Genomic DNA, 144,179 nt, shown 5'->3' with positions numbered 1-144,179 from the left:
GGTGAATATGAATAAAGTATCCGTAACATTAGAACAGTCTGTGTCTTTTGGCTTCGTCATTTTAGAACACGCCAAACAAATTCTCTTGTCTTTTCACTATGATGTTATGGTGAAACAATATGGCGATCAACTAAAGTTACTGATGGCGGACACGGACAGCGTATTTTACCAGCTGACATCTTGGGTAGGGACATTTCTCTGAGACCCCTACGAGTTCATGCAAGCTCACCTGGAGCTCTTTGACACGTCCAGTTATCCCAAAGACCAACCCCTTCATTCCACCATCCGACATAAGGCCATCGGTGTCATGAAGGATTAGGGGGGTGGTAAAGTGATTAGGGAGTTTGTGGGACTTCGTGCCAAGAATTAGTCATTCATCTTTGACAAAGCACCAGGTTTCATCGTTGAAAAGCGTACAGCAAAGGGTATTCAGAAAAAAACATCTCGTTCAAAAACATTGTCATCAAATGTTCAAAGACTGTTTATTTAACCATTCTAAAACGATGGCCACCTTCCATCAAATAAGAAGTTTTAACAATGAAATATTCACCATCAAAACTACCTAAACGGTTCTCACCCCACCAGTCGATAAGCGTTATTTATTTAATGACGGCATCAGTTCGGTACCATACGGTTACACCCCAGGTCTATAATTTTGAGAGAGAGAGAGAGAGAGAGAGAAAGGGTTAAATGCCGTTGTTTGCTGTTCCCCTCCCTCTGCCCCATGCATTGTAAAAATGGTAAACTATGTTCCATCGTCTATGTATTTAACATTTATTTATCTATGATATTAAAAAAACCCACAAAAAACAAACAAAGATACCACGCAAGTCTAGTCACCAATGAAGATGCTTACACCATAAAAAGACACGTACTCCAATGATGATGATGATGATGATGCTTACACCTGCAACCTTATTATATCTGCCTAAGTGTCATACCCATGCTCGTGGGATTCATCAAAGTGGTAAACGTCTAAGACTTGCATCACTTCGGGGTATTCTCCCACATTAAGTTGACATGCCGTGATATAACTTGAATATACATCAAAGCCGTTAAAACTCACTCACTCGCTCATTTACTTTAGATTTTTATTATCATTTGGTTAAAAATGTTTCATATGTTTAAAATGTGAGTTTCTATTCTTGTATCACTGTTTTATTAACGTTCGTGAAGTCTATAGTCAGCCATCCCGTGTGGATAGCAATGTGAACTCTGTGATAAACAAAATATATAAATACCAATTATGCATGTCGTGTGTAAAAGAAGAGGAAGAACATGTAGCGACTCTTGTTACGTGTTCTAATGTTCTAACATACTCTCATGTAGACGCTGCTGTGTGTAAAATACTCAAACCCGTGTGAGCTGTTGCTAGAAAGGACTGCATCATCGATATGTAGCATAACAACATCAAGGCAAACAACGAGAGACCGTGTGAATGTGAAATGTAGTTTTATTCCCATCTCTATTAACATTTACGATTAAAGTGATGGACAATCGTTCACAATGAAATCTCTTCCAGCTATTCTATTTCAATGTTTTCTGTCCAGGCACACCGTGTGTAACCTAATGTTTTAAATACATATCTTTATCATTTCTTGTTCGTGTTCGTTTTCGTGATTTTCCTTCCTTCGTCTGAAAGAAATATGCTGGAACGTGATACTGTTTCATTAACTGCAGAAAAGTCTCGTAGCCGACGGGTGGAGGAAGGGTGGGTATTGTTGATGGTGACAATGTTGTATAGCGAATGAAATTAGCTAGACTCGTCCTTGGTATCACCCGCCCCTCTCTCGTAATGATGTTATCCGTCTCATTCCATTTAACGTCATTTTGTTTTAAAACGTTCCACAAAGCTAGCATGCGTCCACCCAAATGAGCATCGGTTACATTCTGTACAATATCTCTTCTGATGTTTAATTCGATGTCTCTCGGACACGTTGGCCAATCATCAAAAGTTGATGTATTGCGAGTTACTTGTTTATATTGTGTAAGGCTCGGCTGTGTTAAAGGTGGGGTTGCCTTCTCGAATTCGTTGTCACCCTTCCCATTCACTTTCTGAATCAATCTCTGATAAGTTTCCCTCGATAACAGAATCATCGGCTTGCTCAATGTTGGTAGGTTCACTCTCTCCACTATCTTTATCCGCTCGTATGTAGTCGAGTAGTGCAGAAATACAAGGTGGTAAAATATATTGGTGAGATTTTAACATCTGCAACTTATGCTTCTTATTGACTGCCTTGTCAGCCAACGCACGAATGACGGAGACGGATCGATAGCGATGTAGGTTTCTTTTAACACTTTCCTGTATCGGTATATTTCCACGGAATTGGTTATAGATCATTTCTATGACAGATTTGAATTGGTTAGGGGAAGCATGAGATAACATGGCTCGTCTCTGTTTCACATTACCTTCTTGAAGTAGGGTGAGATAGTTCAAGTTGGCACTTGATCAGTCATGTCTAAAAATCGATCTCGAAAACAGAAAATAATACGGTCCGTCCCAACAGTCTGGTAGGTCAACCCCATGTTTGACAAAACGATTCAACGATTCGATACACTCAGATTTCGTCTTATACTTCTGTGGACTCTGCGACAAAATCGTCTCGGATTCCCCGGGTGGGTCGGCTACACTGAACCAGGAATGGACTTTGCCCATGCCAGTGATGTAGTAAAATGACAATCTTTCAGAATCATCTGGACTTTTTATAGTACTTCAGTCTTTTGGTAAATACACAGTACATATTTCATTCGGAAATATGCTCGTACGCACTCGCTCGTACTGAGGGTGGTTGTAGGGACTAGCGTCTATGACGAGGTAGCCATATTTTCTACCTTCCACAGCATCTCGTAATGATTCAGAGAAATATTTAGCTTGTCCGGGAAACATCTGAGCGGCTCAAATTTTATACTCATGTGCTGAACGAGAGATAGATATAAAATAAACACGTGGGTGTTCACGGATATACTTCTATTGCATTCGCCTTTAGGATAGGCCGACTGTTGTATGTTAATGGCGGTGATGCCGAGATGATGGGACACGGTTGTGTAAACATTTAGCATGGGACGGCTTTTGCATACTTCCATCATTAAATCATCCAGCACTAAGACCATATTTTCATCAGATTGTTCAGACCAAGAGTACAGTTCCGTTTCTGTCGGTAGGTTTTCGTGAAACAATACGTTCGTTAGAGACGTTTGCATTTCGGAATACATGTCTTGCCATACTGCAGTACAGTACACGATCAAGTTAGGTGGCCTATTAAACATCACATCAGCATTCTGCAAGATTCGGGGCGGTCGGGTAGCCTAGTGGTTAAAGCGTTTGCTCGTCACGCCGAAGACCCGGGTTCGATTCCCGACATGGGATAAATGTGTGAAGCCCATTTCTGGTGTCCCCCGCCGTGATACTGCTGGAATATTGCTAAAAGCGGCGTAAAACCATACTCACTCACTCACTCACTCTGCAAGATTCTTTTATTCAGATAGGTTTTTCCACTGCAGGTACCACCAATTACCGAAATAGTAGTGGGTGTTTGTATAGGTAACAGACATTCTGTCTCACTCGTCGAGTCTGTATGCTTATACACCGTAGCACTACTCATCCGTCTGGACATATTGTATACGGTAACATTCGACCAGAACTTAATACCAAGGCTATATGCTTGCTTAGTTAAGCCGTAGCACGAGCTAGAAGCCTCGCGCGTCTGACCGCTTCATCTCTTACACTGTTGATATGGTTTGGTTTTAAGATGAAATTTATGAGTAGCGTGTGTCGGATTAACAATCTTTTGCGTTTGGGGTCAGTTGTACACATTGTCTCAATACGGATAAATAGGGATTGTTGGGGTTCTTTGAAGAAATATCCGCCTCTCATTTCTAGTCACGGCTAACCGATTCTCAAGTAACCGCCTGACAATGGCTACCACCGCTAATATCTGTTCCCTGGTCATACCTATAACATCTTCTAAAATATCACGTCTGTCATTGAATGCTATTATGTGTCTCAGAAAATCGTTATGTCTTAACGCATATCGCGCCATGGTCTTTCGCTTACGACGTCTCACTTTAGAATGAAAACTAAGCTCAAACAAACAGATTACATAGATGTTTCTTTCAATAGAAAACAAAAAGTCCATGACTCTATGTTAACAGTTTATTGAATACAGTGGCCATTTGAAGTCATACAATTTGAAAATATTGACATATATATTGATATACATAGATATCATTCGGAAGTTTATCGAGTGTAAAGGTAGACGCAATACCTTCGAGTAATATTTCTGTACTACATTTCTGCAGCTAATAATATAAGCAATACAATCCATACAAACTGCTGTAGGATTTGGGTGTTATCTTTAGATGTAATACATGTGCAAAATACATGGCCACCCGATGTACTCCTGAACGGGAACGATGAGTGTTGAGTAAACATCCCATTCTCGCTGTGATTGTGGATGTTGTTTACTTTACAATGTCCCGTGCATACAATCCCACCACACGTAGTATGGGATCGTTGTCAATGGCACACCGTAGCTGTTCCTTCATGTTCTTGTTTACTTGATAAACACATTACGTGTTTGATCGACTTCAAGAAGAGCGGGTGACTGAGAGAAGAATATAGCGTTGAGTGTCCTAGTGAGAGCCGTCTTGAATTGAACTTCGAGTCTGAGGTTACCCGATTTGACTAAGTTAAGATAACTATCTTCAATAGAGTGGTTCTAAATTAAAGACGAACAGGGCGTTGCCGAATTTAAACTCTGTTCTTTCTATATCGTTGCCTCTGTCCTCTATCCAGGTGTTGGCTCCTTCAAACAAGTTGACATAGGCTTCTATGTCGTCTGCCTCAACCGGTCCACCAGGTACACTTACCTCATCTAGGTACAGTCCCACTGTTTTAATGATTGAACCCTGGAAGTTGAACGGATTTTGAGTGTAATTATAATAGGCATGAAAGTGTAATATATATTTAGTTAATTAAAGGGAAGTTAAATCAATAAGTCATAGAAATATGATGGAATGTATACCAGATATTATAACAAGAATTGCAATCCAATCACATGTTGTAAGGTCGTTCCATCTGACCTAGTGAGCCCAGCACCAATAATAAGCACTCCGGTAGCATACCAGTCTCATGGTGCCAGTACACATTTCAGGCCCTCAGTGAATGGGATCATCACCGGCCTCGCACGGCTTGGCGAGGTTAATGAGAGATAATTGCTCCTAGCAATCTTGAAGAAAACATTTCCCAATTTTCACGTGCGGCACATTCATGGTGTCTTGTACCACAGGAGTAGCCTTCACGTGCAGCACATTCATAGTGTCTTGTACCACAGGAGTATCCATCACGTGCAGCACATTCATGCTCCATCTGTATGCGTGGGTCGTCTGATGCACCGAAATACGCAATGACATATTTGCGTTCCTTTGGCACGTCAGAAGCCTATGATCGCGGGTTTCAATCCCGTCTCGCCCTGATTATGTATCTAGGTTTGCAGGTACCGCACCCGTGCTCGTGGGTTTCACCATAATGGTAAACGCCTAAGACCGGCATCCCATTTCCTCCCACATAATACTGACACGCCACTATTATAACTGGACTACTCACTCTCTCACTCGATGACAGTTTATTTAACTGTCCTTGCAGACGGTAGCCCAGTCTCTGGTCACGCTCAGTACCGTTGCGTATCATCCGGGTACTTACGGGGAAAAAACAATAACAAAGGCAACAATCAGTCCGGGGAATTGCGTTAGATCAGTGCCCCTTTAAGCTGACACGCCATGTTGAAATGCAGAGGTTCAGTGTCGGTTTTTTTCTTGTTATGCCTCGCGAAATATGATATGAGACATGCTCGAATGTACGCAGCTATCATTGTTCCACCCCAAGCACGACTTTCGTGACACTAACAAATCAATACCCAAACCAGACAAGCCGGTAGTAAAATACAGCTCATGCTTATCCGACAGCCTCTACACTGAGCCCAGTGCAGTAGATGACAAGCAACCAGTTTGTTTCTTCCCTGTCGAGAGGTGAATATATCATATTTTATTCTATATATGTTGTTAATCATCTGCCAGCACAGCTGTAAATAATCGTTTTACGTCATAATACTTGAATACTAACTTATTTTTTACAGCCCTAATTAGGAGTTTTATGCGACCATCACGCCGTGAACGCATGGCGGCCCATGGCAATACCCAAATAAAAACTACAGTCCCAAATAACTACACTGATTGTGCAATCCCAACGGGCTCATTCTGCTATGTCATGATGGACTGAGCATGATGGAGTCCAATATGGAGTACAGGCCATCTGAAATACTTGCCATAAGAACTACAGACCATCAGAAATACTTACAATGATAACTACAGTCCATCAAAGTACAGGCCATGAGAACTACAGGCCATGAGACTACAGACCATCTGAAATACTTGTTATAAGAACTACACGCCATCAGAAATACTTACAATGATAACTACAGGCCATCAGAAGTACAGGCCATGAGACTACAGGCCATCTGAAATACTTGCAATGATAACTACAGGCAATCAGAAGTACAGACCATGAGAACTACAGGCCATGAGACTACATACCATCTGAAATACTTGTTATAAGAACTACACGCCATCAGAAATACTTACAATGATAACTACAGGCCATCAGAAGTACAGGCCATCAGAAGTACAGGCCATCAGAACTACATGCTATGAGAACTACAGGCCATGAGACAACAGGCCATCAGAAATACTTGCAATGATAACTACAGGCAATCGGAAATACTTGCAATGATAACAACAGTCAATAAGAAATACTTGCAGGGATAACTAGAAGTCATCAGAACTACAGGCCATGAGACTACTGACCATCTGAAATACTTGTTGTAAGAAATACAGGCCATCAGATATACTTGCAGTGATAACTACAGGCAATCAGGAATACTTGCAATGATAACTAGAGGCCATGAGACTACAGGCCATCTGAAATACTTCCAATGATAACTACAGGCAATCAGAAATACTTGCAATGATAACTACAGGCAATCAGAAATACTTGCAATGATAACGACAGGCAATCAGAAATACTTGCAGGGATAACTAGAAGTCATCAGAACTACAGGCCATGAGACTACTGACCATCTGAAATACTTGTTATAAGAAATACAGGCCATCAGAAATACTTGCAGTGATAACTACAGGCAATCAGAAATACTTGCAATGATAACTGCAGGCCATGAGACTACAGGCCATCAGAAATACTTGCAATGATAACTACAGGCCATGAGAACTACAGGCCATGAGACTACAGACCATCTGAAATACTTGTTATAAGAACTACACGCCATCAGAAATACTTACAATGATAACTACAGGCCATCAGAAGTACAGGCCATCAGAAGTACAGGCCATGAGAACTACAGGCCATGAGACTACAGGCCATCAGAAATACTTGCAATGATAACTACAGGCCATCAGAAATACTTGCAATGATAACGACAGGCAATCAGAAATACTTGCAGTGATAACTAGAAGTCATCAGAACTACAGGCCATGAGACTACTGACCATCTGAAATACTTGTTATAAGAAATACAGGCCATCAGAAATACTTGCAGTGATAACTACAGGCAATGAGACTACAGGCCATCAGAAATACTTGCAATGATAACTACAGGCAATCAGAAGTACAGGCCATGAGAACTACAGGCCATGAGACTACAGACCATCTGAAATACTTGTTATAAGAACTACACGCCATCAGAAATACTTACAATGATAACTACAGGCCATCAGAAGTACAGGCCATCAGAAGTACAGGCCATCAGAAGTACAGGCCATCAGAAGAACAGGCCATGAGAACTACATGCCATGAGAACTACATGCCATGAGAACTACAGGCCATGAGACAACAGGCCATCTGAAATACTTGCAATGATAACTACAGGCAATCAGAAATACTTGCAATGATAACTACAGGCCATGAGACTATAGGCCATCAGAAATACAAGCCAAAAGAATTACACAGTAAATGTACAAAGGACATTCGTTTTGTCAGTATCAGAAGTATTTTATGTTAAGTATAATTTACATCAATAATGATTATATTTAACTTTAATTTCTATTTTTTAAATTTTAACTATCAAATGTTAACATTCTTATCCACCTTTATTGTCTAGTACGAAGTATCTCTAACAACAAGCTGTAATATTCTCATGAACATATCTAAGTTTAAGTGATATTACACATTTAGCAAAAAGAGCTTGATTCCTTTTGATTGGCGAGAAGCCAGTTCCATGCAGCCAATTGCCAATGATTGTTTTCAAAGTAGAATTGCATTTTCTTACTCTTAGGTGTTTTTGGGCGTTGGGGTAGCCTTGTGGTTAAAGCGTTCGCTCGTCACGCCGAAGATCCGGGTTCGATTCCCCACATTGGTGCACTGTGTGAAGTCCATTTCTGATGTCCCCGCCGTGATATTGCTGGAATATTGCTAAAAGCTATGTAAAATCATACTCACTCACTCACTCACTTAGATATTATTAGTAAGTTTGGATTAACATGTTTGTTGATTGTTGGACCATATTATAAAATGCCTTGCCCGTTCAGTCAGGTCAGAGTTTTATGTATGCCTGGACTTTGGACACTTGAGTTGGTCATATCGTAAAAGGGAAAACCACAAGTTCTTCTTTCTGGTTATCGTTACCAAAAGAGTGTAGTGAAAGTCCCACATCCTCCCCGTATGTCTCAGATGGCATGTATCGGCCAGACAAGCAGCGATCTCACCACTTCCACTGTATAGATAGACGAGCCCTTGCCCCAGACCAACGTTGCCTGCATATTCCTCTTGTCAATAATGGCGTTGAAGAAAGATGGTCGTGTTTTCCACTGAGGAGTCCTGTAGTCAGTCGAGGAACCTTCTCTGCCTGTCCCCCACTATACCGCCAACATTATAAACACCAAACTATTCCTTCTACAGGCATCAGAACCCTGGATGAAGTTTTAGACCTCAACCATGCTATAAGGTTTTCCTTAGAAGAAGTCTGGACCTTGTGTTTTAAACGTCCAATTGTCTAAAATTCGACGACACGAATTAAAACTTTTTCATCATGGATCACGAGAATCGAACCACAAACTCCCGATCAGTGGTCGACACAATAATTCAAACAAGTGGTTTAAAGGTACCATGTTTAGCGTATATTTCCTGGCCAGATATATTTTACTAGCGTTCTTTAGACTGTCGTAATGCATGTTTATACATAATATTAAACAAATATTAATAAATGTTGTTTCGACGGTATATAAGTCAGAGGAAAAACGTCCCTTTCGTTTTGGTTGAAAATGTAAGGCCTCGGGGTCTGAATAGCCCTTGTGCTAATCACTCGCCTTCGGGTTATACATTTTCAGCTCAAATCTCGGAGTGGTTTTTTTCACTTTTTCGTTGAAAAACCTTCTGCATCTTCATCATGTCTTTGACCTGACTGATACCAGTAATCCAATCAGCCGAAATAGAATTTCCAAAGGCAGAATCAAAAGGATGTTTCATCCAGTTTGGCTAAGCAATATAGAGGAAAACCCAAGCAGTGCAGTGCAGTGCTCTACAAAGAGGACCCAGAGGTTCACACGTGGATTAGTCGATTAGGTGCCACGCGGTTAGGAATTCAATGCCCATGTTGTGACTCCATGGGTTCACTATGACGTCATGTTCCCCTTAAAGGCCTGTGGAACCACTACCGGACAGCGGGGCCCAGAACAAACAATTTGGATGGGTTCCATTCCCATCACATCTGTTGCCTGCCCTACCACCATCAGAATCTCTTCCGATCCATAGATCTGGTTGGCTTGCCAAACTAACCCAACGCGTCTGTCGAGAACGTGACCACAGGTTTAACGATTGAAGGCTCAACTGCAACGACAGGAGATCACCATGTACATAGATGCGGTTGCATACTTTACCAAACTCTGTTGACTTTGTCAACTAGCCGTGAAAGAAATTTCCAATAATGTGATGAATGTCATCGAATTGACATACATGTGAAATAGCTCTTTCAGTCCATGTAAAGCTACAGTCAAACACAGACAATGCGACCGCGATGCAACCATTTGGCGACTGATTTCCTTTGCGACCGAATGGTGATCGCTAAGACTGGTGCAACTACTTCTGTCAATATTTGGAAAAAGGGTATGACCTCCGATCAATCAGCGATAGGTTTTGCAACTTGTCAGTGATTGATCGGCAACTGTTCACCACAGATACGGCAAAATGTTTGCAACTGGTTGAGACCGATCGGTGACTTGTTGCAACTGAACGGGGACTGGTCGGTGACTAGTTGTTGATCATCACCGATCAAAACATAATGCATATAAAAAGGGTGCTTTTCTGAATCAAATCATTTCTTTGCAAGTTGTCAAGATGTTAACAGTTGCAGTTGCTCTGCAAAGAATAAATCAAAATGCTGCAGTTGCTGCCATGATGATGTACAGAAGAATGAGACAAACAAGGCGAAGACTGTATTGGCTGAGACATTGGATCGCAAGAAGGCCACAGCTAGGAGACTATGGGAATCTGATGGCAGAGTTGGAGAGAGAAAGTCGTGGTGATTTAGTGGGCCATATCCGAAAAGAGCCTGTCACAATCGAACATCTCTGGCTCTTCTTCCCCATAGCAGTTGTCTCTATTGTATCTTCTACAATTTCTGGTTCTTTTGTTTTCCTGCCTTAACGGACCATAGTGATGAATGGAAATAATTGATGTGAACTTTCTGAGTACTTATGACAAAATAATGATGTAATGCACAGACGGGTATTTTTAGAGACGGTGACATGTTGCAAACCCAACGGCGAATGATCGACGCACGCATGGAATCCACTTTCCAACCGATCGACAACCAGTCACCGATGAAGCGCCAGTCCACCACCGCCTCATCACTGATCAATCACCGATAGGTCGCCACTAAGTTGCAAAGAGTCAACACCCTTGTGTAGACGAAACTGATCGCCGCACAGTCGAAACCAATCTGCGATTGACATAACACCACCTTGGGACCTCTAGGAGACCAATGAAACCTCTGAGCGACCAAATCGGCCGCAGACAGTCATTTGTGCATGTTGTGACCGAATGGGCTTTGCGACCGCTCTGAAACCTTGTAGCGACCTCAGTGAAACCTTTCAGAGACCTCTGTCACCTCATTGCAATTGTCAAATATTTTGGTCGCCAGGAGGTTGCATCGCGATCGCATTATCTGTGTGAATGAGGCTAAAAGAAACTTTGATGAATGTCAATGAAAATAAATATATTTTTTAGTTTAATAACACATGAAGTGCATTACTCCCATCAAACTGATAACTATACATGTATTTGCATTTAACGCATGCGAGGGGTGACTGAAACGTTCTGAGCCTAACTATGAAGGTTGACAGAGCACCCTCAACAGTTTGCATGTATTCAGTACGATACTGGCCGTGCTTACAGGATGCAATTGAACCAGACACACAACCAGGCTCCATATTTCTGTCGGTATCAAACTGAACAGGTACTTTCTTTTGATGAAAATGGACAAAGTTAGATACTGTGCTGTCACCAAGTATCTCCAACTGAAAGCAATAACTCCAACAGCCATACGTGCGGTCATGGTGTCAACTTTAGGGGATGGCGATCCTCCCTTTGTCACTGTCGGGAGGTGGTCAGACAAGTTCAAGACCCTTGAGGCTGATCAAACATCAGGAAGACCTTCACCTGCCACCTCTGGGGAATCTGTCGATAACATAAATTATATGATAATTGATGATCGCTTACTCACGTCGCATAGTCAATGCAGTGGGCATATTGTATGAGAGAGTTGAGAACATTTTGAGAAATGAACTGGGCATGAAAAAGGTTTTCTGCGCGCTGGGGTGCAATGATTCTGACTGCTGATCAGAAATACTCCAAGTTCATTACATATCCTGAGAAATTACGTCGTTTTGAAGCAGAACCAATTTTTTGGAGGGATTCTTAACTAAGGATGAGTATTGGGATTAACACTATCATCCAGAGACTAAAAAACAGTCAAAGCAGAGGAAGACATCTAACGTCTCCTCCAATCCACAGAAGTTGAAAAAGTCTTCCCCATCAGCTCGCAAGGTGATTGTTTCGGTTTTCTGGGATTCCAAAGTAATCCTTCTGGTAAACTACATCCCGAAATACCATTAATGACCAATATCATGCTGATCTGCTTTGGGAACTGCGTGACAAAATCAAGGCTAAGTTTCGTAGATAACTCACTGAGGGTGTGTTGTGTCACTCACTCATAAAACCTAAGTGTTTCTTTGTTGCCAAACGACCAGACAATCCAGGAACTAAAACTAAAACCGATATGTGAATTTGTCTCGACCCAAACGTTTGATTCGTAGATGACTCAGCGTGACTGATAATGGCTACTTAGCTTATGACATTTTGGGACATCGACCCGTTTGACATCATTTCTGTGAAGCCTTACTCTGCACATTGCATACTGATAAAGTTACTGAAAGTCGGTACCTTAAATCGCATATTGCACTAGGCCGTTCTTATCACATGACATCTTTACCATATTGTTTATTTAGCTGTAAACAAGGGTCAGATAAATATTGCTTGTGTATTTCGCTGGATATTAAACAAACCATCAAACTAATGTTTACGAGACAACATGCTGGTGGTACGCTAGCCTATCAGTTAATGCATTATCATGTCATGGTTAGATTCAGTTTGATGCCCTATGTGAGTACAATCTGAACTTGTAATTTGGTGCATGTATACGTTCCCTGTCGATGGTATATTCTCAGCCAGCTCTGAGTCTTTCCACTGCACCTCAACGCTAGACTTTTGTAGCGAATTCACACTGTTACATCCAGTAGGTTAGGACCACCAAGGGAAAGGGGTTTAAAAATGGACACGAACATTAGAATTAGCATAAGTGTGTGTGAGTGCGTGTGAGAGAGAGAGAGAGAGTGTGTGTGTGTGTGTGTGTGTGTGTGTGTGTGTGTGTGTGTGTGTGTGTGTGTGTGTGTGTGTGTGTGTGTGTGTGTGTGTGTGTGTGTGTGTGTGTGTGTCTGTATCTGTGTGTGTCTGTATCTGTGTGTGTTCGATGTGGATGTACATTTTTGTGTATGAATGTGTAAATTAGTATGAATAGATGAATGAAATTTCAGTTATGAGTTTAAACGAGGTATTATGAATAAAATGTATATTTGTATAGCAAAATACATTCATGATCAAGAGTTAATCATTAAGGGTTAGAAATTGTCATCCTACACAAAGATTGTGACGATGCCCTTGGACCATCAGACTAATTAGTTCCATAAAATGGACAACTCGTTTCCCAAGTATTCGTGGATATCCGCATTGTATTTGTTACCATCATTCTTCGTAATCCCCGCTTAGCTTTGGGAAGTTTACAAAAGAAATATCCGAGGAAATTTTGCAAAAGAAAGTAAATCTACAAAACATTTGCGTTGGAGTTTACAATAAATCTACTGATACATGTTTCCGATTTGACTAAAAAACGTGCCTGTCCTTGTCCTGTAACGGGGCCCCCAACTACTAACATGGCTACCAAGACAGCCATATTGAAAATATTGTGATTCTGTGATTCTGTTGTATGGAGTACAACGAAACAGTGGAACTATGTTTCAAAGAATAAAATAACCACGCTCCTTTTAGAAGCCATGAGGTAGTAAATACAAGTCTCTCTTAGAGTTGAACAAACTCTTGGTTTTTGAAATTGTGTTTGGTCTCTTTAATTTCAGTTTCAGTCTCAACTATACACCTTTTCAAAAGTATCGCACCACCACGACATTTTGATAATCAGAAAAGAGATGGATAAGGAGAAGCTGCCAAGCAAAACTAAAGCAATAAAACAATGTTACTGAATGTCAAATGAGATGTTAAATTCACGAATTATAGGGGAAATGAGCATTTGCATAGACAAAAACACAAGTTTATTCGCAAGTGAAAAGGATTATAATAGGGAATAAATAGAAACTGTCAGAAATGAGATCAACAGATCATCACGATCATTCTGTACAGGAGGGTCCTTGGCTCTAACCCTTCGTCGCCACTGATCCCATAGATGCTCGATTGGATTCGGGTCTTCGGGCGTTGTTCAGTCACAGCTTGTGCTCGGTGGGGTCGAGCATTTTCGTCCATGAAGACAGGACGCGTGGCAAGTGCATGGTTATCCAAATAGGGCACAACAAAGGTATTTTGATACCTTTGTCCTTTTAATGTCCCCTGAACTGTGACCAAATCAAGTATGCATCGTCCCATACCATCACTGAGCCGCCACCACATGTCACTGCTTTCTGGATGTTGCACTGATGATATGATGTTCCCCTTTTCCTTCCCATAAGTGTGGTGCAATATCACCTCTGTGACCTCAAGTTCTAGTGTGCTCGAGCCTGACACCAGACTAAACTACCCCGCATATGTTCGGGTGAGAGTAGTGGACGTTTTATTGGTCTTCCGGTCCATACTTTTGCTGCATTCAGTCGACTCTGTTGTGGGTATGCCAGTGATGACGAAGTTGGCATCTTTTTGGCCTCGCGTACAAGGACCCTGTCCTCTCTGGCACTGGTGTTTCATGGACGCCCTGATCTCGGCAAGTCCCTCACATGTCCAGTCAATGTGTGTTTTCTATGAGTCAACTGATAACAGTATGATTAGTGTTCAACACGGTGGCAATTCACCTTCAAAGTGGTAGAACTTTCATTCTAAATTAATAACTGTTAAAACGCATGAACGTCAAGACGTCATCATACATGAATTTCTCTAAAGACACCCCTTAGGTGCGCATACTGTTTGCATAAACGCACCCACAAGGCTGGCAGTTATGGTGGCTAACATGCTGCAGGCATTTTATGTTTCAACACAGTGTACCATTTTAAAATCTTTACAAATTGGTGGTGCGATATTTTTGACGAGTTGTGTATATTCATTTTCGTCTGCTTGTTATAAATGGTTTAATTTCATTTCAGACATGGCTCTTATCCTGAGGATGACCCTGCTGCTGGGTAGTGTTAACTTTATTCATTGTTTGCCATCCAATGTTACCTGCATTCCATGTGTATGCACCGTAACTGCAAAGGATGGGATCATCGCCAACTGTTCGAACAAAATGTTGAACAGGGTTCCCCAAACCATCCCATCCACTGTATCAACTCTCCTAATGTCTAACAACAGCATCAAACTAGCAGCACGATCTTTTGGCAGGTTCTCTTTCATGGAATACCTGGATCTGTCTGACAACGCCCTGACTTCTCTGAATGTTGATAGTTTTTTGGGAGCTGTAAATCTGATACGCTTGAACCTTCATGGGAACAGGATTCTTCTGAACAGCAAAAGTTACCCAAAGGGAGCTTTTCGACAACAGAAAAAGCTGCATACTTTGGATATTGCTGGAAATACCAATGACTTCGATGAAAAGTACCCCGATGCATGTCTGGGCGATTTGGTGGCTCTTCGGACACTGATCATTGATGGTGTAAAGAACGCCATATTTGGTGAAGGGTTTGCGAAACTAAAGAATCTCACAACTCTTATTTTGTCAGGAAAAGGGGGATATTGTTCGATTGATACACTTTATAATGAATCCTTCCTGAATACTCCCAATGTAAGGCACCTGGATATCAGCTACTGTAATGTTTCATTTATTGAAACCAACGCATTTTGGCCAATGAGGAACATAGATATGCTTGACCTTTCTCACAATCATGGTCTTGGCTTGGAAACACTTGGTAACTCTCTATTCGGGCTGCAGTTTTCACCTCTGAGGGTTTTGAATATTAATAGCATCGTGAAACCATTTGCTATCGGTGTTGAATTGAAAGGAGATCATTTACGATATATGGACAATTTGACTCTTACAGAATTACACTGTGACGCAAACAGAATTGAGCTTTTGGACACACATTGTGCCGAAAAACTACGCAAAGTTCAAATCATATCAGCAAAGAGTAATAGGTTCACATATGGACAGTATTTACTAACCCTTGCAGTAATGACAAATCTTCGTAAAATATATCTGATGAACCAGTATCCATCAGACCCATTACCAGGTGACAAGGCTGTCTATGGTGAAAGAACTCATTTGACGCCTATGAATAGTGTGAAGACTGAATTGACACAACAGCCAGCAACTTCCCAACGTCCTCCGCAGCAAAGACCTGTTCCTCATAACGACATCAACATTGTCAGCTTTCAGACTGAGAACAATTCTAGGGTAGATGAACAGTTACAAAAGAACAGAATGACAGTTGAAGTCACTGAAATAGAAACACTTCCCGTTCTTAAATACATACCTCCCAATGTCACATTTGTAAATTTAAGCAATAGTAGGTTCGATTATTCCATTAATGAAATAAGATTCAATCCCAATCAAGTAAAGGTACTGGATTTGTCTCGGAACAGATTTACAGGATTGGTAGGTCCTATTCATGGCGTCGATTCTCTTGAATTTCTTGATCTCACTGATAATAACTGTAAGTTACTTTCCCCTACGTTCTTGGTGTACGCATCTTCCCTAAAAGTCCTTAACATAAGTAAAAATTACCTATATCAATCACTTCAGTCGGATATGAATGGTCACTTATTTTTCAACCTAACAAATTTAGAAATACTGAGCATTTCCAATAACCTCATTCTTGATTTACCATTTCCTATATTCCAAAGACTTAACAATCTTCAGATTCTTGATCTGAGCTGGAACATGATGGAGGCATGGACTGTTATGATCAGACACATGTCGTTTCTCACCTCTTTGGATTTGTCAAACAATAGATTTGAGTATGTCCCAAAATATCTTACAGATCAAATTAGTCATATAATGAAATTGAGAAATGACACATTTCACTTGAACATCCAGGGCAACGATCTAGTATGTGATTGCAGTACACTTGAGTACTTAGAAGCACTATCGAAGTCCCGCATTTCCATCGACAGACCTGATGATACGAGGTGTCGGTTAGACAATGGAGAAAGAATGAAATTTAACAACATTGAAAACATTGTATGGAGGCTGCAGAAACAGTGTAAAACAGTTGTTCCATTGTTAGCCGCAACACTGTCTGGGGTTGTAGCCTTCATGCTGATAGTTGCAGCTGGTATAATTTACCGTTATCGGTGGAAGCTACGTTACCTGTACTACACTACAAGACGCAAATACAGGGGATACCAGAGACTAGGGGAAGGGGAGGACAATTTCACCTACGATGCTTTTGTTTCATATGCTGATGAAGACAGAGGGTTTGTTGTAGAGGACATGCGTAACATGCTTGAGCGACACCATGGCTTGAGACTCTGCATACACCATCGGGACTTCATGGTTGGGGAAGCCATAACTGCCAACATCATGAACGCGGTTCAGTCGAGCAGGAAAACCATCGTTGTCCTGTCTTCTAACTTCCTGAAAAGTGAATGGTGCGACTATGAGGTCCACATGGCCAAGCTGGAAAGCATACACACCGGAAGGGACGTCCTGTGTGTCGTGTGGTATGCTGAACTGCCTGACAACAGTAGTCTGAGTCGTGACTTGCAGGATGAGATTCAGTATGGTACCTATATCAGGTATCCGACAGCTGAGGATGAGAAATTAGCGTTCTGGGAGAACCTCAAGGCAGCAATAAGTTATTAAACATTCTTAACTCAAAGCTGTCAACTGTCAACGGTGTGAGAAAACACTTTTGAATTTATGCACCGTCTTAGTTCCAAGGTATCACGAGACACACAAATGGCATACATCTTGAATGTGTTGATGTACCATGGTGTGCACACAATCACAAAGCTTAACATGTTTATAACATGTATGTAAATAACATAAACTGATATAATCTATATATTTTTATTCAATGTATATTTTTAACATTTGGTTGCAATCAGTTCATCTTTATAACACTAGAGCTATATTGATGTACGCTGGTATCATATTTACATATATTCATATTACATTAACGTGGTGGCACGTGGTCACAAATCGGGTGAAGTTAACCAACGTCGGTCACGGAGAGTCCTTGGATGGGTGACCGCCTTCGGCAGGCTTCGGTTCTGAAGCACATGTAGCATATGTGGTGTCGCCTTGCGCGAGTGATTTTGTTCGAATTGTGCCTCTATTAACCCAGCAGTGAATGAGTACCCGGTAGGATGAGATGGTAATGTGGTTGTTAATCTTCTAGCGACCAACAGGTAGCTTTGGTTGTATACTCCACAGGGAGCTGAACATGATTGTTCAATGCACACTGATCCATTGACCGGGGTAATAAATGTCTGTTCGCTTAGAGTATGCTTATGCATGGAGTACAACGGCATATAAATGTACTACTACTACTACTACTACTACTACTACTACTACTACTACTACTACTACTACTACTACTACTACTACTATTATTATTATTATTATTATTATAATGACTTGTTATAGTGTGTGAGAATATGTGAAGACCATTTCTGGTGTCCCCCCGCCTTGATATTGCTGGAGTGTTGCTAAAAGCTGGCGTCAGATCACTCACTCAGTCACTAATAAAGTGAGTTAGTGAGTCATGGTACGTCGTATCAGCTTGATGTGAGGAAAAAGCCCGAAAGGGCAGGTCGTTTTGTTGAAACCCACAAGCGGGGTGCTAACAATGAGAAACACAATCAGAGCGAACCCGGGTTACGAACCACTCTTTCTTGTTCGCCTAAGGGACGCAACTCTGCATGGCCCGTGTCTTACATGTAAAGAGGTAATGGGGCGTATGAGTTACTACAAAGCCTTTTGTTAGTATCAGGGGCTTGTGTTTTGTAATTGTAACTGCAGCCAGACATAATATTACTAATCACGATGTATTCATACGTATGCAATTATTATTTTCGAGTTGACTTACTTTTTCATGGTCGTATATTAGTGTTTCACGCATTTGCTTTATGATTCTGAAAAACGTATTCATGATGGGTCGGAATCGTACACTGCTTTTGGGACAGTTTTCTTATAATTATGGAAATATTTTTGTCGCTTTTAATGTATTAAAATTATTTGCTTTTTTCGTTAATATTAAAAATACGTTAACCCTTAATGGTAGAAGTTTGGTCACGGAAACCATTAGTATTGTGAAGTAAATATATTGAGCTTTCAGGTACGTTGAGTAAGTTTTTAAATCGGAGAAAAGAATTTATTCAGCATAACCAGACCGCCTGCGTGAGTCAAGTTTAGCCATAACTTAAAAGTGCTTCAAAATTTAGAGGTCAACATTTTATTTTTATCCATCTCGATGTATCATTAATCAGTCTCCCTCTGATGCAGGTACATGTAGAAATCTTGGAATTTAGGTGCTTCATGCAATGATTTTGAGAAACTGTAAATTGCATGAACATAACATGTATTACTCTCTCCATCTCTCAAATGTGACATTTTTCAACACATGCGATGGCCTCCTCGCATTTCTTGAATAAACCACTTCTTCTACAATGTAGAAAGTTTATGGGTTTTTTTAATATTGGTAATAAGTCGCTACAGCAGCTGTCTGAAATATAGGGTGTGCGTAGTTGATTATCTAATTTTGTCTATTACCTGTCCATTGTACCTGAAGAAGAAGGAGAAAAAGAAATAGAAAAAGAAGAAGAAAAGAGAAGAAGAAGAAGTAGAAAAAATCCATTTATAATTCGCCAGATTCTATTCACCAAGTTAATTCTCATAGCGCGTCACATGTTTTTGCATCTGTTGCTAGTCAAAGTAGAGTGGAACTGGACTGGATAGTGTAGTTTGAAGAGATATGTTTTCAGATGTGCCCTATGAGATGAGTGTAACGATGGCATTTGGAAATCTGGTGACAATTTTTGTCAATGATAAAGCACAGTATTGAAACCATCAATGACCAAAATGTCTTCGGCCGCATTTCTGAAACCTTTCGGAACGGAGGCGTTACGGTCTTAGATTGTGGCTGTTTCATGGTAGCATGTGAATACCAGTGCTGGGATCTTGAATTCAATTCAGGCTTTGTGAGGTAACCAGTGCAAGTGTTACAGGTGTCCATAGTGAAGTTCTTGCGACCATACACACCACTGCATTCTGTAAATGAATTAGCCTTTATAGTGGTTCAGTCGAGGGGTTGGCCATTAGACCGTTGTTATGTTATGCCATGACATGCCTGACCTTTTAGGCAAGGCCTTCGTTTGGTTGAGTCATTTGAAAGGTCATGTTCTCCAAAATTCAAAACTGCTGTTATTGATATATTTGGATATTTTAATAATACGTTCAATAAATATGAAATTATGTTTAGTGACAACTCAATAATATTATCACAAGCAGATTTCTCAGTCACCATTTTAAATTAACCCTAAGTATAAAACAAAAATATATCCCGACGTTTTCAGAGAATTTATATCAACGAAGACTCACCATACTTAAGTGTTGGATGGTATGGTTTAAGGACACATGACTTCGTCTTGCACAGCCTCCCCTCTCAAGTTTTATATCACTAAATAAATCTAAGCTTCTGTACCGCTGATTGCCAGGTCCATTCGATTTCGGCTAAATGTAATACTATGAGGTTGAAATGGCTTCCCAAAATCTAAGAACATTCATGCTAAATGCCGGATACCTTTTCTATAGTTTCGATTGTCTGTTGTCCATTCATTGTGGAATCTGTAGATAATCGAAACTGTTAATACGCTGGAGTTGATGTTCTGAGATAAGTATACATTTGGTGTAGTGGTTGATGGACTGACCTTCATAAAAGTTTATGTGAGTATCAAACATTATGTTGCCTTATGTGTTGTACGCTTGAGCGACGGTACCTGGATGTTTGTCTCGGACTTAGAGAACCTGGCATTATATGCGAACCTCAGATTAGCGTCTTGCTACACGGCAAGCCAATGTTCTTTGGCTCCCCTAAAGTTGTGTCAAGGCCTTTTAAGTATAACTAAAACGTATGAATAGCTGGATGACCAGAATTTGAGTCCTCACACCTATAAAACGCTTTTATATAATATACAGGCATTACAGTGGCATGGTCAAGACATTTTATTTTTCATTTTGTGTACCACCATCCCACACGACAAACATAAGGGAAAACCTCAGTGGTCAGTATCAAATACAAACATACAATTGTGATAGTTAAAGTCAGTGATAATAAAATATATTCACCCAGGGGCGACAGTGGTCAAGCTTCCGTTATGGGCTCGGCAGGGAATCAGGGAACATGAGCGTTCCTCACATGAAAGCTGGTCTTGACGTGATGAAAATGCGTGAGGCATGCTCTTGTCCCCTTATATTCTATCCAACTAGCTCCCTCACTTTCTAGACAGTGCTATAAGTCTCTGTACAATGCTGGACGAGCCTCGCCTTTTCCGGAAGTTACAACACCACTCTATCATCTAAATATAATAACTTCTTGACAAATGCTTGCCTCAAATAGAACTACATTCCTGACGACTAATCACTACCCAAATACAATGCAATGAGCTTTTACCGAAGCTCTACAGAAACAACGTAACACAGTTGCAAGAATTAAATACACTGCCATATAACAATAGATATAGTTACATATCTTTCTTCAGAGGTTCAGGGCAAATGAAAGCTAATGCCGTCTGAAGTTTACTGAGAAAACGATATGTGAAATGCCTTACTTTCTGATTGGTAACGTACATGTAAAATTTGGGGGTAAGACATTGAGGCAAGAAGTAGGCATCCCCATGGGCACCAATTGTGCTCCCTTTCTTTCTAATCCTTTTCTTTATGCCCATGAATCGGACTTTCTACTCGAATTGGCAAAGTCAATACAAGGAAATTTGTCCATGACGTTTAACGTGTAAAGCTTCAGGCATATCGATGATCTGACATCGTTCAATAAACATCAAACAGCCAATTCCCTACCACTGATTTACCTACCTGAACAAGAAATATAGGAGACCAGTGAGAACGCTTCATTTGTTTCATGTTTAGATCTTCATAAAGATGACAAAACACTCTCAACACGACTGTATGACAAGAGGGATGACTTCAACTTTCCCATAGTCAATTTTCCCTTTATGTCGAGCAATATTCCAGCTCTAGCCCTTGGTGTCTATATACATGTCACAACTTTTTAGGTACAATAGAGCATGCTCTTGGTACCAAGACTTCAGAGAGCATCATACAACTCTTTTCGCCTCCACCTGATATCATCACTATTAGGGGTTCCTAAACATATGGACCCGTGAAGATCCGGGGTAGAATAGGCCTTCACCAACCCATGATTGACGTAAAAGGCGACTATGCTTGTCGTAAAAGGCGACTAACGGAATCGGGTGGTCAGGCTCGCTGACTTGGTTGATGCATGTCATCGTATCCCAGTTGCATGGATTGAGTGGAGTGCGGCGTAAAACAACAAACCAAACCAAACCTAAGCATATGCTCATAGTCGGATATAGTCGGAATCGAACAATCGACTCTGTTTTGATCAGATATATCTCATGAATACAAAGGGTTTTGTCGCTTTTATGTACTCTTATTTAAGATATTCCGGTGTCAAATGTCGACGCTTTTTCGGCGCAATATAAACGCTTGAAAAGTGCAAAACCCATCAAAAAAGTTCCAATATTGGGTGAAAAGGACGTGAAATACATACCATCATGAATGTTTCACGCTTCAAGTTACCGAGACGTCCTTCATCTGAATATTGCCATTTGAGTGTCATTTTGGTTTAAATACCCAGGGCATTCTCCCATTCTCCACAAAATGCATGTTTACGCATACAACTTGCGATTTTACACCAAATCATGTTTAGCTACCACGGTTGTAGCGAGTTTAAACGTCCCATAAAATTACCTGCAAAAAATGTGAAAAAGGGGGGGTCTCAGTAATTTTGTTTTTGAGTATAGAGGAAGCCACACATCAATGGAACAATCGATACATTTCGGTCTATTGTGTTATTGACAAGTGGAAGATCTTTATTCGTTGGTACATTTGTCTAATGACTACATTTAAACAACGCTGCAATGGTATTGAACTTCAAAATTTTGCATTGTAATATATCAAATTCTTCTTGCAAGAATATGCTTCATACATCGCCATTTGTACCAGACAGATCTCTTTACAACTCTATGTAAATTTCACTGCCTAGCTCATATCCTGAATATACAAAGCACATAGTTGAATATAACTATAAAGCCAATCACTTGGTGCATGTACGAAACTTAACCTTTCAGAAATGGAAAATGGTTTACTAACATTTCCTGCCAGTTCTATCTACCAAAGACAATCTATTCAAATTGTGCAGAGTTGCGTCCCTTGGGAACGCCAGAAACCTATGATTGTGGGTTCGAATCCCAATTCGCCCCGATTGTGTTTCCAGGTTTGTCAGCACCATACCCATGCTCGTGGGTTTCACCGAAGTGATAAACGTCTGAGACCTGCATCACTTCGGGCTTTCCTCACACATTAATACGCGATATGACTGGAATACTGTTAAAAGCGGCGTTAAACCCAACTCACTCACTCACTCAAAAGCAATCCTTGTGGATATGTTTCTTGAAGGAGACCATCACATGTCGCGTACCATCAAATAGCATGCATATATCCTTATCGGCGATAATATGATATGCAAATGAATAAGTATAAAATTTAAAAAAATTCAGGTTTAAAAATGCGGATTCAAATATAACAAGTTAAATAACCATTGCAAACGTCAGTAAAAGCGACCTGGAACGAACTATCAACAGATCCCATCGCCTCGCTTTGGACTTCAGGTTTGGTATTTGCTGCTTACCACTTGTCCCAATGTAATCATTCCTGATGTATCCGTGAATCACGGAACGTATGTTTCAGTACATGGCAATAGATCATTGTTTAGGCGAAACGATATGGATTGCCAAGACGGGCCAAGACGGGCCAAAGTTTATTGGCTAATTACTCCATTATCGGCGGCCATACCTACATATTATTGATGCAACATACACACATGGCATTAATGAACAATCGCCAACCAAAAACGTACACCATAATTAGGTGATTCGGAGTAAATCACTTGAAAACCAGAAAGTGGAGTTGTGTGTAAGCGTCGCTGAAATAGGTAACATGTAAAAGAGCAATCGTTAAACGAAATAGGATTTGAAACGTATCGAATACTCCAGCTATCGTGCTAGCTGTCGGCATTGCGTTTACATTTATAGGATATAACTATAGCTTACTAAATACCACTTACTAATGTCACTGTTCATCGTATAAATGCAGACACGTTGGTTAAAGTAGCCAACTTCGCCCGAGGAGCAAGACATCAAAATGGGCCAACTAAACCGACAATACACAGTAGGCATATTTCTAGACTTCTCTATAGCTTTCGATATGGTATGTACGGTGGCCCATAAGGGACATGGAGTCTGTTTATCCATATTTTGATATTTCACGTACTGTTATCGTAACCTTTTGCAAATTAACACGATTTGTCATACAAATATGTGATAAATCATGTATAAAAACAACTGAAAACATGGAAAATGTACTTTCAAGTAGCTATTGAGTCGCTGAAATGTGAAGCGAAAATGTCAAAAACTAAATTGGAAATGTCAAAAACCAAAACGAAAATGTCAAAAACAAAAGCGAAAATGTCAAAATATAAAATGAAAATACAGAAAACTACTTCCACCGCGGTGTAAATAGTTTTCATCGCGGTGTAAATATTATCACCGCGGTAGAAATATTATCACCGCGGTAGAAATATTAACACCGCGGTGTAAATGGTTTTCACCGCGGTGGAAATAGTTTTCTGTATTTTCATTTTAGTTTTTGACATTTTCGTTTTTGTTTTTTGACATTTTCATTTTAGTTTTTGACATTTTCGTTTCACTTTTCAGCGATTCAATATCTTCTTTACACATGATTTATCACATATTTGTAAGACAAAACGTGTTAATTTGCAAAAGGTAACGATAAAAGTAAGTGAAATATTAAAATATGGAAAAACAGACGCCATGTCCCTTATGGGCCACCGTAGGTATGGCATAATACAAAAACTAAAAATAGCAGGATTTATAGGCCAAATTATAAACTATATCCATGACTTCCAAACTAATCGCAAAATAACCGTGGGTGTCAACCAAACGCTATCGGACCAGTGTCACTTAGAAAATGGCACACCCCAAGGTAGCATTCTAAGCCCAACGCTCTTCAACATTATGATTAATTACCTATTATAGGGGGGTCCTCCAAGGAGACCCTACTATCACTTTACAAATCACTAATTAGATCAAAAATGGACTATGGGTGCCAAATATACAACACCTTAAACTCCTCATTAAGCGATAAATTAAACCCAATTCAATATCAAGCACTCAAGATAATCACACGCACTCAGCACGGCACACCGTGCATATCGGCACCGGCACTAACAGGCGAAATACCCCTGGATCTATGCCGAGAACATCTAACAATAAAATACTGGGCCTCACCCAAACAAAACCAACAAATCCAACAGGTCCTTAAAACTAACATAAGCCCCTGTCTAGCTCACAAAACCCCTCAATTAACACCAATCTCTCAACGCATAATAAATTACCTAAATACACACATGCTAAATAATTTACAATTAAACACAGCACCAAATAACACCTTCACACCCAAACTCCAAACCCCCAAAATCAACATATCTCTCTCCACCAGACTAAATAAAGAAACTGATCAAAATACCGCTAAATCCATTAAACTAGCATACATTCACGAAAAAAGGCCAAACTGGTGTCACATTTACACAGACGGGTCCTTGACCCGGGCTCAAAACGCACAGGAATCGGCATCCATATCAACAAACTCCAAAAAGAAACACAATCCTATAGGCTCCCTAATAATCAGTCAATTTTCACAGCCGAATTAATGGGGGTAGTAACAGCCCTGCACAGCGATCATATAAATAGACAAAACCCTTATCCTTTCAGACTCATTAAGTGGGCTACAGGCTTTAAAAAACAAAAACACAAAAAAGCGCCCAAAACTAATACAACAGGTAATTAAAAGCGCCAACAATCTACGTAAACTAGGTAAAGACATAGAAATAGTTTGGATCCCTGCCCACGTTGGAGCGTTTGGCAACGAACACGCAGACAAAGCAGCCAAATCAGCACTAAAATAAGAAGAAGTAAGCATCAACCTACCAATATAAAAAAAACGAAATTAAAAGTATCACAAAGGAGAAGATCTTCCAAAAGTGGCAAAATAACTATCAGAAATCTGACTGCAAACTAAAACACCTGCTACAAAAGCCGCTTAAAAATACAAAAGCCATCAGAAAACCAAAAACATTGACAGAGTAATAACTAAACTACACTCAGGCCAAACTAAGTTAAACTCCCACCTGCACCAAATTAAAAAAACACCAAACCGGTAAATGCCCCCACTGCAACTTTAAAGAAACGCCTGAACACATAATACTACATTGCACACATTACTAGCAACACAGAACAACACTCCAATCCACGCTAAATTGCAACAATCAAATGACACTAACAACGTAACTAAACCCCCAAAATGACTTACAAACCTGTAAAGCACTAGGCATATATCTAATAAAAACAGACCTACTTGGCCGCATTTAAAAAAAGTACAACAAACAAGCTGCCAATAAACCTATGACATTATATTCACACGGGTTGTCTATTTACGTGAAAACACTGCTTATACGTTTAATATACTCTTACAGAAGCAGACGTTGCAACGGTTAAAAGCAAATACATTTAATTTCCGAGCGGTTTATGACGTACTGGAACATATCATCTTAGTGACCTGCTCGGATTGAGATATTTGACACGTGTTTATTACCTCGGCTACCTGTGAATGTGAATAAGATATCATAAACAGTGTTATGTTCCACGTCACTTCCACAATTACTAACAAATCCAGCTCAATCAAACTGTCAACCTGAAGCACTTGTATCATATCAGTTTATCGCACCTCCATGTCACAATGTTGAGATCTGATTGGTTCACGTGATTTTGATTTTAAAAAACTATTAGTATAATCACGCCTGGTAGGAAACACATTCTGAGAGCTGGAATACATCAATACCCCGCTACGAAGTAAAAAGTCACACGTTGTGTACGAGTCAATTAATGTCACCTGTAACAACATAAGTAAAGCTCAGCTCAATCTCACTGTTGTTTTATTTATCAATTTTCAATTTGTTCTGATTTTTTTTATGACAGCCGATGTCGTTTAGATAAATTCGTTGTAGCGGTATCGTTTGAGTAGCTGGCTATCACTAGTCCGTTTCTATCCTGTATTGTTTTGTATCGTATCTTTCTTCAGTTCCATACCAGTTTTATATCTACATCTGTGATAATCTAGTTTGATTTACTGTCTTATGTTGACAGGGTTTATATAGTTAACTGTGTATATTATTACTGTATATATTGATCTCGTCACGATATGGCTGATGTGACGTTAAATCTTAACTCACTCACTCACTCACAGTATCACTCGGGGTATATGTGGTTTAATGTGACCCTTGTTAAGTTTATACCACTCCCCTCCAACTGCTGTCCTATTTTATTGGATTGTTAAGTTCGGTTCTTACCTGCAATTTATTCGTTGTGAATTGTTGGAACGGGCGTGACCTCCTCTCGACTGGAAACTGGACATCAACAATATGTTGGTTCGTTTGGTGGTGGTGTAGTCTGCAAACTTCATAGGAATGACATTTTTGGTATTTACTGTAGATGGGCAACCTGTCTATGCTCGATGCAGCTCCAGTATGTTGTCTCTTTGTGATTGTTCCTCTTGGTGTACTGATCACCAGCATGAACTAGCACGCAATCTTCAGTGGAAATTGGTACAAACTCGACAGGTACGTCAGCATTAGCCATGTTGACAGAATACTGGGCAGTAGGATTATATTAGTTCAAGACTATAGACTGTGTGCTGTATGATAACACAGTTCAGAAACAGACTATAATCCCCCAGCCCTAATCCCTTAATCCGGGATCTGAATTTCAATTTTGAGCTTGTTGAGAACGCCCTATCGTTCTATGCCTTTCCATATATATATATATATATATATATATATATATATATATATATATATATATATATATATATATATGGTGATATATATCGCGGCCCCGGTTGTACACACGCCTATTCACGGGACCCCCGGCATTCGAATACGTCCACGGGTTCTTGAAGCATTCACGGAAGTGTGTGAGTATCTTTCTTTATCTTTCCTTTCCATATATGTAACGTGGAAACGGGTGGGCCAGTGGTCCGATGGGCCTCAGTTAGCTGTGCAGGGTTGTGCCCTTAGGTCCAGACAGAATCCTATTATGGTTCGTTCGAATCCCAGAATCACACTCATTATGAATTTTAAGTAAGATAATTTAAGGATATCAACTTCTTTATTATGAGGAGTATATCCATAAATGTTGACATCCATAAATTCTCTTCCTCATGTGTATCAATTCTAAATGCCTTTCAAAGACTTGATTATGACTTTTGGTTTTTCACTGTATCCCTGTCTGTGGTAAACGTCTGCGACATGTATCAATTTGCTCCCGCATTAAGCTGACACGACATGTTATATTATGTCGACGCCAGAGAACAATTAGCCTCGACAATCCGCCGGAACAGATTCCATTGGTCGTGAAAGGTAAAGCAGCGGGGGAAATTACATGAATGGATAACTAAAAATCAGTAATGATTATTTACAGTTATTAACTTCCGGGACTGACTACATTGTTCGAGTCACTTTGAGGGAGCAGTTTCTTGAACAACCTTAATAACATAGGGATGCAACCCATGCTTGCCGTAAAATGCGACTATGCTTGTCGTAAAAGGCGACTAACGGGTGGTCAGGCTCGCTGACTTGGTTGATGCATGTCATCGTTCCCAATTGCGTGGATCGATGCTCATGATATTAATCACTGGATTGTCTGGTCCAGATTCGATTATTCACAGACCGCCGTCATATAGCTGGAATAGTGCTGAGTGCGTCGTTAAACAACAAACAAACAAAACATAGAGATGAGGGTGACTGAAGGCAATGTTTGGACGATTTGATATGTGATGGTTCCACTTGCCCTGTCCGGAAGTACGGATACATAGTGGGAAACACTAGATTGGGGAACGGAGCACGTGGCAACTGTAAGACATTCGACGGCGTCCCAATACTGGATATACGGGAGTGTATTAATTATGAAACTAGGGTTCATTATATGTCGCTGCTGCCACATTTATACTGTCTATTTAAAGTACTGGAAGTTAAATATTCAAATGAGTGAAGGCGACATAAGAGGCGACTAACGGGATCGGAGGGTCAGACTCGCTGACTTGTTTTATGCATGTCATCGTATCCCAATTGCATAGATGCTCATGATATCAACCACTGGATTGTCTGGTCCGGACTCTATTACTTACAGACCGCCGTCATATAGATGGAATATTGCTAAGTGCGGAGTTGAATAACAAACAAACAAACAAGCAAACAAACAAACAAACATTGAGAGGTGATCAGTCAAAAGAAACAAATCCCTTTCAGTATCCGCGTCAGGGCTTGACTCGCTCATACACCCATGCTGTGGAAGTGGTCGGAAGCATACCCCTCCAGTATTTACGATTTCTTAACGAAAATGATTAGGGGATATTATTAGTTATGGTGATTTTAGTTGCCGTATACGGTGTCGTAGTAGGTTAGCAGGAAATATTGGTCGAGGCGTGAGACACAACGAATTTACACTATTTGGCATCTCTGTCGCACATATCAAAATAATTTCATACTTTGAAGTTTACCCTGATTGGCTGAATAGGTAGTCACATGATCTGATATTTAGAGTTCACACTCCTGTGAACGGACAAAAAAAGAGAGAAAATATCCGTACACGGAATAAGAAATCTACTATTCCGGTTTCTGAGTTGGCCGACCTTCTCAGAAATGAAGCTGGTCATACAGTAGGTCCATCTCAGGTGACAAGAAACACCAGCTGAGCAAAGTATTTCAGCACAAGCGACAAATCCCAAACTTCAAATATAACACACCCTGGCTTTGAAAATTAACACAAAACACGCAAGTTTCAGAGCAGACGGTCCAATCCCCCACCAGTCCATTCCTCATCGTCCGAATTGGTTTGCGATTATCCAAACACAAGCAACACATTCATAAATCGGTGATATTCCCAATTTGCTAGTGCTATGAGAGGGTTCACGCGTCGGGGTGTTTTCCATAACTTCTCAATAAACTTCATTTTCAACAGCAGTAAGTATAAATTTCATCCTGATTCTCCCGTTCGACTCGAAATGCACCTATTTACAAACTTATGTGACGTCATATATAAATCCGCGCTTAAAGGTTGACCTCGCCTCGGTGCATCGAGGTCATGTTTATATTTTTGTTCACCTTCCTGTAACCTATTTTTAAGATTTGATTTATCCCAACTATTGTTTTTTAAATTTGTTCAAATAATGAAATTATATTGACATATTTCTAGATTATGCTGTATATATTCAAATAGCTATTTTTCTTTGCGTAACTGCATGAGTATGAGTGGGGAAACGAATGTGACCGAGAGCCGGCAAATTCCGACAAAATAACATTGTTGCAATGTTGTTCGGCGAAACCAGAGGACTTCAAATTTAAGCAAACATTGTTACGATATTATTCGGCGAGACCAGTAAACTACAAAGTATGAAATTATAAGAATTGAACGCCAGTTTGGATGGGTTCATTGAAGTGTGAACGATTAAAAAGCGCTGGTTAAACTGTCGTGTGCCCTCGCAAGCTGGAAGGTTCACACGGTTTACCAGCGTTAATCGTTCACACTTCAATGAACCCATCCAAACTGACGTTCAATTCTTAAATTAAAAAAATGACACTTACAACCGGTACACAGCATGACAAGACCAGTAAACGTTAACAATGGAATATATAATGCACTAAATGTGAACATTTAAAGTAATATAGCTCAAATGGATAGAATTATGATAAAAAAGAAATCTGCGGGCTACTGTAACTTGATAGCAGTCCGCTTCTATTCTATTGTTATGTGACGCCATTGGCGTCACGTTTTTGTTTGTGACGTCAACCTATAGTATGTTGTATGGAGTTGCTATTTGTAACTCAGTGATCTCCGTTATAACCTTTTTTTCTCTATGATTTTTATGAATAAAGTCACGAAAGTGGTTTCTTTAATAAATAATGTGTTTGCTTATCACAGTTAATGATATTAAAACAGAAAACAGTGTCGAATAACGAATTTCTGTACCAGAATTTCCAAGTGAAATATGTAATATACGGTGTACGGTCTCTTATTATGTCAGTAACAACCATCTTTTTTTTATTGACTGACGGTAAACTATTTGTTATGGTGTCTTTTGTTGCCGTATACGGTGTCATATTAGATTAGCAGAAAATATTGGGCGAGGCATAATAATGGCTCATGTGAGGTCAGTCGTTCTGCTCTCTGATTGGTCAATCTCACTGTGATGCATGATAATGGCTCATGTGGGGTCAGTAGTTCTGCTCTCTGATTGGTCAATCTCACTGTGAGGCATAATAATGGCTCATGTGAGGTCAGTAGTTCTGCTCTCTAATTGGTCAATCTCACTGTGAGGCATAATAATGGCTCATGCTGGATCAGTAGTTCTGCTCTCTAATTGGTCAATCTCACTGTGAGGCATAATAATGGCTCATGTGAGGTCAGTAGTTCTGCTCTCTTATTGGTCAATCTCACTGTGAGGCATGATAAATAGAGGTCATCACGCGAGTGTGTTTGGGAATGGCAAATATCCTGTATTAGGAATACATAGTATTTATTCCTAATACAGAATATTTACCATCCCCAAACAAACAAGCATGATAACCTCTTTATCATATAATGTCATTCTTCAATTCTTTGCTTGAAAATCGCTATCCCTTCTCTCACAAACATTACCAAAACATTGCAAGTTTTCCTTGAATGTGCGCATTAATATATATTACGTCACAGGGTAAGTGATGTGTCAGTCGGACAGTGACAAGAGCCAATACAGTTCCAACTGAAACATGTTTCTTATACAGCGGCGAAACAACATATACGCAAAACAACAATTGCCTTCACGAATTGTTTATACTTGCCTTTCGCGACAATCCATCGTTCAAAGGGAAGCTCTAACCATAGTCTCTGAGACGTCACGCCACGGTCAGACGTTGTTGACAGTCTGTCCTGTCATAACGTTACGAAGTGCACTCAGATGTACACACGGCGACAAAACGAAACAAGGTAACAATTCAAACATGTTTCGGCCAAATCCAACTATTTTAATTTGTGGAAAAGGTTCCAAGTCGCAGAGGTCTACAAGCACAGATATGGAAAGTGATCCCGCTTGGCTAGGACTAGTGCCCTCGCAAAATAGTTTCGCATTTTATGTCTCCAATGTTGCCCAAACTTGTAAAATGCCTTAGCTACTTCACAGTTAGACACTGATTTTCAGTATATTAGACTGTTCTTTTGATAATGATAGCAATTATCCCAGTAGTTTCTCCAGATTCCCGAAGGTTAATTCTGACTCGATCGCCGAACGACAATGGCGAAGCCATGTTTGTAAACAGTGAAAGTAGTACCTACTTGACCTTTGATATTTGCATCTGTATTCGCATATGATACCAACAGATATAGTTTTAATCCGTTGGCTTTATGCTGCAGAGAAACCTACCTACCCATCACATGATAAATGTGGATACATGTTCAAGATCCTTAACAATATTGCTTATTAAAATAGCTTAGCTAGGCTTTATACCTGCATAGTTCTTCAGCGAGGATAGTTGTCAACGAGACAATCCACGTACCTGCAGTACATGTCTGCACGGGGACAATATGTCAATTGGCATGGTGAAGCAAATATGCTTCGTCGTGATTTCGTATGTTTTCCATGATGGATGTTTTCGGTGTTCCCACGTGTGTCTAGTACTTAAGAATGGGCTTCATAAAACGTCACCAACCTACCATTCTGTGGTTGATTAAGGCGTTGATAACACATCTTGAACGGCTAATCTTAGTTCCAGGACGATTCGCCAAAATCGTTCATACATATCGTTGACGTTAAAATGAGATTCAATTCATCAAAATACAATAAAAGATATTAATCTTGTAAACTAAACTTTGATTTAAACTTATTTTTAGCTATGCTCCCGTTAGAAAGAGGCATGGACTTATTTATGTCGATCCCGATATAACGGGTAAGTTTACACCTGAAACAATACTTATGCTAAAAATATGGGACATAATGAATATAATGATGAAATATAAATGATGTGACATGAGGGGTGAATATTTTTCACGATTGTAATATCTGTCGACCTGCTCAACTGCCTGATGTCGTCCGGACATGACCTGGCGATCATTCCTCGTGCAGTGCGGCAAAGAATTGGCCTACATTGTGAAGGCCTACACGAACTTGGCGGAAGTTCAATCCATGAGTGTTCCAATGGGTTGGGTCAGGACTTTAAGCTGGTCAAGGCAGTACTGAGATGTTTCCTTTCGTCTAAAATCGAGTGGGCGTTATACTGTTGGAATTCAAAGTATCGACCAATCATACGCGTGAAGGGTACCACGACTGGTTTAAAAGCCTCATCGCGATAACGGATCACTGTGAGTCGACCATCACGACGGAAGGGAGGTCCTGTAACTGAAGCCAGATCACACCAACACTGACCTACCACCACATCGGTCGAGGTGTGCTATGGTACACTGCTGGCTGCGTTCATGAACACGTCTCCAAACACAAAGAAAAGGTACGCTAGTCGGGAAATTATCTCGAGTCACAACTGAACATTGTGTGACGTGAGTGACGCAACTGCCTTACGTGATGACACCCACACGTCTGTCGAGTCAATCATTTGGCAGATATCTTCTATTCCTACTGCTTTCAAACAATTTCAAACAATTATATTTTCGTAAGTCCTCCATGGCCATGCTGTATTTTCTCACAATCAGTTCTTTTACTAAAATACCCCAAGTCTCAAATCCGTCAAATGTATTTGTTGAGATAACCAGCAACCCGTCGGAGTGTCTTCCCGAACCAATCAAGCCTGTTCCTTTAGACTTGTATTTGTATGCTATTTGTATGTCATGACATGTCTCGCCACGATAAGTACTGTCACAAAGTAAAGACTTTTGAGAATCTGAAACATAACATGCTACGCTTCAGTATGTGTGATAAAGACGTGTCATATCATTCACTTTACAGAAAGACGATGCATGATGACAATTGGCCCAAGACATCTGGAGGTAGGGTTGATCTGGTCTGTGTTGGTGCTGCTACTTGTTCTTGGGTTCTTTACGGTCTAAGTCGTGGTAAATCCCTACAAGCTGATTCCGGGGCGGGACAAACATGTCCAAAGACACGGGTTGGGGATACTGAAGACCACGGCCAAGGATCCAGCGGCCGTACATCAGTTTCAAAATCACCGACCCACTTCCTGGCAATATCTTAGACGAGCCAGAAGGTATAACGAAACTGAGAGGTATCTGGAAAATGCACCTCACAACAAAAGTCTGTGGCGGGAGCTTAACGTCATGAAGCTGGTGAGAAATAACAATAATTACTTATTTGCTGTTGTTATCTTCTTCCGTGGTTTCCCTTCGGGATTCTGTGTCAGTCTAGGTCCCCAATATATCACACTTGTCGTATGTAAATGAAGGAGTCAATTGGGTGAATTGGACAGTTTATTGTCACTCAAGCATCCCAGTGGCCTATATGCAGTCCAATACTGGTTTAAATTATGGGAATTGGGTTTATATCGTAATACAAATGTATCAATTTAGAAGGGAATGAAATACGTTACTCTAATAAAACGTGTTTTCATGCACACACACACACACACACACACACACACACACACACACACACACACACACACACACACACACACACACACACACTTTGTACGCATCCCGAGGTTCCTGACGGGATGCTAGGTTTCAGAAGTGGGGGGTCGAGTCTAACAGGTTTTTACCATGAATCATATTTTTTTATCTTTGAATCATTTGTTTCCAAGGCAACCAACAAAAATGATCCGGAATTTACTAATCCATGCTGGTGGGTAGAGCAAGTTCCTGAAAATGCTTGTCCTTCTGCTGAGGGAGCATTGAAGAAAGCCCTTAAATGGGGCTGCTTCCCCTACTTCTTCATCATAGGTCAGGCCAAATGTGGCACTACCACACTGTTTAGCAGAATAGCGAAACACCCCCGACGTCGCCCCCCATGCCATGAAAGAGACGCAGTGGATCTGTCGTGACCGACTACGTACGTGTAAAATTGTTTAAGACTTATCCTTTCATGATAAATCCCCTTGGCACATGACATAATCTAGGGCAAAGGTCAGGAATAGAAAAAGGCTAAACCTGTGTGTTTATACCTTCTCAAAAAGTATCAGTTACTCAAAAAATTTAAAAAGTATTTTTGACAAGATCATGGTTATGTCATCATCAGTTTCTGAGGCGTGGTTCGTCTACATCACGAAACGTGCAACTCAACAAACCCTAACACACCGAAGTACTTTGGCATTGTTACAAAATTCGAGGCCATTAGGATGTGGTCCTTCTTTGAAAATGTTTTGGTTCGTTTCACTCAAAGATCAAGATCAACATTCAATCGAAATTCAGTCGAAATGAAATGGGACTGCAATAAGCGTATCATCAACATGTCGACATCTTGTGTTTAGAGTGTCAGGGATATTATTTCGAAAAGTGTAGGAGGAGTTGATTTCACAAGCTTATATCCTCTCTCACAATAAGCTTATCAAACATGGTTAATTTATTGTTAGTTTTGAAGCATAGTAAACCAGCTTGCAACTTGATATTTGCAAGTATATTTAGTCCCATCACACCAAATGCCAGTCGTATATGTGTCATAAATGTTCATTCTTGGGGTTATTGCGGAAAATGATCGTATATTTCATTGCCCGTTACCAATGCGCCTTCATTTGTATACTACTTGGTAGTTGTTGCATCTTAAGAGTGAGTGAGTGAGTTTGATCATACGCCGCATTTAGCAATATTCCAGCAATATTTCGGCGGGGGACACCAGAAATGGGCTTCACACATTGTACCCATGTCGGGAATCGAACCCGGGTCTTCGGCGAGACGAGCGAACGCTTTAACCACTGGAGCACCCGACCGCCCCGTTGCATCTTAAGACGTTGTCTGATTAAGGTCAGTGTAACAAATGGATGATATGACACTTGTTGATACTTGTCCAGAAAGGCGAGCGACAGCTTACGCGCCGTCATCCAACCAAATTAATCTCTATATGCTAACTGTTGTCTTATCTTTCGCATGTCGTGGGTGTGAAATGAGGCTAGAACATCTACGGATCTGGGATTCAAATTTTGCATGGCTAACCCGTTTGAGTGCTTGGAATCGTGTACGGACAATTCATGTTCTAGGTGCAAATACTTGCAAAGTAATCCTCTCATACTATCGAAACCATTTTAGCGGCTCGTCCTCTAAAACCTGAGCTTTACTGATCTAGTTATTGCTTCACCAATTACTAGACATCTTTCAAACAATTGTCTGACATCGCATCGCCGTTTACTGACACATAGTAGCATCCGTTCAGGACATTCTCCAAACATTTAGACTTACCATCCTTCAAACATTTAATCTCACATAGTAGCGGACATACGTCTGTCAATAATGCTAACATTCTTAAAAGATTTAATCTCACATATTAGCGGATCTACTTCACACATTAATGCTAATATCCTTCAACATGGAATCTCAAAATGTAGCGGATATACTGCACACATTAATGCTAACATCCTTTTTAACATTTAATCTCACATAGTAGCGGACATACGTCTGTCAATAATGCTAACATTCTTAAAAGATTTAATCTCACATATTAACGAATCTACTTCACACATTAATGCTAACACCCTTTGAACATTTAATCTCACATAATAGCGGATATAATGTACACATTAATGCTAACATTCTTAAACCATTTAGTCTCGCATAGTATCGGACATATTTCACTTATTAATGCTAACATTCTTAAAACATTTAGTCTCACATAGTATCGGACATATTTCACTCATTAATGCTAACATTCTTAAAACATTTAGTCTTACAAAGTAGCGGATATACTGCACACATTAATGCTAACATTCTTAAACCATTTAGTCTCGCATAGTATCGGACATATTTCACTTATTAATGCTAACATTCTTAAAACATTTAGTCTCATATAGTATCGGACATATTTCACTCATTAATGCTAACATTCTTAAAACATTTAGTCTCGCATAGAAATACTGATTGCATTATATAGTTATAACAAAAGTCGGGCGGTCGGTTAGCCTGCCCTGGTGGCTAAAGCGTTCGCTCGTCACGCCGAAAACCCGGGTTCGATTCCCGACATGGGTGCAATGTGTGAAGCCCATTTCTGGTGTCCCCCGCCGTGATATTGCTGGAATATTGCTAAAAGTGGCGTAAAGCCGTACTCACTCACTCACTCAAAGAAAAGTCGTACATGGTAGCACCGACACCAGTTGCTTTTTTCTTTCAGTTCCGTCCTGTTCATCGATAGAGACGTACCTCAATCTTCGACAGACGAGTTCCGTGTTTATCCAGAGTAGACACAGACAATGCGAAGTCAGTCCATATGTGATAGGTAAGATAATTTATTGACATGGAAAAGGTGTATCAGTACGAGATCAGCAGCTTGTTACACAAATTTTTTTCATAGCTGATGCTACACCAGGCTATTTCTCTTTTAACGACTTTTGGGACATGTTGCCTGGCAACGAGGGATGCACCGACCCACGTGTGACAAATGCTAACGTCATTCACCATCTGAACCCTCGTGCTAAACTCATTGTGATCCTCAGGAACCCAACAACCAGGTTTGTTTGTTTGTTTGTTTGTTTGTTGTCTAGCGCCGCACTCAGCAATATTCCAGCTTTATGTCGCCAGCCTGTAAATAATCGAGTCTGGACCAGACAATCCAGTGATTGATGCCATGAGCATCGATCAACATAATTACGATACGATGACATGCATCAACCAACTCAGCGGACTTGATCACCCGATCCCGTTAGTCGCCTCTTACGACAAGCATATAGTCGCCTTTTACGGCAAGCATGGGTTGCTGAAGATCTATTCTTACCCATGATCTTCACGGGGTCACGGCCAGGTACTTGACGCAGACCATCTCACATTACGAGTGTTTAGAATGCTGATATGGTTAAACCTCATCCTCATTGATTTCGTTCAATATGTTAAGACGCAAATGATCTAAAGTATATGGCGCAAGACTTTCCAATCAAATCCTGTCGGAATCGAGAAATCCATAAACACCCGGCCAAAACAAGGGTTTTCCATGACAACTTCCTGATTAGATTTACTTGATATATTTGCAGACTCTACTCCTTATACTTTCATAAAGGCAATATACCGGTATCTAAAAATGATTTCCATGACCTGGTTGTGACAGAGATTGCAAAATTTCAAAACTGCCTAACATCACAGTCGCTCCGAGGGTGTTGCTACAACTATTCCTTATCATCTTCTCTCACAGAAGCGGTACGTATCCTTCTTTATGAGTGAGTGAGTGAGTGAGTGAGTTTTACGCCGCTTTTGGCAATATTTCAGCAATATCACGGCGGGGAACACCAGAAATGGGCTTCACACATTGTACCCATGTCGGGAATCGAACCCGGGTCTTCAGCGTGACAAGCGAACGCTTTAACCACTAGGCTACCCGACCGCCCCGTATTCTTTCACAGAGGGCGTACGTTTCTCTTCTAATTTTTTTCTGTTTTATTCTCTCACAGTGGGAGTACGTTTCTCTCCTAATATATCTGTTGCATTCTCTAACAGAGGTAGTACGTTTCTCTCTTAACATATCTGCTATATTCTCTCATAGAGACGGTACGTATCTGTTTATGTGGTGTATTCTCTCACAAAGAGGGGACACCAGAAATGGGCTTCACACATTGTACCCATGTCGGGAATCGAACCCGGGTCTTCAGCGTGACAAGCGAACGCTTTAACCACTAGGCTACCCGACCGCCCCGTATTCTTTCACAGAGGGCGTACGTTTCTCTTCTAATTTTTTTCTGTTGTATTCTCTCACAGTGGGAGTACGTTTCTCTCCTAATATATCTGTTGCATTCTCTAACAGAGGTAGTACGTTTCTCTCTTAACATATCTGCTATATTCTCTCATAGAGACGGTACGTATCTGTTTATGTGGTGTATTCTCTCACAAAGAGGGGACACCAGAAATGGGCTTCACACATTGTACCCATGTCGGGAATCGAAACTGGGTCATCGGCGTGACGAGCGAACGCTTTAACCATTAGGCTACCCGACCGCCCCCAGCTGTTGTGTAGTGCAGACTCGACTTATATGAACTTCCAGAACAATAATTGCAATGTCTTGTTTGAAGGAACATGCCAAAACTTAATTTCCACACCAATCATGTAAGTTTTAAAGCTGCGGAAGTAGACGTATTTTATCATTGTGCTATTCTCTAGTCGCAGACCTATGGTACGGATAAGTTGTGTCTTTAAACTTACTTAGCCTACATTTGCAGCCACTGATATTGACGTCGTCCCGCATTGCCTGCAGTCCCCTTTCAACAAATGCGTGCGTCGGTGAGGCTTTCAGCAAGTGAAGCGCCATTATCGAATTTTAAATTTTTCTTCCGCCTTATTTTCTTCACTGGTGTATATATGTTTCATTCGGAAATGCATAAAACACTTTTTCTATTTACGTCATACTTATTATCTAGATACGTCATACTGTATCACCCTCGAGGAGAGTTGTTGAAAACGGTATCATGATGCGTTAGTTCCAGTAAGCTTATTATAAGTTATTATATGTAGCAACATGGTTGAATAAATGCCAGGTTAACGGGTGCAGCAAAGGAATAAACGCCTGCCTTCAAGAAACGCTAGGTCTTCAGGACTTTTGTAATACCGGGGGGTACATGGGGCACAGTCGTTTAAGGCACCTGCAATTCGCTGTACAGACATCCCGTGGGCACTCCAGAAACCTATGATTGTGTGTTCGAATCCCGGTTCGCCCCGATTATGTTTCTAAGTCTGACGACACCATACCCGTGCTCGTGGGTTTCACCAAAGTGGTAAACGTCTGAGACCTGTTTCACTTCGGGGTTTCCTTACACATTAAGCTGACACGCCGTGATATAAATGGATTATTGTTCAAAGAGGTGTTTAAACCAATTCACTCACTCACTCACTCTGAAATACTGACAGGAAACATATGTAGCAAAATTGTTAAAACAACTGTCTGCAATCTGGAAGCATAACAGCCTGCCTCTAATTAACACTAGTCTCGGTTAAACGTCGGGTTTTAGGACCTTCAACATAAACACTGGACTCTTAGTAAAGCTGGTATATCTCTATTCCGCTATATTAACTTACATTGGCGGTATGTGTCTCTCTACATCAGCTATATTCTCTTACACAGGCAATATGTGTCTCTCTATATCCGCTATATTATCTTACACAGGCGGTATGTGTCTCTCTATTTCCGCTATATTCTCTTACACATGCGGTATGTGTCTCTCTATTTCCGCTATATTCTCTTCCACAGCCGATGTGTGTCTCTCTATTTCCGCTATATTCTCTTACATAGCCGATGTGTGTCTCTCTATTTCCGCTATATTCTCTTACACAGACAGTATGTGTATCTCTATATCCGCTATATTCTCTTACACAGCCGATGTGTGTCTCTCTATTTCCGCTATATTCTCTTACACAGCCGATGTGTGTCTCCCTATTTCCGCTATATTCTCTTACACAGACATACTGTCTGTCTGTCTGTATGTGTGTGTGTGTGTGTACGTGCGTGCCTGCGTGCGTGCGTGTGTGTTACACAAAACACATATCCATATGTTTATTGGTATTTTGTTTTAAAAGCTGGACATCCGTCGAGGTATCTACCAGGTGTTCATGTCCGATTGGATGGAACTGTTTCCAAGAGACCAAATACACGTGATTAAGTTCGAAGATTATGTAAGAAATGAAAAAAGGCATCTGGTGGAAATCTACAAATTTCTTAAATTAAGTGAGTATACCGTTTCTGTTGAAGTTGTGTTCATTGTATTAGTTGTACAGACCAGCACAATCTAAATAAATAAATCTATGACCTCGTCTAATGTGTGACTTAGAGGGCTGAGATTAACGCCCCTTTTTAACATTGTGTCAGCTCCATGTGGGAGGAAAGCCCCAAGTGGCGCATGTCGTAAACACTTACTACTTTGGCAAAACCCTCAAGACGGATTTAATGCTGACAAACTAATGATCACAACGAGGGAAACTCTCGAACCCTCGAACCCTCGATGAACAGATCCGTGCACGAATAAGGGAAGCAACTCTACTTTCCGGATACTATTTTGTCTAAGAACATGACTCCGTTGCAATGATTTGTTAACATGGAAACCTGTCAATCCGGACCATTTAACTGGAAATTATATCGTCCAGTTTTACGGGATGTAAATGGGGTGTGATCAGTCTATATGGTTTGTGATGTAGCTTACATGTGTTGTCATACATTATTTAGAATTACGCTTAGTAGGGGAGTCTCAATGAAAAGTTAATGGTGCAAAGACAACCATGATTTACCTGTCAAATTCTGATTGACAATGGCTGGTTTGAACAATACATGATATTAGCGATTCTATACACTACCGGGAAGCTGGAACGCCTTGGGGTAGGGACTTTCGGAGTTTTAGCAAAACATTATGAGCGAGTGAGTTTAGCTTTACGCCGATTTTATAAATTAGACATAAGCTTCACGCATAGCACCATGTGGCTGTTGTGTAAAATATGTATAAATAATTCAAGTTTCATCTTACAGGAAAACTGTCTGACGAAATGCTGGAAAACATAATCAGTATGAAGGCATTAAATGAAAGGAAATATGGAGTCAAGGCTGGGGGTATGATGAACTCTACACGTGCCCTTATCGACAGATTTTATAAACCGTATAATGAGAAAATGTCAATATTTATGGAAGACGAACATTGGAATTGGTAAGATGTACCAAGACAGGTACCTGTTGATACCAAGAGGCCGATTGGAACCGGGACTAGTTTGGGTGTGACGGAAGGACCTCTACAGCACTATCGAATCAAGCTGAACTTTGAACCTGTTTGGTGCGTTGAATCGCGTACCAATACTTACATTCCTATGCGTAATGCTTCAATAGAGAACTTCAAGTGACTTAAAAACCTTCTGGATAAAGGTACCATCATCAATACTGAAACGCCGGAAATGGTTGTGCACACAAAATCAGCATGAAAGCACACATTCCGGTGTGTGATGGTTGATTTATAGTTAACACATTCACGAGTGTGATGGTTGACTGACAGTTAACACATTCAATTGGGTAGTGGTTGACAGACAGTTAACGCATTAAAGTGGGTGATTGTTGATTGACAGTTAACACATTCAAGTGGGCGATGGTTGATTGACAGTTAACACATTCAAGTGGGTGATGGTTGATTGACAGTTAACACATTCATGTGGGTGATGGTTGATTGACAGTTAACACATTCAAGTGGGTGATGGTTGATTGACAGTTAACACATTCAAGTGGGTGATGGTTGATTGACAGTTAACACATTCAAGTGGGTGATGGTTGATTGACAGTTAACACATTCATGTGGGTGATGGTTGATTGACAGTTAACACATTCAAGTGGGTGATGGTTGATTGACAGTTAACACATTCAAGTGGGTGATGGTTGGTTGACAGTTAACACATTCAAGTCGGCGATGGTTGATTGACAGAACACATTCAAGTGGGCGATGGTTGATTGACAGTTCACACAATCAAGTGGGCGATGGTTGATAGTGAACACATTCAAGTGGGTGATGATTCATTGACAGTTAACACATTCAAGTGAGTGATTGTTGATTGACAGTTAACACATTCAAGTGGGCGATGGTTGATAGCACATTCAAGTGGGAGATGGTTGATTGACAGTTAACACATTCAAGTGGGTTATGGTTGATTGACAGTTAACACATTCAAGTGGGTGATGGTTGATTGACAGTTAACACATTCATGTGGGTGATGGTTGATTGACAGTAAACACATTCAAGTGGGCGATGGTTGATTGACAGTTAACACATTCAAGTGGGTAATGGTTGATTGACAGTTAACACATTCAAGTCGGCGATGGTTAATTGACAGTTAACACATTCAAGTGAGTGATGGTTGATTGACAGTTAACGCAATTGTGGTTGACTATATATGTTGATATATGTTGTAATGTTTGCTGTAACGTACTTTAATCGCAGTTTATATTGTGCTTGGTGATATCAAACAATATTTAAGGACCGCACTATCAGTATGGAACAAATCGTATAAGCCTTTTAATCTCTTTAAAACTTATAGCATGGCTCTGTATTACTTGCTAATCCTGCACAATTGATGTCCTGGTTATAAATGCATTTTCAATCCAGTTTATTTTGTTTAGCGATAATCACAAATAATCGCCATGTTTACAAGAAACAAACGATCTTAATCTTTCTATCTAATAATAAATCGGACTTGCTACTGGCCAACCCTGCAAACTACTTATAAATTTATTTCAATCTCGCAGACCAGAAAATAACAAGCGTGACAGTGTACAGAGATTGCTTGGCGTTTTATAAATTGTGGCATTTCATACTTTTTATGTGCAATAAATGTGCAAAATAAATATCTACCGAGAGTAGCTCTGGATCCAATAAGTTTGACAGTGTTGGTTATTTATAAAGATAAACAACCGCGGAAAAGAAAATGTACACCCATGTTTGATTGTAGCTAAAGTGAACAAAAATAGGTTATTCGATGGTGATGAATTTGATTCGGGTGTTATAGTTGTGTTTTGGGCCTTATATTTGCCGTGTTCGGCAACTGTTTCAGCCCAGAAACGTGGTCATGACGTTTGTAATTGTTCGCAAACTCTTTTGGCCGGCAGTAGTTTAGGTTTCTGTCCGGATTCTGTTTGCTACATGTGCTGTATTGAACAGGTAATTAGGTCTCTCTCTCTCTCTCTCTCTCTCTCTCTCTCTCTCTCTCTCTCTCTCTCTCTCTCTCTCTCTCTCTCTCTCTCTCTCTCTCTCTCTCTCTCTCTCAACAGGGCTCTCAGTGAACGTCATTGCGTGTCAGGATTTTAGAGCGCTTCATATGGTAAATGGAAAGAAGCAACCATATAATCATCGCCTTTCCCATTCAGATGCTTATATTTCCTCTTTACCACAATCGCATTTAAATATTTGGTTTGCTTTGTTGTTTAACGCCGCACTCAGCAATATTCCAGCTATATGACGGCCGTCTGTAAGTAATCGAGTCTGGACCAGACAATCCAGTCATTGGCATCATGAGCATCGATCCACGCAATTTGGATACGATGACATGCATCAACCAAGTCAGCGAGCCTGACCACCCGATCCCGTTAGTCGCCTTTTACGACAAGCATGGTCGCCTTTTACGGCAGGCATGGGTTGTTTAAGACCTACGCTACCCCGGGTCTTCACGGGTCCTCATTAAACTAAGATCTTTTACTCCGATACCATACTACTCCGCGTGAAGATTTGTCGAACCTACACAGAAGGTTGCATCAGGTGAACCTTCTGGTCAGCGTCAAGGTTTTTTTAATTATGGGTACATATGCAGCGCTATTATATTGTGGATATTTTATACTGTCGTTTCTGAGCGCCATAACATCTACACTCAAAAGGGTTCACTATTGAGGGTATATTTGTGGTTTACGGCTCCTCGACATACTTATTGTCCTGATAAATATCAGCGGGAAAGTGGCGGATTCAAATTGCGTTTTACATTATTCCCAAGGACCACATTGTCAGAATGTGTTCACCATAAACCAGAAAATGGCACAGACAGCGTGTGAACTGTCTATAAACATTGAACAAATATATTGAAAAAGTCAGAAAAATCACATAACGGCTTCTAAACACAGTAACAGATTCCAACACCTGTGAATATATGCACAAATTCCACTTTTCGACTGGCACCGTGAAGATCCGGGGTAGAATAAGTCTTCAGCAACCCATGCTTGCTGTAAAAGGCGACCATGCTTGTCGTAAGAGGCGACTAACGGGTCTTTTCAGGGACAAGCATATAACTAGATAAATCTAAACAAAAATGTTGTGACTCGGCTGTCCGTTATATAGATAAAGCAAAATGTTTGTTGAGTGATTGTGTTTGTGCAGCTGATGAGTCATTGAAGAAACAGGTAACGATCAAATGTAATGACTCTAAAATATGGTTTGACAAGGAATGCAATTTCTATAAATGTGAAGGTCACAGACTTCTACTGGTTTATATAGAAAGCGTCAAGATAGCGTGTCCCTCGGTCGTTATATAACGATGTATCACGGGAGAATAAAAAAAGGTATAACGATTCTATTCGTGATGAACTAACAGCCAACATAAATAATGCGAAAGAGTTTTGGAGGACTGCACGAGACATTACTGGATTTTTTGTACACAGTCCAAATATAACTATTGATGATTGATATAATCATTTTGACAATATTTTTCACAAATCAAATGGTAATATTGATGCTATTATTAATGACAACCAATTACACAAGTTGAAATGTATCATTGTATTATGGACTTAATCATCCAAATCTGCTGGATCAGATGATAATATTGCCGAATTGTTTTAACGTGCCCACGACTTGTTATTACCGTAAATGCGGAAAGCTCTAGGTGGTCTTTGTTGATTTTACTAGCCGTTCCATTTAGTTGATAGAAATAAACTATGGCATCTCCTAAAATGTGGGTAGTTTCTTCCAAAATGTTGAATGCCTAATAGTTGTGTTAAAGCATGTGTCAGAGCTAACAATATATTGTCAGACCCTTTTGAATGCCCACTGGGCCTAAGACAAGGGTGCATTTTAAGCCCACTATTGTTCTCAATGTTTATTAATGAACTTGCTGATGAAATAAAATCTACATGTTGATCTGGTGTTCAGCTTCATCCAGAATTATTTCTGCTTTTGTTGCTGACTTTGTGGGACAATTATAACAATTATCATCCACCATTATTGGTCTGCAGAAACAGATTGATATTTTGGATAGTTTTTGTTCTGATTATAATGTGTCTGTTGATAACTTAATATAGACAAAACCAAAATACTTAGATTTAAGAATGGTGGCATTTTGTCAGGTTATGAAAAAAGATTTTATCTTGACACATAAATAGAATGTGTTACATTATATTCGTACTTTAGAATATTATTTTCTATTTTTTTAATGGAATAAGCATGTTGCAAAGACAGTTATGTGTGGTGTATTTGGGACATTGTCAGCAATTCAACCTCTTTCATATTTAACATAATTTTAATATTTTTGATAAAACATAAAATATATATATTGGGATATGATGCGTGCAAACAACAAGCCTGCCAAGCTGACTACTCCAACAGAGATGAGATAGGGTTGCGGCCGTGCCCTGTATTCATTAACTGATCATCAGTGTCTGAACAAGGTCGGTCTCCTCTTCTGGAATATTAGCGGTTTGTCTACAAAATGTATGGTACAGACTTCATGAACTATCTCAATAATTTTGATATATGTGGTTTAACAGAAATATGGACAGATAACATTGATAATGAAATTTTCAGCGATTACATTACTTTTTGTGGTAATATAATTAGAACGGGTTACTCCCATATCGCCTACGCTTCAAACGCCTACAGGTTTTATGTAGGCGATTGGGCACACCCCTATGTCAAAAATAGACTGTTCCGACTTGTCATTAAAACATTTCACAGTAGATTACAGAAACTGACCGTTCAAACAGCTTTATCTCACAGTAAAAGAATTTGTCCTATATTGCTTTATGGTTCAGAAATGTTGTTTTTTGACAGTTGTAAAGAAATTGGGGTGATTCATTTATTGGCAAGCAATTGTTTCTTACGCGTAAACGTATCAACTGCAAATCATATGGTAAGGAGAAAATGTGGCAGATATCCCTCAATATATAAAATATATATATATATATATGATGTGGACAAAAATGTTATAATATGTTGTTGTTATCTGCAAATATTGGAAAGATCAAGTGGCCATCAAAGATTAAGCACTTGCCCTTCTCCAATGGTTTTGGTTAAATTTGATATCATCAATCTGTCGGTAACGTTCTTGCTTTTATTGGGGGCACGGGTGACCCATATCGTCTAAGGCGCAGCGATTCGCTGTGAAGAGTTGCGTCCCTAGGGCACACCAGAAACCTATGACTGTGGGTTCGAATCCCGGTTGGCGCCGATTATGTTTCTAGGTTTGTCAGCACCATACCCAAGCTCCAGGGTTTCACCGAAGTGGTAAACGTCTGAGACCTGCATTGCTTCGGGCTTTCCTCCCACATTAAGCAGATACGCCGTGATATAACTGGAGTAATGTTAAAAGCGGCGTTAAAGCCAACTCTCTCACTCTTACTTTTATTTCAGATTTGCATTTCGATTAAAGTCTTCCTTACGAACAAAACTGGTATGACGCCCTCCAAAACAGTTACAAAACGTATAGTAATGGCAGTTTGGCATTACGCGGCCGGGAATCAAATCCCGGACCTTCCGCTCTCCGGGGGGAAGCTCTACCAAATAAATAGGGTATTCCATGTGTCGAGTAAAATATCATGTTTTTTTTCTTTATTTCACCATTTCCTCCGTCACAAAATGAGAGAAACACGATATTTCACTCGACACACGGAATATCCTATTTATTATATATTTTTTGTGCAGTTGTCTGCCGGAAAATTAAACTAGTTCATTACAAATTTAAAAAAAAACCTTGAAACGTAAATTCTCCCTACCTGACACACAGGGACGGTTCACCACCCCTTGTATTTTCGATTTAAAAAGTAGTTTCGTGTTTGAAAAATCTTAAAAAATGTAAACAAAAGTATTAAAAAATATTTAGGGTCAGGATAATTCTTCATCATACATTTCGATATGAATATATACAAAATCAACTTTAACAAAAGCTATTCTTAAACACTAGGAGACCGCTGACAGAAGCGAAAGAATGTATGCTTTGCTTTGCGAAACGAACAGTCTCGATTGACGAGTTAAGTGAGAGATTTACAGTTTATAACAAAACATTTTTCGAGTGAAGAATAAACGGCTAGAAATGATATTAACTCAATAAATGACCATCCGTAATTATTTTGCGTTGTCAATGTGGAACTAACGTAAAATGAACCTCAACAGTTAGTGTATGGGCTAGTCACTTACGACAAAGGGAGACAATTAAAGGGCAAGTAACTCTTGTATGGCAATAGTTCCGTCAAAGTGTTATGTTCACTGCAATGATTATATCACTTTTCTCAACGTCAGAAAACTCAGTCTTTCACGCTGAAGTATACAATAAAACGCTATAGTAACACTATGTGATATGGGCCGCTTGTCAATAAGGCCGACTGATATGATGGCATGCAATCAACCAACTCACCAATTTTTTGCCACCCAATCCATCTTACGACAAGCTTAGGTTGGTGGGTCCTTTTCACAATAATAGTTAACGATATTTTGATGTATATTCATATAGTCTGATTTTTAACCTCACCATGAACACAGGCGAGTCTACTGTCCTACCAAGGGTACTAGCACTTGTTCAACATGACTCTACCTGGTTTAAACATATTTATTTTCACAAAAGTGTGAAAATGGATTGGTCAACAAACGAAGCGCTTATGTTAATACCGCTCCATTACACGAAGGACATATTACAATAAATACATAAATGAAAGTTAGATGTAACAAATAAATTGTACATACCAAGCTAGATGTGTACATATAATAAATATATTTGCAGTTTATTTTAAACAATCATTTAACTGAAAATCTGCCAGTTTTTAATATAAAGTGTTGAATAGAATCTAATATTAGCATTTGCTCTTCCTTACTCAAATCCGAATTTCCGCATAGCACTGTTTGTAAACAATAACCATGTTGGTAAAAATACATTTCATTTCGAAGAGCATAGTAATTTGTACACACAAAAAAGAAGTGTACAGCATCTTCGGTATGATATCCACAGGAACAAGTTTTTGTATCAAATGACTATCTGTCTGGGAACACGGCGGACCAGACTTTAGGACCCTTCATGTGGTATATACGCTATACATTCATCTTCCTACAAGGACAACAAAGACAGATGTCCTGTACACAGTTAACCACTTGTACCACAATAATTATGTCAGTCTTGCCGCCTTGTGTTTGTCGACATACAGTATATCCAGCGCCGGTTACCGTATCCTCTCATCAGTTCATCCTCTAAGGTCTGTTGTTTTCTATATATCACTCACTATGGGCTGTGGATCGTCCCGTTAGAAAGGCCTGTCAATTTGTGATGTAAGAAGCGCGTACTTCTACGTCGCCGATTGGCTACAAATAATGAAATATTTTTTATAATCAAAATATGTATCTCTTTTTCTATTGATGCGTATTAGTGCCACATGGTGAAAACAATATCATCTACGTAGATGTCATTAGATGGTACTACTCACATCTACGTGGACGGTATTTTCATCTTCCCGTGAAGATCCGAGGTAGAATAGGTCTTCAGCAACCCATGCTTGCCGTAAAAAGACATAGATCTGTGCTTGTCGTAAGAGGCGATTAACGGGATCAGGTGGTCTGGCTCGCTGACCTGGTTGATGCATGTCATCGTATCCAAATTGCGTGGATCGATGCTCATGATGTCAATGACTGGATTGTCTGGTCCAGACTCGATTATTTACAGACTGCCGTCATATGGCTGGAATATTGCTGAGTGCGGCGTTAAACAACAAACAAACAACGTAGAAGAAAGTATCATCTACTATCGAAGTATTTACTTTGGTAACAATACTGTCTCGAGTAATCGACAATAGTTCCGGGTCAGTTTTATAAACATCTGGCTTAATTAACAACGACCGATTTGTTTGACTTTCAACCTTCACATGTCTTTATTTAAACATTGAATGAAGTAATTCTTCATTAAAATGTATCGAAGTTACTGACCAGAAGCTAGCACCAGGTCAAACCTGACCTTCCGTTTATGAAGGGCTGTTAACGGATCCACATAAACTCAAAACCATTAATAATTTGTCGAGGTAAACATCCGATAACCAAACCACGACGATGTGGCTGCCGGCAGAGGGCAAGAAGGATAACGCATGTCATACCCTCTTATAAATGTTAAAAAGAGAGGAGGGTAAAAAATGTTCTGCAAACTACGAGGTCAACTTAGTTTTCAAATTATTCAAAACTCGTTAAAATGTAACTGTTTTGAAATTGATGACGTCATGCTTTTGTTGTTGCACTTGGCTCTGAGCCAGAAATTCACTTTGTTAAATGAATTTATTTGTGTTTGTATTTTAGCTCTGATAATTTGAGAATTTGAAATTATCTCAGAATGTTATCAAAATACACAAAAGGCCAAGAAAATATAAACGATCAACATGGTCCAAAAATGGAAATTTTAATACATTAACAGAAATTACGTTATCACCTTTCTTTAACATTAAAATATTTGTATAAACTACATATAAATCCAACTAGGGTCGCAACTTTACAAGACAATATCACTGTCTGAAAAACGATACGATACGTATTTGAGTTCTATAAGTCCGGGTGTTGGAGGCCGTTCAGTGGCAATGACCCAAATTGTTTAGAGCCCTAAAAGGCTGGCTCCACACACGTGCTTCGAATACCTGACAACCACCGAAAACATTCCACCCCTGACGCGGAACAAATTATGGTTTTCTAGGAACACGTACGACAGTAAGGTCAAGTGTCAGGAAGTACTTGTGAGAGAACTGGGTTGATGGTGCAGTCCGTGACATACCTTGGCGGGAAACACGGTCAGTAGGTTCAAGGCCATTGTCACGTACCGGGCCAGACTTCAGGAAGGACCTTTGTGTATATGCTTTCACTTCATTGGAATATTACATAGACAAGGTCAATTATTGCTATATGATAGTGATTTTGTCTGTCATTAAGCAGATTGTGTGTCTGATTTTCGATATAGGAGGTATATTGCCTAACATGTGCGTTTCAAGAGGTTGTTCACCTTGCACTGACCTTGTACTAGAAGCCCGTTTGTGTTGTGAATAATTTAACCTACCAGAAAGAATCTCCGGCGTTTAAAGTATTGAAGTGGTATGTAGTGGTACTATAGTCGAATCCACCACCACCCAAATAATTCCGTAATACGGGGGAGTGAGTGAGTGTGTTTGGGGTGGAGTGAGCGAGTCGATAGTTTATTGCTCGCGTCTTTAACTCCCTATGCCATATCTGCCTAAATACGAATCCACCAACACACCAATCATTCCGCAATACGGGTGAGTGAGTGAGTGGGTTTTGGGTGGGTTGAGTGAGTGAGTGAGCATTGAGTCGATAGTTTTTTACTTCTGACTTTAAATCCCCATGCCATTATCTGTCTAAATACGAATCCACCAACACACCAATCATTCCGCAATACGGGTGAGTGAGTGAGTGGGTTTTGGGTGGGTTGAGTGAGTGAGTGGGCATTGAGTCGATAGTTTTTTACTTCTGTCTTTAAATCCCCATGCCATTATCTGTCTAAATACGAATCCACCAACACACCAATCACTCCGCAATACGGGAATTTGTGCGAGTGCATGGGATATGTGCGTGAGTGAGTGAGTGTAGCGAGTGTAACCGCCCTGTGCCTGGATGACAGATTCTACCCTTCTCCTCATTCCCCAAGTGAGTCTTCAGATACGATCAAGAGGTAACTGCTGCCACTCCCGATGCAATGCATCTTCTATAACTGCCACATTCTGTACTAGTGGATCCATTACCTGCAGCCGACGTCCAAGAATGTCCCAAATATCGCGGGCCAAGGCAAAGTGTCAATGGGGTGTCCTTGCAGAAATGCAGTCACAACACGAGAACGATGAAGTCTAGAGTAGTCGTCCATAAACACAGGTCGAGTGGCAAGTGGATGATATGCCGTAACAACAGGATTGCGGATGTCCTGGATCTAACGATCGCCGTTGTGATTGCCTCGTAGTGTTACCATGTCCAGTTAACAGTCATGAGATATTGCTCCCCACACCATGACGGGAGCCTCCACCATACCTCCACTATTTCTAAGCAAAGGGTTGTCGCCTCACAAGACGTGCCAGAGCCCTGTCTTTCCGTGTGGACGGTCCTTCACTTCTCGTGTCTGTCGGTGTTTCTAACGAGTCTGCTGATGACAGTATGGTCACAGCCAAGTTGACGTCCAATGGCTCTATTTGTCATACCTGTGTCATGCATGGCAATAATTTGCCAACAGAATGCCTCCTGCGTGCTATGGTTTCATGTACTGACTACACAGTCGGATAATTTCCACTTTATAGACCCTTACTTGTATCAGTATCGAAGTGCTTTTCCTGAAACTCGAGGGTATCATGCTTCTCGTTAATATGCCTGTGTGTTTGGGCGACACAGTCCGTTATTGTCATGCCTATATACTCTAGATCGACAGCCATTCTATAAATGAGTATCATTAAACTTATTTTTTTTATAAACAGGTATGTCACGGTTCTTTATTTTTCCAGGGGGTGCTTTATTAATTTCTAGGTGTATATGATGATAATATAAAGGATTAATGTAAGGAACCGCCATTTGATATTCGCTCGCTGGGTGTATGGTAGGTGTCAGGGGAATGGCTTGAGATGTATAAAAAACATAATCGTTCGCAATGTTGTTTGACAAATAATGCTCACACCAGTGGAGATGCTTGATAGGCTGAGGGGGCACGGGTGGCCCAGTCGTCTAAGGCGCCGCGATTCGCTGTGCAGAGTTGCGTCCCTTGGGCACGCCAGAAACCTATGATTGTGGGTTCGAATCCCGGTTCGCCCCGATTATGTTTCTAGGTTTGTCAGCACCATACCCGTGCTCGTGGGTTTCACCGAAGTGGTAAACGTCTTAGACCTGCATCACTTCGGGCTTTTCTCCCACATTAAGCTGACACGCCGTGATATAACTGGAATAATGTTAAAAGCGGCGTTAAACCCAACTCACTCACTTGATAGGCTGAAACTACTGTCGGTTTTTTAAACCTTTTTTATTCCTTCTTTCAGTGAATTAAACTGGTTTGTTTTTATGCCAAAGGGTCAGTAATCTCACTGTACATCTGTACGCCATCCAACGCCATTTTCGTTTCGACTTCATCTTTATCAGTCATCTCCGTACAAGGTCATCAAAGACAGATGCCCTGTGCACAGGTAGCCACAACCCGAACCGCAATATGCCAGTCTAAACCGCCCCTTGTTTATCGACATACATTGTGTCACACACACTACAGCCAGAGGTAACCAGTCTCGGGTGGGACTTCCTTGTGTCGCTGACCGACTTATGTATCAGGAGATAGCTTTCTTTAAAAATGGTATTGCGTAATACTTATAGCTGCTTTTTAATGCACACTTTTATGGATGTTGTTTACAAATGTTCCATAAAATTTATTTTTTGACAACAGTATTTCCTTCTACCCGCCGACTCTGTTAAATAATTACAGAAATGAAACAAAATTCAAAGAACAGCCGTGGGAACATATTAAATTACTCGGTGACTGTATTTACAGACACGTGAAACACGTATTCTAACATGTGATCGAGCCTCCATTTTATTATAATAACGTATAAATAATGTATCCAAGAACCCTACTCAAACAAACTAACACCCTAAAAAATAAACCAGCTGAAACATTCTTCTAAAAAAAGTTATCATATAGAAAGATGTTCCCAGACGTATTTATGCATTTGGAACACACTTTGATAAACGAACGAATTATGTAAACCCGGTGTTTCATGTCTTTATTTTTAAATTCCTACTGGACACAGATTGCAGGTTAGTCGTCGAAAGGCCTTAACCTTATGTTTAGCAAGTGACAGTACTGAAGGAACGTTAACTGCGCCGCGACCGACGTTTACGTTTACTAATTTTGTTTGATTGTTGTTTAACGCCGCATCTGTAAATGGACCAGACAATCAAGTGATGGACAGACATCATGAGCATCGATCCACGCAATTGGGATACGATGACATGCATCAACCAAGTCAAAGAGCTTGACCATCCGATCCCGTTGGTCGCCTCGTACGACAAGCATAGTCGCCTTTTACGGCAAGCATGGGTTGCTGAAGACCTATTCTATACCGGATCTTCACGGGTCACGTTATTTTGGGCAACATCGACAACATATGCCAACTGACCAGTATTTACATATCTTAAGACTGTAAGTCAATAAAATAACCGTTTGACTTGACTTCAAAAAACGTTTTCCATTATATTGTTTTAGCTTAATTCACTTTCAAATCAATTAAAAAACGAGGTTTAAACATTGTATTGTTTTTTTCACTCCGATGGATGGTCAGACTCGCTTATGATGTCAGTCACTGAATTGTCTGGTCAGAGTCGATTATTTACAGACCGCCGACACACAGCTGGATTATTGCTGAATGCGGCGTTAAACAACATACATACAAACAAATCTGATGTGTTGGGATAATAATACAACACCATTTACTTATTTGATATACTTTGAAATCGTGACCGAAAAAATATTCTGTCTCGAAGAACTTTACCGGTTTTGAAAGGACAACAGCGATTACCCAACAACACGAGGCTCCTTGATAAAGGAACACGTAATGCTGTAACTCGTGTGCGTCTTACTGTCGAGTCATTGCCATTATTGTGAAACGTGGTTTGGGCTCGCATGTTCTCTTCCAAAAAATAGGATTTGTCGTGGCCTACAGACCTGCGTTGAGAATTCACACATGCAGCCACATACACCCGTGCAATTATCCTGTCCCATATTTCTGTATTTCCATTACCATTGACATGTGATAATCACGTTGCACTCACTCTCAGCCCCCCCCCCCCCCCCCCCATCAACCCCTACTTTAAACTTAACTCCAGTCTCAGCCCGACACCAACCCCTCTCACACCCATTTTAAACTTATACTCCAGTCTCACCCCCCCCCCCCCCCCCTCCCCCATCAACCCCTACTTTAAACTTAAACTCTAGTCTCACCCCCACATCAACCCTACTTTAAACCTAAACTCCAGTCTCACTCCCACATCAACCCCTACTTTAAACATAAACTTCAATCTCACCCTCACATCAACCTCTACTTTAAACTTGAACTCCAATCTCACCCTCACATCAACCCTACTTTAAACTTAAACTCAAGTCTCACCCCCACATCAACCCTACTTTAAACCTAAACTCCAGTCTCACCCCCACATCAACCCTACTTCAAACCTAAACTCCAGTCTCACCCCCACATCAACCCCTATCAACCCCCTTTAAACTTAAACTCCAGTCTCACCCCGATACCAACCCCTCTCACCCCCATTTTAAACTTAAACTGCAGTCTCACCTCCACATCAACCCTACTTTAAACTTAAACTCCAATCTCACCTCCACATCAACCTCTACTTTAAACTTAAACTCCAGTCTCATCCCCACATCAACCTCTACTTTAAACTTAAACTCCAGTCTCACCCCCACATCAACTCCTATCAACCCCATTTAAACTTAAACTCCAGTCTCACCCCGATACCAACCCCTCTCACGCCCATTTTAAACTTAAAATCCAGTCTCACCCCCACATCAACCCTACATTAAACTTAAACTCCAGTCTCACCCCCACATCAACCTCTACTTTAAACTTAGACTTCAATCTCACGCCCACATCAACCCAACATTAAACTTAAACTCCAGTCTCACCCCCACATCAACCCTACTTCAAACCTAAACTCCAGTCTCACCCCCACATCAACCCTACTTTAAACTTAAACTCAAGTCTCACCCCCACATCAACCCCTCTCACCCCCTTTTTAAACTTAAACTCCAGTCGGCCCCGCACCCCCTCTAAACCTCAACTCACTTCTCACCTCAATCTGTTCAAAACCACAATTCAATTTTCGTCCCTTCCTTCTAAAGCGCCGCTCTTCCCTCACCTCAATCTGTTCAAAACCTGAACCCCATTCTCAAACCAAACTTTTCAAACTTCAACTTAATTTCGTCCCTCTCTAATTTTTCATGTTTTGCCTCTCGTCTCTAAAACTTCGCTCCGATCCAAATCTCCAGGCGCATAGACACCCGAGTAGATGTAGTTGTGTGGTGCATAGTATATTGCATTTGTAAATAAGATACCCTCCACCTTCCCTTTGTTTACATGTAAAATATGTGGCGGGGGCATTGGCGACCTAGTATTACTATTTCACAATTAGGAGGCCTAGACCAGATGTATCCGCTTTCTGTTATCAGACAGGTCACAGTTGCCAGGTGCAGCATACCGACTATATACTACGTTGTTGATAGGTTCTGAGTCCGTGTGAACGCCTGCCTCACCTAGATTGTTGCAGTGCATTGTGACGGGGTGGGGGTGTGGGTGGTGGGAGTGGGGGGTGTCGGTAGGGTGGATGGGGTGGATTGGGGGTGACGTCCCGACGTAACTGTCTTCCATATATTTTACTTAGTTAAAAAAGTTAACGTAGTAAAAATAAGTTGACAGGTTCTGAGCCCGTGTGAACGCCTCGCTCACCTAATTTGCGTGTAAGTTAACGTAGTAAAAATAAGTTGACAGGTTTTTAGCCCGTGTGAACGCCTCGCTCACATAGGTTGGTGTGTGTGTGTGTGTGGGGGGGGGGGGGGGACGTCCTGACGTAACCGTTCTCACATTTTACGTTTTTCGTAGTTAAAAAAGTTAACGATGTAATAATAAGTTAACGAAGTCTATTTTGATTAACAAACAAAATGCTTACACTAATTCTGTATCCAAACTGTCTGTGGTCTCGTTTCGATTCACCGCATGTTAAAAAATGTGTGAAGTCACCACGAGTAGTGTCCGTAGTATTTACATTGCCAGTTGTACAAACATAATACGAGCATGACTGTCTATTACGTCTTACATATATGGTGCCCGCTATTCACCCAACGCGAGTCAGTCGTGGGTCCGGGGATTTCGAGGGAAGAGAAGCTTCCCGATCAAGGTCGGATCCAGCATTTTTTTAAAGGCGCTTTTCTCCAAGACGAAGCTGACACTCAGTGATCTTACTGAAATATTGTTTAAGGCTGAATTAAACTCACTCACTTACTCACTAACACAGTATTGTGAAACATACCGTATTTCCTCTATTAGACGCCGGACAACTAATAGAAGCCGGGTCAATTGTTCAGTGCAAAAAATAGAAGCCGGGCCTCTAATAGACGTCGGGTCGATCAATTGATACAATTTAATACGAACACAAAATATTTCCATTTCGTGACGATTCGGGACATTCGTGGTCATAGTGAAATGGGGGTATTAATAGAAGCCGGGCCTCCAATAGACGCCGGGCCTCTAATTGACGCCGGGTCAAAGGCTTGTCCGAAATAAATAGAAGCCTGGGCGTCTAATAGAGGAAATACGGTAACACATCATCAACAGAACGAGGCCAGTCTGTCAAGGCACTAATGTGGCTAATGCCATCAAGGCCCATGTGCCTCCCTGGTCATCACTGTTTTCGTCACTCCAACTGTAATATTTTGTTTGTTTGTTTGTTGTCTAACGCCACACTCAGCAATAGTCCAGCTTTATGTCAGAAGTCTGTAAATAATCGAGTCTGGACCAGACAATCCAGTGATTGACATCATGAGCATCGTTCCACGCCATTGGGATACGATGTCACGCATCAACCAAGTTAGCGAGCCTGACCACCGATCCCGTTAATCGCCTCTTACGACAAGCATGGTCGCCTGTTACCGCAAGTATGGGTTGCTGAAGACCTATTTTACCCAAGATCTTTATGGGTCCCAGCTGTTATAACACATCAACAGTTATATGGATAATATCGTAATTTCCCATTACAATATGATTGAAAATCGCGTATCTTGTAATAAATTACTTATAAGGGCACGAATATGGTTGCGATTATGTTCAGTAATTCTAGCTCTGCATATTAATGTTTGTTGCATTCCCATCGTAAAAGGCGACTATGCTTGTCATAAGAGGCGACTAACGGGATCGGGCGGTCAGGCTCGCTGACTTGGTTGATGCATGTTATCCTATTTCAATTGCATGGACTCGTGCAGATCCGGGGTAGAATAGGTCTTCAGCAACCCATGCTTGTCGTAAGAGGCGACTACCGGGATCGGGCGGTCAGGCTCGCTGAATTGGTTGATGCATGTCATCGTATTCCGATTGCATGGACTCGTGCAGATCCGGGGTAGAATAGGTCTTCAGCAACCCATGCTTGTTGTAAGAGGCGACTAACGGGATCGGGCGGTCATGCTTGGTTGATGCTCTTGATGTCAATCACTGGATTGTCTGGTCCAGATACTATATATTATATGTGTGTGTATTTGTTCTGAATTTTCAAAACGTGTGTCATTTATTTTTTATTTCCCATACAAGAAATCAAATATTTCATAAAATCAGGATACACAAACAAACATAATATCTTTATTATCAAACACTTTATAATTAATTGTCGTGAATATGTTGTGCCTTCTCTATTGAAAATGTTGTGGAGAAGTCAACAATGTAGGCTTTGATGTCATTACCATTGTGACATCATAATGTATTACCTTAACAATGAGTGTGTGAAATCATTATTACGTCTGTGTTTCAAAGGGATCTATATTAACTCCCTCATCCTAAACCAATGGGATGATAACAATATATACAATGTCACTCTTGTTGACAACCACTGCCTTTCAGATGACTCACATTTACTGAATTACTGCACATTCAGCATTCCACCTACATAAGGACGAAGGAAAGGCTATATGCAGAATGAAACATGATACAGGACAAAATCTTATCAGATTGGAACAGGATTTCCTCTGTTTACAAGGATGTAATGCAAAGCACAAGTCTTCAACATGTCAGCCAATATCACATATATACTACTCCAAAAAAGTCAAGGACCACCTGATTCTTTCATACTACAGTAGTATGGTATGAAGAATTGGGTGTTCCTTAACTTGTTTTAAGTAGTATAAATATTGAACAATTGGATTCTTTATATTTTTATTGCTGTGTGGTAACAAAGTTTGGATGAAAACGTGATGAAACCCACTCTTTGTTGCTTCCAGTGCTGATTTGGTCCTGTTGATGGTATGAAAGCACGTGTGTATAGTTGGGATATTTTTATCTTTCATGAAACAAAAATGATTCTCATTATAGGTTAAGTTTACATATAAATATATCTGACATATCTGATTATCCCTATCAAAAGTTGATTAGTATTCAAAACTCATGAATGAAAATGATACTGTGGTATCAGATAAGGGGAATAACATAGTGTTTTTAGGATCTGAGGTGTTGCTGAGTATTTAATGCACAAAATTTCATTTGGAACCAGCCATCTAAGTCAGGGGTTCAAATGATAAACTTTCCAAGCATTGAATACTTAGTAAGTACTGCAAATCTTTAAACAGTGACACATACACATGTCATTCTTGAATGCTATGACATCAGAACACAATAAATGACATCACATTCCTTGTCACTGGGATTTAGGCAAAAATGTGATCAATTTCTTGTGAAAATTTGATTTATAAAATAGTTATTTCAAAACAATGTTTTGATTTGCATGGATTTGATTCATATCTGGCCCTGATGTAGCTACATTGATTTGATATGAATAAAAGTACAGACTACGTTTTTAACAGCAACATATACTACTCAAAAGAAGTTAAAGAACACCCAAATTTTGCAAGTGACTATAGTTAATCTGTCATGGCCAGATTAACTATGTCACAAAAACTACACTGATATACTCTCAGTCACACACACAGTTATTCACATTCATGATAGGAAAATATAAAATAAGAAACATTTCATTAACTGGTACAGTGATGTCAACAAACTTACATGTATTTCAGTCAGCAGGCAAAATAAACATAATGCATAAAGGTGGCCTGGTTTGACTTCAGGGTAATTACCACAAAAAACAACAACTTGAAATATGCATTAATCAACAGGAATACAAACAAATAAATTTCCAAAATAAATGTACCAGTATTTTTAATCAACATAGCATTGTAATTTCTTTTTATTACTGTACTTATGCAAATGTGTGCTCTCTCCAGAAAAACATTAAAAAAAATGGTCTAGTCTAAAAACTAATGTGGAAATAATTGCATTTATTCATATTTATAAACCAATGTTGAACGATCCTTTCTGCAGTTTAAAATCCCTCCCAAATTTTGCAAGTCACAATTGGCTGAGTGAGTTGGGTTTTATGGCATTTCATTTACACCATAAGCCATATGGGCCATATGGGCTTCACATGCAGTAGCCACTCATATTCTATACTCTTATTATTTTTTATGCTTCACCTTTAGACATTCTTCCAACAATTAATCAACAATGAGTTATCTCCCCTGATTGGGTACTCGTGTCCTTGAACTAGGACTCTAAATGAGACCTGATATACATAAGTAATCCACTGAGTACATGATATATCTTACTTTATATTCAGGTCAATGACAACATGTTCCATTTGACTTTTGATTAATAAACTAGCCATGTTCATTCCTTCCTTACTTTATATTCAGGTCAATGACAACATCGTACATTTGACTTTTGATTAATAAACTAGCTATTTTCCTTCCAAAATGAAGTGTATCATCGCGAACATGATCCTATCATTCTAAAGAAAGTTTATACATTGCATTACATGATAGCTTAATGTGTAAGGAGAATCTCATAAATGAAATTACCTCCCTTGTTTTTAAAAGGACAGTGTTTTCCTAAGAAGGTCAAAATATCCGGAAGATATAAAATAATTAGGGCCCTGCCCATAGGACACCATAGTTCTTAGATCAAAACTTTTTCTTCACTGTATGTTGTATCATAGAGCAGCCCAGTTATGGTGTGGTCACCTATTTTGTAATGTAAGGGAGACAACTCTCTTGCCAGAATACACAATATGCTACAAGAAGCGTGATGTGTTGCGTATGCCTAACAGAGGATGTTAAACTAAACACAACACTTCCACTGTAAATAGATGCTAATGTCTTGTCAAGGCCAGACATATAAAATTCAATTATTGTTTTGTTGTGAAAAAATATTTCCTTGAGGTTTTACCACAAATGTCAGGTCATTTGACTGGTGAGACTATAACATTCTATGTGTAGGAGAAACCATGTCTCCGAGGGATTACTAGAGATTGTAAACCCTCACATGTGGGACGTTCCCTGTATCGGAGATGAAATATCGCCTGCAGTCGTGAACTCTGTTCAATGAAACCGGTGACCTCAGCATGTGGGTTTCGCAACGGTGCGAAATCTGCACATGCGTCTCGGAATGGCACGAAATCTGCATGTGCGTCTCGCAATGGCACGAAATCTGCACGTGCGTCTCGTAGGCTGTTCGTAGTTTTTGTTCTATCAAGGGTTTACAATGATTGTAAGCCCTCCTGCGAGCTGTTACACTCGTTGTAATACCTCCTACGAGGTGTTACCACAATTTCAAAAACTCCATATCGAGTTACACAAACAGCCAATAGGTTTATAAGCCTATGGTGATAAAAGGCTCTCCATAACAGTTCCCCAGAGGAATTGAGTATAACCCGACCTGGCATCAAGTCTGCATGGACTAATGGGACTGTCATTACAAAGGATGCTTTTTAATTTCAGATGAGTTAATGGAAAAGAATCAGTGAACAATTATGATTAATGTCATGTCATGTCATGTCACATCACACTATGTATGTATAGCTATAAAGCAAGATATAAAAAGTGATATTTGATTAATAATATATAATGTTCGCAAATATCGGTTTATAAATGGACTTGTGTTGGTAATAATAAAAAAATAAAAAACAAAATACTACTCAATAGTTGCTATGGACCACACTTTTGACTAAAGATGACTATTTTGACCCTTATCAAAAGTTGAGTAGTATAACTTCACTGATGGTGGTTATGGGCCTAGGGCTGTACGTATGTCATAATCCTGAGGCCATGGAGTTAACTGACCATAAATGTCCAGTTTTCCACCCTTGCCGAACTAGGCTGGAACTATGGAGTTATATTTTGGCTGGACTAACGAGTCTATGCCAGAGGTGCAACTGGGCTGATTTTAAGTGTTATCAAAACCAATTTTACGAGGGCTCGCTAGGAGGGTTTGGGAGCATGCTCACCCAGAAAGTTTAGAAAATTAGATGCCCTTAAACGCTATTTCTTGCATTTTGGGACCATTTATGTTATGTTTTATTTGTAACAAATATTGGTGATGTTTTATTATAATTTTTTGCATTTGTAATATATATATGTGTTCCACCAACACATTTTCGACTTTCATTCACGAAACATCTATAATGACAAATACAATATGAACATACAAACAAATCGATAATATTACTTATTTGTGTTTTTACATGTTCATTCGTAGTAGTTGGTTATTTATTTTTTTATATTTTAAAGCGAGCCAACCTGTCAATATAATGAAAATATAACTGTGAGAGTGCAGTTTGCTTACCATCTACCACTAAAATCCTTAAGTGTGTAAAAATTACAATTTTCACGTTAGACAATAAATATCACGTTCAACCCTGTAGAATTAATAATTTACTCCATAGATGGTAAATTGAGGTTAACTAATAAAAAGAAACTGACACTGCTTTTCTACTATAATGGTAGTTTCGCCCTGTATGCATAGTCCAATCAAAATCGTGAAATGAAATCGACATCCGGTTGGTAAACTGCAGTTGTAAAGTTTGGCAAGGGTGGAAACTGGACTTTAAATGTCAGTTAACTCCCTTGCCTCAGGAAGATGTACTTATGTTTAATACGGTTCACTAAATACAGATGTCACTGCCTCATGTATCCTTCTCCTCTACATTCAAGGTCACTTGTCTCTGGAAACCCATCTCCCACATTGTCTTGTTGAGGTGCTCCGATAAATTCAGCCGAGGATATGACATTGATATAGTGTAGTACGTCTGGCTGAAGCCTAGAGTCGCCATGAAGTCCAGCAACACCTGAAGAGAGAATTTAGAAAAGAAATAATTTCTATCATCTGCATAGTAAACAAAAATGGGTCTTGTATTAATAGATGGTGTGTTGAGTCTTGTGTTATCAGGGACGGGTCATTTATTATGGGGGGGCTATTGGTCATAGGACTGTATCACGATGTAACATTAATACAAACTGTCATATAATTATAGATCCACAGTAAGTAATATACTAGGATTCAGAGAAAGTGCAGTCATAAAATATTAGTTACAGTTATAGCTTTCTAGCCTAAGGTAACAAACACCCATCTCCCAGACATATTATTCAGTATGAGAGAGGGAGTCGGTGTTTTACGTGCACAACACAATATTCAATATCCAATATGACAAATGTTATGTCAATAAAGTTCACAATCTCATTAAAATCATATCTTAGTTCTTGCTACCGTTAAACAAAGATCTGAGAACATCCCATTGCGAGTCCTGTCAGAATGACCTTTCATCTGACCAATCAGAGCATCGCTTACCAGATCATGAAAGTCACAGTTGGAATGAGACGTTTGATCATGCGACCTCGAAAATACGCACACAGGGTATTCTGAACGACAGTTATGCGCTTTATGTCTGTATTCATACAATCTAGACTATCTATTAGCCATTCCAGAATGTTATTTTGTTCAGTTTTAATTCTTTAATCAAATATATGTCCAAATATGTTTCGAAGTGTAGTCGCCAGTTTGAAACTCATGCCGATTAAGCTGCCTTCTGACTGGCTGTTGTCTACTTCTTGTTAGTCATTCCCTTGGTCGGTCAAAGTTTGCAAAAGGTTGGTCTGACATGACCCGAAATGGAGTTCAATAGATCACATTGAACTATTATATTTAAGTAAACCTGTCATCACCTATATAAGAATAACATTAAGCTAATACTTCAAAGTAGGCTCATTAAAACTTAGCCCCCATACAAGCTCCTCTATTGTGATATGTTATCTCTTTCCAAGCAACCAAAAAATATGTCAATAAGATTAGTGCCAGTCCAATTAACAGGATTAAGTATTTCCCTCTGTCTAGCCATTCATAACCTTTAGGGAACACCCCATTATGTATCAATTAGCAATAACGAATCATTTTCCTTATATTGTCTATATTAAATACATGGAGAACCAAGATGACAGGCAGTAGAGTTTTGACTCTCAAACCAATGATACCGCTCACCCACAGCACATAGAGTTGTACCAACTCTCGGTGGCACCCTCAGCTATATTTTTGATATTGTTCATTCTGTTCTTGTAAATAAAAGTGTAATAAGTGGCTTGTGGTTCCAGCTCTCAGCTGACTATTTCCCCACTGTAGATTTATCGCTTAGCTTAACAGCATTACTTATTCATTTTTAGTGGTGGCTCATAATGATGTATAACGGGAGTTACGTCCCTTAGTCCATGTGTGTTCGCCATATTGCTTATTGCTGTAACGGAACAAGTCTGATGTGTAAAAGTCAAGGTTAATAAAGCTATTGTATAAAGCATAAACAAACTCACTCATCTGCCCACAGGGAAGGCTTTGAAGATTAGAACCACAGTATCATAATACTTTCAAATTAACAACGGTCATTCTGCTCATTGGTTGGAGACACACGTAATGCTGATAATGAAGGTTTTACTTCATTTAAAGAAAAGGTGGTTGTGTTTTAATCATTTTCCACACAACAGTAACAGAGAATGGTTGATGAGAGCTAAAACGCAATTTTTTTACTTTTATAATAACATTGTTATTTTTTTCTCAAAAAGAGCAGTGAACATACAGATTGAAAACATTAATCATTTCCACAAAGTGAATTGCAATATTTGTGGCTTAATAGTCAAATTTAAAATGTTATCAGAGTTTAATTACAATTTTAAAGTATCTTGAATGTTTTATTATTCATAATCTCTACACCTCTCCCGGAAATCTCAGGTTCCAACCCCACTATATAAACACTATATCACTATGAATGATACATAGGTGTTTCCTAGATACTTGCAGTAAAGGCTACACACAGAGGCCCAGTGCCTCCCATAGCCTGTGGGAAAGTCCCCAGACCCAGGGCAGAGATTGTCCCAGGGTAGTGCTGGAACCTTCACTATATCCCTGTACACAGCTGTGAAGCCTTTGGCTGAGCTGGGGAGGGTGAGGGCTTGTCACATGACAAGACATGCAGGTAGCAAGACAAGTGCTTGCCAACACAATGGGGCTTAGTCCTAGGAAATGCCTTTTTGTGGTAATAATCTACAAGTTAGTTATTCATTTTAAAAAAGCAGCTTGTTTTGCAAATGAATATTTAGGGGCAACACGTAAGATCATGCTCCCTTAAAACAAACAGGTTTGTTTTGCAAGTTAAAACAACCAAGTGCTTCACCCTCTCAAACGCGTTCTCAAAACTTTCTTTCACAACTTTTATTAATCATGTGTCGAAATAAAGATCAATATAATGTCTTTTGAAAATAATAAAAACAAGGATTTAGATACAACACAAATACATTGACATAACCAACAGAATTATTTCAAAAGCCATTTTGAAATAGTTCAAGTTTGTCCATGTGGCCCTATTGTGTCCCAACAAGACGGATGCTTCCTATATTTTATCTTCTAACATGTGCTATGGCGGTGACCTACAAAGGGAGACTACTTAGTCCTTACTATGCTAGCATGGCTTGTCAACCTGGCTAGAGCTCCCTACCTACTTCTTCCAGTGTTGTTGTTACATCAGCTTTTGTGCAGCGTCACTTGTATAAGTACATATAAGGAAGGGATATGCACTCAAGTGTACTGGAGTAAAAAAAAATCTTTGCCATGCCTTTCAGTTTTGCCATGTACCCATTGTATTGAAGACTAGTAAAAGTGCATTATAATCTGATAACAAACATTTTTTACCAGAAAATATCGAAGACTAGTAAAAATGTATTAAACTCTGATAACAAACAGCTTTTACCAGAAAATATCGAAGACTATTAAAAGTGTATTAAACTCTGATATCAAACATGTTTTACCAGAAAATATTATTGCTATGCTTAACATGTTTGAGAAATTACTTTAGATTATTGATGTGGTGATGATAGATTTTTTAGTTCACTAACAAGATAAACTTGTTCTTGTCACAATGTTAATGGAAAGTTAATTTGTTTCTTCACTCACTCACTCATTCACTCACTCACTTTGCTAAAAACAAACAACGATTGAACAAATTACAACAACTTATGTATAGAAATACTCCAGTGCCTGGCACAGGAATCATTTTGACATGAATTCAATAGTGACTCAGCAAGTTAATAAGCCAGCTGGTTCAACAAAAGCCACTCAATGCACATGAATATAGCAACAATGTTGGGTCAGAGTGTTAAACACTACTTGTTACTATGATGCAATTCATGGAAATCCACATGTGATGTTGTTGCTACATCCTGGTGTGCTGTTTTTGTTGTTGTTGTTGTTGTTGTTGTTGCTGATGTAGCAAAACATCCTGATCCATCAACAAATCCATCCACTTACACACCAGCCCGTAACTACTTCAGTCAAACCCTCGATCCACATGGTCTAGCACCCCGCCCATCAACCCTTCTATTCTTACCTCAACTCCTCCACCCATCCTCCATCCACCCATCCACTCACTCTTCCAGCCACTCTCCCATCCACCCATCCATCCATCCACTCATTCTTCCATCCACCCATCTACCCATCCACTCACTCTTCCAGCCACTCTTCCATCCACTCATCCATCCATCCACTCACTCTTCCATCCACCAATCCACTCTCTTCCATCCACCCATCCACTCACTCTTCCAGCCACTCTTCCATCCACCCATCCATCCATCCACTCACTTTTCCATCCACTCTTCCATCCACCCATCCATCCATCCACCCATCCATTCACCCAAACACTCACTCTTTCATCCACCCATCCCTCCATCCACCCAACCACTCACTCTTCCATCCATCCATCCACCCAACCACTTACTCTTCCATCCACCCATCTATCCACTCACTCTTCCATCCACCCATCTATATAGAAATACTCCAGTGCCTCGCACAGGAATCATGAACATTTGACATGAACTCAATAGTGACTCAGCAAGTTAATATGCCAGCTGGTTCAAAACACAACAAAAGCCACTCAGTGCACATGAATGGGTCAGAGTGTTAAACACTACTTGTTACTATGATGCAATTCATGGAAATCCTGTTACATCATCCACGTGTCATGTTGTTGTTACATCCTAGTGTGCTGTTGTTGTTGTTGTTGTTGTTGTTGATGATGTAGCAAAACATCCTGATCCATCAACAAATCCATCCACTCACACACCAGCCCTTTACTACTTCAGTCAAACCCTCGATCCTCATGGTCTAGCCCCCAGCGGATCAACCCTTATATTCTTACCTCAACTCCTCCACCCATCCCTCCACCACCCAATCACTCACTCTTCCATCCACCCATCCATCTATCCATCCACTCACTCTTCCAGCCTCTCCTCCATCCACCCATCCATTCACCCAAACACTCACTCTTCCATCCACTCTTCCATCCACCTATCAATGCACCCAACCACTCACTCTTCCATCCACACAACCACTCACTCTTCCATCCACCCAGCCACTCACTCTTCTATCCACCCAACCTAAACATTTCAAGCCACCCATCAAACCAATTCCCAATTTCGCCACCCTCCAACCCATATACATGTACATCCATTCATCCGTAAATGGATGAGGTGGTCATGGGTCTCTGAATTGAATGATGGTTTCTCATCAGTAACCATGACGATTTGCAACGTCACTCACTGGTTTGTCTTTTCTAGACCAAATTATTTACAGGCCACCCTCACATCGCTGGAATATATCTGAGTACAGAGTAAAACACAAAAACACATCTGACACACATGATGTTAATTCATCAACAATCATTTTAGCTGCCTTTTTCCATGGGTCTTTTGTTCCTTAAATAATAGAATCAGTGACACATCGGTAGATGGCAGAATGTGTTGGCTAAGACAATGTTAATATATGTACCTGTAGAATGTTCATATGCATACCACTACACACATTATCATATTCAAAACACCTTCTGTGGCATAGTGCGTAAATATAAAGTGCTGTGTCAGCATGAAGTGTCAGTCCCTCCCAGCTACTTCTGATACAAGAGAGCCAAGCTGGTTACATGATGTTGTCAAAACATGTGCTTGTTTCTAACAGCAGGCTTGCTCACATGATACACATATCTTCATGACTACAGGTTTTCCTCCTAATCTGTTATAACTGATTATTTTCAAAATTGATATCAACTAACTTACTTACTTTCATAGAGAATACAGTCAATAACAGTGAATACAACAGTGTATACATAACACAGGACATTAAACAATGTATAAAACAGTGAATACAGTATATACAAAACACAGTGTATACAACACTGTATGTACAACAGTGAATACAACAGTGTATGTACCAGTGTATACAACAGTGTATGTACCAGTGTAAACAACAATGTATGTACCAGTGTATACAACAGTGTATGTACCAGTGTATACAACAGTATATGTACCAGTGTATACAACAGTGTATGTACCAGTGTATACAACAGTGTATGTACCAGTGTATACAACAGTGTATGTACCAGTGTAAACAACAATGTACCACAGTGTATACAACAGTGTATGTACCAGTGTAAACAACAGGGTATGTACCAATGTATGCAACAGTACATGCAGTAGTATACAACAGTGTACACCACAGTATATGCAGTAGGATCCAACTATATACACAACAGTACATGCAGTAGTATACAACAGTGTACACCACAGTATATGCAGTAGGATACAACTATAAACACCACAGTATATGCAGTAGTATACAACAATGTACACCACAGTATATGCAGTAGGATACAACTATATACACAACAGTATATGCAGTAGTATACAACAGTGTACACCACAGTATATGCAGTAGGATCCAACTATATACACAACAGTACATGCAGTAGTATACAACAGTGTACACCACAGTATATGCAGTAGGATACAACTATATACACAACAGTATATGCAGTAGTATACAACAATGTACACCACAGTATATGCAGTAGGATACAACAATGTACACCACAGTATATGCAGTAGTATACAACAATGTACACAAAAGTATATGCAGTAGGATCCAACTATATACACAACAGTACATGCAGTAGTATACAACAGTGTACACCACAGTATATGCAGTAGGATACAACTATATAAACCACAGTATATGCAGTAGTATACAACAATGTACACCACAGTATATGCAGTAGGATACAACTATATACACAACAGTACATGCAGTAGGATACAACTATATACACAACAGTATATGCAGTAGTATACAACTATATACACAACAGTACATGCAGTAGTATACAACTATATACACAACAGTGCATGCAGTTGTATACAACAGTGTACAGCACAGTATATGCAGTTGGATACAACTATATACACAACAGTATATGCAGTAGTATACAACAGTGTACACCACAGTATATGCAGTAGGATACAACTATATACACAACAGTATATGCAGTAGTATACAACAGTGTACAGCACAGTATATGCAGTTGGATACAACTATATACACCACAGTATATGCAGTAGTATACAACAGTATACACCACAGTATATGCAGTAGGATAGAACTATATACACAACAGTATATGCAGGAGTATACAACAATGTACACCACAGTACATGCAGTAGTATACAACAATGTACACCACAGTATATGCAGTAAGATACAACTATATACACCACAGTATATGCAGTAGTATACAACAATGTACACCACAGTATGTGCAGTAGGATACAACTATATACACAACAGTACATGCAGTAGGATACAACTATATACACAACAGTATATGCAGTAGTATACAACTATATACACAACAGTACATGCAGTAGTATACAACTATATACACAACAGTGCATGCAGTTGTATACAACAGTGTACAGCACAGTATATGCAGTTGGATACAACTATATACACAACAGTATATGCAGTAGTATACAACAGTGTACACAAAAGTATATGCAGTAGGATCCAACTATATACACAACAGTACATGCAGTAGTATACAACAGTGTACACCACAGTATATGCAGTAGGATACAACTATATACACCACAGTATATGCAGTAGTATACAACAATGTACACCACAGTATATGCAGTAGGATACAACTATATACACAACAGTACATGCAGTAGGATACAACTATATACACAACAGTATATGCAGTAGTATACAACTATATACACAACAGTACATGCAGTAGTATACAACTATATACACAACAGTGCATGCAGTTGTATACAACAGTGTACAGCACAGTATATGCAGTTGGATACAACTATATACACAACAGTATATGCAGTAGTATACAACAGTGTACACCACAGTATATGCAGTAGGATACAACTATATACACCATAGTATATGCAGTAGTATACAACAATGTACACCACAGTATATGCAGTAGGATACAACTATATACACAACAGTACATGCAGTAGGATACAACTATATACACAACAGTATATGCAGTAGTATACAACTATATACACAACAGTACATGCAGTAGTATACAACTATATACACAACAGTGCATGCAGTTGTATACAACAGTGTACAGCACAGTATATGCAGTTGGATACAACTATATACACAACAGTATATGCAGTAGTATACAACAGTGTACACCACAGTATATGCAGTAGGATACAACTATATACACAACAGTATATGCAGTAGTATACAACAGTGTACAGCACAGTATATGCAGTTGGATACAACTATATACACAACAGTATATGCAGTAGTATACAACAGTATACACCACAGTATATGCAGTAGGAAAGAACTATATACACAACAGTATATGCAGGAGTATACAACAATGTACACCACAGTACATGCAGTAGTATACAACAATGTACACCACAGTATATGCAGTAAGATACAACTATATACACCACAGTATATGCAGTAGTATACAACAATGTACACCACAGTATATGCAGTCTTATACAACAATGTACACCACAGAACATGCAGTCGTATACAACAATGTACACCACAGTCTATGCAGTAGTATACAACAATGTACACCACAGTCTATGTAGTAGTATACAACAATGTACACCACAGTGTATGCCGTAGTATATAACTATGTACACAACAGCATTTGCAGTAGTATACAACAATGTACACCACAGTATATGAGTAGTATACAACAATGTACACCACAGTATATGCAGTAGTATACAACAATGTACACCACAGTCTATGCAGTAGTATATAACTATGTACACCACAGTCTATGCAGTAGTATACAACAATGTACACCACAGTCTATGCAGTAGTATACAACAATGTACACCACAGTCTATGCAGTAGTATACAACAATGTACACCACAGTATATGCAGTAGTATACAACAATGTACACCACAGTATATGCAGTAGTATACAACAATGTACACCACAGTATATGAGTAGTATACAACAATGTACACCACAGTATATGCAGTAGTATACAACAATGTACACCACAGTATATGCAGTAGTATACAACAATGTACACAACAGCATTTGCAGTCGTATACAAATTGTGTTTAATTAGAGTGTTGCTGACTGCACCTGGAATCAATACACAGCTGTAGCAGGGTGTGGAGTAATCCCACATAATGACTGGGTCAGCTTGCTAGCCTCAAGTCACACAGACAATATGCCAAACCACAGAGAAAATATGTGGAATAACTAGAGAATCTGACCCTCGTGTCTTTTGATATCAAATATATCAACACGAGTTAATAAAAGTGGCAAAACTCCAAGGCTTTATGTATCATCCAACATCATTCTTCCAACTTTTTCAGTTTGTAGACAGTAAAAAGCAGTGTCTTAAGTGAAAAAAGTACTACCAACAGCTTCAGTAGCAGAGCCATTAGTAATGTCATTTGATTGTGACGTCATGGTAACCAATGGTCTGCAAAGCATTGTGATGCAATTTCATTGCAGCGATATCTACACTGTAGATATCGCTCGATCTCACCCAAGACATATCTCCTGATGAACCAGTTTTGGATGATAAATCTGCTGCATTTAACATTTAAAACATTTTACTCATTGCACAATCATGCAATGTTGTTTTTGTCAATGAGCAGTTAAGATGATATTCGGATTTTCCATTGGACAAGAAGTCAGACCCTGAGAGAGATGTTCATAAGCTTACAAACGGCACATTTTTCATCGTATTTTAGAACTGGAGCAAACACTGACAAATTACTTTCACATTTCTGAGGAAAACCCTGGGAAAAAATACAAATATTTATTTGGTTAATGATCACTTTGAAACCTTAGGCTTGAATGCATACTAAGAACAAGTGATTCAGTGGTACTAACAGCTTGTGGAAACCAACACCACAGTACACTATGAACATATGTCAGCACTATTGACACACCTTTATAATCGGTCACCTTCAAATGGTTCATCTATTCCGTTATCATGTCTAACAGCTATTGCCACACATTCTGAGCAAATACTTTTGAAATCCAATCATGATGATTGTGTTGGCCACTTTGACATCCCTGGGGCAGTTGTACAAAGCGATCTTAGCGCTAAAGTGATCGTAACTCTCATACCTTAACATAGACTTCCAGCTGTCATAGTGCTACGGTTGTTTGGAACAACAGCACCCTGTACTTTAAAGTCTCTGTGACTGACTGACTTGGGTAATAATGTTATTATTCAAACCTGTTTGTAACGAAACTCCCCAAAAAACATCCTGTTGGGCATTTTAAGAATACATATAACCATATTATTGTAGATTTTACAATAAATTATAGGTTTATATACTTATCCTGTGTTACACTATGCATTCCTCTTTGCTTTTCAATCTTTGTGTGGAAAGAACTAAGCATCCAGTTTAAAAACACACCACTGCAATTCCGTGCAATGTGATCCCATGCGATACAATCATCGATATTCCCTGCACCCTTATTCTCTTTCTGGAACATACAGGCCGGTGTAACTGTGATGAGGGGATGGGCATAACCATGTGAGATGGGATAAGTTTATGAATATACAAATGTAAAATTTAAAAAATTTTCAACTTATCCCATCTCATACTACAATGAAATCACTTGTTATAACTACGGAAAAAAACCAGGCGATGTTACGAAAGCGCGATTACGAAATGAATGACCGCCGTGTTGTGACAGCAACTACATGTGTGTGACAGGGTCGCCTCAAATTGGATTGCCCGCTAATTAAGAATATAAACTTCGCTTGTGGTTCTCTTTTATTGCATGCATGCGCTTCTAAGATCAAAGGATGTATAGTGTGAAAAGTTAACTAGTTGAACAATCGTATTTTCGGGACTTGCCGCGGATGTTTTCAAACAGATTATTAGAACTCCATTCAGCGATAAAACGGTTGATTATGCAATTAGAAGCGTTATGTGTAAATGAACAACGAACAACAATACAATTATGTCTGTGTAAAACTCTCAGTATTAAAAGTGTACATAAATTTTGGGAGCCATGTGTTACCGCGCGCAGTAACCGAGGTAGCGCTTTATCGAAGAGCACAATAGCGAGGGATCACTGTATCCAATGCATTTAACCCACGGTTGGGCGGTGGGGCGCAGATACTCTAGCCTGTAGTACGACCTCAAAAATGAGACGTACACAAGGTAGACTTTCTGATCAGCAGCGAGGCGTCTAAATTTTCTCGGCGTAACAGAAAACGGTGTCAATCAGCTTGTTCTGAGTGTAAACAATCAATGCTGCATCATTATATTATTCGTTCACCCTGTCATTTCTGAGGTCTGTGGCGTCTACACTCAAGATGGAATAACATCCAGGTAATATTGCTGTTGTATGGGTTTTTTATTTGTTGAACTCGAAATTACCAAATTGAGGTAGTAAAAAAATAAAACAGACTCTGATTTTCTCAAGAATCCATGCTTCCTTCTGTGGACGTGTCCGCAGATCTTTAAACAGAGAGGTTTTGTATTGGAGAAAAAGAACTGATTTTAATCAGATTGCATACAAACAAGATTCATTTCATATATTTAATGAAGACTGCAGAGTGAGTGAGTATGTTTTTACGCCACTTTTAGCAATATTCCAGCAATATCACGGCGGGGAACACCAGGAATGGGCTTCACACATTGTACCCATGTCGGGAATTGAACCCGGGTCTTTCGCATGACGAGCGAACGCTTTAACCACTAGGCTACCCAACCGCCCCTGAAGACTGCAGAAGTCCAAGTTACGACAATATTTGGCCCTACATAGCATCTGTACTTCAAGCGCTGGATCAACCAATGTGTCTCCAAGTACCTCTGCCTCGATCTGCACCTGAGAGGGGCGGTCTGGTAGCCTAGTGGTTAAAGCGTTCGCTCGTCACCCTGAAGACCCGGCTTCGATTCCCGACATGGGTTTCCATGTGTGAAGCCCATTTCTGGTGTCCCACGCCGTGATCTTGCTGGAATATTGCTAAAAGCGGCGTAAAACCATACTCACTCACTCACTCACTGCACATGAGAGAGTGAGCTGGGTTTAAAGCTGCTTTGAACAGTATTCCAGTCATGTCAGGGCAAGTCAGTAAGTGATGCAAATCTTAGACGGTTAACGGTACCACTTTTGTGAAACCCACAAGGGTATGGTGCTAGAAACCTAGAAACATAAGTGGTGTGAACCAGGATTCGAACCCATGATCATATGTTTCTGGTTTGCCCAAGGGACACAACTCTGCACAGCTAACTGCGGTGCCTTTGAAAACTAGAGCATGATTTGAAATATCTCTCATTAAATCTACAAAACAATGGCACCATAAAATGGGTCCATTTAAGATTTGCATTGCAACATGTCCAATTCAGATATTCGTTTGTTTACCTGTTTAATACCATGTATTATATACACATAAGCATTAGTTACTGTGATAATAAAAATAACAGCATCCTGCGTTTTTTCTTAGGCTGAAGATGGCGTCCCACAAACTTCTGAAAGTTCAAAAATTTGAAATCCAACCACAAAGAAGCTTCTATTATACATTCTGCCTAAAACTGTTTTATGCTCTTTACATAAGTTATTATGAAATATCTGATTATCTTTAAACACATTAAAGATGCACATGAGATTGAAATGGAACGAGACTTTGAGGTGTGGCTTCCCTCTTAACTCTAATACTCTAATATAAGTAGATCACATTCTTCTACGCTAGGTCCACTTTTTAACAGTGCCTAATTCTTCTCACTTTTAAATAGAGACATATCGGGAAATCAAACAACAGGTAACACGAATAACACTTTCACATAAAAGTATTATTAGTACTGATTAAGAGAATCTAATGTTTTGAAATATTTTAACCACATATGGATAAACTGTTAAAGAAACTTCAATATTTTAGCAAAAGGATAGAAAAAATACAGCTATGTATTTACGCCAATGTCTAACACCCAGTGGCATTCCATCAAACATGTCATACAGAGCTATGGCGTCACACAAAGGGGTTACAGTGTCATGGTCTCCTACTTAAGGAACATTGCTTAGGTAAATAAAGTAACATCTCTATAAAGTTTCACTACATGATGACTGGAATATTTGGGACAGCAATTCTGAGGTAATCCCATTCACCTTTGTCATAAGTGACATGAGCACTTCATTCATGTATAAAAGTAAAAGCATGATTCACGCACACGATACGCCCATTACTGATATACCTTTAAAGGTGAAGGTCATACATTGAGTGAGCGTGTGCTGTGTGTGACAGAACATTCCACTTCTCCATACATACACACAAGTATGACCTGTGTCCACGCACTGATGAGATTGTTAACGTTTGTGGGTCAGAGCATAAACTCCATGTGCAGTGATGTGTAGACGAACAAAACAGAGTGTTCAAATTCCCTAAGCTTTAAACAACATATTAGAAAAAAAAAATGTAAAATATTCCAAAAGAGAAAAAAAATCAGAATAACACCAATTTAATCACAGTCAGGCCAGACCAATTTAATTACTTGTTTAAACAATAATTATTCCTAAAATACAGGAAGGCAGGAGGGGAAAATAATGAAACTAAACAGCACTTTTTAAGATAAAAAAAATCAAATTTATGATTTTTTGCATAGAAAAGTATGTCACCCTTTCACTTTTAAGTGAAGATTTTGCTGAAGCAAGTTGGAGAGAAAATAAAACATAATCAAAAAGACACATGTAAGTAGTCCTCCTGTGATCAAGACCTGAAGTTCATTGTCCTCTGAGCTAGTGATTACACAGAAACCTGTCAGCGTATTGTAGGACAATCTTCATTCATAACTAATCATACGACTACCTCTGGTGATAAATCCAGATAGATAAAATGCGAGGTTTTCCTACAGCCAGCCCGAGTGAGAAATTTTCCCTTCCTGGAGGTGAATTACTGTGTCAAGCCGTGTGCAATCTTCTTTCACCAGGGAATGCTGGGAAATTCATCATACAGTAACCCAGGGTTATAAGAAACTCAAAGGGACCACTGACATTAGTTTGATATAACCGTAGTTCATTATAAGCATATATACAGCATATACAGCAAATGTTTGTTATATCCAGCGTGTTCGTTATAAACAGAGTTTACTGTATGTAGTTATCCAGGTCCCTTTGAGGAATAGCTACATTTACCTAGGAGTATCTAGTCATACCATGCTTGTTCAACTAGGATCATTAATGGGCAATCTTTTTGTTCCAAAGGGCAATAAATCTGCTTTTGAATGATGTAAGCAATGGTTCAACCTGTCACTTCCGGTCTGGTTCCCGGATCAATGTGCGCTGCGACAACTACTGACATGTAGAGACGGAGCCAAGCTAAAGCGTAACCAAGTTGCACCTTCATTAAAAACGGTCGTTTAGAACTGAATATTTTTAACAAGCACATATGTTGTAGTGATTATTTTTAGAATATCAACACTTGTTGGGTCTTCAACTAAAAGACGAATTGTCACGATGGAAGATAAACCCCATGAAAAACGGTACATTGCCACGGTATTTTCTATGTCAGAAAACAGCAAGGCATTCTGTCCGTCCAGGCTGACATATCACATCAGTGAAATACAATGTAATGCAAACTCATTTTATATATCATCCTTTGTGTTATGTCCCACGATAATTCCAAGCATTCAAGCATACAAATCTTAACAAATAGTTCTCATACTACCATGGACTTCAATGTAATACAATAGGAGATACGCCTACATTTGCAGCACAAAGACATCTTTGACAGGTCTTTACCACTTTACATCTTTGACAGGTCTTTACCACTTTACATCTTTGACAGGTCTTTACCACTTTACATCTTTGACAGGCCTTTAACACTTTACATCTTTGGTTGGTATACATCCATGCCTTTACAGATAATTGAAGAAGAAATAACGTTCAGAATAAAAGAACTGATTTTAAATGTTCCTTTTATATCAAAACTTCCTCTTACATCTCATTTTTAAATTTTTATTGTGACATGATGTTTTAGAAATATGCCAAATGAAAATCTAGCATGGATCTATCAAGCAATCAGTTACTTAGTTGCAATATACATATTAGTCATCATGATTTGAAATAAAAGATTCCCCCATTTTATTATTCCCCTTACAAAATGTGTTCCCCCATAAGTGCTTTGAGTCATGACAGGTGTTTATTCATTCATCCATCATTTCTTACAGAAGTCTGATACTCATGATCTTACAACAGTAGACATTTGCCCCAACAAACAACAAATCATACTGACTACCCCACAAGATGTGTATGATACATAAATACATTTAAATCATAGTTATATCTTCTTATTTAAGTAACATAATATTTATCATTATTATTATGTTGACAAGTTATTTAAGAATTCACCTTCACTTTGTGTGAGTTCATTGGAGTATGAACCTTCATAGAGTGAGGGCCGAAATTGTATGAACATCGGAGCTTGTTTGCAACACATATTTGTTGGTATGAAGAGAAAAAAGAATAACGTTAATAATTTGTTTATGTGGGAATTTGAAACAGTCTAGAATAAGAAAACAAAACACAAGGCCTCATTAAATGAAGAATGAGCTTTATCTGAATTACAAACATCTGATGATTGTCAAGGCAAACTGGATGTAGACACTGCAATATTCATACAATCATAATTAGAGAGATTGAACATTAGTATGCATAAATTGTTTTAATTTTAAGATGAAAATTTGTAGTTGGTATAAGTACCCTTGAATATGCATTTAAACTAATACATAGGGTATTCTGTGTCTGAAAGAAATGATAATTTTCTAATCTTAAATTTTTTAAAAAGACCATAGAAATAGATATCTTTTATTTATGATATTGAAATATAATCATGGTAGTATTTGGCAACAAACAGCTACTGTTCATCTATAAAATCTGTTTATACAACATGCACTAATTAACCCTTGAATATCAAATAGATTTCAGTGAGTTCCATTTCTTTTATATTGAACGTTGTATTACGATATCAAGTTGATGACATTATTTACCAGTGCCTGTTTCTTTTACAATTTCTTGAAAACATTTCTCACTTGTCTCAGTTATATACCTGATAAATATTTACATGTGTTGCTGTCAAAATTCACAACATTTAGCCTACTGGCAACTTAACAGTGCACAAGACTTCACATTTCGATTACTGCATCGCGAAACCGCTGTACTGAAAAGCATGCATATGATGTAGCCTACAACATAGATATGGGTATGTATACAACGAAAATCTACTTCGTTTTTAGAAGTGACATATTCAAACATCAAGGGCAACACTTTCAGTACCAATTGCAATAGTCGACAAAGCGACTTGGAATGAACGATCAGCTGATCACACCGCATTGCTTCGAACGACTATCTAGTGGTTAACTGTACAATATAAGTAGTCGTGGTCATCCCTGAAGTATCATTGGATCACGGAACATCTATTTCTGGACATGACAACAGAAAGATCATTGCTTAGACGAAAACATGTACTGTCCATACACCAGCATGACCGTTGCCGATACAGGTGAAGGCAATACTGGTTAACTGTCTATAGGTGTGATAGTAACACATACGGCTCGTATCACACATACCACATGCGCCGTCAGTTAAAGGTTGGACTGTCCAGGTCAGCACTTCTAGTGGGTTAATGAAGGGAAGATAAATAAAAAAGATTGCCCATTCAGGAAGTAAATTAGGTAATATAGTGATTGAGTGAGTGAGTGAGTGGTATTATTCATTCACGACGGACAGATAATCCATAATTCTGAGTATTGAGTAGGTTATTCTATATATTACTCATTGACATTTGAGAGAGAAAATGAAGAAAAAAACATGAAATGTCAACCCTACAGAAAAACTTCACAGATGGCACCCTAATGTTCAGATGATGTGATGTGATAAGTTTGTGACATCATGAACAATGGATGGCATCGTATCATATTTTTCTCGACAATGAAGCACTTGTGATGTCATATGGTTTCAAATGACCAATCAGCTCGAAATTTACTAAATGCACATGTGCTTATATCGGAAATTTATCGCACACGACCATTCTACATTATGGGTAGTAACTGGGGTGGTAATGGAAGTGACATGTGCCTAATATTTACAGTTAACTCAAAAGATGTATAAGAGCTCTGTAGGGTTTACTTTTCGAATTTGCTGACTCATAGTCGTCAGTGGTAACCGACAAAAAAGCTGACAAACAAGATTATTGGTTGAAGGGAAACAGTCGCTGCAACTACAATATGTCAGTGCTAAGTTTACACAGAAGAAACCCATCAGTTCTAATATGTCGACGCTAGTGAATCACCATGTTGCCACTGATCACATCAAGATCCTGGTCAGTTCCTGTGATGGATACAACATGTGAAGTTGATTCTTGGTCACGCTTCATTAGTTGTTTGTTTGTTGTTTAACGCCTCACTCTGCAATATTCCAGCTATATGCCGGCAGTCTATACATAATCAAATGTGGACCACACAATCCAGTGATTGACATCATGAGCATCGATCCATGCTATTGGGATATGATGACATGCATCCACAAGTCAGCAGACCTGATCACAAGATCCCATTAGTCAACTCTTACGTTAAGAATATACATACACTGAAAAACAAACTCTTCCTCACTCACTCACTCACTCACTCACTCATGTTATCCACCCAACCACCCACCTGATTACATCATGCTGTCAGCTTCCATTTTGTGAGGCATAAAATACCACAGAAACACGTCCACGAAAAGCTTGTTACAGGTAGTCCTCCACTGCTGTTTGTTGTTTATTCAAGGATTCAGTAAACACACTTAACGTCCTCAATGAAAACAGCTGAGTAATTCCTGTTTGCCTCTGACTTCATTGAGCTGATGCAATAGGTGGATGAGCTTGCACTATGGCAGCCCTAAACATGTGTATGGTGCTTTGTTTTCAGTGCTACACATTCATAAATCACTGGGGCACACAGACATCACAATCCAATTACCATTGACCAATATCATAAAAATCTTTATATATATCTTTACCTGTATGAAGTAAAGGAGACACAGATTGTTTAAATACAACTACCAATCCGAATGCATGGATAGCAACTTCTTTCATTCTTTGTATGACATTTCAGAGCTACTCTAAGCAAATGACATAGGATTAATATACAAAGATAACAATGTAATGACGAAGCTGATAATATAATGACGAGGCCGATAAGACAGGATGAATGTACAGAGATGACAATTTGATGATGAAGCCAATGGGATAGGATTAATATACAAAGATAACAATATAATGACGAAGCCCATGAGATTAAAAGGACAGGATTAATTAACTACAGTGAAGTGTAGTGGTGGTTATCTCCCATTAGTTACATGTCTCATTTGTCACACACCTCTATATTCCTAGTTGTTACACGTCCCATTTGTCACACACCTCTATATTCCTAGTTGTTACACATCCCATTTGTCACACACCTCTATATTCCTAGTTGTTACACGTCCCATTTGTCACACACCTCTATATTCCTAGTTGTTACACATCTCATTTGTCACACACCTCTATATTCCTAGTTGTTACACGTCCCATTTGTCACACACCTCTATATTCCCAGTTGTTACACGTCTCATTTGTCACACACCTCTATATTCCTAGTTGTTACACGTCTCATTTGTCACACACCTCTATATTCCCAGTTGTTACACGTCTCATTTGTCACACACCTCTATATTCCCAGTTGTTACATGTCCCATTTGTCACACACCTCTATATTCCTAGTTGTTACACGTCTCATTTGTCACACACCTCTATATTCCCAGTTGTTACACGTCTCATTTGTCACACACCTCTATATTCCTAGTTGTTACACGTCCCATTTGTCACACACCTCTATATTCCTAGTTGTTACACGTCTCATTTGTCACACACCTCTATATTCCCAGTTGTTACACGTCTCATTTGTCACACACCTCTATATTCCCAGTTGTTACATGTCCCATTTGTCACACACCTCTATATTCCTAGTTGTTACACGTCCCATTTGTCACACACCTCTATATTCCCAGTTGTTACACGTCTCATTTGTCACACACCTCTATATTCCTAGTTGTTACACGTCCCATTTGTCACACACCTCTATATTCCTAGTTGTTACACGTCTCATTTGTCACACACCTCTATATTCCCAGTTGTTACACGTCTCATTTGTCACACACCTCTATATTCCTAGTTGTTACACGTCTCATTTGTCACACACCTCTATATTCCTAGTTGTTACACGTCTCATTTGTCACACACCTCTATATTCCCAGTTGTTACACGTCTCATTTGTCACACACCTCTATATTCCTAGTTGTTACACATCCCATTTGTCACACACCTCTATATTCCTAGTTGTTACACGTCTCATTTGTCACACACCTCTATATTCCTAGTTGTTACACGTCCCATTTGTCACACACCTCTATATTCCTAGTTGTTACACGTCCCATTTGTCACACACCTCTATATTCCTAGTTTTTACATGTCCCATTTGTCACACACCTCTATATTCCTAGTTATTACACGTCCCATTTGTCACACACCTCTATATTCCTAGTTTTTACACATCTCATGTGTCACACACCTCTATATTCCTAGTTGTTACACGTCTCATTTGTCACACACCTCTATATTCCTAGTTGTTACACGTCCCATTTGTCACACACCTCTATATTCCTAGTTGTTACACATCCCATTTGTCACACACCTCAATATTCCCAGTTGTTACACGTCCCATTTGTCACACACCTCTATATTCTTAGTTGTTTCACGTCCCATTTGTCACACACCTCTATATTCTTAGTTGTTACACATCCCATTTGTCACACACCTCTATATTCCTAGTTGTTACACGTCCCATTTGTCACACACCTCAATATTCCCAGTTGTTACACGTCCCATTTGTCACACACCTCTATATTCCTAGTTGTTACACATCCCATTTGTCACACACCTCATTATTCCCAGTTGTTACACGTCCCATTTGTCACACACCTCTATATTCCCATTTGTTACACGTCCCATTTGTCACACACCTCTATATTCCTAGTTGCTACACATCCCATTTGTCACACACCTCAATATTCCCAGTTGTTACACGTCCCATTTGTCACACACCTCTATATTCCTAGTTGTTACACGTCTCATTTGTCACACACCTCTATATTCCTAGTTGTTACACGTCCCATTTGTCACACACCTCTATATTCCAAGTTGCTACACATCCCATTTGTCACACACCTCTATATTCCCAGTTGTTACACGTCCCATTTGTCACACACCTCAATATTCCCAGTTGTTACACGTCCCATTTGTCACACACCTCAATATTCCTAGTTGTTACACTTCCCATCTGTCACACACCTCTATATTCCCAGTTGTTACACGTCCCATTTGTCACACACCTCTATATTCCTAGTTGTTACACATCCCATTTGTCACACACCTCAATATTCCTAGTTGTTACACGTCCCATTTGTCACACACCTCTATATTCCCAGTTGTTACACGTCCCATGTGTCACACACCTCTATATTCCCAGTTGTTATACATCCCATTTGTCACACACCTCTATATTCCTAGTTGGTACACGTCTCATTTGTCACACACCTCTATATTCCTAGTTGTTACACGTCTCATTTGTCACACACCTCTATATTCCTAGTTGTTACAAGTCCCATTTGTCACACACCTCTATATTCTTAGTTGTTACACGTCCCATTTGTCACACACCTCTATATTCCCAGTTGTTACACGTCCCATTTGTCACACACCTCTATATTCCTAGTTGTTACACATCCCATTTGTCACACACCTCTATATTCCTAGATGTTACACGTCCCATTTGTCACACACCTCTATATTCCTAGTTGTTACACATCCCATTTGTCACACACCTCTATATTCCTAGATGTTACACGTCCCATTTGTCACACACCTCTATATTCCTAGATGTTACACGTCCCATTTGTCACACACCTCTATATTCCTAGATGTTACACGTCCCATTTGTCACACACCTCTATATTCCAATGGCATCATGTGCATGTGTTTATGAATCACTGTCAAGTAGTGATGATTCCAGATGTTTGGGAAAAGGTGAGCATATCCCGCCCCACCAATGGGCAGGACACCCATCACAAACACATGCAACGGCAAGTCAATTGTTACCTGATAAAACATGTGAACATATGGTACAACTCAAAATAGGTAATTGCATCATGTAGAAAATGTCCTCCACATGTCCACTATAACACTTTTTGAAAGCTTTGCTGTGGCCTTGAATGTTTGAAATTTTTAGCAAGAGTTGGATGACACTTTGAAATCTTTGAAGAAAGAGCAGTCTCGATTGTAGCATGTCACGAATACTGAGTCATATAGACAATCTTAAGTTAATACAAAAACATGTTGATATTACAATTACAATTTGAATTTACAATTTGTTAACAATTCCATCAAGGGGATGACTGTCCACCAGAACGCCTTTTGGCGACATGGGATGTGAAGGAGATTAAAATAAAACATTTAGCTGAACTGACAAAACTAATATTCCCAACTAAAATAGTTCAAACAAATACCAAAAACAGATAGGAAAAACAACATGTTCAAGCTGGTGCATTTAAAATATCTGTCTGTAATATCTAATCAGTGTCATATCTTTGTCCTCTCATTAAGATCATCTTAGACATTCTTGTATATACACATTCCAATGTTCATTTCACACACCCTAGTTCCTATGAGACGATGTCAATGTGCCTGTTCTTGTGGTATATATTCATGACAGAAAGAATGGGACTGTTTAAAACAACACCTGTTGCATCTATTCATTACAAACAATTTACAAGAAACAAATAACTACTGAACTGATCATTCAGGGATACTTGCACTAACCAGATGACACAACATGGCATGCAGCTATAAAAAATATATACCATAACCTCCACACTCTACCATGCTCAGAGTACTAGCGCTAACAGTAATCAGCTGTTTTGTGTGATTATTTCACACAGCGCTTGCAGTAAACTCTTTGTTACTCTACTCATCATTTTTAGTTTATTGTTGCACAAATGTTAATAATAAACCAAAAATGTATGGAAAAAATATCTGTTCCCGTAATTCCTACATTCCTATGTGGCATCAACATACTGGACTCCTTTGCCCGATGTGTGAAAACTGATGTGACATGAACTCAGATAAACCCACAGGGTAACATCACCCTCAGTGTTAACACTTTTTGTACAAACGTTCCACTGTCTTGTGAACATCTCTACTATCACGATACCCAGTAAGTGCTTGCTGAAATTCCACAACTCTTATCAAACGATTTTTCTAATCTGTCAAAAATAAATCAGGTCAGTTTCCTAACTGGAGTGTAGTTTGCGTTCAAACATTTCCACTGGGTCACGCCGGCTGTAGGTGTAGAGACCTGTGCATGAGATTACCTGGGGCTGATGCAACTAGCAGGCAGCATAATGAACAAGCTACCTCTGTCTCAGATTTCTATACAAATGTATTTAATCAGTTAATGTATGTTTTATACATGTCATTGTGGGAGATTGGACAAAATCTATTACCGGTAATGACTTGTAATGGCGTACAATTCATACAAAACATACTGGCCTTGACATGCACATAACATTTATATGTATATAGTTGGGAGATTCACTAGTGTACAGTAGCATATATATATATAAAGAAATTCACAAAATAATTACACAACACAAATTGTTCTCCTACATGTTTCAGCTTTATCTTCAGGGAGAAGTGAAAACAATTACTGATTATGTTATGACGTCACTATGTAGGAGAACAATTCGTGTCGTGATCCATGATCACAGGTTCCTAGCATGTCTAAGGGACGCAACTCTGCACAGCGAATTGTGGCTACTCAGCTGAGCTACCTGTTGCTTCATTAATGCAGCCAAAAGTATTTCGTCACACATGGGGCCTGACCTTTTTCAGTTTGTGAGACACAGCATATTCTCCTATCGAGGACAAAGCTATGCTTATATACCTACACTTCTGACTCATGATGATGAATCTGTGTGGGGCAACCAGCTCAGAATAGGTCACCAGCAGGCTACATTGGTCGTAAGAGGTGACTAACGGGATTGGGTGGTCAGGCTTGGTGACTTAGTTAATGCATGTCATTGTATCCAAATTGCATAGATCAATGCTCATAATGTCAATCACTGGATTGTCTGGTTAATATTCGATTATATACAGGTTGCTGTCATTCAGCTGAAACATTGCTGAGTGCAGCAAAAAACAACAGAAAACAAACATAATTATGAAAGTCGGTCTCTCTGATATTGTGTGTTTTTTTGTTTAACATGGATTCAGCAGTATTTCATGATATGACGATGGTCTGTAAATCCAGTGATTGATATCATGAGCAACGATCCACACCGTCAGGGTACATTGACAAGCGATAACCGAGCCCGACTACCCCGTCCTTTAAGTAGCATCCTAGACCTGCATAGGTTGCTGGGGATCAATTCTAACCCGATGATAAAAAAAGATAACACAGTACTTTATTATCCAAATGTAAAGGACATTGCCTTTATAACATTCATAGTGGCTAAAAACATGACATACAAAATCAAAATAATATATAATACGTAATTGATTTTGTCGGTGGTGCTGCACTTCTATTATTTTCAGATGGAATATTAGTTTATATTTATTACTACCTGATGTTGTTTTTATGATAACAGCTTGACAGTCAAAACTGATGAGTACAGGTTTTCAGAACTGGCAGGACACTTCTAGTTCTTGTGTAAAGGACACACAATCGGAACATTCTAAACACCATTAATAGACTGAAAAACTTTATGTTTCAACACAGTGGCTTTCTAATACTGTCTAAATCTGAGAACAAAACTGCATCACTGTGTGACTTAACTTCCTGGCTCTAAAGCAGGGACGGGTAACATGGGTACTCGGGTCGCATGGGTCTTGAGTAGGGCCTGGGTACCCACAAGACTACCCGGATCCGTGGTTAGTCAAGTGATTATATTGTTTAATGGCAAAAATTATCTAGAACTCTAGGGTTACATTATTAGTGAGAAATGTTCACATTTCTTTCTCACAATGCACACATTCCTTCTGACTTTATATGTTTGCATTAAGATAAAACTTTAGTCAATTTCAGTGATCAAATCGTTTTATATCTGTATCTAAATACATTTTGACAGGAGTACCGTCAAACTATTCCCAATCGGACATTTTATACCTCTTGAGACCTAAAAGGGGTACCCGAGTAGTGTCGGGTAATAGGGGGTTGGGTACCTGGGTAGTAAATTTTGTCTCGTCCCAGCCCTACCTGGCACCACAATTTCCTGACACTTTCAACAGCGAGAGGGTAGCCTTTAAAAAGGCCGGTCTGGTGCACAGCATGCCGGTTGAGTTGTAAAAAGAGTTAAGAGCTTGTTAAGCCCCCAACCCTACCAAATAGATGATAATTGAATTATCACTATGATGCCTGCAATTCAGTTCTTCATAATGGTACAAGATGGTTTAATTCATTCTTTGACATATTATCTGAAATACCAAAATAGCTCGCTTTTCTCAAATTAGTTTCCTCAGAATATATTGTGACAAGAAACATAGGGTGACGCAGCATCATAAACTTTATGAATGTTTTCCAAGGTCACAGACTTGACACAAAATATTTCACTATTACCCAATTATTTCTATGGGAGGCTCAGAACTACAAACTCATATGACTAAAAAACAGGTAGGGCACACTCCACATAGCATACAAGCTAACACTAAGACTCTTCACTGTGTGTATATGGAGGGATCTAGATTGGGGGCCAACTGTCTACAAGCAAACACTAGGACCACAGGTCTATTCAGCAGCGCCCTATCTTCACTGTGTGTGTATGGAGGGATCTGGATGGGGCCCCTACAAGCAAACACTAGGACCACAGGTCTACTCAGTAGTGCCCTATCTTCACTCTGTGTGTATGGAGGGATCTGGATGGGGGGCCAACTGTCTACAAGCAAACACTAGGACCACAGGTCTACTCAGCAGTGCCCTATCTTCACTGTGTGTGTATGGAGGGATTTGGATGGGGCCCCTGTAACCAAACACTAGGACCACAGGTCTACTCAGCAGTGCCCTATCTTCACTGTGTGTGTATGGAGGGATCTGGATGGAGCCCCTACAAGCAAACACTAGGACCACAGGTCTACTCAGCAGTGCCCTATCTTCACTCTGTGTGTGTATGGAGGGATCTAGATGGGGGGTCAACTGTCTACAAGCAAACACTAGGACCACAGGTCTACTCAGCAGTGCCCTATCTTCACTGTGTGTGTATGGAGGGATCTGGATGGGGCCCCTGTAAGCAAACACTAGGACCACAGGTCTACTCAACAGTGCCCTATCTTCACTGTGTGTGTATGGGGGGATCTGGATGGGGCCCCTACAAGCAAACACTAGGACCACAGGGCTATTCAGCAGTGCATTATTACCTTCACTGTGTGTGTATGGAGGAACCTCCTGCTGCATTGTTTCCCAATAGGAGTTCTAAGTATTACATTCACACAGTTTTTCTCCCCTTCTTCTGGTTCATCAGGTAGCTTTATCACCTGTGAGACAAAAACAAAATACTGTTCAAGTATCCTCAAAATATTACATTTTGATATCATTAAACAGACAGCAAATATCCTGTGGGTTGAGTGTGTGCTGCCTGGTCATCTTAATACAGACCCATTTGGCTGGTTCTCATGTGATGTTTACAAACTGAAACTGTCCTAAATCCATCAAGATTTAATTTACAGAAACAAAAATTGTTCTAAAAGCAGTGGGTACTACTGGACAGAACCAGTCCCTAGTAACCTATGCTTGCAGTAAGAGGAGATTTAAAGGATCAGGTGATTAGATTCAGTGTCATTGTACCCGACGTCATGACGTCGTTACTGAAAATATGAACCGCTGGCTTTCATAATCTGACCCTGACTCAGCTATATTAAGGTCATCGTGATACACATGAAACACTGCTTACTGTGACACTGAACAACAAAACAACTCTTGCTGTTTTAGCCTGACCATGTGACCATTGACCAACATAATATTTCCTTATTTGGCTAGGTATGAAACATTACAGTATTTTATAAAAAAAAAAATTCAAAACCAAATTTCATCTTCATTTCAAGCTATAGTCCTGAAACTAGTCCAGGTCAGTGTAGGTCATGGTCATTAGACCCCTGAACTCGTTAATATTGACTGGACTCACCATGTGTCTGTACATAGGATATCTACTGAAGGAACTGAGATAGATTGTGTTTACGTTGTCATCCAGACAACTCAGTTGTGCTGTCATAATTTTACAGATATATAATTCCTGATATTTTATTCTTTCCATTTTGTCAGCCATGTTAACCATGACGCATGTATCATGAGTGAGTTGGGTTAAATGCCGCTTTTAATGGTATTCCAGTTATATCACTGCTTGTCAGCTTAATGTGGGAGGAAAGCACGAAGTGATGCAGATCTCAGACGTTTACCACTTTGGTGAAACCCACGAGCATGGGTATGAGGCTGACAAACCTAGAAACATAATCGGGGTGAACCAGGATTCGAACCCAAAATCATAAGTTTCTGGTGTGCCCAAGGAACGCAACTCTGCACATCGAATCGCGGCACCTAAGACGACTGGGCCACATGTGCCCCAATTCTTTGCAAATGTCACTATACATTGATGTTATCATAAATCATAGTACTGAATCATAGTACTAGTACTAAAGTAGTAAACTATGACTTGTAATTAAATGCTGATCTTAACTAACACTTTATTGGTTTGTATTGAGAAATCTGAGAAAGGTAATTCTGAGGCCCCCCAACGCCCTTTGGTACAGGGACTATTTGGAGAGTATTCGGGACTCACCAGTGTGGTACACAGGATGCAAAAAAGATCATAGTTGGTATGCAGATTTAACATTGAACAAAAAAGATTTTCTTTATGTATTTTATCTTTTGATATTTCTTAGGGGCGGTCAGGTAGCCTAGTGGTTAAAGCATACAGTCGTCATGCCGAAGACCCGGGTTTGATTCCCGACAATGTGTGAAGCCCATTTCTGGTGTCCCCTGCTGTGATATTGCTGAAATATTGCTAAAAGCAGCGTAAAACCATACTCACTCACTCACTGATATTTCTTAAAACAATTAACTAAATTTAAGTAAATCGGACCCTGCCTTTGAGATTTGCGCAAAGTAGTATTCAAGATTCAGGGGTAAGCAATGAGACAATGAGAAATTAGATGGTATTCAGGATTCAAGGGATTAGGGGGTTGGCACATTACAGGGGGTACCCTGAAACAAGCAGCTTTCAATAAACATTTAACATTCTTTAATATTGTGTGTTCAGGAGAGTGGTCATGAAAACATTGGTCCCTGGTCCCTTTCTACATAACAGACTTCTCTGCACTATTCCAAAGCCTAACACATCCCCTACGTCAGTGTTCATACATTCAGGACAAACAAAAAAACGTTGGTGGGGAATAAAGGTTTTATGCCACACAGAAAAGTGCATGCAGTATGCACAAATATATGGAATGGACACAGAAATAAATATATATTGCATCCAAAGGGACACATAATAATATTCATTGTACAAATTCTTGAGAAAAAATATGAAGGTCCTGTAGTTAAAGTATTTATCAAATCCTACAGTACAGTACACTTCACTATTTTATTATTCTACAGAGCCCTTATATTTCCTGTAAAGACCCTTGAAATTAGTAATTAGGGGTCCTCTGGACCCCTAGTTTTATAGGTCAAGGTTAAACCCTGTTGTCAGATATTAAATTATCAACATGTTCTAAATGTTTTCATACTTGTATTCAGCAACATGTATTTTGGCTAAAACTAAAGTGAAATACTATCAGTTTTTATTCATTTTATCAAACATATAGAAAATATTGAGCAACATCATAAAAACATTTGACATATTATGTTGTCCTCCATGGGTTGCCCCGAACTGTGACAGTCCAGGCAGTCATTACTTACTGGTTTAGCTTTCACTGTCTTGGTCTTGACATCCCTGGGTGATGATGTGTGTTCTTCCAGCAGCTTTCTCCGGCGTGCTGCACTCCTATTGGGTGGACTTTCCCCGCCCACACCAGCACTGTCAGATTCCTTGCTATCAGCACCCTGACAGACAGAGGGAGTACCGGTAATATCATTCCTGTTCATCAGTGAGCTCAATCATCTATCATTTTACGTCTACAGAGGATGGTTTGTTTGTTTGTTGTTTAACACCGCATTCACCATTATTCCAGCTACATGATGGCGGTCTGTAAATAATCGAAACTGGACCATACAACTGAGTGATTAATATCATGAGCATCAATCTATGCTATTGGGATATGATTTCATGTATCAACCAAGTCATTGTGCCTGACCAGCCGACCCTGTTAGCCACCTCTTACAACAAACAAAGTCTCCTTTTTCGGCAAGCACTGGTTGCTGAAGACCTATTCTACCCCGGATCTTCACGGATAAGAAAGATGTTGTGGGGATGATGGCAGTTATAGCAGAGTATCTCTTGTTAACTTGTCAAATGTTGCATTGAACAATAATCAGTAGTCATGGACATTTACACCTGGTGAAACCCACAGTTAGAGTGCATGGGGTATAGGCAACTTGCCTTCCTGACAGGTATTCAGACATCAGAGACCATTGCAACAATAGTTAAGGTGAATGATTAACTAAACCAGTGGTCGTTCTGATATTTCACGTACCCCTAATGAGTGACCTTGACCTTTCCAGGCTGGTCCTAGAAACTTTTCAAATTCTTCCTCTTTCTGCACCCTTTTGGCTTCCTCCCTTGGTGCCAGAATACGTTCCTTGTAGCTGTTAGCCTGGCCAAAATACATCACATGTCTACACAGGTTATCCATATCAGCCTACAGATGAATAGCAGAAACAATAAATATCATGACACACAAAGACACACATACACAATATATGAGTGAGTGAGTATTGTTTTAGGCACTTATAGATATCACGGAGGGGTACAACAGAAAAGGGGTTCACAAAGGGTACCCATGTGGGGAATCGAACAACTAGGCTATCCCACCACCCCGCAATATATGAAGACATGAAACATTTATGAATACTAACTTTTTTTTATTGTTTGTAACAACATTTCAGGACTTTTCCTTCTACCTTTGTTAGGTCCTTTCATTCGAACTCCTAAATACCTATCAAAGACTTGATTCACAGAACAAACTATTCAGCTGAAAATAACTCAATATTGTTTGTTTGTTTATTTACGCTGCAAGCAGCAATATTCCAGCTATATGACGACAGTCTATAAATAATCGCGTCTGGACCACACAATCCAGTGATTGACATCATGAGAATTGATTTATGAAATTGGGATAAGATGACATGTATCAACCAAGTCAACGAGTCTGACCACCCGATCCCATTTGTCACCTCATACAACAAGCAAAGTCGCCTTTTTCAGGAAGCATTTCTACCCCAGATATACACAGGTCAACTGAATATTGAGACACACAGCCACTTACATTATGATACAAAATATCATTTATACTAAGTTTCTATCCACAACTACGTACATGCCATAAAAACAACCTTACATTCATATTGATATCCTACCTTTTGTGTATGTTCTTGTTGTAGCTTCTGCCTCATTCTGGTTTTCCTCTCTTCATCTGAGTTATCTCCCCTTCCTGAATTTCAAAGAAAAGTATTCTTAGGTTCTGTGAGTGAGTGAGTTGGGTTTAACACTGTTTTTGGACAACTGTTCCAATACGGTCCTTCATTCAGGGATGTGAGCAGGTTTTCCCGAAAAAAGAGGAAAAGTCTAGGGGGGTCTGGGGGCATGCCCCCCCCCCCCCCCCCCGAAATTGTTTAAACATTTGATTGCATTTAAGCAATTTCGTGCAGTTTGGACAACATTAACACCAAGAAATGTAATAAGTCAATGGCCAAAGTCAATAAGTCAAATAAACAAGATGGCAGATGCAGTAAAATTTCGAAGTTAAATCAGCACCTTTAAAAAATTGGGCATTGCTTCCGCGCACCTGGCTACCCGCCAGGTCTGGAAGCAATACTGCCATAAACTTCAACCCCATCCCCCAGACACAAGGACAACTGTCACAAGCGTGCAATGTCTGACCCTTTCCCCATGTTGAAGCATATTGAAAAAAAACTTACCTTGTACTTACCTTTTGATGAAAAAAACAAAACTCCATTGCAAACATAAGACATTAATACAACATATATCCCCTTGTTATGGGGTTTTGGACGCTGAAGAAACATTCATAGTTTTCTCGCTAATCACATGAACAACTGTAAAACATCTCATTCACTTACAGGCTAAAAGACAACTTTATCTTAAAAACAAGCCATCAGCTGACTCTGAATATTTACAATTTCTGTGTGACGCCACACCCCATGTTATAGTGCACGTAAATCGTGATAGAAAACGTTTGATGTCCGAAAAGTTGGTGAAAGCTCTGATCGAAAACAGGACAATCCGCAATGGTTGTCCGGTTTTCGATCATATTTTTCGGAGTGTTTTTTTTTTTTTTTAAATTATTTAATTTTTACGCGGAAGATGATTTTTTCCGAGGACTACTGTTTTAAAAACCGCGATTTTCCGTGTTTCCGCGGAGATTTCACATCCCTGTTCATTTGTCAGGGTAATCATCATTCATGTCAAATATCCTCATCAGTTTGGTAATGTGGCAGTTGGAAGTAACATTGTAAGTATTTCATTTATATTACAATGTGTCAGTGTAATGCCGGAGGAAACCCTAGGTCATGCAGGTCCAGATCTAATTTGAAACCAATAAACACAACTATTGTGCTGACAAATGATTCCATGTCAGTCGTAGGATCTTCGCATGTCTAAGAGGCACACTTCACACAGTGAATTATCTCTTAAAGAATTTCTCCAACACAATATGTACAATGTCATTTGACTGGACAAATGCTTTTAGCGTTCTGTCGCTCGAATCAAGATTGTAAAAGAAGCTAAGGTAGTGAATGAATGAAAGGTATTTGTCACAATACAATGGAGACTTGTTATAAAATTGGAATTAAGAGCGTCAAATCTATGAGCACATAAGATCCCTGTCTCTGCCAGGTGGTGATGAGCTGATATCATCACTCCGAAGGCCTCTCATGTCAGCAACAACAGAAGGATCCATGATAGGCCATCCAAAGTTTTGTGTTTGTTTCTCATGGTGATGTTTCTATCCCAAAACAAGGCCCACAATACAATAGATCAATTTACAACCCCTGTATTACCTTATTTAAGATACAAGAGATTTCAAGATATATTGGTTTAAAAACAAGTGAATGATAACAGAAAATGTTCAACAACCTGCATACCCAGATTCTCTAGTATTTCCTGGTTGGCTATGTATTGGAGAAAACATGCTCACGAGGTTTTGGTAGACAGAGCATGCCCTGGGGAGAGGGAAAAACCAAGGGGGTGAAGCTCTCTACCAAAACCGAAAAAAGAAACTTAATACAACATTTATCAACATTTTTATGTTTCGAACATACTTTCCATGAACTTTAGAAAACTCGCGTAAAATATCTGTTGCTGGCGTACGGATCTTGAAAAGGACATTCTAAAAACCAGTGAGGCTTATCAACACCTCTGTAGCCTCGTGGTACACTCACTGGGCTACAGATATGAAGGTTGCGAGTTCGATCCTCGGCAATATAAAAAAAACATTTGTCATTTGATTTTACATTTCTTTACATGTTACAATCAGAACGGAAGTTGTATTAATAAAATACCCAGGACATTATATAAAATCACAACGTCCCTGTTTATGAGATTTAACCTGACTGGAAAGTAAAACCTCACAATAGGTTTTAATGCCTATAGAAAGAAGTCTCTTACTTAATGGCGATCCCAATGAATAGGTCTATAAAAATAGTATAATATTCACAGTGCCCTCTACCAATATATTTCTGCCCTATAATATCTCACCTTCGATCTCTTAAATTTTAACAACAATTGATTCACCTGCAAAAAGAAAGACTATCAGCTTATGAAGTTTAAGTTCTGTATCGGGATACAAATCATATTGCACCCTAAGTATCAGGATATGTATCGTATCGAGACTGCACCTTATTCTTACACCTCTAGTTTCTCATCTCCAACCTTAACCAGCAAGAGGGGGCGGGCAATAGAATATATATATTTTAAGATATTTTAAAGTCTAGAATACTGTAAAGTGAAATATGTCACCATTAGGTGTCTTACTCAGAGAGTGTGGGTTCTCAGCTTGCAGGACTGCCTCCGTGATCTAGTGGTAGAGCGTCCGCCCGGAGAGCGGAAGGTCCAGAGTTCGATCCCCAAACGCCTCACCACCACCTCAAAGCCTGCATGTGACTCAACCAAAAAAGTACTAGACTCCGTACTTTACAATAGAGAAACTGTAATCCTAAATATTACCAGAAATAGAACAGAATGTATTTAATGTTCAAATAACAATACATTGCATTGTGAAATACTCTTCACGCCTTACAATGTCTTGTATGTACTTAAGAATCCACTTTCACTTTGTGTGAGTTCATTGGAGTGTGAACCTTCATAGAGTGAGGGCCAAACTGTTAAACATCAGAGATTGAGAATCATGTTAATGTCTTCAGGTCAAGTCTGTCTATAGTCTGGAAGGTAATTTAAGGTACCGACGTTTACTGCAATATCTGAAAAACTATTGGGCCTACTCCAGTCAAAGTTGGTATGAGATTATTAAACAGTCATACATAACTGGATATAACATTTAAAGACAATCGGTGCATGAATAAAAAATCTGCCTATTTAGATATTACTATATTTCATCAACAACCAGACCTGTTCGTCACGGGTGGAACGAGCATTCATTGAAACAGCCATCTGCATAATGCTACCCCTTGGTCACAGGGCCATATGACACAGTTGAACGAATCAACTCAACTCGCAAGGTTGCATGGGAATCACCCACTTACCGTTGGGTGTCTCAACGTGCGTGATTCCCCTGGAGTAGGTCAAATAGTTTTTCAGATATTGTAGTAAACGTCGGCAGCTTAAATTATTTTTAAGACTATATGTGAGGCTGAAAACAATCACCCCCTGTACTGGAGTCAGGATCACTAAAATTGCATTCTGGAACAGGAGCCCTGATGATGTTTAAACTTATCAATCACATGTAGGAAGACAGACAGTCAACCATTTTCACCTGCTAAATATATGTTGACTACTACTATCTAAACTTTCTTGCCACTCAGCCATAAGATAATATGATTCACAGTGCACTGTACTCAGTGTTACAATGCCTTTCACACCATCAACAGGCTCGTATTAATTGAACCCTTTGGGATAGTTCATTGACTGAACTGTGCCCTGACATGCTTCATAAACTCGCAGATCTGGAGGGAGGGTGTGGGGATGCGTACACCCTCTTTTGGAAACAAACAAAACATTCAGATGCTTCATAGGTGACCTAGACAGCCTCTGTGGTCAAGTGGTAGAGCGTCCATCCAGAGAGCGGAAGGTTGGGGGTTCGATCGCCGGCCAATTCATACAAGAAGATGTTAAAAGATAGTACTTGTTGTTACCCTGCCTGATGCTTGGCATTCAGGGGCTAAAACAAAAACTAGTCGGCTCGGAATCAGTATACTGTGTCTGAGTGGGGTATTCATGTTAAACTTCAGCATGATATCTCAGTGGGCTAGCACTATTAATTAGTGTGGATTAGTATAAGCAGCCACACACACACACACACACACACACACACACACACACACACGTGCATGCAAGTTGATATATAAGTCCAATAATCTTGAATGCGCCGTTAAATCCCATTTCACCTCACCTCCTAGGTGACGTAATATACTAAAAGTAAACTTATTACAACACTACAACTAACTGACATAGTTTCAACAAAATGACATGATAATAAGAAAAACTGCCATATCCATAAAGCTATGTCTGAGTCAGGTACTTTGCAACAGGGTGCCATTATTGAACTTCAGACCCTCCATTCTAAACCGGGGCGGTCGGGTAGCCTCGTGGTTAAAGTATTCGATCATCACGCCGAAGACCCGGGTTTGATTCCTGACATAGGTACAATGTGTAAAGCCCATTTCTGGTGTCCCCCGCTGTGATATTGCTGGAATATTGCTAAAAGCAGCGTAAAACCAAACTAACTCACTCACTCCATTCTAAACCCAATTACACTCGGCTCCAGATAAGGCGAGGTCAATTAAACATAATTGTGTCTATTTACGGTAATACAGTAGGTATTACGGTATTATGGTAGGTATTACGGTATTATGGTAGGTATTATGGTAGGTATTACGGTGTTATGGTAGGTATTATGGTAGGTATTACGGTATTATGGTAGGTATTACGGTATTATGGTAGGTATTATGGTAGGTATTACGGTAGGCAGACAGGCAAACCATGATGCTTACTAATACAGCAACCCCTACCCTGTAACTCAGGTACCCGGGTCGGGTGGGTACTGAGTAGGACCCGGATACCCACAGGACTACCGGTGCCCCCATTATGGTAGGTATTAGGGTAGGCAGACAGGCAACCCATGATGCTTACGAATGCAGCAACCCCTGCCCTGTAACTCCGGTACCCGGGTCGGGTGGGTACTGAGTAGGACCCGGGTACCCACAGGACTACCGGTGCCCCCATTATGGTAGGTATTACGGTAGGCAGAGAGGCAACCCATGATGCTTACGAATGCAGCAACCCCTGCCCTGTAACTCAGGTACCCGTGTCGGGTGGGTACTGAGGAGGACCCCGATACCCACAGGACTACCCGGACCGGTGGTTAATCACATGATATATTGTTTTATGACAAAAATTATCTAGAACTAGATGGTTACACTATAAGTGACTAATGTTTGCATTTCTTTCTGACTATACACGCATTCCTTCTGACTTTCTATGTTTGAATAAAGATAAAACTTCAGTTTATGCATGACCAAATTATTTTATACGAGTATCTAAATCCATTCTGCCGGGGCTACGTGTACCAAAATACATTTTGCCAGGGCTACGGTCAAACTATTCCCAATTGGACATTTGGACGTATCTCTTGAGACCAACAGTGGGTACCCGGGTAGGGTCAGGTAATATGGGGGTGGGTACCCGGGTAGTAAATTGGGACTCGTCCTAGCCCTACCCTGTGACTACCATTGCCAAGCCACCCATGTTTCTATGCTGCTAGCGATGCCAGGTAAGTACTTTTGATAAAATGTCATTAATATATATCATTAATGTGAATGAACATTTTACACATATCTACAATTTCTGCAATACAATTATATATCACCTTAATGGGAGAAAAAATTGTTCTCAATTATATACTACATATAATTGGTCAGTTACTATTTCACAAGTGCATCCAGCTGTTGTAACATGTTGTGTTCTCTTCCATGGCTTCTAGATGCTTGGTCAACATACACACAGTTTTAACCCTGAGACTAGGATAACTCCAATACTCACTGCTTGCATCCAAGCAGCCATGGCAGCCGTTGTACAAAACAATCTTAGCCCTAAGACTGTCATAAGTCTATGTTAATGCATGGGAGTTACGATCACCTTAGCGATAATATCACTTGGTTCAACAACGCCTGTTCAAAAAGTATATCACAGAAACATAGGGCAGTAGTGTTAAAAGTTCTATCCCAGCAAGGTTATAGTTCTATATCCATATCATGGGCAGATACAGAGGGGGGATGCGGGGGTGCGCACCCCCCCTTTTTATTTCGAAAAAAATCTTTATTTCTGTATAAATTACCACCAAAGACAATAAAAAGATCTTAATTGTGCACCCCCTCTTTTCAAAAAAGCTGTATCCGCCCATGCATATTACAGCTATGCTACAGACAAACAAATAAGGGAACTGATGAAATGATAGTGAAGTTATTATGACAAAAATGTCTTAAAAAGGAATTTTGGGCATGTAGATTAATGTCTCGTGTGTCCACCATGTTTGGCGATACATGCACAACTCCTCTGTGGCATACTGTTGATTTACTTGCATATGGTTGCCCTTGGTATTGCCTGCCATTCTGCCTGAAGAGCTACCCAAGCTGGGCCATGTTGGTGAGTGCTGGGACTCTGGCAAATACTCTCCTCATCCCACAAATACTCTGTTGGGGACATGTCAGGGGACTGAGCGGGTCAGTCCAATGTCTGTGTATGTGTGATATAACAGCAAAAGCACAGCTATACTGCATCTACATAACAGTCATATCACTACCATATCACAGTTATACTACAGCTACATATAAGCCATATCAGTACCATACCACAGTTATACTACAGCTACATATCAGCCATATCAGTACCATATCACAGTTATACTACAGCTACATATAAGCCATATAAGTACCATATCTCAGTTATACTATAGCTACATATCAGCCATATCAGTACCATACCACAGTTATACTATAGCTACATATCAGCCATATCAGGACCATATCTCAAGTTATACTACAGCTACATATAAGCCATATAAGTACCATATCACAGTTACACTACAGCTACATATAAGCCATATAAGTACCATATCTCAGTTATACTACAGCTACATATCAGCCATATCAGTACCATACCACAGTTATACTACAGCTACATATAAGCCATATCAGTACCATATCTCAGTTATACTATAGCTACATATCAGCCATATCAGTACCATACCACAGTTATACTACAGCTACATATCAGCCATATCAGTACCATATCACATTTATACTACAGCTACATATAAGCCATATAAGTACCATATCTCAGTTATACTATAGCTACATATCAGCCATATCAGTACCATACCACAGTTATACTACAGCTACATATAAGCCATATCAGTACCATATCTCAGTTATACTATAGCTACATATCAGCCATATCAGTACCATACCACAGTTATACTACAGCTACATATCAGCCATATAAGTACCATATCTCAGTTATACTATAGCTACATATCAGCCATATCAGTACCATACCACAGTTATACTACAGCTACATATAAGCCATATCAGTACCATATCTCAGTTATACTATAGCTACATATCAGCCATATCAGTACCATACCACAGTTATACTACAGCTACATATCAGCCATATCAGTACCATATCACATTTATACTACAGCTACATATAAGCCATATAAGTACCATATCTCAGTTATACTATAGCTACATATCAGCCATATCAGTACCATACCACAGTTATACTACAGCTACATATAAGCCATATCAGTACCATATCTCAGTTATACTATAGCTACATATCAGCCATATCAGTACCATACCACAGTTATACTACAGCTACATATAAGCCATATCAGTACCATATCTCAGTTATACTATAGCTACATATCAGCCATATCAGTACCATACCACAGTTATACTACAACTACATATCAGCCATATCAGTACCATATCACAGTTATACTACAGCTACATATAAGCCATATAAGTACCATATCTCAGTTATACTATAGCTACATATCAGCCATATCAGTACCATACCACAGTTATACTACAGCTACATATAAGCCATATCAGTACCATATCTCAGTTATACTATAGCTACATATCAGCCATATCAGTACGATACCACAGTTATACTACAGCTACATATCAGCCATACAAGTACCATATCTCAGTTATACTATAGCTACATATCAGCCATATCAGTACCATACCACAGTTATACTACAGCTACATATAAGCCATATCAGTACCATATCTCAGTTATACTATAGCTACATATCAGCCATATCAGTACCATACCACAGTTATACTACAGCTACATATAAGCCATATCAGTACCATATCTCAGTTATACTATAGCTACATATCAGCCATATCAGTACCATACCACAGTTATACTACAGCTACATATCAGCCATATCAGTACCATATCACATTTATACTACAGCTACATATAAGCCATATAAGTACCATATCTCAGTTATACTATAGCTACATATCAGCCATATCAGTACAATACCACAGTTATACTACAGCTACATATAAGCCATATCAGTACCATATCTCAGTTATACTATAGCTACATATCAGCCATATCAGTACAATACCACAGTTATACTACAGCTACATATAAGCCATATCAGTACCATATCTCAGTTATACTATAGCTACATATCAGCCATATCAGTACCATATCACAGTTATACTACAGCTACATATAAGCCATATAAGTACCATATCTCAGTTATACTATAGCTGCATATCAGCCATATCAGTACCATATTACAGTTATACTACAGCTGCATATCAGCCATATCAGTACCATACCACAGTTATACTACAGCTGCATATCAGCCATATCAGTACCATATCTCAGTTATACTATAGCTGCATATCAGCCATATCAGTACCATATTACAGTTACACTCCAGCTACATAGCTGTGTACAGTGACAACTATGTCACAGCAATGTCACAGCCATATCACAGCAATGTCACAGCCATATCAGAGCAATATCACAGCCATACCAAAGCAATGTCACAGCCATATCACAGCAATGTCACAGCCATATCACAGCAATGTCACAGCCATATTACAGCAATGCCACAGCCATATCACAGCAATGTCACAGGCATGCAACAACCATATGACAGTTATACTCCATGTATATATCACAGCATTGTCACAGCTATCTCACAGCTATCTCACAGCGATATCACAATCATACTGCATGTATACAACAGCCATATCACAGGCATGGAACAACCATATGACAGTTATATTCCATGTATATATCACAGCATTGTCACAGCTATACCACAGCTACACCACAGCTATCTCACAGCAAAATCACAATCTTACTGCATGTATACAACAGCCATATCACAGCAATGACACACCGATATCACAAATATATGCTATGTATATCACAGCAATGGCACAGTCACCAGACAATTATACTCCAGCAATACCACAGCTATTGCACAGCAATGTAAGAGGTATGACACATCTATGTCATTGCTATATGCTGCAGCTATGACACAGTTTTCAAACTTTTACTATTACCAGATTTGTCATATCAAAGATATGGCAGAGCACACCGTCTTTATTATATATTCAACGCAACCCAACTGCATCTTCATAATCCCCCTGGAGATTTATCTGCAAGGCACTGTGCCACTGACAGCCCCAGCCTGTGCGGATGCTCCATGCATGAGCAGGCCAGCACAGTAAACTCAGGTCACACCCCGATAGCAAGTATCTCACACAACACAAACTATTGACCTGCGACATCGTGAATTGCAGAAATTTACACAAGCCTTACAATCATGAAAATCTCTATCGGGCTATCTGTCCATTTGTAAATTTAGATCAATTCCCACCCAAATATAGTTTCTGTAGCCTACATGGGTAACATTTCTGATATGTATACTGCAACTGAAACAAATTAGCACCAATCTGCTAATAACCTCCCCAATTCCATCATAAGACCCCCGTGTGAGTTCCAGGTTAGAAAAGGGCTGCAGCAACAAAATGGTCATAGAGGCAACAAAATGAATTGCTGGATGACTTGGATGACTGCATGTCCTTGTGCCCTGACAGCGTGGTCAGTGTTCATAATGTCAATCAGTGGATTGTCTGGTCCAGAACCAATTATTGTCCTAGATCCAGAACCAATTATTGTCCTAGATTCCTGTCGACAGACATTTTTCAGCATGTAAGGAGACAGACCAAGAGCTTTAGAAGCTTGTATCAAGTATTTATTAATGGTATAAAATGGTTTTCCTCTTTCTGCTTCACATTGAGAGAAATCATACACCCAATCTCATTAAAATCAGATCAGTTCTCGCTGCCGCCAAACAAAGATTTGAGGACATCCCATTACAGGTCACGTCAGATTGACCTTTCGCAAACTTTGACTGACCACTGAAATGACTAACAAGAAGTCAACATCAGCCAATTAGAAATCAGCCTTCTCAAACTTTACGGCACTTGGTTCAACCTGAGGACTTCCATTTCAGACTACGCTTGAAGAATAAGTTGACACAGTTCTCGATTAAAATTTTGAAAACTGAACAAACGAACATTCTGGAATGTCTAATCTATGGTTGAGATTGTATGGCAGTGCTTCCCACATACTGTGCAACACCTCCTTCATTGAAATGTTTATTCCACGGAAGCGAGAGATAGACAATAATCAGTCGTACGGGCCGTAAATGTCGTTCTGAATACCCCGTGTTAACGTTTTCGAGGTTGCATGATTAGAAAACACAATCCGACGGTCACTTTCATGATCTGGTAAGCGACGCTTGGATTGGCCTGATGAAAGGTCGTTCTGACGTGACCCGTAATGGGATGTCCTCAGATCTTTGTTTAGCGAGAGCGAGAACTAAGATGTGATTTTAATGAGATTGTGCAGCGTTCAACCTAGTCACACAATTAAAAATCAACTGTTTCACATTAACTGAGTAGCGCACCTTGTCAGTCAACCAGGTATACTATTTTTTCAAACAAGTAAAGTTTGGTTTTCAATATTGTAGTACATGTATGGACTCAAGTCACAAAAACGCAACTGCTACAGAAAAGTATGCATTCCATGCAAAAGTTGACTTTTATGCAAGCCTCGTGCATTTCACTACCCAAGAATAGGTATAAAAACATGTGCGTTAACGGGATCCCATAGGCATTGTTTAGCATCGTGCTGACAACAACCACTCAGAAAAACAACAAAATTACGCAATTATTCAACATTACGCCACAAAATGCCACGCCTGTCCGAGAATGAGCATCTGCAAGCCATTGGTATGCTTGAAACAGGATCGAGTCAACATGATGTTACAAGACAATTTAACGTCCACAGAAACACCATTTGGTGTTTATGGCAATGTTGGCAACAGACGAATGCAGTCAGAGACCATCCTCGGAGAGGCAGGCCATGCGTAACCAATAATCGACAAGACAACTGGATTCAAACAACACACCTATGAAATCGATTCCAGCCAGCAACAGTGACTGCAAGACGCATCCCTGGCCTTCGACGAATATCTTCACAAACCGTACATTGCCACCTCCGATGTGCAGAGATTGTCGCCAGAAGACCCGCCAGCCATCCCATTTTGACAGAAAATCACCGTCAAGCACGTCTACAGACAGCATCTACGCTGGACGGCCATGCAGTGGGGACAAGTTCTATTCACTGACGAATCTCGTTTTCACCTCAGCCACAGCCATGGACAGATTCGAGTGTACCGACGCTGATACATCAATCATTGTGTCATGGAGGAAGATCGATTCGGGGGGCGGCAGCATTATGATAGGGGTGGGATTACAGCAAGACAGAGGACCCATTTGATAGTGGTAGAGGGAAATCTCAATGGACAGCGCTACTGCGACGAGATCATCGGCCCTGTTGTTCTACCGTTTTTGCGTCGTCATGGCCCAAGCATTACCTTTCAACCTGACAACGCCCGGCCTCATATTGCTCCACTTGTTCACGATTCTCTTCAACAAAACAACGTGAATGTCATCCCCTGACCGGCTTGCTCCCCTGATATCTCACCAATTGAGCACATGTGGGATGAGATGGATCGGCGCCTTCAACGTCAACCACTTGTTCCACAGACATTCCAGGAACTTCGAAACATGCTTCAGAAGATATGGACAGATATCCCACACGACTCTGTGCGACGCCTGGTCCATTCCATGAGACGAAGATGTGTTGCTTGCATTGCAACCAGAGGTGGACACACACGCTATTGATTTGTAAATTGACATTTTGGCATTATCATGTGTTTTTATGAAATCACGCATTTTCTGAAGTCAGTATGGCAAATTAAACCATTTGAACACTTACAGGAGTCTTTTATCTGTGGGAAACCAAAGTTGTTTCAGATTTGGTAAAAAAACATATCTATGCATTAAATCTTATTCAATGTCACAGGAACTTTTGTTGTTCAGTATATGTAGCATGATCAGTACATGTTCCTCCTACCATTGTGTTAGGTAGATTGTTAGGTACAGGATATTCATTGCCATGTACTGTATTGACATTTATTGCCGATCTTGAGTTATTTTGCAATAGTAAAAATGAAATAAGCAAATAATGATTTAAAAATAATTATATTTCCTATAACCAGAATTGAAAATACAAGCAAAACAATAGCTGATAATACATGTTAGTGCAAAACATCAATGTACGAAACATAAAATATTGAAATCCTTAACCAGAAACTTAACACTCTCAATATTCTATCAGAACTTCTATACAGTACAGAACCACTTGTAACAATAAATACATTCCAGACCAACTTGACACCATGAAATGCCACATAGAGGTAATAAAAGACACCAATCTCCCCCCTGGAAAGTCTATGGACCAAGCAGTTGAGTTCCTACTGGGGGTCCTGGTGCTCGTTCTTGGTTGAGACACGCTGGCCAGCACTGTATTGAAGCTTCTTCATCTCATTCATCTTCTGTTCACTAGCCAGGAACTGGATGTTCTTGAAGATGTAGGGATGTGGCTTGGCAATCACCTTCTTCAGTCTCCTGTGCCATCCCTCCAGCCTGATGTGTGATCAGGGTCCATCAGTGAAACACTTGCTTCGGTGACACAGTTCCATCAGATCCATTTTCCCACCTTCCTCTTGTGTCCCCTAACCATCTCTACACAAAAACCTACCACTGCAGGAGTCAGAATGGACGTGTAGTCCTTCTTCAGTCTCCCGTGCCATCCCTCCAGCCTGATGTGTGATCAGGGTCAATCAGTGAAACACTTGCTTCGGTGACACAGTTCCATCAGATCCATTTTCCCTCCTTCCTCTTGTGTCCCCTAACCATCACTACACAAAAACCTACCACTGCAGGAGTCAGAATGGATGTGTAGTCGAACTTTGCCTTAATGAATATGAAACTGTCCACCAGCATTTGGATAGAACTTCTACTTTTCATGTAGATTTATGACATATGTCACCTTAATTGAGAGAACGGTTTATTTAGTCACATCTTTGATTGAATCAAGTTTGATTGAACTCAACTCACGACATATGACTCCATACTTTCTGAATTAACTCTAATCACTTAATATCCTATTTCGGTTCCTGAGTGAACACATTCCACAATTTTACAACAACCAATGTTTTAATTCTGTTAAAAAACACAACATGCTACATCAAAGGCATTTTACCAGAACTCCAAAGGTCCAGTTCAAGGGAATTGACAAAAGGCAGCACTTAATTCCCCACTGAGGGTTTAACATATTAGAAAGGCATGGTATTAGCAGGACAAGGGAACAATTAGATACCTACATGATACAGTGCCCTGCATAATCATTATCTTCGTTAGGTGATTGGCATGTTTCAAATGGTAATATACTGCCTAAGGCTTTGAACACAAGGAGAGTTTACAACATTTGGAAACAATAGCATATAAAAAACACAACATGCTACATCAAAGGCATTTTACCGGAACTCCAAAGGTCCAGTTCAAGGGAATTGACAAGAGGCAGCACTTAATTCCCCACTGAGGGTTTAACATATTAGAAAGGCAGGGTATTAGCAGGACAACATTTGGAAACAATAGCATATTTTGAAACAAATGTTTGTTAATTAAGAACTAAATGATGAAGGGGAATTGTTGATCATACAACAAAACACTGCTGGGAGATTAAACCAAGGGGGGCCCAGCCCCAATTCGTTTATTCTCCTTGCAGTGTTTTGTTGTTCAATAAACAACGACCACAAGTTGTTATTTCTTATATGAGATATCAACATTATTTGCACCCTCCTCATTATCAAATTATAAAATCTACAGGTGGCTCATTTGAATACAAACCAATCTGGGCAAGTCGGACAAATCCACTTTATTAACAGGAGGGTTAAGTTTGGTATTTCCTGGCTATTCTCACAATTCGGATGTCAATTATCTGTAACTTTTCTCCAAAAACTGATAGTGATATTTCACCCATTTTGGAAACATTGCGCTTATCTGCACTGCCCAGCTACGTCTAAGTGAAACAACTCACTACCCTCACAAAAATAGTGTTGTCCAATTTACTTTGTCATCTCCAGAAATGACATCTTGATAGAACGTGATTTCATCGTGAAATAAACCACGCCACATTCTTCATTATTCTTTCCAAATTAATCTCATAGCTGTCTTATATAGTTAAATAATTAATATAATAATAAGTTATTTACAATGATATAATTATAAACATTGAATTGACGTGAAACATGTTATGTATATGCTTAGCATATTATAAGATATTATATGCTTGTGATTCATATGCATACTATATGAAATAGAAAATGCTGATACATAAATGAGTTTTTAAACAACATTCTAGTTAACGATATCGTCAACATTTGAGGGTTGATTGATAAGTTCTAAGCTTAACATCCAAGGAATTGTATAATGTAATTAAATGTTTTTCGTTGTGGACATTACATGATGTCATAGAGGTATATCCACAAACACTTGAGTCAACTGAGCAGATTGTACCAATGCAACAAGTCAGTAAAATATGCAGGAATCTGTGACCTTTGGAAATGGAAAAAACTTGAATGACTTGCATTGACCTTCCTATGCCACCAGAGGTGGGCAGCAGGGTTAAAGTGTGGCAGGGAGAGCCTTCAAGACAACACCCATCTTGGAAGACCTTTCACATCAGCAACACCAGAAATGATCCAGAGAATTCATGATATGGTGATGGCCGACTGGTAAATGACTGAATGTCATAGTGTTAGTTCAGTAAGCATTTCCCATTACAGTGTACACTACTTTGGCACAGAAACTTTGGCAGTAAAGAAAGTGTCAGCTTCTTAGGTTCCAAAGTTTCTGACATCTGATCAAACACATATCAGGCACATCATCTTGTGATAATCTAGCTCTGTTTGAAGCTGATCCAGAAAGGATCTTGCAACAATTTGTGATTCTTGTTTCCCCTAACCATCTGTACACATATACCACTGCAGGAGTCGGAATGGACGTTTAGTCCATCTTCAGTCTCCCGTGCCATCAACCACTTGGTTACCCCAACATATGTTATACTGTTTAAAGTGCAGGATGCTTAGTTTTGCTGGAATCATAGACACATAGTGATGCGGGGGCAAGGGTGGCCAAATCGTCTAGGGCGCCGCAATTCGCCGTGTTGCGTCCCATGGGCATGCCAGAAACCTTAGATTGTGGGTTCGAATCCCGTTTCACCCCAATTATGTTTCTAGGTTTGTCAGCAAACCCGTGCTCATGGGTTTCACTGAAGTGGTAAATGTCTAAGACCTACATCCCTTTGGGCTTTCCTCCCACATTAAGCTGACAAGCCGTGATATAACTGGAATGCTGTTAAAAGCGGCGTTAAACACAACTCATTCACTCACTCATAGTGATGCAAACATGAAATCACACATACCTGTTGTTGATTCTTCTGATGATTGTTGATATCGAAAATATTTCCTTCCCCTTGGTAAAAGCCACTGAATGACGAAGGTCAAGGTCGCCAAGGCAAGAAAGCCTTGTGCCAGCCATCTGCACACCAACCCAGCATCTGTGAGGAAATAGCATGGAGTTCTGTTGAGAACCTATTATCAATTACTTGATTTCCAATAACAATGTATTATTTCCTCTCAGTGGCATTGTGACGATTATGTTGTTGTTCTTTCTTTATTACACAAGGCAGATCTTTCATTTCTTGTTATCAGTTTGGTATATGCTGGTCAGTTTATCAATCTGATACATTGCTGGAAGTATTTACTCAATAGTTTATCAATGTAAGTCAGTCCACAGGGAGCCTGTTGTAATTAGATTTTGGAAAGTGTTTGACGACGTTAGTTAACTTTGAACAATATAGTAGGCAAGTTGTGGGTCTGTTCTTGAGAAATATTCTTCACAAGCTTGATCAAATTTTTCACAATTGTATATTACTGTGCCTATATAGCCTCTCCTGGAAAAGTCTTGCAATTATGTACAAATAATCCATCTTACCTATATTCAATTACTGTAGTAGCTTTGGAATAATTGTACTAAAGATCAAGAATTGATGCTGGACAGATTAAACCTAGATGCTGTAAGAATCATATGTGGTGCAACACGGACCACAAAAAACTGTATGCCGAAACAAATCTGAAACCATTATCGCTAAGATGCAGAAATCAATCTTTATCTTCATGTTTATTCTGCAAAATGGTTAATAATTTAGCACCAGCCTATCTCTGCAAACTTATCCCCGACAAAGTTAAATAAAAATATGTTTAAACCATTTCCAATAACATACTATATACAATGACAACCGCATATGGCTGTCACGCTAGATCAGGCCATGTTGTTTTCTTGACTTATGTGTGGAATTTCTTCGGCAACATCACCCATGAAGATCTGGGTTAGAATAGGTCTTCATCAACCCATGCTTGCCGTAAAAGGTGACTATACTTGTCACAAGAGGCGACTAACGGGATAGGGTGGTTAGGCTCGCTGACATGGTTGAAGCATGTCCTATCGCAATTGTGTGGATTGATGCTCATGATGTCAATCACTGGATTGTCTGGTCCATACTCGATTATTTACAAAACGCAGGTGTACAGGCGGGCCAGCTAGTGAGTGGCCACTCAAGGGATGTAGGTATTTAATCTTTAACACCTAGGCAAACCCCACTAAAACAGATGTGGTGCTGATAGAAACAAGGCCAAATAAATAACAATAGTGACTGAGTTTATGTTTAACACTTTCGTCTCAGTCTGATGTTGAAGAAAAGCCTGAAGACCATATCATAAACATTTACAATTTTGGTGACACCAACATGCATGAGAATGTTGCTGACTAAGCAATGATTATAACCTCGCCAAATCTTTTATTCAAATCAGCAACCTGTAGAACCCGCACAACTCTTCACAGCAATTAGTTGCATTTAGATCCCTGGGATCAAGTGCCATACATGATCTGCATGCTGCCGCATGTGGCGAAGCAGTTATGACAGGAAGGTAGCAACAGTTTTATATGGAACAGTTAACATGGGTATAAGTTGTGTTGAATTTCCACTATGGCTAAAAAAATAACAGTCTTGGTTCTCAGGCACCGCTCGCATCATTAAAAAGTCTGCCTCACGTTTTGCTTTTATTTCCATCTGAAAAAAAATGTTCCTTGTCTCGAACACTGGATGCTGGCAGTGAAATGCTACAATACTTAAAAACAATACAGTTTTAGAAAGACCAAAGACTATGTATCTCTAAGGACTAATGTTCATTTCAAGGCGAGATCATGGTGAGTTGATGTCATTTGCCGATCAGTTCATACATGATTTCGCCGAAATTAATGTGAACAAAATGGAATGAAATCTTGGATAAAAGTAATATAATGGATTACAAATGTAAGCCCAGATACCGAATGAACGCTTGTATAGCAAGATAGTGTAATAACAGCTCACTTGTGTACTTCAGTGCAGATTTGTTGACATGCTTCTTCTGGTATTGTGTGCTCACGATGACGTCTTTGTGTTGTGAAATATAATCAAAGCTTATTGAATGCATGTTTTATGCACACATTGGTTGTCCAACAGTTGTCAAATATTGTATTCCATTATTTCACTCATAAAGGAATACATTTAGCTAAGGAGGCCCTTTCCCAGGTTGATTGTACACAACTGTATGTATACTAAGGGTGTCACGATAAATCGAAATATCGAAATATTGCTATTGGTAAGCACTTAAAGTCAGTGCTAAATGTGTTAAATCAGTTTTCGATCAATAGTATTGATTTCAGTTAGGAATATCGATAGTTTTGATTGTATTTACCATATCATGCGATTGAGTCACCGAAACACGCACGCAGTAAATAAAGTAACGTGGAAGTTTCTTTTTCTTGAATTATTATGGTAAAGAAAAAACTAATCAGTAATATCTCAAATTTTACTTTTTATTTGTTGTTATGGTTATCACATTGAAAGGAAACTTTAGTTTCAAGGTTTCATTCAACTCTAAAATCCATCTAAAATGATACACTGAAAACTATCAATATTTATCGCAATAGTTTCTTTCAATATCAATAGTTATCGCAACAGTGATTTCCAGACAAATAGTCACCCCTAATGTTTACTGATTTTGACACTCAAATATCATAGCATGAAGTAATCAGTGCTATTAATACATTACTAATTACCTGAATTCTTTAAATCAAATGAAAGAAGATTAACACATTGGTGTAAAAACATTGTAGAATTTTTTTAATGGGTAACCAAACTATTTACAATATCTTTATATTAAAGCCTATTATAGAAAGATATCTATGTAAACAATAGGGTAAATTGTGGATATTTCCAAAGTGTTTGACAGTACTAACCATATGAAATTGTGGATAGTCCTAAAAGAAAGAGGTTTATCTCCAAAAATGATAGGAAGTTCAATCAATCTATAAATCAGCAGAGTGCGAAACAAATGGTAGACCTATGCCCAATAGCTATCAAAATTCTGATCAGTTTACGATGTGAGAAACTAAGTTAGACCGATTATCTATGATGATTAAATTGAAGGATCAGTTAGAGCTTCGCATTGATAAGTTTGTTTACACATTTTGTCATTGTTGAGACTTTGCTCATCTTGTAGATTTGACAACATCTATCCATTTATCCAGCTTAAAAAGAAACAAGAAATATGTTTGAAACAGGTCTTTAATTCTTGCTTCCAGGTGAAACATTTACAGTCTAGATTTTAAACCTTTCAAGGGATGCATGCCCCTGGGCTCCCCTGGAGGACGGAATTACATAGTGTTTTCCACCGTTGGGGGGTCCACCTTCAAAGGTTCTCCGGCTACCAGAATTTCCCATTGGGCTATATGTGATACTTCTTGGTGTCATAGAATCAGTAAAATCTTGTGCAAGCTTTCAGGACTTATTTTCTGAAATGTTTCAATGTCAACGTGGAGTATATCAGGGCTGCAGTTTAAGCCTGTTTTTATTTTTATTCCTGTTTGTTCATTTGTTGTTTAACACCACACTCAGCAATATTCAAGCTGTAGGACAGCGGTCTGTACCTGGAAATTCAATGATTGACATAATGAGCAAGGATCTACACAATTGGGATACGACGACATGCATCAACCAAGTCAGCTAGTCTGACGTCCCGATCCCGTTAGTCGCCTCTTACAACAAGCATGGGTTGCTGAAGATCAGTTCTAAGCCGGGTCTCCAATAATGAGTTAGCAAGTGGAATGGAGGAAAGCTGCCGTCCAGTTGTTATTTACAGATGACGTTATCCTTACTTCAGATACTATTGCAGGTTTGCATAAAGGAGTTAGAGAAATATTTGGCATTCAAAAACCCATTTTATCAGAATTCATGTATGTCTATGAATAGGACTGGCATAGCATGCATCAAAACAGTACCAAAACATTATCATATTTATTGTTTAAAGTTACTTTTGGAACAGAGTTTTACCAAACTTTTACAGCTGTCAAGAAATTTAAAGTGGCCAATTCAAGCACAATTTCAATTTGTTTATATCAATTGCATACTGAAAATAATAGATATGTTAATATACCACAAAGTGATTGACTCTGTATGTAAATGTAACCGGTATGGCTACCAGTATATGTAGGATGAATACCAATTCCTTCTACTTTGCTCTGCAAATAAACAGTTATGCACAAAATATATACAAGAGAAGTAGAGCCTTCATCACAATAAAAATTAATTTGACCTGTTTATGGCCACAAGAAGCAATATGCGTGTGTGTGTGTGCGCGTGTGTGTGTGTGTACCTTTATCATGCAATGATCCAATGTGAAACAATTCCAAGGGAATGTCATAAATCCTTTCACTGATCAACTCCATTTTTCAAGTATCTTGTATGTATTCTGCATGTCATGTAATTAAATGAAAAAAAATGTTATATAATGGGGGGTCAGCAAAATATGATACAGTCCTAAGACTAATTGCACAGGACCGAAACCCCTATAATAAATTACCAGTTAAACCAGTCCTTAGATTATAGGGCTGGGACGGGTAACTTGGGTACCATGGGTACTCAGGTTGGGTAGGTCCTGAGTAGGACCCGGATACCCACAGGACTACCTGGACCCATGGACAGTCACGTGATATATTGTTTAATGACAAAAACTCACTATAGCTTAGTGGTTACACTACAAGTGTAATGTTCGCATTTCTTTCTGACGATGCATACATTCGTTTTGACTTGTATATGTTTGAGTAAAGAAAAAGCTTCAGTCAATTTCAGTGTTCGCATGATCTGATTGTTTGATACATGTACTAGTATTTAAATAGTTTTGTCCAGGGCTGCGGTAAAACAATTCCCAATCAGACATTTTGTTCCCAACTCTTGAGACCTGCAGTGGGTATTCGGGTAGGGTCGGGTAATAGGTGGTCAGGTACCCGGGTAGTAAATTTGGACTCATCCCAGCCCTACTAGTTTTAACCCAATTTACTTTTGTTTCAACATACCCAGGCTAAATAATAAATTGTGTACATTGCCTGTTGGTTCTGCCTGCTCTTGGTACACCTTAGCCTGTCTCACAGTCCCAGAACCATATTATTTTTCCTTCCATCCATCCCTTAATTATAGTACTAAAACCCATAAGAAGGGGATGTAAAACTCTAAATGAAGAAAATCTAGATTTTCCAAAGATTCAGTTGAAATGTAACTGCTTGTTTCCATTAAAATTACGTATTTTCGGAGGCTTAGCGATAGTCTAGCCAAACCGTGTCAAATGTCTTATAAAAGGGATTGTACTGGCGCTCCCTTAACTATGCGTTTTCGAAATCACGGCGACAGAATTGTGACAAAATAGTGAATATACAACCATATGTCACAAATTAATATGTCGCCTCTTCATATTGAATAACTGTCATTAATGAAATACAGTTTTGTGTCGTTTACTAATCGTAATACCATATAGATCTAGCCGCAAATATAATGAAATGTCTAACGCCCAGTTAGGCGATAACACGTAGCACAGTGGTGCAAGTATTATTCCAGACCCCAGGCGGTGAAATATCTCACAGTAATGTTTCAGTTTGAATAATTGGTGTCACAATTCTGTCACAATATTGGCAATGTATTTTCACAATGACAATTAGTCGAGCATTGTTAAGAATAGGATTAGTCGCAGTTAGGCTTACATTGCTCCATGACACTTTCCTGTTGTTTACATCGCCACAATGGACTCGTCCGTTACGGCTCATTGACATCACCGTGCGATAGATTTTTAGCGTATACTGTCTAATTGAGCTGTGTGCCAATACTGACAGCATCTGCTATTGTGTTAAATTGCCAATATTATTACACAGGACTCTATATTTCTGTGTTGTTATTGTTGTGTAGAAAGAATATTTGTTCCCCCATTGTGGGCGAGTCTAATAGCTTCCATTAGGTCGACGTGCCAATCAAAGGCGCCAAACGCTGTCACATGGTAAGGCGAAGGTCTATAAATTGAAACTCTCACACAGTCTCGACCTCTTTTCCACCCAGTAATCAGGGAGAAAAGCACTACAGCCTCATCTGGCAATCATGAATGGCGATCACTACAGAAATATTAACCAACATTATGCAGAAGAATGCAGTCAGGATGACATCGGATCATTCCTCTTTTCATCCGAGTCTGTAGGGGAAGGACACCCAGGTACTTGTTTCGATTGTTTTACCTCGCAAACGCACATGGTCTTGGGAGACGCACTTTCGGTGTCATTTTCTTACACCCGATCTTAATGCAAAAAACTCTGCAATTATGTCAGTATCCGTAAGGACTAGGTAGTAGAATCGGACCAAGAATCATCTTTACTTGTCGAAATGCATTGATAAGATTAGCATAGACCACGTTAGGCGTCTTCAGCTTGAATGCTTGGGTCACATGAGTTTGTTTTGACTTTGGCTAATTGACAGCTAAACATTTTGGCAGAGGGGTAGGTCTATCTGAATATTATTAATGCAGGCATCTTTTTTTAAAATGATAGCTGTCTCTAAACAGGCGAAGGCTTTGACATATTAGTTTGGCCAACCTTTAGAATTCAGCACCACAAAGTTTATTATTACTGCACAGGAATGTAGTTTATTATGTATTTGTACTGCTGGAAACTGTCACTTAACATCAATCCAAGCCACCTTCACTCGCTACATTTGATCAGTAATGATTCAAAAGCAGACTCATCCATGTGTAAGTAGCCATACCTTTCACGTTTTTACTGAACAATGTTAGGCTATTGTAGTGTAGTTTTCTGTCCAAAAATACCCAACACATTTTATGTACCCTGTCATTCATGTGTACTCAAACGTTCAGTGACTGGCATCTGGAGCCGTTTTCAGTTTGTGTCATTGGCATATTCCTCACGTCAAGATCACTCATAAGTGTACGTAGACTTTGGTAACAATGTTGAGTGTTCAACACCATTTCTGTAGGTGTTAAGGCATGGCTTAGTAAATTTACACTCTGTGTACCTGTCTGGGCCTAGCCGTCAGTCGGTTAACTTGTCGAGTACAATTGATTTTGGTTAGTGACATGTGACCATAGGCAGAGATCATACCCACAAGAAGTAGATCTTGTGGTGAAGATTACTAAAGGTGCAGCATAAATAGCCTTGCTGTTGTATACCCAAATTTCAGCATATATATATGAATAGGGTATATATCTTTTTCATATTGAAATAGTCTGATTATTTCTGAGACAACAATAATTGTTTTTGTCTGTTGGTTTCATGAATCAACTTAAAAAGATACAAGGGCTTAACATGGTTGATAGGCCTTGATGTAATCGTAGTGTTCGCTCTGTACTCACTACTCAGCATCGCTAAGTCTAAAAGTTTGGTAAATGTCTCTGTAACAAAATGACCTACCGTAATTCTGTGTGAAATAAATTTCTTGAGAGAATACCTTCTCATTACGAAAGTAGCAGAATTGTATTTAACACAAGGATTGTTGGAAAATAAACCACTCAGACTTGCTGATGCAATCATAACTAACCATGACAGCAGTCACATTGTTGGAAATTACATGACAAATTTGCAATCTCTAGTTAATCCTTACTTGATAACACTGATATACCAGATCTCATGTATATGAATATGTACAGAAGATAAGGTACAGTTTGATAATCATCATTGCCAGAGGAGATGGAGTTGGAACATACACGGGGTTCGAAGCCCAATTCAGGGTAGAGGACTCCAAAGGTTTTGTCACGGACAAGTAGTGGTTATCGTTTTTAGTCTTGATGAAGTTGTGACCCTGTATAAGGAATCAAAGCTAAATTAGTAAATAGCTGAGGCCTTTTCCTTACTAGTATAGTAATATATGGTACCTGGGTGTATCTGGAGTTACTACCTTTTACTATCAGCACTGCAATATCACCTTTATTGTTAAAGAAGCTGAACCTTTTGCAAAATAGAGTTTTTGTGCCAAAGTCGTCTTGTTACTGTGTTTTAGTATTCTAATAATATATTCTTTTATTCTAGTACAAAAAACATTTGTGTCAGAAGTGATACAAATAAATCTTTTAAAAAGGTGATTTTGAATTATTTTTCTTTCACTTTTAGTATTTTGGTGTCAGTAGGTCCATAAACCAATAATGAGACGAAAACCTGCAGTGAAGGTCACATGATCATGAGTATATAGCCAGACTTGTATGTACTGATGTAGGTCATGTCTAATCAGCATTTCACCTTGATAACCTCAATAGATTACCAAATGTTCCGTTACTTACTTAAAGCATTTGGTCAAGTAATATTCAGCATGTTCAGTAGACTCCTAACTTAGTTTTGTTATGGCTCTTATGATATTGCTTCTATTCCCATGATTACTAGGTAGTGTTCATAATTTTGAGAATCTTGCTGCTTGTGATTAAGACAATGCTAACGCTCCTTGATGTTAAAATTGATGTGGGTTGGTTATGTAGCCTAGTGGTTAAAGATTTCACACATGACGCCGAAGACATGGGTTTGTTTCCAGACATGCGAACAATGTGTGAAAAGGGGTGAAATGCATGCCTCAATCTCATATAGCCAAATAATAACTTTAAAAATGTAAAGGCCAGAATGTGTTTGGCTGTCCTAAATATCACTTGCAATGTGGAGAGTTAGATATGAATTATGTAATACCATAGAACAGGGAAGAATAATTAGTATTGCCAGTGTTTTGACATGTTGAGACCAGTTGTTACTAGACGAGAGTTATGTACTTGTTCACTCACTTACATTTCCCTCATGTCACGGAGAGCAGTAAAATGATGGATCTGTTTTTATAAACATTTCATTCCTACATTTCAAAATATACGAACATTTTGCCGACATGATCAGGGGTCAGACTCAGTCCAGTTATAACTCAATTATTTCAGTAATTAAAAGGCTCAAGTAATGGGGATTTTATTACTTCATTTATAAGAGCTAAATTTTTCAAGAAAGCTGAAGAGAGAAACGGTGAGAGACCAATGAGAGACCAATGAGTTAAATCTCAACTCATCCTTCCAAGGTATCAAAATGTTTAGTAGTCTCCAAGCAAACTAGTGGCCCTGTGTCACCCTGAGATACATTTCTCTGAAGTAACCAGTGAATAATGTGTACATTAATCATTTATTAACGACAACGTTTTGTTTTCCAGACAAAATATGTGACCAGATCTCTGATGCTATCTTGGACGCACACTTAAAACAGGACCCCAACGCCAAGGTAGCATGCGAGACCGTTGCCAAAACTGGCATGGTTCTGGTTGCCGGGGAAATCACATCCAAAGCTCATGTTGACTACCAGAAAGTCATCAGGGACACAATCAAACAAATCGGTTATGATGATTCTTCAAAAGGTAGGTCACTGCTCCCTTCTAGATGCACAGGAACTGTAAGCCGCTTTGCTGTAGTAGACCTCAAAAGTTTATTTTTGAAGAGAGGCACTTCCCCTTAATCATGTTAATGTTTGGACTGGTAATGGTCATGTTAAACCGACCCTGTATACGTGTTGTATAAGTCTTATCCAAGCTGCCTCTGATAACTTAAAGTAAAATTAGTGATTCTTCATATGGTGTCATAAAAATTGGTTCGCAGGGGTGCAGAAAATCAATGCCCGACCTGTCAGACATATATGTGAGATCACTGGACAAAGAAAGAAATTCAGCTTCAGTTGCCTGTGGGCAGCCTTAAATGACCATTAGACAATTGTGGTAACCTGTTCTAACTAGTACTGAATATAGCTTTGAAAAATGAATGAATGAAAAGCGCATCCAGCGAATTATTGATTTTGTCATTAAAAACACCATTTTTGCCCAATAATCTGGAAACTTTGTGTCTAGACAAGTGATTTTTTTTTTTTCCCTGTTTCAAGTTCAAAATTTTGATATTTCCACACCCCTGGTTAAAAACAGTTTGACAGTGGTGCAGATGCCTATCATTATAGTAAGCCATGCTTTCGGGCTTGCCAATGTACTATACTTTGCTGCCTGCCATAGTGTCTAGACATGCTTGGACATGTTATATGCATGTACTCATGGGAGGGGATATGTTTAAATGAACACAGCATGATTATTATTGTCTCTCTGCCTCAGGTTTTGACTACAAGACCTGCAATGTATTGATCGCCTTAGAAGAACAAAGTCCAGATATCGCACAAGGTGTTCATGTTGCCAGAAATGATGAGGATATTGGTGCTGGAGATCAGGTATGTCAACAGTTATCTCCCCTTGAATCTACAGATATTTGAGTTCTTGAGTTTGTGATAAGGAATTGTCTAAGCAGGATAAGCACACAAACTGTTTCAGCTGGATACTGTAAACTTTGATAGGTCTGAATTTGATTGTAAAGTCAGAGATTTATCTGGACCTGCAACAAATGTTAGTAAAAGTTACAATTTTCTCTTTTCGTCTTAATCTTGTTGATATAGTTGTAACTAATATTTATGGTTTTCTTTAGAGGTCACTTGTAACAGGACCAATGAATGGGTAGAGGCATAACTGTACTGGATATTACTGTTGTAATACCTCTGTACTTAAGAAACTATTGACATATTATATAACATTCCAAATTTTTACAAAATATTAATTTCTCCATTTTCCCTTCCAAGGGCACTTTGTTTGGAATCCAACATAAATTCCTGGAAGTGGCTCCATGGGACCAATAAGATTTGTTTGCATATTTACCAAGGGTTTGTTATTGTCTGGCACTGGTTGGACTTGATGGTAACATGTGCTGCTTGTTTCAGGGTTTGATGTTCGGCTATGCCACTGATGAGTCTGATGAGTGCATGCCTCTCACCTTGGTGCTATCTCATCAGCTCAATGCACGCATTGCTCAACTGCGACGATCCGGTGAAATGGCATGGGCTCGTCCAGACTCCAAAGTACAGGTACGATTAGCTATTGATATGAGGATATTTACAACACACATGATGGTCGCTTTATTCCACATGTATTAAATAGGATCATAACTTCACCTGGAATGTATTTCCTAAGATATGTACTCTGAATGATCTTATTCTAAGCCATTGTATCAGTGTATGTTAGTCAACTCGGCTCCCAAGTTTCTGTAATGGCTAATTTACTGCCATAGGCTGTCAAATATGAGTCTTGCTCAGTCTTTTGTTTAGTTTCTAACGATATGTCTGATATTAGTTACTACTGTGAAGCTGAAGGCTTGGGTTCGACTCCCCAAATGGAGACAATGTGTGAAGCTTATTTCTGGTGTCCCCCGCCGTGATATTGCTGGAATATTGATAAAAGCGATGTAAAACCATGTTCACTAACTGTTGATGCCTCTGTTGTTATTTCCAGGTGACGATAGAGTACAAGTATGTTAAAGGTGCTGCAGTTCCCATCAGAGTACACACAGTCGTGATCTCAGTCCAGCATGACGAAACCATCACATTGGAGAAACTCCGAAAGGATCTGAAAGAGAAGGTTTGCGACAGGGTCATTCCAAACAAACTGTCTGATAGTCAAACAATCTACCATCTGCAGCCTTCTGGAAGATTCATCATCGGAGGACCACAGGTAAGGGTTGTCTTTCTACACACATTGCAGAGTGTTGTATGTGCTTGCAACTTTTAAACTTTTACATTTGGTTGTATGTGAGCGATCTGGTGACAGTTTACTAAAACATGATAAGTTTCTGCATAATGCTCTCCCTAAATCTTGAAAAGAACTGATATATGGCAATTGAAATGACAGTATTCACTGGCCTATTGACAGTTTGCACTGATAAATCTTTCAAATATAATTCCCATGTATCAAATATCCAGTATATATAGGATGCACATACTGTTACTTGTTCATAACCTAAAGATGTTGATATGTAGCACTGAAAGTTTTACTTTTGAATCTGAATTGTATGATTTTCTGCAGTTAAATTGTCATGCATAAAATCAAGACTTGTTTAATTACTACTGTATTTAGTGAAATAACTGCATATAATTATTTCAAGGTGAATACAAGTACCATAATTAATCAGGCAATTGTAACTATGTGATGTCTGTTGTTGCCAGGGTGACGCTGGTCTGACAGGCAGGAAGATTATCGTGGACACGTATGGCGGGTGGGGTGCTCACGGAGGAGGGGCCTTCTCAGGCAAGGACTTCTCCAAAGTGGACAGATCGGCTGCCTACGCCGCCCGATGGGTTGCCAAGTCACTTGTCAAGGCAGGACTGTGCAAACGTGTTCTTATTCAGGTAAAGGAATCCTCTTTGACTGATGAGGGGAACTGTACATGCTAATCTTAGTTGTAATTTACAGTTCAGGGGACACAGGTGGCCATGCAGAGTTGCATCCTATGGGCATGGGTTCGAATCCCAGTTCGGCCGGATTATGTTTCTAGGTTTGTCAGCACTATACCCGTGCTCGTAGGTTTCGCCAAAGTGGAAAACATCCGAGACCTGCATCACTTCACTATTTCCACATCTAGCTGACATGCCATGATATAACTGGAATACTGTTCAAAGCAGCGTTAAACCCAACTCACTCACTTTGCAGTTCAGTTGGTTACACAATACTTATGTTACATGTTGGAGTAAACAGGTTCAGACCGAGCTAGGAAGTTTCCAAGGATTGTTGCAATATTTTGATTTTCGACTTGAAATGCTTTTGATGAAAAGTTCCTCATTTCCAATGTATTGTTCTGTATCAGGTCTCCTATGCCATCGGTATTGCTGAACCCCTGTCCATCACAGTATTCAGCTATGGGACATCACACAAGTCAGAAGCCGAACTTCTGGAGATTGTCAAAAACAACTTCGATCTCCGACCTGGCAAGATTGTCAAGTATGTTCTCTACACTTTTTCCATGCTTATCTTCTCTACTTTACAATTATGTTGCATATTTTAGTTACATATGCAAAATAAATTGTTTGATTATATTGCTTTACATGGCAATAGAAACGTGACCATTAACTGTTTCCGATCAAAATCACACAAAAAGGGCTATCATGAAATTTTCATTGTATTACATTACATTGTTTCAGGGAACTGGACCTACGTCAGCCTGTCTACCAGAAGACCGCCTGCTACGGACATTTTGGCCGACCTGAATTCACATGGGAGCAACCTAAGAAACTAAAGTTTTAAACTTGTTATATTTGCACATTTTTTTTTATAAATGAATAATTTTATTATATGACTATTTTACTATTGTAATTTATATGTGCATGGAGGATCTGGGGATTTTTCGGGAGTTTTTCCCGGTAGGCCACAGTAGCTTGAAGGATACTTCGACACTGTTCTTGCCCACAGGCACAGGGGAATGCTGGGGTCCTGGCAATACAACGTCCCTCCTGCTGCTCTGGCAATTACAGTCTCGGATTTCGCCTTCTTGTTATTGCAAATGTGCAATTTACCTTGACTTTTTATTAGCACAATCTGGAAGCACATTTGTCTTGTGTTTATAGAAATTTATGGAAAAGAGCACTCTTTATAAACACTCGGGCCTACTATCCAGCTGAATCATCTCTTACAGAAGTTGTTCTTGTGAATGTGAGGGACATTATAACAATCATAATAACTGTAAAATTTCATGATTTTTGTTGTCTGCTGGGTTTTATCAATTTTTTACACCCAAGCGGAGATTGACCAGAGATATGTATATTCTGAAATAGTGCCGACATGCGATATGCATCCTAGTGAGGCTGCATTTCACATAAGGTGTTGCAACTATAGGTGTATAAGCTTATTGCAGGCTGTCAACATTATTTTATTGCCATTAATATGGTCAATGACCTTGGTTCTGAAACTTGTGTTCATATTGTCCATATGTATGGCTTTGCACCTTTTTTGTAGTGCGTCTGTTATGTAGTCTTACACATTATGATCAGTATTCTAAGATGTTTAGCATACGTTTATGATGTGTGTTAGTCAAAGATTATTATTTTTTACTTAAAATCTTTCATTCCTTTTTGTCTTGCCAGTATCAAACTTGATTTTGTTTGAGCTCCTGGCAGCCTGTTGATGAAGCCCATGGTGTTTAATGAGGGGTGTCATGCAAAAGTATTGTACATTTGTTGGTTGAAGATTTGATCTTTGAGATGAACACCTTCATTAAATGTAGAACTCGTGCAAAATGGGTTGTGTGTGAGTGCAACGTCACATGTTGTATCATCTGTTGTCGTCACGATGGGGCAATACCTCATACCGTTGTCACTACCGTGACATCTTGTGTGATTGAGACTGTATGTGTGTGAACAGATAAGCTGCAATATGTTTCAATTCTCATTCTCTTGCTGGAGGGCTTTGTACAAGATGGTAACAATAAACAGGTATTAAAACAACTGATTGTGTTGTGTTCCTACAATGAGATTTGTTTGTTTGTTGGTTAATGCCGCACTCAGCAATATTCTAACTATATGACGGCGGTCTGTATATAAAATCGAGTCCAGACCAGACAATCCAGTGACTGACATCATGAGCATCATTCCATGCAATTAGGATACAATGACATGCATAAACCAAGTCAGCGGGGATTGACCTATCCCATCCTTTAAGTCGCCTCTTACTCCTCCTACAATGAGAGGAGTTCATGAACCAGGGTGTGATGAGCTACCATCCCTTGCTTAAATTGTTTATATAACTAACATGCTCTTGACTATATTCCAGTTATGACATTAAGCTGTAAATTATCAAACCTCCACAATCCACACACACACACATACACCACTTGAGTCATCTGGCATACCACTTATATTGTCTTTCAATCAAATTAAAGAAATCTTATCAGTGTCGTTGTTTAAGACTGCACTCTGCAATATTCCACCTCTATTGTGGTAGTCGAAATAATAGAGTTATTGACATCATGAGCATCAAATTAGGATATGACTTACATCAACCAAATCTGACCACCCCAGGCCCTTAAGTCATTCTCCTCTTCTGTGTACTCTTTCATAAATACTTTTGCGATTGCCATAACTTACATTGTCTTGAATTCTGAGCATATATAACTGTAAATAATGAATGACAAAGAAAATGTCCTTGTGAAATTATTATTTGAAATATGGTTTATGTATCCTTGACCCGATAGTAGGGCATTGCGGGAGTTACCATTCTGATCGAGGGTGCAGCTCAGCTTATATAAGTTGATAAGCCGCTCATGCCATGTCCACATTCCTCTAGTCTCAACTCCCGGAGAAACACGTACAACATGAATACGTTGTTGTAAACTGACAATGGCATTACAATCTGAATTTGCTACCAGACCCCGCTAGCAAGATGCGTTATATTTTAAGCACCTGTCCACACCGATATCTGGATTTGCTTGAAGGTACTATTTATCTGCCCCGGTCGGTTTATCACTAAGTTGTCCCTCACAACTTTCTTTGAAACATTTGATGTGCACCAACCTCACACAAATTCTCGTTCAATTAACCGTATCAACAACTAAATTATTCCCATCTTGCTGATATAAATTCTGTACATATTCGGGGCGGTCGGGTAGCCTAGTGGTTAAAGCGTTCGCTCGTCACGCCGAAGACCCCGGTTCGATTCCCGACATGGGTACTATGTGTGAAGCCCATTTCTGGTGTCCCCCGCCGTGATATTGGTGGAATATTGCTAAAAGCGGCGTAAAACCATACACACTCACTCTGTACATATTCATGTGAAGTGCAACCTTAACTAACCATATCAATAACCAAATTATTTACAGCTTGCTGATTTAATTTCTGTACATGTTCATGAATGCGTCAGGGAATGCGTGTTGTATGCACCACACCATGTGTTTCTTATCTGATCGATCTAACCCTGTGCTACAGCCGTTCGTGTTCAATGAATCTGAAAACTGACAATGATTTCGATTTTCATAGTGTTTGATCTACACATCAGTTGAGTCTGAAGTGTTTCAGATAGTTTATGATATCCAGCTTAAAATGAGAAGAGCAAAGTAGTGGTTCTGACAAAGGATTATCAGCTTGATCACCGAATCCTGACACAACAAGAGACGCAATTCTGCACAGTGGATTGCGACGCCCGAGACAACAAGACCACCCGTGCACTGGACTTGAACACGACCGGGTGTTGATATTCAGATCACCAAGTTACGAAGAAAAACAGCAAGAAAACAACGTCACACATTGTCTAATACATAAAAATGTGCGCAAGTAATTTTAATCTTATTAAGATAATACCTTTCACTCCAAGATACCTCTGCTTGAACCTTTACTTGTCGTAAATCTTTGCCGTTAAAATGTATTAACGTTCTGTGTAACTGAGTCACTATGTATGTAGTGGGGGTAAGCGCAGTTTTTGCTGGATTGAACTGTTATAAATTGGAGTTAACAGTGCACTGACCTTATACATACCGGGAAGAAACTATCACACCCTAGCTCCTATATGCTTTCGTTCCAGGTGATAATAGGTAGAGTGAGTGAGTGTGGTTTTACGCCGCTTTTAGCAATATTCCAGCAATATCACGGAGGGGGACACCAGAAATGGGCTTCACACATAGTACCAATGTCGGGAATCGAACCCGGCTCTTCGGCGTGACGAGTGAACGCTTTAACCACTAGGCTACCAGACCGCCCCGACAATAGGTAGACAGTGAGGGTGGTCATAAATCTTTCCAAAAGTACATTGACCCAATGACGAACTGATATGAAAGCAGACACACACCCTGCCATTACCGGTTATATTACTGATACAATTAAGACTACGTAAACCAAACAAAAGTGTTCGAATGCGCCCAAAAGATGCCTCCTGGAGGAACAGACATTTGAAAATTCATGACAAGCGGAATAGGATTCACAAGAGGGCAAAACGTACAAATTTAGCAGCTCACTGCATGGGAGCAGTTAATATATATACGTAATTAAGTCGCCTCGAAAATGCAAAGTTGAATTTATTTCCAAAATAGACGATATTATAAGGGGTAACAACACTTGGTGGCGACTAGTTAAACATTATTTTCAAGCATCAAGAAAACGTAGTCGCCAGTTGTCCCCCATAGAACATGTAGGAGTGCCACGCCACACCAGTACGATATCGATAAAGCTAATTCTCGTAATGACTATTTTGTCGATCGAGTTTGAGATATAGATGACGTCATTAAGGATAACATTCGTCACCACTCGCCTCTTTCCGTAACCTGCAAGAAGACTCGTCCCCCAATCGATGAATATTCATTCGTGACCAACACGTGTTATTCCGGGACAAGCTTCTGGCAGGTTACGGAAAGAGGCGAGTGGTGACGAATGGATGAATATTATGTGCGAAAATACGACAAACCAATCAGAATGCGTGTATTTTTTCAAGTTCTTCGTCAAAGAATCCCTCGGAAATAATTTTTGATTTTACATATGTTTTACATCTAAAAATATACCTAAGGTACAGTTAAATATGTTCAATCATACTGTATGATTCTGAATGTCCAGATGTCCTTAAAATTGTATCCGAAATATATATAATATATGGTGAAAATATATGTGAACCATAACGCGACGAGTTGACAATTGTTTTAGGTATGCCCGTTTGCGCCAAGACGGAACCCGGTCTCAAAAATGGCCATGAGAGGGGCACGAGTCGCTATTCGGCTTGTCCCGGAATAACACGTGTTGGTCACGAATGTAATGATAACTCATTTTTGGTTAATGATTATGCCCTAGAGCAAATATGTTTATCTGAGAAAGAATCAGAGGGTGTATTATTGTCACTCGACGTATCAAAGTCTACTGGCCCTGATATGAGAAGTAATCGAATATTAAAGACTTGGGCTATTGTTCTGTCCAAGGGCGTACGTTTCGGTCCTCGGATGGTAGCTCAGGGTGATGAAGTTTAGACGACAACAGCCATGTTTATTGTTGATGGTTTGGAATAAATCGAAAAGGTACATGTTGATAAGAACGTGACAGAACGCACACCGGGACCGAGTGGCCAATCTTCCCGGGTGGGAGAACCGTTCTGTCACTTACCTTCTGGCTGTTCTCTAGGCTGTCTCCAGGCTCTCTCCCTGACTGACCATGTCAGTCGGGTTTTGTAGAGCGAGGTATTTCATAACGTGTGGCAAGGTCATTGTCCCACGTGTATGTATATACGTAAGATCCGGCGACGTTAGGAGGTGTTAATTAAAATTTATAGATAGCGCTGGAGATTAAAGGTCCTGCCCGGAGGGGCTTATGATAAGAGGGGAACGCCGAATGTTTGCTGAATATATTAAACCGACAAAGGGCATAGAATTTCGGTGCACTTGGAAACATATTGAACCAGTTAGGTATTTAGATAAATGAAATGTAAAATAAAAGTATTGAAATGGTTTGCACTATAACAATACCCCTGAACGTCGTGGAGCTTTTGTCCTCAAAAGCTTTTTAAAAATAATGACAATATGGAGTACAAGTACAGATAAATGCAAATGACATCGACAGGTTGACAAGTGGTTGCTTCATGCACTACACTTGACTGAGATGAATGAAATGACAGTAGATAAGATGTACAGGCGTGTAAAAGTAAATAAGTGAATAACAACATTGTCAATATCGGTGAAACAATTATACATAACATTAACAAGTTGAGCGGAGGTGCCGGCTCGTACACACAAAATACAGGTGAGCGGAGATTCCGGCTCCTACACAAAGAACATTTGACGAGCTTCCACCGAGCGGCACATCCTGCTCGCGGTCGCCCATGCAGTCGGAATACCAGACTGCTAGATCACAGGTATAACATTGAAACAGACAATAAACATTGTTGAAGTAAAGTACACTGATAACATAAGGACAAAAACATAATGTGCGTAAAGCGTTGTCGTTTGCATATGAAAGTAATATTTTCATGATAACAGTAAGATCTTTGAAATTGGGAGTCTTATATTTTGAGCCTAGACTCGACAAGGCTAGCAGATGTGAAGTGTGATCTGCGCTAAAAAGTTGAATGTGTATGCAAAACCTAACCAACTTCAAAAGTCTAAACTGGAATGTAATGAAAAATTCAATCATGTGAAATTGGCTTGAAGATATTTGAACGAATCGTATTTTGTGTGCCAGAGACCATTTACGGTTGATCGCACGAATATACATAGTTTTCGCCGGTTTCATAATTAAGCACAAAATCACGTTGGCAAAACGAAGAAGTAGGATATAGACTGTATATACAATCTCCACTGAATAAGCTTGGTAATTAACGAGGCTCCCTAACTTATTATACTTCTACATCGCTGCTACTACATCAATTTTATCAGTTTTCACAAAGAGTACAAATAATTTCAGTGCTTACATACTCAAAAAGGAATAAATGAAGATATATAAGCAGGAAATTGTAGGGTATTGGATAACCTTTTGAAAGCTATTGTCTATAGTAATGGTTATAGGGCCACAAATTAAAAGAAAAATCCTTGAAACCGGGAGTCTGATTTGTATGGGACGACTCGGAACCCGCAGATATCGTGGATCTGCACTAAATGCGTATAAGCGTAGGGTGTAGGACATGACTAGAGTAAGAGCCTAGCCGATTTCAAAAACTTAATCTGATAAGGATGTACCTCTGATAACAATACATAGATTGCAATACATACTCATTATAGAAAAACATGACAAAAATTTTAAGACAACGAAACAATAATGACTTGATTACATAACATACCTTACATGAACAAGAATGTCCGTGAGAATACGTTTTAGCACAGTACTCGTTTAGAGTTGGAACGAAGGTTCAAATATATTGTCACACGCACACACACACACACATATATGGTAGGCACGTTCTGAAGAATCTTGATGATGGTCGACTTGATCTTGGGTGTCGGTAGCGTGGCTACATGAATATTGTCTTCTTGTCGTTGTAGCTGACGTTCGGGTAGGCTGGGCTGCTGTTCGTTGCTGACAATCGGGTTGGCTGGGCTGCTGTCTGTTGCTGACGATCGGGATGGCTAAACTGCTGTCTGTCGTTTTCTTCGTTTTCCCGTCAAGATGGTGGCTGTCTTGACGTTGCTCTTGTCTCCCATCACCTCTGAACTACCATTTGCTTTGCTGCGAGTAAGGGTAAGGGGATCGTGCGTGAGTCACAGCAAACTCACGCTACCCGGATTCTCCACCATCTGTCCAAGGGCGTACGTTTCGGTCCTCGGATGGTAGCTCAGGGTGATGACGGAAGACAAAACTCAGGGGTGAAGTTTAGACGACAGCAGCCATGTTTATTGTTGATGGTTTGGAATAAATCGAAAAGGTACATGTTGATAAGAACGTGACAGAACGCACACCAGGACCGAGTGGCCAATCTTCCCGGGTGGGAGAACCGTTCTGTCACTTACCTTCTGGCTGTTCTCTAGGCTGTCTCCAGGCTCTCTCCCTGACTGACCATGTCAGTCGGGTTTTGTAGAGCGAGGTATTACATAACGTGTGGCAAGGTCATTGTCCCACGTGTATGTATATACGTAAGATCCGGCGACGTTAGGAGGTGTTAATTAAAATTTATAGATAGCGCTGGAGATTAAAGGTCCTGCCCGGAGGGGCTTATGATAAGAGGGGAACGCCGAATGTTTGCTGAATATATTAAACCGACAAAGGGCATAGAATTTCGGTGCACTTGGAAACATATTGAACCAGTTAGGTATTTAGATAAATGAAATGTAAAATAAAAGTATTGAAATGGTTTGCACTATAACAGTTCTATCGAAACCACTTGTAAAGTTATTTAATATAATTCTGTCCAAACATATCTTTCCTGTGTCATGGAAACAGTCGTCAGTAATCCCAATTTATAAGAAACATGACATTGTTGTAATAATAGGCCGATCGGGCTCACAAGTTGCCTATCAAAAGTATTTGTAAAGTGTGCCCTAAAACATTTCTTGGATGATTTAGTTATTTCTAGTTTGCAATCTAGGTTTACCGCCGGTGACCCAACTGCACACCAACTGTTAATCTTTATGATTTCATAGGAAAGGATTTAGATGATGGAAACGAAGTAAAGGCAATATTCTGTGACATTAGCAGAGCTTTCGGACGTGTTTGGGATAAAAAATGGTTCAGAATGGTTCCAAAGTTACTTATATATGTAGTAATGAATGGACATCAATCGAATGTTAAATCTGTACTTGCCGGTATCCCTCAAGGTTTAATGGTATTGTCTGTGATATCTATGATACAATATCAACAAGTATTTCAATGAACCAAGATTTGGAACGTATTTGACAGTGGGCTAAAACTTGGAAAGTAAATTTTAATCCCGATAAAACAGAAAAAAAATATTTTCAAGAAAACGGAACGTCACCGTCCTATTAATCTGCTCATGAATAATGTACAAATATATAATGTTAATAGCCACAAACACCTCGGGCTAACTTTACAAAGTGATGGGCATTGGCATAGCCATATTGAAAACTCTAACTGCCAAGGTTAGCCCATTGATAAATTGCTTTCCTAGTCTGAAATATCGTTTGTGGGGCGGTCGGGTAGCCTACTGGTTAAGGCGTTAGCTCGTTACGCCGAAGACCCGGGTTCGATTCCCGACGTGGGTACAATGTGTGAAGCCCATTTCTGGTGTCTCCTGCCGTGATATTGCTGGAATATCGCTAAAAGCGGCGTAAAACCATACTCACTCACTCACTCACTGAAATATAGTTTGAACAGACGCAGTCTACACACGCTCTATTGTTCATTCATGTAATAATTGTCCCTAGAAATAGTACATCTCGATGCACTTTGGGCACAATTCATTTAAAATTATATAACGAAACCGGCCTATCATCCCTAGCAGAAAGACGGCACTTTAAATTATTATCAGAATTATACTGAGATAAGATCTAAAAGCCACTTGACATGCACGTGCAACATCACTTGTTTGGGCTATAAAAACATTGAATTTTCATTTGTATGCCATAACAATCTTCAGCTGTAGATAGTATGTCCGTGCACGTTGCACCAACGACCAATTTAAGACAGTGAGACCGTAATCAGACACACGGGACAACACCTGACCTTCTCAGATCCTGTCGACCATGGATCACTACCAGAGCACACGACAGTTTCACGCGGCTACGTCACTTACGTGAAAGAACCACCACGGCCACCTCTACAACTACGGCAATAACAGCATCGCGTAGGACATCAGCCCAGACAGTAAGGAACCGTTTCCGTGCTGAACGTATGTGTACGCGCTAGACGACCAGTTCGAGGTCGTTCGAAAGAGAGAGAGAGAGAGTTATAGTTATAGTTTTATAACATACTTCAGTCTAAAAGACTGAGATTTCCTAAGTTGAGAAAAGTGATATGTTCATTGCAGTGAACATAGCACTTGATATTACACTGCAGTGAACATAATACTTGATATTTCACTGCAGTGAAAATAACACTTTGACGGAACTATTGTCATACAAGAGTTACCTCCCCTTAGATTGCCTCCCTTTGTCGTAAGTGACGAGCCCGAACACAAACTGTTGACGTCCTTTTTACGTTAGGTCCACATTGACAAGGCAAAATAATGACAGACGGTCGTTTATGGAGTTAATATCACTTCCTGCCGTTTGTTATTCTCTCGAAAATGTTTCTCATTTAATTTGAAAGCGCCATTTTTGTTACTTGGCAAGTGTGTATTCTTTCGTTCCAACAGCAGTGACGGTCTCCTAGTTTTCAAGAATATTATTTTGTTATTAAATTTGATTTTGTATAAAATCATATCCAAATGTATGATAAAGAATTTTCGTGACCCTGAATATTTTTTTATACTTTTGTTTATATTTTTTAAGATTTTGGAAACACGAAACTACTTTTTAAGGCGCAAATATAAGGGGTGGTGAACCATCCCTGTGTGTTAGGTTGGGAGAATATACGTTTCAAGGTTTTACATTTGTAATGAAATAATTAATTTTCTGGTAGACAACTACACAAAAAGTATATAATGAATAGATGTGGCGCGTTGCAAGCCACGAATCGCTAAGAGAAAGCAAATTAATCGCTCATCCCGGGGTCTGCAACAGTTCGAAGCGCTTGCGCACTCTTCCAAAATGGCGGCGCAACTACCGCTTGGTTGCCTTGGCGTTATGAAGAACGTTATTAAAGAGGCTCGGTGACGATTTGATGAAATTTATGACTACTTTGAAGATGTGGAGCAGACTGAGGATGATGGGGAGTTAGCTGCATTTGCTCATTTCCTCGTTGATCCAGTCAATAATTTCTTGTTCCGCTGTCAAAGTTAGCCGCCATTTTGATTTGAGAACGATTAAGCGACCTCAGCCAGCGATTGTTTCCCTTGCAAGCGGCCGAAAGTTTGCGCACTGTTGTAAGGCGAATCGCTGTACATCGCTTGCAAGTGTTTTGCAACGCACCCATGAAATATCCTCTATATATAGTTATATAGTTTGTTTTAATAAAACATGTCTTTGTAAGGCATTTAGAAGTGATACACATATGAAAGAGAATTTATGGATGTCAACTTCTTTATTATGGGGAACAACGTTTCGGAGTATAAGCTTACTCCTTCATCACCTGATGAAGGAGTAAGTATATGCATGGACACTTAATACGTCTATATTGAGGCTCCATGGTATATGTACTCCGAAACGTTGTGTTCCTCATAATAAAGAAGTTGACATCCATAAATTCTCTTCCTTAAATATAACATATTGAGAAAGCCAATGTGAATTCAGTCTAACACGACAATTCATATTTACTGTTTTATCCTCAGAGAAATAGATTTCAGCTATATACGTGTAACTCTAAATAATATTTTTTTTGTGTAAATAAGCACAGGATAACAGTTAAACTTTTGTATTTGAGATTCTGATAATGTGTGCATATACATCAATGTGATGTCGTGGCCAGTCCATCTTCCCGAGGCAAGTGAGTTAACTGACTATAAAAGTTCAGTTTCCACGTAGAAACTGGACTTTTAAAGTCAGTTAACTCTCTTGCCTCGGGAAGACGTGGCCAGTCAGTATCCGGTAGCAGTTGACAGTACTTCCGAAATACCGTCAACAATCCGCGATATGTATGTATGCATGTGTGTTCGTTGTATAACGCCGCACTTCAGCAATGTTCTAGCTACAGCGGCCTGTAAATAATCGAGTCAGACAGATTATCTAGTGATTGATATTGTGAGCAACAATTAACGGCGTCGGGGTACGATGACACACAATCAACCAAGTCACCCACCCCTGACCGCCCGATCCATTCGCTCGCCTCTTACGACCAGCATCGGTTACTGGGGACCTATTCAAACCCGAATCCACGTGGGATCTGCTCTGCGTACGATTTCTACATACGTGGAGAGTGTAGGGTCATTTCTACAGAAACCATACTATTCTTTGTTCCCAACTGTGAATGTAATGTCTCCACACGTGTTGCCACAGGTATTGTTCACACACGTTACACTATTCAGAGATCTGTCTTAACCTCAGCTCGAACCCATACAAGTGATATTGATGCCAACTCCAATCAACCACCTTCTCAGGCGGAGGGGCACAGAAAGTTGCACAGCTTATCCAACAAATTTCATTTCTTGGTCAAGTCCAATGTTCTTTGAGAATTTCACCGGTACTGCATAGCATTTAAATGGTTTGACAGATCAATCTTGGGATGGGACATTGAGCCAAATAGGTTCCACTTAGTTAATGTAAATTATATATACTCACATGAGGGATTGAATTGTACCGGAGTCATAAAAGTCATATTAAATATATAATATGGTACCGCACCATGCTATATGGATTGTATAGCCTATATTCTAGCAATATATAATAACAGATGTCACTATTTAAGGTCAGAAATATAGTAGTGTATCACTATTCTCTTTAGGGATTTGGTGCCAGAATAGGCCTCAGTTCCTCATGCTTGGCGTGTATAAAGATCCAACTGTAAATGAGGGTCCGGTGTTCAGGCGCTGTATAATCCGTCTAATTGCCTGTCATTGTACAGACCTTGATAGCATGTTTGTTTGTTTTTTTTGGTTGTAGGTTAACGCCTCAATCGGCAATACTCCAGCCATATGACGGCGGTCTGTAAGTAATCGAGTCTGGACCAGACTATCCAGTGATTGACAACATGAGCATCGATCCACGCAATTGGGATCGATGACATGCAACAACCAAGTCAGCGAGCCTGACCACCCGATCCCGTTAGTCGCCTCCTACGACAAATATATAGCCGCCTTTTACAGCAAGCATGGGTTGCTGAAGACCTATTCTACCCCGGATCTTCACGGGCCCCTTAATAATACGGATCCTGTTTTTATAAATCACTGCATGGTCTCCACTCGATTACAGAATATATTTTCATGCATCCACCGTGGTATATGTTGGATATTGCTGGCTGTACTGCATAAAACCGCATTCACTCACCACTCACCAATGCTGGGTCCGCCCTTGCAGACCATATGAGTGGGTGAGTACACTGGCCTGATTGAAACTTGCTACAGACACCTGACCCGAGTCTACCTGTCTCCCTTTATGTTTACACCTCGGACTGATCTGAAGGGTCAGATATGAACCTGATTTATCTCTTCGATATTGCTACTCAAGGGCCATACTCTGACACAAATCGCCATATTAACAAAGGACTAATGCTAAACTTACACGTGATTGTCCAGGCTTTCTACTAAATAAAGAAAAGTGGGTCCAAATTAAAATTTTGCAAATGACATTATTTTCAGTGTAACTCATAAACATAATTTTAACGTGCAATACGAACTCTCTGGGGTTGTTTTATATACCAAGCTATGAAATTAAGAGAAATATTTTGGGGTTTGAATATGTGTGTAATATATTATGTATCGTATGTACAACACTTTGCATATGAACCAGAGGCCTTAGTTACAATAAAATGTCTTCTTCTTCTCTAACCACGCGCACTTTAGTTAAACAACATGTCGCTATCCACTTAATTTGCCTGGCTGCCATATTGCCGAGATAACGTTGCATTTTTTCCGCACCACTTACCCTTTTAATCGGGATCCGCTTATTTGATTGTGTATACCTGACTGATATATAGGTATGTTTGTGGGGAGTCCGCGGTGCAGCTGATGACATGCGCACCTCAGTTATACAATCCGCGGTTGCAAAACTATCTACAGGGTCAAGGTCATTTTACCTCAGTCGCGTGATGTCTCAAGATTAGATCGACAGACAGTCTCACCTCATGTTTACTTACTCCTTTTTTAATGTGAGTTATGAAAGACGAAAAGTATATACAAAACGTGCTTAGAAAAACAATCTATTACATAAAATACATAATAAATTGACATAAAATACTGAATAAACAAGAATATATTAACTCTGATATAAAATGGAACGAAGACTATCTAGTTCCGGTAGCACTACGCTGTTATTCTTATTAAACATCGAGAGACACATAACGCTTCATACTACACACATGCATCACGCTTTTCGATCCTTGACTGGGCGCCAAACAACCATGGAGCCTCCGTGTATTGTATTTTATGTTCAAGTCGCCAAACGTCTATGAATAAATAAATATTATTATACTTTAATAGCGACGTTTCGGTATAGATCCTAATAACGTCAAGCAAGACTGGTCGACGTTTTTCATCCGTCAACTTCTAATAAATGACTATCAACCGATTCATGTTTCATGTTATTGTAAACTTTTTGATCATTTACCGGAATTCCTGGCTCTGGCCAACCGACAAAACCGCCTGCACTGGTTACGTTACATGGTGTAATAATTAATAATTAATAATAATGATAAAAGGCTATTTATATTTCCACACCACTCGGGGGTATGCTCAAAGCGCTATTATTACTTTTGTTACTGGATCAATGTGCACTCAAGAATCATTCTCAGCTCCCTGGGGATTATGCTGAGAAGCGCTAGAAGGTTAACAACCACATTGCCTCCTCAACCTACAGTGTACCCATTCTCGTCTGGGTGAACAGAGGCACATTTTGAACAAAGTCACTTGCCTAAGAAGACGCCACACATGTTCCATACGTTGGCAAGTTACTGAAACGCGGTCACCCATCCAAGAACTCTCCGCGATCAACGATGCATAACTTCACCTAATTTCAGACCTGTGCGCTGTGCACAGGACCGCATGTTGTGATATACTACTCCACTTTTGAAAGGGAAATGATTCTCATAATATGTCAAGTGTATATCTAAATAGAACGACACGTCCGATTATCCCTATGAAAGGCTGAGGAGTGTATTAATCACCGTCTAGTCTAATGACGACACGCTTCTATGTATTTCTGTCAACCGTTTACATAATAGAAACCTATACAGTGATCACCCGAGCTACACGACTCCTTAATAATGTCACACACAGTGCTTTATTGTTGAAAATACTTTTATAATGTTCCCGAATTCCTGGCACTAACAACCCGACAAAACCCCGTGTATTGGTTACATTACTGTGTGTAGTTAGAGAATACATGCATGTCTTACGTCATGTCGTGATATTAATCACTGTTGACTCTATTGCGGACACCCATGAATGTATGTCTGGCTACTGCACATATAGAAATCTACAGGAGTGTCAGATCCACACAACCTCTTGATAATGTCAGTGTTCACACAAACCAAGCAAGTAATATGTTGGGGAAAACAAGGACATCAATTTTCGTGCTTGTCAAATAAAATGCAAATTAATTTGTATATCCTATCTCATCAAAATCAGACCTTAGTTCTCGCTACCGCTAAACAAAGCTTTGTTTAGCGGTAGCGAGAACTAAGATCTGATTTTAATGAGATTGTTTGTATGTCATTTCAGTGTTTGTTTTTGTTTTAGTACGTTTGTGATATGAAACGTAAAGGCTTGAATTGTACGTGGTTGTATTTCGATGATATAATAGCACAATATCATCTGTCAAAACCGGATCTTGCCTCATGCGCATTTCTTCGTAAACCGGAGAAGAGTCTGCTGTACTTCCATTCCCCACTCGAATAACATCCTGAATCTTAGATATATATATACACCTGACCCTATAAAGGTGACTATGCTTGTCGTAAGAGGCGACTAACGGGATCAGGTGGTCGGGCTCGCTGACTTGGTTGATGCAGGTCATCAATCTCTATTGCGTGAATCGATACTCATGATGTCAATCACTGGACTGTCTGGTCCAGACTTGATTATTTACAGACCGCCGTCATACAGCTGGAACATTGCTGAGTGCGGCGTTAAACAACAAACAACCATTACACCTGAAGAGCCGTTAAACGGCCTGATGAAATCCCTTGTCGGTCGATGTATAATTTATAGAATATTAAACGTTTCTTGTCAGTTGATATATATATCGGCTTCGCTCTTTTTAAGTTAAAAATTATCAGATATGATCTTCACACTTAGCATATCACATAACGGACTCGTCTTGCTTATCCGAGTCGTTCCATTCGTTAGAATGAATTAGTTGAAACTGGGTAGGAGGATTCAAATGTCTTCAGGGTACATATCTTAAAATCCAACATGGACAAAATGCAACCCCGACAGTATCATTTGTAAAATTAAATTAGAGGTTTTAAAAAACTTCATCAAAATCAGATCTTAGTTCTCGCTACCGCTAAACAATGTAGCGTATAAACTTTAATGAGATTAAGGTTAAGAACCTCAATGCATTATGAAAACACCAGTGAAAGACATGGCATATATATATATATGTGTGTGTATATATCATCATACTTTTACATTTTGGAAACCTACTGCATTCAGTCTAACCAAAGACGTGTGTTCCATTTAATTTCTGGATTAGTTAATGTCCAAATAAAGTCTATAACACTTAATCTCTACATGCACGTTCTCATACCAGCAAGAGAGTGGGCCACGGGTGGCCTTGTCGCCTTAGGGACCGCAATTCGCTGTGCAGAGTTGTGTCCCTTGAGAACAAAAGATACCTATATCGTGAGTTAGAACTCCAAACATGTTTTTAGATGTGTCAGCACCATAACCGTGCTCGTGGGCTTCATCACAGGTAAACATCCATTGCACATGATCGGAATCGCTAAGACTATATAATAGATGGAATCCAATGTTACCAGTTTTATGCAACATGCAATATCATCCAAAAGGATAAAATGATGCACGTGTACATTTAGTGAAGCTCAACGCTGGTTGGTCAATTTAAGCCATATGACGTCACAGTGCGTAATTGTTGAGAATGATACGACATGATGTCATTGAATCGGGAAGTTGTACCTTTCTCCGTCCGTAGGAATTCGCAATGTAAATTATTTGGGTTCATTCTTAATGCGCATGGGACGTTATATTTCAAAAACACAATGCCTGTGTACTGTGTTCTAACGACAGTCAAACTACAACTAAATCTACTGGTCGGCGGTCACACCTGTGTGCAGGTGAGTACTTATCTCTGTTACGCAAAACACTATCAGAGTTCACCGCGTCAACATCCACACACCAAGGCATGTGTACCGACAGCTGCCTCAAGGAGTGAGTGAGTGAGTGAGTTTGGTTTTACGCCGCTTTTAGCAATATTCCAGCAATATCACGGCGGGGGACACCAGAAATGGGCTTCACACATTGTACCCATGTCGGGAATCGAACCCGGGTCTTCGGCGTGACGAGCGAACGCTTTAACCACTAGGCTACCCGACCGCCCCGCTGCCTCAAGGAGAGTCACCAGGTCAGCGCTATGCTACATACGCTGGCATACCTCAACTGTGTCGTATTATTTATGGTAACAATTCATCGAAAGGTTGACCGCGTGTTATGTTTGCTTTCTAGGCCACTTTCTATTTATCAAACATAGTCAACAACACCACTTTCAGATCGCATATACGTCAGCGAACACTCTACATATCAATAAGACTCAACGAACGAGTACATAATCTGTCACGCGCCTGTGGGTCTGTTATATTGTTAGGCGTGGTGTATACATTTTTTTCTGAAGATTAAAGATTTTGTTGGACCGTGTCGAAAAATATTCAGGGATTTTACTTTCGCTTTGTCCAGATATAAGTTAGAGTTGTGCCCCTTTGCACACAACATTACATCAACCGAGAGTGTCCTTAACTTTGCCATGGTTATCCGGGTATCCGCACCTTGTTGATGTTATTGCAACAATATTCTTTTCGTTCTGGTCTCTGGTTTCGACACATAAGGAATGCATATTTATTTGCATGTCATTTTTAGTTTTTGTTTGCATAACGGTTCTTTAATTCCCCATTCGATTAAAATAACACTTTATGTCCCAGCTTAGACTAACATCTTGTCTCTGAAATGAACATATCGTCCAGAAAAAAACAGTTGTTCAGTTATCGTAATAAAAATATAATAAAAGGGAGCCCAGTGACTCTCTTCATTTTCAGGCTGATACTGCAGTTATCTAGACTTGCATGGGCTGTATTTGATATATATTTGTATCAGGGTCTGAAAGACAGACTAGTCCCAGCTAGTCTCTCTCACAGACACAACAGACCAGCGAAGATATATATATCTGGCGCTCGGCGCCTCATTACTTCATTACACCTGACCCTAAAAAGGTGACTTTGCTTGTCGTTAGAGGCGACTAACGGGATCGGGTGGTCGGGCTCGCTGACTTGGTTGATGGATGTCATCGATCTCAATTGCGTGGATCGATGCTTACGATGCTAATCACTGGATTGTCTGGTCCAGACTCGATTATTCACAGACCGCCGTCATATAGCTGGAACATTGCTGAGTGCGGCGTTAAACAACAAACAAGCAAACAAACACAGACACTACGCATTTCAGGCAAAGTTTATTCAGAAACTACATGTACAATGTACATTCTAAAGACAAATTTGGCTCTCCATGGCAACTGGTTTGTTTATCTGGTGATCTGAAAACATTGTGTCACTCTTGAAAACATTGTGTCACTCGTGAAATTTTGTACATTGTGTCACTCGTGAAAATATCAAAGATGTCATGTCCCCAACATCATGAACAATGAGAGACATCATGATTATTGTCTTGTTCTCAACATTATAGCAATGTACATATTTCTTCACTTGACCAATCATCTATAGGAATTATTAGTATGTTAATAACATGGGTTTAATGTTTACATAAAGTCAAACAATCACGAGTGTGGCAACAGTCATAGAGCTATGGTTGCAATGTACATGTTCCGATTTTTACGAATGTGTAATCCAAATGACAAATTAAAGGTTTTATATATTCCACGTATACACTCATATACACGGGATCACTGCATGTTGCTCATCATCTGCATAACATTTGGTAATCATGCACGTACTACTGTTCTTGTAAAAAGCTTATTTGTAATGAAATTTTGCTATTGTATACAATTTGTGTTTGTTATCCTGCGAAAAATACACCCAATATAAATAAATAAATAAATAAATAAATAATGAGGTTGTGAAAGGGCTTACACATGACTGTACATGGACATTCCTCAGTGATATCAAGATAAATACCTTGTCAGGTTTTGTTTTTTAGTCTTTTTTTCCCAACAATATATAAAGTACTTCAAAGGGGAACAATGTTCGGCCGCATGGCATCCCAAAGAAGTTTGCTTCGCGTCATTCAAAACCTATGTTTTTGTGTCCTCTTGAGCGCACACGAAGAATCAGGGAATACACAGATTACGACTGGGCTACAGAGAACTACTGACGTGTGTTAAAAAATAAATACATATTTTAAAAAAAAAAAAAATTTCAAATTTGGACACATATTTTCGTCACCATCATATTCCTAAACTTAAGAACTTAGAAATGAAAGCTGGTGATGTAAACCACTCACGGAGTGTCGGCCGGGGAATCCCCTAAGTGACAAGACAACTTACAGTGGTATATTGTACATGTCCAGGTTGAGTGTTTGATGTACAAATTATTATATCTGTATAATTCATATTGTCATACTGTCAGCTGCAGGGGTTTCATGGAAACTATAATAGTTTGACTGCAAGCGACAAGAGCTGTCGGGTTTATTATTATTGTATTACCTTGTGACAGCTCTGTGAGGTTATATAGTAATTTAAGTCTACAGTGACTTCACAGTATATTAGAATGTAGACATATACAAGACATGTTTAGGAATGTATTTAAATCCTAAATAGAATACACATTTGGTGTTTTTCGTCTAAACACGTTGAGGGTCTAAGAAACATGAAAATTGCATGAACTACCGATTATTTACTTTTCAGTTAGATTTTTGAATGTTGTTTCAATTTTTATTACTTTTTTGCTTTTTGTTTGCTTAGTTGTAGCCAAGACCAGAAAAATCACTGGAGCATAAACTATAGTCATGGATCTGCTCTGTGTGTGTGTGTGTGTCTTGATAAGCAATCCTTTCTTATGAAATAAATTTGTGTATGTTTCTTAACCGCTGCTATTTGTAATATAATAGTAATCAATACCTAGTTACCGTCTGTTCGTTTTACATTTGTTCAATCTTTTGTAACATTCGTTTGAAGTCACATGACGTCAAAAATGGCGGCGTCCAAGTCGGATGTAGTTGTTGGTGTTGAACGAAATTCTGAAGAGACGTTTTTATTTACTTCAGAATCAGTTGGAGAGGGGCATCCAGGTAACATAACCTTTGCATTTAATATCGCTTTGTGTAGACCGCAAATCCAATAATCCATAGAAACAGACCGTTATAGTATAGACGTATTCAAGTTTTTGTGTACGCATGAACAATGCCATCAAGGTCCTCGGTTTCTGTGCATAGATTACGCATAACATTTTCAAAAGGTTTCATTGTAGTTTTTTCAAAATCATTTTCGTCAAAACATTTTATTAACGTTTTGGAAATGTTTTACAACTTCAAAATGTTATTGAAATGTTTTCAAAATGTTATTCAAGAACATCATGCTGTAACATATGCGAATTTTTTTCATAACATGTTAATACAATGTTTTCAACACGTTGCAGAAATGTGTTGCCAGAACATGTTTAATGTAATGTTATCATCGGGTTTCAAATACATTGTGTACCCATATTGAAATAATCCGAATAAGGTATAAATGTTTTATAATTTTTCAAAAAGTTATTTAAATATTTATGAGATGTTTTTCAAGAACATCATGTTGTAACATAGGCCATATTGTTTCATAACATGTTATTGCAATGTTTTCAAGACATTGCAGAAATGTTGTGCCAGAACATATTTTCATGAAATGTTATCGCCATGTGAGTACCGATTACGACAGCCTATAGTTGAAGACAAGTTCCCCAGCTAGCACACTCCGTTTTCATAATGCTGTGGATTGGTAATGCAGTACATTTTTACAACAGTTACAGCTTAATCTGTAGACTAAATGTCTAAAGAATATAGAGCAGATATGAGTAATACAAAACTTCACATGATTTGTTTGTTGCTGATCACAGACAGTGTCACAGGCAATTACATTTAGTCGCACATATTTTGCGGGGGCGTGAGAGAGACCGCTGAGAAGTGAATAAATATAGACCTATGGTGAAAGACGCATTCTCTCACATTTAATTATTTTTCATGACTAGTTATTAAAATGTCGAAAAAACGTTTTTGAAAATTACCAGAAAAATATGTTTTTGACAAGTTCTTAAAACATTTTCACTACTAAATTTTACTACTATTTACTGTTTGGTGTAACAGTTATCAAAGCAAACATTTAATGTAAGAGTCGATAATTTTTACTGAGTGTGCGACTGTGATCGATACTTGTACCGAGAAGTGAAAAAAATGTGATCTACTGATGCATTGGTGCATCCTACTACTGATATCTAGTTGTGAATGATTATCTTCTGATGATGCTGAGTGAGTGCATATGGTTTTACGCCGCATTTAGCAATATTCCAGCGATATCACGGTGGGGGACACCAGAAATGGGTTTCACACATTGTACCCATGGCGGGAATCGAACCCGGGTCTTCGGCTTGACAAGCAAACGCTATAACTACTAGGCTACCCGACCGCCCCTGATGATGCTGAGAAAGTGGGCAGTTGGTCAAAGACTAGGCCCCTTTACATCAGTCCCAACTTTACAACTGTGACATTTCAGACAAGATCTGTGACCTGATCAGTGATGCTGTCCTGGATGCTCATCTGGCCGAGGACCCGTTCTCCCGGGTGTCCTGTCAAACTGCCGCCAAGACGGGCATGGTGTTTGTGTGTGGAGACATTGTGTCCAAGGCAGAAACTAACTACCAGCAAGTCATCAGGGATACTGTCCAACACATAGGCTACGACACTTCAACTAAGGGTAGGTACACGCAACAATTATAGTGCATCATTTTTCTCCTTTTCTTGCTATGAATGTTTAATTATGATGCAATAATAGTTTTTTGTCTTTTGAGCTGTATACATGGTATAGGACAGTAAGATTTACATACCGTATTCAATGTAATAAGCGCCTAGGGCGCTCTCAAAATTAGAAATAGGGGGCTCTTATTAGAATATAATTTTGGTGAAAGAGTTGAATTTCATGGTTTATGCTGACAGCCTGAAATGACACAAAAGAAAAGTCTGTGCGTATTATACACATCAGAATATAATTGCATATAATTAAGGGTGCATTTAACACCCGAGTGCATATTATACATGAGTAAATAAGGCTTGTGTACATTAATCAATCGGAAGGGGTGCTAATTGGGATTGTTCACCAGCCAATATGTTATCAAATATCGCAGTAGGCGCTTATTAGGAATATGGTAATTGTTATTGGTTATGGGTTAAATGCAAACATATAGATTAGAGTCACTATTTCATATTGGTGTCACCTAAACATGACCAAGTACCATAATGATAACGCTTGAGTAGGCAAGGCATTTTTTATTTCTTGGTTAAAAGGTTTTTTTGTGAAAAATCCTGGTCAAAGGGCGTGGTAGATGGGAAAGATAAAAAGGGCAATCACTTACGAAAATGATGTTCTTGAATTATTAACATGACAAAGATATCTGAATTTGTTGCCATGGACACCATTGATATAGTTGGATGTTTGCAGTGGTCAAGATCGTACTATGCTTTTGATCAGATAGCAGTTTGATGTGTTTACTTTCTCTGTGAATATATGTTTTGTTATGAAGTAGCTGTTTAGTTTAATGAAAATGACAATGTCAGATATGAATATACGAGGCACTGATCATGTGGATGCCATTGTATTATGACAAGGACCTTTTAGACGGTCAGTAGATTTAGGCTGCTGTCACTCAACATGCTCAATCAGCAAAGCACAAACTTGTACTGCGCTTTGTTGCAGGGTTTGACTACAGCACATGCAATGTCCTGCTAGCTGTAGAGGATCATGTACCTTCCACAGATGTACAAAATGGGATGTACAATTCCATGGATATCAATGCCCCATCAACTGATACTGTAAGTTCAAGACTCGTCACATCTTTGTATTAGCTTAGGACCATCGTCTCCTCTCCTCTTCTCCCCAATGGAAGGAAGTCCATTTTCTGGTGTCCCCCACCGTGATATTGCTGGAATATTGCTTAAGATTCTAAGATTCGATTCTAACCCTATCTTCGCAGGTTGGTTTGTCTGGTCCAGAGAAATGTTCTACATGTCTTTGAGAAGGTTGTTGACTGTATGAAACTGTTGGATGATCCTGTTTCCAGGCACTGATGTTCGGCTACGCCACAAATGAAACTGATGAGTGCATGCCACTTACAGTGATACTGTCACATCAACTAAATTCCAAAATGGCTGAACTCCGCAGAAATGGTCAGCTTTCATGGGCAAGACCTGATTCCAAAACACAGGTATACTTGACATTTTATAGCTAGATTGGAAACGCTATGTTGATCATGTTTTGTTGGGCAAGATTTGAATTAAAAAACACAAAGCAGTTTATAAACACCAAAACAGGTGTTTCCTTGGACTAAGCCCCATTGTGTTGGCAAGCACTTGTCTTGCTACCTGCATGTCTTGTCATGTGACAAGCCCTCACCCTCCCCAGCTCAGCCAAAGGCTTCACAGCTGTGTACAGGGATATACTGAAGGTTCCAGCACTACCCTGGGACAATCTCTGCCCTGGGTCTGGGGACTTTCCCACAGGCTGTGGGAGGCACTGGGCCTCTGTGTGTAGCCTTTACTGCAGGTATCTAGGAAACACCTGTCAGAGTTGGGTGATGACTTATTTTTATAAGCCTTTGTCCGGTGAAGAATTTCAAATTGGTGTGAAGTTCACTTATGAAAAAGTAAATTTTCATTCAGCATATATTCCATGACAAATGACAGTTTTAATATAAACTAATCAATATTTTATTTGTGGTTTATTTGATTGCAACATTACAATCTGATTTTGCCTTTTATGGAGTATAATGCATGTTAAGTGACCAAATGTACAGATGATCAACCATGATGACACACCAACCGTGTTCTTATGGTAAAGAATTATTGAATGAAATTTTGA

At 39.5% G+C, this 144,179-nt stretch overlaps 4 protein-coding genes and 1 pseudogene across 4 annotated transcripts in view; 4 read left to right on the top strand and 1 right to left on the bottom strand.

Annotated features, from left to right (window-relative positions):
• Positions 1-14,983: 14,983 nt before the first annotated feature.
• On the top strand, positions 14,984-17,635 carry LOC139467536 (toll-like receptor 4). Its single transcript, XM_071249069.1, has one exon. The coding sequence runs from the start codon at positions 14,984-14,986 to the stop codon at positions 17,633-17,635; it is 2,652 nt and encodes an 883-aa protein (XP_071105170.1).
• Positions 17,636-34,170: 16,535 nt separating this feature from the next.
• LOC139467534 (carbohydrate sulfotransferase 15-like) lies at positions 34,171-41,980 on the top strand (annotated as a pseudogene).
• A 16,407-nt stretch (positions 41,981-58,387) lies between these two features.
• Positions 58,388-113,668, bottom strand: LOC139467895 (UBX domain-containing protein 8-like). The gene is made up of 7 exons (XM_071249438.1): positions 113,638-113,668; positions 107,927-108,061; positions 92,140-92,213; positions 91,257-91,376; positions 90,523-90,666; positions 87,987-88,103; positions 58,388-62,940 (listed from the first exon to the last, which is right to left on the bottom strand). Exons 1-7 carry the CDS (start codon positions 113,645-113,647, stop codon positions 62,779-62,781), a joined length of 762 nt encoding a protein of 253 aa, XP_071105539.1. The 5' UTR covers positions 113,648-113,668; the 3' UTR covers positions 58,388-62,778.
• Positions 113,669-113,964: 296 nt separating this feature from the next.
• Positions 113,965-122,238, top strand: LOC139467894 (S-adenosylmethionine synthase-like). Its single transcript, XM_071249437.1, has 8 exons — positions 113,965-114,137; positions 117,101-117,301; positions 118,037-118,149; positions 118,690-118,833; positions 119,258-119,476; positions 119,968-120,150; positions 120,606-120,739; positions 120,940-122,238. The coding sequence occupies exons 1-8, from the start codon at positions 114,026-114,028 to the stop codon at positions 121,040-121,042; spliced, it is 1,209 nt and encodes a 402-aa protein (XP_071105538.1). The 5' UTR covers positions 113,965-114,025; the 3' UTR covers positions 121,043-122,238.
• An 18,018-nt stretch (positions 122,239-140,256) lies between these two features.
• LOC139467892 (S-adenosylmethionine synthase-like) overlaps positions 140,257-144,179 on the top strand; it is a 14,409-nt gene continuing 10,486 nt past the window's right edge. Inside the window, exons 1-4 of the mRNA XM_071249436.1 lie at positions 140,257-140,365; positions 141,822-142,022; positions 143,019-143,134; positions 143,383-143,526. Of these exons, the coding sequence (XP_071105537.1) occupies positions 140,257-140,365; positions 141,822-142,022; positions 143,019-143,134; positions 143,383-143,526 (570 nt within the window). The remainder of the gene's footprint in view (positions 140,366-141,821; positions 142,023-143,018; positions 143,135-143,382; positions 143,527-144,179) is intronic.

Source organism: Haliotis cracherodii, unplaced genomic scaffold, assembly GCF_022045235.1.
Source record: "Haliotis cracherodii isolate W230 unplaced genomic scaffold, xgHalCrac1.p SCAF_2, whole genome shotgun sequence".
NCBI classification, from domain to species: Eukaryota; Metazoa; Mollusca; class Gastropoda; order Lepetellida; family Haliotidae; genus Haliotis; species Haliotis cracherodii.
Note: the sequence above shows the minus strand (reverse complement) of the source record. Positions and strands in the feature narration are given on the sequence as shown.

Coding starts and splice junctions, on each gene's coding strand:
- LOC139467536 (XM_071249069.1), top strand. CDS start 14,984: ATGGCTCTTATCCTGAGGATGACCCTGCTGCTGGGTAGTGTTAACTTT.
- LOC139467895 (XM_071249438.1), bottom strand. Junction 92,214..107,926: donor ATCAGAAGAATCAACAACAG/GTATGTGTGATT, acceptor TTTGAAATTCAG/GAAGGGGAGATAACTCAGAT. Junction 90,667..91,256: donor GTCAAGGTCACTCATTAGGG/GTACGTGAAATA, acceptor TCTGTCTGTCAG/GGTGCTGATAGCAAGGAATC.
- LOC139467894 (XM_071249437.1), top strand. CDS start 114,026: ATGAATGGCGATCACTACAGAAATATTAACCAACATTATGCAGAAGAA. Junction 117,302..118,036: donor TTATGATGATTCTTCAAAAG/GTAGGTCACTGC, acceptor TCTCTGCCTCAG/GTTTTGACTACAAGACCTGC. Junction 120,740..120,939: donor CGACCTGGCAAGATTGTCAA/GTATGTTCTCTA, acceptor ACATTGTTTCAG/GGAACTGGACCTACGTCAGC.